This window comes from Perna viridis, chromosome 4 (genome assembly GCF_037379345.1).
Source record: "Perna viridis isolate PV_CMFRI_1.1 ecotype Kerala chromosome 4, ASM3737934v1, whole genome shotgun sequence".
NCBI classification, from domain to species: Eukaryota; Metazoa; Mollusca; class Bivalvia; order Mytilida; family Mytilidae; genus Perna; species Perna viridis.
In genome coordinates this window covers 16,336,137-16,480,315 of record NC_142448.1, presented here as the reverse complement: position 1 = coordinate 16,480,315, position 144,179 = coordinate 16,336,137, and the positions used below count along the sequence as shown (strand labels likewise).

The following is a 144,179-nucleotide window of genomic DNA, read 5'->3' as shown; positions in this document are numbered from 1 at the left end:
CCACCTTTTTTTCGTTTCTTTCTATCACTCTTGAATACTTTGTATCCTCTGATCTTAAAAGGTTTGTCCTCTTGGAGATGTGTTTCTTCAATACAACAGATGTTCACATTGTTTTCATGAAGAAAGTGTTGAAGTTCTTTTCTCTTGTTTGATACCCCTTCTGCATTCCACTGCACGACGTTAATATGTGGTTGCTCTTTTTTTTCGGTTTTATCTTTCTATGGTCAGTAGCGCTCCTTGTTTGTCCCCTGACTCCACAAGACGAAACTAAAGTACCTCCAGTAGCATTGGTTTGGCTCCTTCGAGACAGAGAGCCCGGCACTGCACCTGCCTGGTGGGTCCTCACAGGGCGAGCACCAAAGCGTTTGTTCATGGTTTCAAGTGTCATTTTGGCTGTTTGTGCGTGGTGTTGTGGTCTGTCCGAGTGCGCTATATCGCCCAACACCTCTGTCTTCAGCACTCTAGGTTTTCTGTCGGGGTTACCTCACCCTTAGCGTCTGAACAGAAGTTCTGATCCTGGAAGTACAGGAAGGAAGTTACAGATTCCTAGTTCTGGATTTTCCTCGAGGTGGTCTCCTGAAGCCTTTTCCTGTCGAAGGGTGTAGCCGCAAGGCAGCGGAGGTTTTAGATCAGAGTTTTCCTTCTCCTAGATGGGCTATCCTCCAAGGTTTACGAGCCCCATCTATCCGAGGCTATCTGGTTTTAAGGCGCCAGTGACTCGCCTTCGCCCCTTCTCCAGTCAGTCGAAACGGCTGGACCAGGTCCACCAGTTAGTAAACCCGTCGTGAAGGTTGGAGTTTGACTTTAGTTGTCAGAGGCTGTTTGAGACGTACGCCGAAATGGACATTTAAAATGATATTGAGAGCCCATTCCTAGCACCACCCCTTGGATTTGACAACCTTCCGATGTTTTCCTATTCTTTCTTTATTTAAAAAAAATGTTTACTTCAGAGTTTCTATTTCTATCTTTAAAAAAAAAAAATAGTTGTTATATTTGTAACGTGAATTTTGTTTTTTCCTGTTATTTATCAATAGTAAATAAATCCACATTTACTTGGAATATAGTTTCTTTATCAATACCAATAAAGTATATTGAACTGATGCTATCTTATAATTGTCCGGTTATTTTTTTTTTCAATTATTTATTTCACAAAATTTGTTTTTGAACACTAGAACTTCATTTGATTTTGATGATCTTGATATTACAGAACTACATAAAGTTCCTATGACGGTATTATAGTGACTAGAAAGTCGATAATAGAAGATAAGTACATGGAATGACATTGACTTTGAAAGTGATTATATACAATCGCATATTTGCATAATAAAAGGATGTATAATGATAGAAGGTTATAAAAGGTTTAAATCAAAATGCAGTATGCGGTTGATTTTATTTCGTCAATTATTCCAGAGATATCACATATCTGTGATTACATTTAGTGTAAAAATGGATAAACTTTTTTTTTTAGATAAGCGGCAATCATAGGGAATTGTTTGTATAAAAACTAAATATGTTAATCAATACTAAGTAGCGCTATGTTTTTGCTCCAAATGTCATTATTTGTTACTGTATATGTTATAAAAGATGTAGCCTCATCATTTAAACATACTGATGTCACTCCATGCGGTTAGTTGCAGCTCATACTTGAAGTACTTAATTTTTTTTTGTATTTGTCTATTTTTCCTTATTTCCAGCTTATATAGGTGTGATTGTATCTTATTTCTCTATATCTGTATTGCAAAAGTAAAGGAACCAAGGTTGTAGCGGAGGAATGTAATCCAGTGACAAAGAACAAAAATGGACAACAGACATAAACAACAAAGAACATTAAGTAACGAAAATAAAACGTACGAAGTACAAAAAGTAAATGTGCAACTCGGACTCCAATAATAACTGTTTGTTTGTTTGTTGGGGTTTAACGTCCCAGCAGCAATATTTCAGCTATATTCAGACAATGAACATGAAATGAATGATAAAATGAACATGAAATGAAAAAAAAAGGATGGGTCACAAGGATAATAGGGTCCACAAATTTTGATTGCCACTGGAAAAAGGGGGGATGGGTAAGGTCGGGCAATTTAGCCTCCTGTGGCGGAGCCCTATGGTTCCTACTCCGGGAGAATACCACAGTAGGGTTTTTTATCGTGCGAGGAACGTGGCATCTTTCCCAACACGGTGCACCACTATGGTTTGCGGTCAGGTTTTCCGTATTATAGCCTGACAACCCCAGCATGTAACACACCAGGGGTACCCAATTCCACCACCTGGGGCACACATCCCAGTTGCTCTGTGGGCTGAGCGCCCTAGCCCCAGGCTAGGGTTCTGAGCACTATTTAGTCGCCTTTTACGACAAGCTTAGTGCTGCTGCAGGCCTATTCTTTTAACACCCGGACCTGCACGGGGCCCAATAATAACTGGGAGCATGGACAAGGTGCACTGGTTGGGTAGGCGTCCTCTGCTTTTCTAGTAACATCCGCCGAGTTGCTCATAAAAAGTCAAGTCCGGATTTTACGAAAGATGAATGGGAAACTATGACACGATTTACAAAACAGTTTTCATACACCGTAATGATCCACGAGTTCATGATGGCAACCATAAAACTTCTGTTTTGATGACTTCAATCTTGTAGCAACATAACACTGTTCCGGAAGCCTAACTGTAAGAGGCCTAGCGAAAAGTCTACGTAGTTACGGCAAGCTCTGGCATAACGTATGAGTTGTGTTAAGAAAACTCCATATGCAAGTGCTGAAGGGATGTTGCTACAGATGAAAGGAAATTTGACAATTCTGAATGAGAAGTCATCACGTTTATCATAAAGTTTGGTCAATAGTTTTCCTTTACCATCGATCTTTAAGTGAAGGTCAAGATATGGGGCTGACTTCACGGTGTCTGTAGCATCCTTTATATCAAGTTATTTTGAATAGATGCGATGTATCAAGTCCCCGAAACTTGGGCTATGGAATTTACAGATAATCCACTTCATATTCTTTTGTATTGGCGATGATTTTGATGCTGAAATATCTGTCTATTTTATTGACAGGAAAAAGCAGAGGACGATTTCACTATAGGTGTACCTGGTCTATCTTTCAAGTTTTAAGTGGAATTTCATTTTTGTTTTTATGTACCTGGTATTTTAATTATTGTGGTTATTTATGCTCTGATTGCATGTGTATATGTTCTATGTCTAGTCGTTATACCTATATCTTGTGTTTTTATTACCGTTTGAATACCATAGTTCCCTTGCATGCGAGTCTCTGTATACATCAGAACATGTTCAATTATTTAGGGTTATTTACCGCCGGTGTAATCACAATTATGATTATTAAGGAAAAGATGTATTCATGTAATGGAAATTATTATTGATATCATTTTCCACTTAGAAATACAAATGTAAAAAAATTTTGAATGTTTTGAAACAGTAAACGTAAACTCGAACCAAGTTAAAGAAAACCGACTATTTCCTATGTCATTGTAAAGGAAAAAGATTATTTTATTTTAACGTAAGTTTGGGAACACTAAAAGCCGGAGAAAAAGTCTCGCGAACAATACTTTCTTTGACAGGCTACAGAGAATGATGAAGCCACAGCAAAATAATGCTAATACGAGGAGTGGAAACGACTATGCAGAAAATGTCCACTTTCATTAAATTTAAAAGTACTTTATAAATATTGAAATCGTAGTCCACAACAAATCTTGAATAACACGCCATATAAAGGCTGTATTTTAATAACGCATCTGTACATATTCTATTATTCATGTTTCCCTAGATATTGACTAGCCATTTACTAATTTGATAAGAATACAAGTTTAGCATTTTTAAAAAACTAAATACCAACAATAAATCGTTATTAGCAATATTGTTTTGGCAAATTAGTTTTGAGTCAACAATAAGAATACTTTTTATTATTTTGACCATCTGCTTTAGGTGTAAAAGCTGCTAATACATATATTGACAGGAATAAGGTACCGACATAAATCCCCGTTTTAAGCTCATTATATCATAAGCCGATATTGGATTATTCATTTTGTGTGAGATGAGGTAATTCACCACTAAACGTTTTTGTTTTGCATTATTTAGTATACACATACTCAATATTTGAGTTCTTTTTTTAAATTCTAAATATACCATACATAACAGCTGTATGATATTGCTTTCAAAATATGTTTCATGCTTCATGCTGTATGTTGATTTATAAACATTACTAGGCTTGTTTTTCATTTTTGCCCTGTTTTATATTTGATAGTCACTAAGCCCTAAAATTAACTGTTTAAGTTGTCTGTTTTCTATATTTTGCCCTTGACACTCATGCTATGTCAGAGGGTACCTTCCATACGACATGTCTTGACAAAATACTTAATGTTTTAAATTTAGATAACGTTAAATGATTTTGTCAAATCACCTTCGAGCACATGGGTTCAAATTAGGACCGATCTTACATAATACATAAAACCAAACTGTTCTTGTTAAACGAATTTCTGATTCTGAATTGCGACCCAAATATCTGAAATAAAACATTCTTTGAAGAAACAAAAGAAATTTGACATTTCAACAGCTGTTTTGTGTTAATACCATAGTTAAAATACTGTATCAAAACAATAATAGCTGAATACTTTTATAATGAATGTATTTAAAAACTGCTCATAATCCTTAAATTCGTTAACAAAATCTGAAATATTTTTGAGAAAAATTATTATTTAATCAAAAGATGCAATATACTACTGACTTCAACACTACTGATTGCATTTTGATTGACCAAACAAATGTGCATGTACATGTACATGTACAATTTTGCACTTTGGTGGACATCATATGTGCACCTTTAATTGCTTTAATTAATCTTTTCTGATTTTTCTAACCGCAGTTATTAGAATAAATGATAATCATTATTTGAATGTGATCAGCTTTAAAATTAGCTCAATATGAAATATGGAATAGGTCAACAGGTTACTAAGTATAATATGTTCCCACGTAAATACCGATTGTGATTGTCTCTGTTGAAAAACTCGTAAACAAAAAAGCACAAAAATGTTGTAGATAACAAATCCCAGCATTTTGACACCATCTTCGTCGCATTATTTAGATGAAGATGATTTGGAATCGTTTTGAAGAATCTTTGTCTATTACTTATCATTTGTATCAAAGCGTTCCATCTTTGTCAACTTGCCGCCTTAGCTTTCTCTAATCCGCTAAATATTCGTCATTGTTTTTTTTTTTTTTTTTGTTTTGTTTTTTGTTTTTTGTTTTATTAAAGTTTTTAATGTTTTTTTTTATGTTCTGGATGTATGATCTTGCCAATTTAGGACACTGCAAAATAACCACATCTATAAAATGTCATAAAATGACTTCACGTTGTAACTTGTCAACAATAATTTCATAGAAATGAAAGTGGGGCCTCTGTTACAAAATAGTATCTTAGGAAAAAGTAAGTAATCTGATGAGTCAAATATAGTTAGTACTTTGTACTTTGTACTTTAATTTTGTACTTTTAAGCTATTATTGTGTCTCAATTTAACAAATATCAAATTTATTTTGGAAAACAATTGGAAACGTCCAATGTAGTTCTTATTAAAATTCCAAATCATCTTCAAAGTGTACCGAAGACGTTTTTCAACAATGTGAACAAATTGTGCTCCGCTACTAGCTGACCTATTCCTTCAGTTTAATGAGGCTGATTTTATAGGTATTTGATCCGAAAGAAGGAACATCGTTAAGCTAAATCAATCCTTCAATCTAATTCCGCTATATAGATGAAGTATTATCGTTAAAAAATCCTAGTTTCCGGGATTTTATACATCTACCCCTAAGAACGTGAGATAAAGGATACTACATACACTGTGAAGTTAGCCTCATATCTCGACCTACACATAGAGATCGATGGTAAAGGAAAAATATTGACTAAATTACACGAAAACGCGATGACATTTTATTGCTTTTTGTGAACTTTCCTGTCATCTGTGGCAACATCCCTTAAGCACCCGCGTTTGGAGTGTTCATATCACAATTTATTCGTTATGCCAGACCTTGCCGTAACTTCATAGGCTTTTTGTATCGCACCAGACTTCTTACAATTAGGCTTCTTGAACAGGTTTATGTTGCTTCAAGATTTAAGTGTTCACAGCAGAAGTTTTATGGTGTCATCATGAACTCGTGGATCGATTCGGCGTATCCATCTGCATCATGAAAACTAAAGCTTTCCTTTCCTCTTTCGTGCTCCCTGGACTTAGTTTTAGGGCCAAATCGGTGATTGTTTCTTGAAAAGCAGAGGACGCTTACCCTACCGGTGTGTCCAGTTCATGGTCCCAGTTTTTAGTGGAGTACGCGTTACTCATTTACTTGTGTTACTTTGTATGTATTATTTTTGTTATATTATGTTCTATTTTGTGTGTGTCTGTTTCACATGTCTGGTCTTTGCCACTGGATTACATATTTTTTTTTATTTCTGCTAGAATCGTGGTTCCCTTGATTGTTCGTTTTTTCACACAACCGTAAGCAATACATCATTGTTTTAGAAACTTTGTACATATTCATGCTTTGCGCGAATAAGCTAAAAAAAGAACTGGAATGCCTCTATATTTTCCAAAAATAGAATCATCATACAGGACACATGATCAGTTTATCTTGACTTACAGTGATCATTTTGTACAAAAAGATAGTGTGATTCTATGCTAAAACAGGTCAACGTTTACAGATCCAAAGTAGCATAACAATTATGCACTAAAGTTTGTAAGGACTGCTTTTGCACACATTCTAAAACTTAATTGTTTAAATTAGTGGTATGTCACCTGAACGAAATACGAAGTTCAATTTTAAATTATTAATTCATGTACAGAAACATATAATGATATTTTGCCACCCTAAAAACCAAATATGAACATTATTACAACTATATTATAGTAGCATTGATCTTTAATATGTCATTACACGTGTTTGAAATATTATTTTTATCCTATCATTTGATCGTTTACGTGTTTCCTCCTATTTCGTCAAACCTCTTTAAAATGATTGAATGTCTCACAACTTGGCTTATGCTTCTCTAATACAAGAAAAGAATGTACTTACTTCGGATTTGTTTTATAGAATATCAGAAGAATTACATTCAAATACTAAAATTAATGAAAGGATTTAAAAACGGACAATGACCGTACTGAAACTATACTGGAATATTGCCACTATAGTTCTGCTTGGAGATACATTTTATTCGACCGATTTGTTATTTGTGGGCATGTGATATCGATTTGCTAAGCTTATTCATAAGATAAGATTCAATCAAATCTTAGTGAAGGGATTTTAATTTCATTATTTTTTCTCGTTCTAAATAATTGCATGCAGTTTATCTGTGAGTGACTTTTGACACATTAATAACTGAACTGTGCTTGTTTAGATGAGTGTCGCAGTAAACTAAAAGGATTTCTATTTGTAATAGCCCGTTTTTTACCTTTGTATACTTTTAATCGTCTGTTTGCAGATAAGCAGTAAACGCATTGGGTTTTCCTAAGATGAATACCAAAATCTAAGTACAATACCAAATCTAGTTAAGCTAATTAATCACAATCATTCGGATCAACTTAAAAATAGATGCAAAATGGTTTTAATTAAATGTTTAAAATTCCATCCGATGAAAATTACTTTAGTTTTGAGTGCAAAATATGCATTACGTGATAAAAGATCTTTAAAAATTTCATAGAAGCCCTTAGAAAATGTAAGAGGAATTCAGGATGCGCAAATCATGAATAACCTATACATGTACGTTGAAAGGTTGTACGACAACGGCTATAGACAAATGTATAACAACAAAATTGCATTTAGAACACTCAGAACTTTCTGATTTATCGATCTACATGCAATAACAAAAGAATCCAAATCAGAAATGCGGTAACTTAAAAATTGTTAATATGGCTGATTGATGGGCCTTGAGATCCGTTATTCGTACACCAGGCAACACTGTTTTTAACATTCTCACATATGCTGTTGAGTCACTGAAAATAGTTTATTGTGTTTGTGCAAACTTTTGTTATATTATTTTTTAACCACTTTTAATATCATGCTCATCAGGAGGTGTATATATGTTGCGGTTGATGCATTAACAAGTAAACACTGTTATTCTTCTAACGAACAGTTTGAAGAATGTTTACAAGATTAAAGACTAAAGGGGGTCTGATCCAGAACAGAAATTTTGTAAATTTGTTTTTTGCAAAACCTGGCATCGTCATCTTATACGCCATATATGAACGTGTACATGTACCTAAGTACATGTATTTGGAATCGTGTATTTAACACTGTATAAGCCGTAAACCGACAATCAATTTTAAATTCCCTCTTATCAATTAGAAACAAATAAAATTAAAAAAAAACAGTTCTGTCAAGGCCGTAGCCAGGGGGTGCGATGCAATAAAACGTTTTATGTTCTTATGTATATGCATTTAGTATTAAAATCAACGCTGTTGTTACGGATATTATAAATTGAAACTCAATGTTTAAGAGACTGTTTGCGCTAATAATGACTGTCGTCAATGTACTTGTACATCTGTTAAACAAGCAAATCGAATGTCGTGTCTAAAAAATAGATAACATACGGAGATAGCGCATGAAGATGCAGGTGTGTTCGAAATGTTTACAACTTTATCAGCCCATGATCAGAACTAATATTTACATTAATTAACATCTCATGGCGATAGTTTCGATCCCCCTTTTTTCAGTGAACCAATATTTTCGTCCGATTCAATTTGATTAAAATTCGTATTTTATCGGGTTTTGGGCACATCCATTGTAAATATGTAGAACTCATAAATGTGTTCGGCTCCACAAACATGTCCGATTTCAGAAACTAATTGTCCATTAGAGTTCATTGTGGTAATAGTTATGCTATAAATAACGTCGGATGGGGACTCTTGTTCCAGACAATGATACAAAATTCAGCGGTGCAAAACGGTTTGAACATCCCTTCCCGGCATAAATTTCTCGTGGGTTTAGTTTAACGGCAATTGTATTCAACCAAAACCAGTTTATTGTGGTTGTGGTCTGTTTTTTTGTTTATTTATTATTTCAAGAAGTATATATTAATTGCAATATGTGTACGGGTTGACCTGCGCAGATAAGTCTTTTCCATTCTGTCGCAATTAACAAAATATAGAAATGGAGTTGGCGCAAATGATACCTCTTAAATATGTGAAAGGAGCAAAAGGATCCTTACCGGGTATTTACAATTCGAACGCGCCTTACATGTACCCACAGTGCAACCTAGGTTTAGTGCAAAACTGAAGTACTCACAGTGACATTTTTTTGATATTTGTAAATCGGCCCCTTGTTGTCGTTTCTGTTTTCTGTTGACTATATATTACGAACAATAGTATTAACGATTTTAGATAGTGTATTTTTTTTTTGTTTGCTGGCTTATGCCTTTAGAAAACAAACGGTGAATAGGACCCATGCATTGCACTGGTTACACACACATATTTGGTGTAGATGTCAATTAGATATCATCTGCTTTAAGCTCACGTAAAAAGTTCGTACTTGATGTTTATACTTCGGACACCTTTTTTTCCGATCGAATTGAACACGTTTGGGGAAGTGACTTTGTGATCATTGGATATCAATCTAATTAAAACTAGACCTATCAATAGTCCCTATCTGTCACTGCATATAGGATCTCACAACACTATATTCTACATTCTGTTCTGATGAAAATAAAAACTGACAGCTTGGGTAATTGAAAACAAATTGTGTACTGATCTTAATCTTAACATAGTTTTATTACCTTGCAATATCAGAAATTACAGAACTTTGCTTAGAAGGTGTCATAGTAATTTTGAAAACCGTCTGGTGTAATTGTTATTTGTAATGATCCATATAAGATGTCTTGTCGTGTATCAATTTCAACTTAAGATGAAAATAACATATTTTTGTGTGTTAACGAATGCTTTGAAATGTGTTTATCAAAGCTTTTATGGTGCCCCCTAGTCCCTCTCCCGCCCCTTTTGGATCATTCTCTGTATCCGCCACTGTCTACGATTGTGGCTTAAATTTGAATGATTTGACAAACATTGAAATTGATACTGGAAAAGCCAATCAGTAAGTTGTAGTTCAATTATATTGCAGGATGTCGGGTAATATTATATTCACTCGTACACGCTTTCTGCATAATTCCACAACACATCTGAGTTTTACGCAAAATTGCGAATTTCCAGTGTAAGATGCAACGTAATATTTTGTGATATGATGACATTCATAATCCGAATGGTGAATTTAAATCGAACAGTTTAATTTCAGCAATTTACTACAAGAAGCTTGTTTTCGGATACGTTTGATGTCGATTCCGATTCTTTCCTTTTATTTCAAGTTATCACAATTTTTGCATTTTGCCGATTATTTGAGACGTAAAAGTTCAAACATACGATATAAATTGATTCAGTACATGAATACTTTGATTTACATTTCTTTACAACTGTTCAAATTCGGATTTGTATTACCGGATGTATTTCACAACTTTCCTTTTAATAATTTAGTCATTTGATTAGAGTGCAAAGTAAAATTTCGCATTTGATATTAATGCAACATCTTGCTGTTGTTGATAGGGTGGAGATTTACTAGGGGTAAATTTGACAAATAAACTAACTTTTATGGTAAATTTAACATCACCATTTTTAATTTTATTTAATTCTATAAATCAAAATTATTTTCGAACGGTATATACAAATCAAATTTATATGCATAACACATATATGAAAGCTTAGAAAATGGGAATAATTTTAACACATCCGGCATGCTAAATGACAATTTAATTTAAATCAAATTAATTGAAATTTCTTTTCGACATCAGAAAACAATAGTAATGTCAAGTAATGTTCAGTAATGGTAAGTTATGTCCGTTGTCCGATTTTCTCTATTTTTACCTAAGTAAAACAGATATCTTAAAATAAATGTTATCTGTTTATTTCTTTAAATGGTAACAAAACAAATCTATAATATCTTCTAGGACCAGTGAGGTGGCTCTTACAAGTTTTTTTTACCCTGATATTGCGACTTGTTAGACATTTCTTTTGACAATTCCTTTTGACTGTTGCATAGGTTTTAAAAGTTTTTTTCTATTTCGAATTACTGTTTATAAATATATACAGAATGATACATATATAAAATCATAAATCTGGAAACATATGTTTTATTGTCAGCGTACCCTTTGTTTTTAGTTTGTATATAATGATTGATAAATGTTGTAATTTAGAATGAAACTTTTTTTATTTCTTTTAAAGTCATTCCATGTAATATTCTTACTTAATTGTATAGGATGTCAACTTTGAGATTTGTGGTTTTAGCTGGTGCAGTGTAAAGTTGTGTTAGTGGAATGTTCATGAACGTTTTTTGGCGTTTCGCTTTGTAAAGTTATTTAAAATTCCCGAATATCTTAGTTTTTGTGTTTTCGTTAATTAATTACAGTATGTTTCATGTGGGAATAATAACATTTCATAGCCAATCTCTCCACTCGTAAATTGATAGCAACAAGAAAAAGGAAAAGAGATGGAAGCAAATGAGAGATATATTCATTATTTTACTCTTGTCCCTCTGACACCAACCGATGAACAGGTACACATGTGGAGAACCGTGATTATAACAATACAAAACTGTACTTCAAAGAGAAAATATAAAATATAAAAATAGAATTCAAAGATTAACAAACTTCGACGTCTGTAAAGTGAACATTTTTGCAAATTGGGAAAAATCAGAAACATTCATATGAAAAACCTACTGATCTGACAATATAATTTCAATCGAGAGTGCTATTTAATAACCTATTTAATCTCTATGAAATTGCTCGGAAGATTTTCAATATAATCTTAGAAAAATGGGTTTTTTGACTGGGTTATCTGCCCTTGAAATATCCATTTCAGTGAAATTAAAAGAAATTACAAATCAATTTACCAAAGTGATTATGACAGTCCTATTTTTCCCCAGATTCTGATAAAAAATAAGTCAATTTTTTTTATACCATGTTTCACCCACTGCCTGATTCTTGCACGGACAGTCACTTAAAACTTTAGATACTGGTGTCTGATGTTAACGCCAGCGAATTCTTCTATAGCTAAGTGACCGATTCCAAGAACATTCCAAGAATACTGAATGCACCTCACTGACAAATAAAACCCCGGTAGTCTAAAAAAGGCAAAAAAAATCGATGTATGTTTATTTCGAATGAAATAAAATCTTGACAAAAGGATGCAAATTTCATATCTACAAATTACACTCCTTGAGACGTTCACGTTTTCCATTTTAGCGTTCGTGCATCGTTTATCGTGTGTTTACACATCGTTTTGCGTTTATTTAAACGCTCGATAAGCGCACGATGGAAGCTTTCGTTTAAACGCACGATAGTTTCCTATCCAATTCATGACATAAACGCAACAATAACTTTCTTATCACTTTTTTATGTTGATTTATTTCAAAATTTCAATAGTTGTGTAGGTCAAAAATGGTTATTCAGTCATTTGGTCGTCATATATAAGAAAGGAACACATATAATTCTGGAAATGAAACAGTAGGATTATATCAAACCTTGATGAAAGAAAAAGCCTGCTGACCATAGAGTTGATGAGAATCTTGGGAAAAACTCCAATACATTCATCCTGAAATTATGTGATTTCTATGTAATTAGAGCAAGCCTAACATCGATTATAACTACTTCCTCAATCAATGAATGCAGACAAACCAATGAAGGTGAGAGACAAAATGAACAATCAACTTTTGAACACAATGTAAACATTAAACGACCAACCAGCAATCTATGGAAGACTTGAGATTGAAGGACGTGTAATGTTGTATCTTGTCGTTAATACTGACTTGTTGTTCTCGCTCATAATATTGGTTTACATTCCTTGTTGATAATGAGAAGGCAGTTTTGGATTTTTTTTTAGAATAGTGTGTTTGCTTGATATTGGTTTGTTCAAACATTTTTATTCTTATTTAAATTTTAAAGTTCTACAGTTTTGTTTGCAATATGTATTCGGCAGTACGTGTAACGACCACATGATAAATACTATTTTATTGAATGTTTTCTATTGCTGCTCGGGCGTTAAACTCCAACAATCAATCAATCAATCAGAATGTTTGAAATGCATACTTTCAAGACCTTATTTATATAAGACATAATTGATGCTTATCTCATGTAATCGGTGCCAATATTCGCATAATGTGTCATTTGTAATCCGCCGTATGGTGAATGTCATAATGTAGAACGTTACTCTTCAAACATACACAAGTATTCACGTTAGTTAATCATACATGTTTATCTATTTATAAAATACTTGAATAAATATATTCTATTTCCTTTAACGTTTCGTGTTATTTTGTGAAGCTTATTCCTACAATGTAAAATATATCGAGAACCTTAACTTATTGTTAATCATGAACAGTTTTTCTATTCCACTTTTTTTTTTATTATAAACGATATTTTCAAAGCATTAAAATATTATTTATTATATCTTAGACATGAAATAGTGTACCTGTAAACTTATTGAATCAATAACAAAATAGTAATTCATGCCTGTATATAGTACTTACCACATTGATATGCGTGTCCTACACTGACCCCAGCCTCATCCCTGAGTTCTATGGGCATTTTTGTTCTTGTATAACAAAGCAATACCTGCTCAGTGCAGTTGAAGCTAGTACATACTGTGTACGATTGACTGTGTCTGTCATAAACTTTTATTCTTATTTAAATTTGCTATTTGGATTTCCGGGCCAGTCACCAGTCTTGATATTGTTATTCTTATCAAATGAAAATTATTTGCTACGTAAGCATGCGTCAACTATTTCTACTGTCGGTTCAGGTTCATATTGGAGTAACCATGGCCTCCGAATCTTGGTTTGTTTTCCACTTATGCAGATGACAAACTGTTTATGTGATAGAGAAGCCCAAATAACGACACCAAAACATTAAAACAATCTTTTATTGGTACACGGCGAAGTTCCTCGTTTCAATAGTATAGGAAAAGAATTAATTTATGCATTTTGGGCATTTTTTACTAAAATAATTTTATAAACAAGCTGTGTATTAAAAAATTGTATAATCATTGACGGATATTACTTTTCGTCGAATTACAAGTATCTCTACATTAATAAATGTTATTTAGTTTTTTAATCCAATGATGTTTTCTTTAAGATTTCTTTGGTGGAAATATGCTGTTATATTGTAGGTACATGTAAAATAACAAAATGTTAATTAGTTTTACAGCAAACTGAATTAAACTAATGTACAACATATTCTAAGCAAATTGATCAATTACCTAAGTGTAAAGGTTGGAGTCCAAAATCACCAATCGCCACCAACATACACAAAATATTTTCTGGGTTTTTACCCTTTTACCCTGAATTGTCAGTAACGGTTGCCGCTGACGGAGCAGGACATGCTAATCCTTCCAGAGTCACTGATGTCACTCCCGGCTTCTTGTAGAAATTCATATTTCTAGTGCTTTAGTTTTTTCATATGACGTTATGTTTCCCTTATCTCTAGTTTTTATGTGTAATATTCTTCATTCACTACGTTATGTATGGAGATCACCTCTGTTATATGTGTTCATAATTAGGTCAAATTTAATGAAATTTCAATCAAAACTATTGCCTCTAAGGTAAAAAGCATTTTCAAATTTTTTTTAGAAAAAAAAATTAAATGTAACACCACTTCGTGTTCTCATTCCAGTGCCCTTAAGTTTCTTCAAGTGCATGAAATGAATGAATGTGACGCACTTAATGAATTACTTCCTATTCTTTTCTGTAATTTACCAAATGCTAAACACCATATAGTTCATCGACATGACGAAAGTAATATAGCGAAATGTTTTAACACATAATTTTAAATTTACACGCAGCATGCACATATAAATGCAATATAATTACCAAATAGTATAAGTAACAAGTGAAACCTATTTGTATGGAAAGTAACTGTGGATTTTAAAAGCTCTATGCATAAATTTTCAAAGGTTTTACAGTTGTTTGATATTTTCTAAATTAAACAGCTGCAGTAATTTGTATACAAGCTTGTTTTCCCAAAATCTTGATGTAAATGACATTCAAGTAAAAAATGAAATTCATCTTCAATATCATTAAAGCAACATTGACAAATACGCAGACAACTATTGACATTAATATATCTACCATTTTCGATCGCAGGACTATGAGAAGTTTATTTCATCTTGGGTAAAAACTTCTTATACATATATGGTATAGGTTTACAAAAATATGGTTGAAAAAGTAGAAAACATACAATTTTACAGTTAACACTTGCTGGCAGTATTTAAGTCTGCACCAAATTATTATTTATAAATATCAGGTAATATTCGCGTTATGTGTAAGCAGTTAACACATCCTTGTTTATTCCATATATCATTAAGACCCATTTATCAAGCTCAATACGTATTGAACCCACCCAACTACTCTCTGGTTTGGCAATCTAGTGCCTGTTCAAACACATATTTATGACAATAAATATAATACAATTGTTAATTACCTTAACATCAATCGGTAAAAAAATACGAACTGTTATATGCACAGAAAAAGATATCTATCAGGTTAATAATGAAAATAATAGACATTTCATGTCCTTGACTTGCCTTTCAAATCTCGATTTTTTTTCAAATCCTGTGCTTTGGGAGAACCCACATTTCCAGGCCCAAAGCAAAATACACTATTCACATACGTGTCAAACAATGATAATACGGTTTTATGATGGAAGGAAAATTTATTAACTTATTAAAAAGAGCAAACATACTTTTGTCTACCGAGCTCATAGTCATAAAACGTGGAGTTACCTTGCAACTGGGTTTTGTTTCTCACAAAAACAAATAGAACAAAAATATTGAAATTTATGTTCTTTTATTATTCATAAACATAACAAAATATTTTAATGATGTTTGATCCATATCACATGTATATAATATTTTTTATTGGAAACATGTGAGGGTATTCTTAAGACCACAATAATTTGTTTTATGGTTGATAGTGTAAAAAATCAATATATTCGTAGTCAGCAGAAATGTTTTATCGTGAAACATACTTGACAGAAGTCATTTAGTTGTGAACAATAAAGATAAAATTTACATATAAACAAATAGAGAAATGCTGTTCTTCAGTGATTTTTCAACTATTAATGTTTTTAACGGAAAGTCCTGTTTCCTTTTACAAGCTTGAATACAAATATGCTACTCTTTCTCTAACTCTAAATTATCCACTGTGACAAATAATTAAGATTAAGTGCTTCTTATAATTGTACATGTTATGCTACAAACCGTTGTCATACAACCAGTTGGGGCAATACGTACTTTTACCCTAATATTGTCTATTTATGTAATTTATTCATTAATAAGCCTTTTTTATGATGACTTATGTTATTTTTATTTTCTATTATTTTCTAATACATGAGCAGGAAGGGTGCACTGTGGATTGAAAAAATGCCAGCCCTACCCCTGAGCAAAAACACTTCAACATGAACAAAAATGCTACATTTTTCCAGTGGGGTACACATATAGGCTTATGCTGGAAAAGAATCCAAGAATATACGCGATAAATGATTCATGAATATGAGGTATAAATGTACCTGAATATCATCATGAAATACATGAGCGGGAAGGGTGCACTGTGGATTATCCCAGCAAATGCAAACATACGCGAAAATAGTATTACACCATTTCTTGCGTACCTTTGTTATGGTACCTGGTTTAAAGAAACCATCTGTTTACAGTAAAGCAGTTATTATCATTACAATCATTTGTTTTGTTGAAAGTTTTTAATTTAAATATAAAAATAAGCTTGCTTGTTGATGAGCTCTATATTTAGTCTTTAGACTGTTTATTTAGTACGATGTCGGGGAATTCACGCGAGTGAACTGGGCAAAACAAAAGAGAAACGTTGGTTGTTAGGTCAATTATATTTTCTATGACAAAACACTGATACATGTAAGAGTTCTTTACTTTAATTGTAAGTTACCATCATATTGAAGAGACCAAGAACACATTTTCTCAATTTAAAACAATATTGCACATTTTCGGATAATTGTAACAATTTGAAAACAAAAATAAAGTTAATATGTCAATACCGATTATAACAACCTCCTGCACTTATGACGCACCCTTTGTTTAGATGACCACCTGACACCTTCGTCGCATTGACTCGATTAAAAACGTTTAATATTGTCTTCATGGATGTTTATCCACTCTCTCAAAGGTGTCTTCAGGGATGTTTATCCACTCTCTCAAAGGTGTCTTCAGGAGCTCGGCGAGCGGTACTATGGATTTGTGGGGAAAAGACGTTCGATCAGAGATCAATCTAAAGACATTGCTCTACATTTCACAAAAAAACGAGTTATCATACAGGACACAAAAATATCTTAATCTGAAGGCCAGTTTATGGTACGAACGTTCTTCACATATACATTGTAACTTGAATATTGCATATGGACACAGCCCCTGCCAAAAGTTAGTAAAAATAACTTAAATCTACAAAAATGAGGGGTACTACAATGCAGTTCTCATGGTGATTGTTATCAAATTAGTTGATATTTTTCTTTATTTAAATGTATGTTTACATATGATCTCAGGAAAACTGATGTAAAATATTCCTGTGTTACGCGGCAAAGAAAATGTAAAAATGAACTATCTAATTAGAAAGTTTTTTCACGGCAAATATGTGCTGAAATCTACAAAAGCTTATCTTTTCTCTGATAACATGACATTTAACCTCTTATTTTCTACATTTTTTAAACAACCAGGTAAATATGAAGGATATTTAATTTTCGAGGCCAGCTTACTGTAGTTTGCGGATTTCTGTGCATTAGTTGGCATCGGAAGGCCAGTTTATGGTACGAATGTTCTTCACATATACATAGTAACAAGTAACTTGAATATTGCATATGGACACAGCCGCTGCCAAAAGATAGTGAAAATAATTTATTTTTACAAAAATAAGAGGTACTACAATGCAGTTCTTATGTTGATTGTTATCAAATTAGTTGATATTTTTATTTATTTAAATGTATGTTTACATATGATCTCCGGAAACTGGATGTAAAATATTCCTGTATTACGCGGCAAAGAAAATTTAAAAATGAACTATCTAATTAGAAAGTTTTTCACGGAAAATATGTGCTGAAATCTACAAAAACTTTTCTTTTCTCTGATAACATGACATGTAACCCTTGATTTCCTATATTTCTTAAACAACAAGGTTAATATAAAGGATATATAATTTTCGAGGCCAGCTTACTGTAGTTCGCGGATTTCTGTACGTTAGCTGGCATCGGAAGGCCAGTTTATAGTACAAATATTCTAGCAATGTGAAGTTGATTACTTATTCGACGTTCGTTTAATATTTGTTTGATATTCATTTGACATTCGTTTGACATTCATTTAATAGTCATTTGACATTCGATTGACTTTAAATTCAATTTCATTAACGTTCAATTTCAATATAAAAATTAATTTCATAGTTGAAAGACTTGGCGGTCGGGGCCGTTTTTACATAAAACTTGTATTTTCGCAACGACTTTTGTCTCCCTTGATCGGAAGTGTATCAAACAGCCACCATATAGGGGTTGAAGTGATCAAATAGGGCAACAATCAACAGCCAATCGATACTCGATTCCTAGAGATTGAAGTCTCTCACTGGGGCTCAAAATTTGGCGGTCGGGGCGATTTTGACATAAAACTTGCATATTTATATTTGGAACCACTTTTACCCCCTTAACCCGAAGTCTATCAAACAGCAACTATATAGGGGTTGTGGTACTCGAATAAGGCAACAATCGACAGCCAATCGATACTCGATTCCTAGAGATTGAAGTCTCTCACCGGGGCTCAAAAGTTGGCGGTCGGGGCGATTTTGACACAAAACTTGCATATTTATATTTGCGAACATTATTACCCCCCCCCCCTTTCAACCCGAAGTGTATCATACAGCCACTATATACGAGTTGTAGTACTCGAATAGGGCAACAATCGACACCAATCGATACTCGATTCCTAGAGATTAAAATCTCTCACCGGGGCTCAAAAGTTGGCGGTCGGGGCGATTTTGACACAAAACTTGCATACTTATATTTGCAACGACTTTAGTCCCACTTAACCCGAAGTGTATCAAACAGCCAGTATATAGGGGTTATAGTGCTTGAATATGGCAACAATCGACAGCCAATAGATACTCGATTCCTTAGGATTGAAGTCTCTCACCGGGGCTCAAAAGTTGGCAGTCGGGCCGATTTTGACACAAAACTTGCACATTTTATATTTGCAAACATTATTACCCCCCTTTACCCAAAGTGTATCAAACAGCCACTATATAGGGGTTGTAGTGCTCGAATAGGGTAATATACTACCAATTATTGACCGTTTGTTTAATTTGAGAAAAATTAAAATCAAAGTCAAAAATATTTGGATGAGTAGATAGATATTATCAATACCCTTCAGAATCCGTCTAGATTTTGATGTAGGTATAGGACTTTTTAAGATATTACCTTTGAAAATGTTAAAAACCCTTCCGTGTTTTAGACCTACCCCGACTAGACTCATTGTCTTACAACAATCATTTTGGAACTTTGGTCAACTTTAAGCAAGTGTATAACACAAAAACTACAATAAAATGATATGCAATTATTCCGCTATTTTTTTGACAAAGCGTTACTGTTAGAATTCAATAGTCGAAGCGCGTGCCTCAAAATTTTTAAACATGTTTACTTCATTTTAAACTAAACAAAAATAAATTGAAAGAAACAACAATATTTTTTTTTTAACTTTGGTTAACTTTAAGCACGTGTATAACGCACAAACCACAATGAAATATAGCATCGGGAATTTTGATATATACAGATGGGTAACTTTACTATGAAAGTCACAAAATTTATTTTGCTCAAAGAATCATTTCCTCTTCATTCTTTTGTCACTAACTTTTGTATTTAAATCTTACATATCAACTATGAATGTACAACTTTTTTTAATATAACTTACTACTATCTTCTCCAATATTCAGTTCTCCTATTAAAAAGATATTTTTTTTCATCTTTTTTTTATTCAAACAACAAATAAATATAGTCTATCTCCTCTTGTCGGTATTTTTTTAGTTTCTTGTCGCTAATTCAAGCTTCTTGTCGCTAATTCAAAGTTTCTTGTCGCATATTCAAGTTTCTTGTCGCTTCTTGACGCTTCTTGTCGGAATTAGTGAGACCCGCCGGAACTACTCAGTCATTTCCGCTAGAAAAAAATCTATGTTGTGGTATTGACTATGTCACGTAATGTCCATTTTGCCGAAAAAAGGGAAGGCAGTCCAGAATCTCCCTTGAAAAACGATGACACTTCTGCCAAGAGAAGACTGTCTGATTTAGAAACCGATGTCATGTATGACGATAGTACTGCAAATATCAAAAAGCATAGACATGATTGCTGCAGCATTTCAGGAGAAAGTAAAGGAAACAAACATATCTGTGCTGAAGAAGAAGGCAGTGATTCGACTTTATCTCGGCATGACACAAATAGTCCTATTGTTCTGGATGGTGTTAAGAAAAAAACTTCTGAATGGACTTTTGAATGTCTTCCAAATTTTCGTATTCATATAGACACGCTAGTTCCATCAGATAAGCTTTTAAGTGCTTATGATGTTTTTACCAGAGGCTATATTCATTTTATTAATGAAAGAAATAAATATTCAGATGTTATGAGTAAGGTAGGATTTCGTAGTGCAGATGATAAACAGCTAATTGAGTGTTGTGAACATGCAGTACATGATGTATTCACTATTGACTGTGATCACATGTATGAAGTTTCTGAAGCTGACATCAAGAAAATTGATACGGATTCATGGATTGAAAACTTTGTTGAAACCATTTCTAATACTAAACAGTGGGATGGGAAAGCTCGTAAAAGGTAAGGCATACATGTACTCCATGTTCTAGCTAGGATCTGAAAGAGCAGAGTGCTTGAACTGAAAAGGGTACTTTCACACGTAAAACATAATGAAAAAATGTACTTTATGAAAACAGTAAAATGTACATGTATATTAAGCTTGTTAAGATCATTTTAGAGACGTAAAATCCTAAATATCTATTAGACATAATGCATGTGTACAGGAATCCGAGTTGTTTTGTATCAATTCCCGTTCCCCCTTGTACATGTAAGTGAGTCATTTCGCCCCAATTTAGACGCGTATATTTAAACATTGTCATTAACATTTACCTTTTGATCTTCTTCTCTGAAACCACTTGACACAATGAAACCAAATTGAATACAAATTTTTATTGGCATTACTGGATTGAAGTTGGTGATTTTGGTGCTGATCAGAAATTCAACTTGGCCACTATTGCTAAAAATAGAATGTTCATAGAGGTTGTACCATAAGTTTGGACAGAAGAATTCTGAGACATAGGCCCTTTAGCTTGATGAGATCAATCTTCCTGAAAAATTTCATGAGAATTGAGTGTCTGATTTTGGAGTTATTTCCCTTTTTCATTTTTATTTACATACATGTACATGTATGTTTTGTAGTTTTTGGTTATCAATTTGGAAAGTATAGCAGCTAGCATGACAATTCAAACTTTATTAACAATAGATATATAAAGATAAGATCTGTCATTGGTGCAAGCTTCAGAAAAATTTGTGGACTATTGTTGGAGTTATGGCCCTTGAAAGAGGTCATTCATTTTTAACGATTTTTCTTAATTTTGCCAGTTAGATGAAAAGGACAGCAAATTGATGATTGTTATACATGTACATCTAAATCGGAAAATGTAAAGTACACTAAGATTTTGCTTTAGTGCAAATTTCAGGAAAAAATGTAAATGTACACACACATATATATATATATATATATATATATATATATATATATATATATATACACTTCTTGAGACGTTTAGGTTTCCTGCATGCATGATACCTAAACACATGCTAAATGTTCACCAAACAAACGATAAACAAATGCTTCTATTGTGGTTTAAACACAAGATAAACGAATGCTCCTAGTATGCGTTAAAATGCACGATAGGTGAACACTCATAGCGAATGATGAAAAATAATACATGTAATATTAACAAATAATGACAAAAGAAAAAAAAAATTGAATTATATGAATTATTTAATGAAAATATAAAAACTAATAATAGCAAATTATATAAAAATAACAGTGGAATCAAGGAAATAAAGTACCAAAATAAACAAAGGCTTCTATCGTGAGGTTTAACAAATGTTTGTATCGTGCGTTTAAACAAACACTTGTATCTTGGGTTTAAACGAATGCTTTTATTGTGCATTTAAACCAATGTAAAACAATGTGTAAACGCACAATGCACAAATGCTAAAATTGGAAGCATGAACATTTCAAGGAGTGTACACATGTATGTCTGTTTGCTGTTCATATACACATGGACAGAATTATATATATATAAAAAAAAACAAAATGAAGTTTTCTAAATTAAGAAATCTCTCAGTTAGCATCTATTATTTTGAAAATAAAGTGTTACCTACCTACAATATTTTTCAAGCCAAGGCAATGTAACCCCAAACCGACATGGGCCAAGTCAAATTGCACCAAAAATGGACTTTTGCACTACAATCAAATTGCACCAGTGCCTTTTTTTCCACTGTGTTAATTAAACCTTGGGTATAAATTGCGCCAAGTAAATATTTTATTGACAGAGGCTCCAAACTGGTATCTAGACTACTCCTTTCCTCTTCCAGGCTGTTCCATATTTTGCGAATTTGTCTCATGAATTAAATCCAGTTCTGCAGACAATAATGCTACAAGAAGCAACAGTAAATAGTCTTGCGGTACAAGACTTAAAGTTCCTCTCTAAAGTATATAGACACATATTTTATGTATTTAATGCATTTTATTTGTGGATATCAAATGAAATTACACCGGAAAAGTACAATTTAGTAGAAATAATTCAAAGGGAATGGGGGTAAAATGTCCCAGTACCTGTGTACAACTCCTGATATAAAACAATATGACATAAACAATTTACAGATAAAATTAAATTGAAGCTGTATTAAAACTATTGACTGACTACATGTACAAAGGTAGTTACTCTGACATATTGCACAATCTCCTCTGTTTTACATTAAAAAAAGATCCACTACCCTGTCTTAAAGTGAGTCAAACATACATGTATCTTTATCACAGTTTAATTTATTCGTAAAAAATTTTCCAAAGTGGATTCTTTTAGTCTGTTTCTGTGTAATCAGTTTTACTTGAGTGATATATTGCTCAACCTCTGCTGAGGTACATGTGATATATGTACAACTGCAACAAACATGAGCATGAACATTTTCAAATACATTTCTATTAAACCAAGTTTTGGGTTTGATAGTAGTGGAATGCACCTGTCTGTGGATTTCAGCTCAGCTGGATTATCACTAATAACAATGTTAAATGATGTCCATTCGAAGGACAAATTGTCACTGTCAAGATTGAAGTGGTCAGCATGGGGGGTTTAAAATATACACAGTAGGGGTTACATACAGATGTATACTGTGAAAGTACTTTAATTCGTGGATGCCAATTTTTGTGGATTAGGGAAGAAACACGAATTTGTGGATTCTTGAATTGGTGGTTGTAAGATTTTTCAGTATACACTTCAATTGAAATCTCTTTTTCGTTTTGAACTAAAATTAATGGATTGGCCTTCCCAAGAAAACCACGAAAATTGGTACCCAGTGAACAATAATACTTTCGCAGTAGTTTCTACTACAGTTGCTAAGGGATTACAAAATTTCTCCACTCAAGATATTTAAATTTTAAGATTTCAACCCAAAAGCTTTAGTGAGTGGGTTAAATCTAAGATTTAACTATTGAGAAAGGAGTGCATTGGAGGATAATCTGTTCCTCCAATGAATTCAAAGGCCAAAAGAAAAAAAAATAGCCAAAATTCTCCTAACATGACAGATTTCAACCATCATTGTGTCATATAAATGTATGATACATGTACTTCATTACTATTTGTTGATGCAGTACTACATAACTAATTAGTTTTAAACAAAAATTAAACAGTTGGAAATCAGAAATTATTTAATGACCAACAACAAGAGTAACAAAATTAAAGTAATGTGACCAAATTCTGTTTGTGCCTGTGGAAGTACATGTATGTTACTGTATAATTTTAATTACTTTACTGTAAATTAAGGCACAAGAAATTTTAATTCCCAGCACATGGCTTACAGGTAGATTAAATATCTTTAATCACTCACTTGAGCGCTATGAAAAAGGACAAAGAATGGGAGAACACAGGAGACAGGAGGGCAATTTGTTTATCACAGCGGTTGGGTTATCCCAGCAGTGGGGTAAATCTTTTGAAGAAGGGGTTAAAATATCACAGTTGGAAGGGGGTTAATTTATTGCAGCAGACCCAGGGGTAATTTATCACAGTAGGGGGTTACTGTTAAACTATACCAAGGAGGGGTGGTAATTAATACATGTGTATACAATGTACATGTATATAATTCATTATATAAGCTATCAAGTAAATGTAAGTGAAAAAACCTTTCCTACAAATAAAAATAATGATTAAATATGTAAATAATAGTAAATTACGTGTAATTATGTCACATTAACATGTACTGGCCAAGTCAAGATTTATTAAGAGCTACAATTTCACAGCTGCCTTTTCTCTAACAGGTACATGTACATGTAGTGTGGTACATTTACATTTATGTATTTTCAATGCAGAAAAAAAAAATCATTTAAATACAATATCACATGTCAAAACATTCATGCATGCACATTTGAAAAAAAATCATTTTTTTATTTGATTTTTGAATTTTGAATTTGTGGTGTCCTGTCATATTCATTGTGCAAATTGCTGTAAAAGTTTGATTGTCATGTCCAACTTGTCATGCCAGAAATTTAAATTTGATGTTTGAGCTCTGCAGTATTTTCAATCTCCTTGACAAGCCTTACAAACTCCAATGAGCATGTGTTGACTACATTGTACATGTATTAATAATTGTATTTCTGATTTTTTTGTTTTTGTATAGACTTTGTAGAGATCTATCGAGGCTCAGCCAACTCCTAGAAAGATTAAAGCTGTTTAAAGATCAGCTCCTCTACATGCTTAGAAAACGAAGAAGGGGTGATTTCAAGGAAATATCAGAAGGAATGTATCAAGAATTGTTTGTTTCATTTGCAAGAATATTTGGTTTGAAGATTGTGTAAGTATTTTTATCAAAGAAAAAGCATATTTATCATGCCCACCATGAAATTCGCCATAATTTCTGAATTTTGCAAATGATTGCACATTGATGGTTATTATAAATTTGAAATAATGGAAAGCACAATAAGATCTTTCTTTTGTGTAAATGTCAATAAAAATGTTGACTTTTGTGTGAGTTATCCCACTTTAAGTGTGGTTTTGGCTCCAGTTTTTGGCTGATATTACTCGAAAAGATTTTACTCTGAAACTACCTCACAGATTTCTATGCAGGAATGGTATTGAGCATGTAAGTTACAGATGCTCTGTATTTCAGAATGATCTTATAAAAAGCATTACCGCTGTTACTGAAAAGACAACATAGTGGTCAAATGCAGTATTTTGTTGTTTTCTCCTCCATTTTTTAAAATCATGAACTTTTGTGCTATTTTTTAAGGTAAACATGATATCCATAGTTGATACTGAAGTAACAACTTTTTTTTTTGGGTGGGTGGAGGGGGGCAGCCAATTTCAAAATGGCTTTTTAAAAAATATTTTTACTTGCTTTAATTTTAATGATATTTGGTTAAGTGAGGAATCCAGGTGTCCTGAGTTGAATGATGCTGACAAAAAGTTGTTATGAGCGGCCATTTTAGAAATAGCAGCCGTTTTCCTGCCAATTTTATACTAAGATTTCAATGACATTTGGTTTTAATAGGAAACATAGTATACTGTGTTGAATGGTGATGGTGATATTTTGTTTTAGATGACTTTTTTTTTTAAAATGGCTGCCATTTTCCCACCAATTGTTCTACTTTCTTGGGTTTAAACAATATATAAATGTTATTCTAAGTTAAATGATAATAATGAAAACGATATCATTACCTACTGACTTGGCACAGTTTAGCATGTGAGCTATTCAGGCTCTTTAGAGCGTCTAGTTAGAGACCTCATTTGTTTACAAAGCAAGTGTGGGACACTATCTTAGCTGTTAATTCATGTACATTTTGTGTATAGGAAACCTTCTTAATATATGATGATCAAAAGTTATGACCAATTGATTTCAAATTATCCAGGTGAGAGATTGAGGCTTTCTAGAGGCTCTAGTTTGATTTCTTACGAAAATCTCTGCCAGCCTCTTTCTGTCAGATTTCAGATATCTCCAAGTTTTCAAGTTATAAGGTGTCAAAGAAGCCAGTGCTACTTAAAGGAGACATGACACAAAAAATTATTTTCTCAATTTTTGGTTTATTTGATTTATCATGCCTATATATAATAAAATCGCCCCCTTGTAGTCACTTACATCATTTAATCAAAGATAAATTGATTCAAAATCGACAGTGACCCAAGCCATACAAATTTTAATTAGCCTTGTGGTCATGTGATCATTTTACGTCATTGGTTCTCAATTCATAGATTTAGTGGTTGAAATGTGTCAGGCTTCTGCATTTTATACATGATTTCTACAACTGAGAGTGAAAACATTGAAAGTTTTGGTTTGCCAGTGAATATATACTTACATGATATTTTCATGTCACGTCTCCTTTAAAAAGAGAGGCTCAGGAGAGCTAGAATTGCTTGTTGAACCATTTGCTTATTTGAAAAACAAGAGGAATGAGACAGGCAATGTTAAAATTAGCTGAATTGTCAAAAGAAAGAAATGTTTTAATAGCATTTTTTTTACCTGAAATAGGTTGTTAAAGGCAACGGTTTTTGACCTCTATGTTCCATTTTTAGCTCACCAGGCTGAAGTTCGTGTGAGCTATTGCCATCACTTGTCATCCATTGTCATCGTCGTCCGTCTTCATCAACAATTTTTCTAAACTCTTCTCCACTGAAATTACTTGACCAATTGTAACCAAACTTGGTATAAATGTTCCTTGAGATATCCTGCATAGATATGATGTGTGGATTTTTGATCTGTCAAAAAACATGGCCGCCATTACTAAAAATGGAATATAGGAGTCGGGCAGTAGTTTTTCACATATATCTCTAAAACCATAAGGTTTAGCAATATTCTGACTGCTGGATGAAAGTGTTTAGCATAATGAGATCTATCTGCAGTCAATTTTTTATTTTGATCCATTAAGCCATGTTGGAGTTATTGCCCTTTTTCAAAGGTTTTTGCTATGTTTTAATGTTATTTCTTTCAAAAATCTTCTCCTATGACACTACTTTACCAATTGAAACCACAGTTGGTATGAATGTTTCTTGGGGTATCCTGTATAGAAATGATGTCGGAATTTTTGATCTGTCAAAAAAACATGGCCACAGTTACTAAAAATAGAAGGAACAAATCCCAAATTTGCACTTTCACTTTACACACTGACTTTGTGAAGTTGGGACTGAATTTGATCATGGTGCTGCATATAACTGATTTATTTTAATCTTATTTTCATGAACATTTCACAGCTCGCTCACAGTATTTCTAGTTGTTCATGGAGTACAAATGTAGCTGCCCTATCATGCTAACTATGTTGTAGGGTATTCTAAAAAATATTTTTCCATTGCATGCCAAATTTAATTTTCAGGAGTGGGTCCAATGTTGAAAAATACACATTAAAGATCAATGACACTGACATTGTTGCTATACCAGATGGATTGGTAATCCATACCACAGATACAGATGAGGACAAGATATGTGCTATCATTGAGGTATTAATATTTCATTTGTGTCATGCAGCAGAAATCAAGCACATTTGTCATAAATTTAAAATTAAAAATGAAAAAATATATATACATTTAACAACTTTTTCAGGTAAAAAAATAAATCTTTTTGTTAGATGAATCACAAAAAATCACAAAAAAAATTGGTGGTCATATGCCAATAACTATATTTCACTGTACTCAATGTCATGTCTGTTTTGTCTTTGTCATACAACTTTAATAAATGAAACATGCAGTTAATGATACTTTATATGATTTTTATCCCCTTGTCTAGCTATAACTCTAAAACGTTGCTTTTAATTTTTATGAAATATTAGTGATTTGCTTTTTTGCTATTCAGTGTGAGCTAGCTGCCTTTTGAATTATATACATACATTTGATTTTTTTTTAATTTTGAGTCATGGGACTTAATTTGTAAAAAATGTTGAACTAATGTTTTACAATTAATAACCCTAAATTGTGTCAGTTATTAAGTTACAGTGTGACAATTAATGCAGTCTAGATAGCATGTTTGCAAACATATACTTGTTGATTTAGTGTTTATCTTGAGTTCCTTGATCAAATAACATTGACCACTGATTTAACATCACTTGCATTAATAGGTGAAGCGTTACAAGGAAGATGAAGACATGGATGTTGTTAGAACTTTGCGAAAAACAAAGAAAGCATACTATGCTGAACATATTGGATCATCATTGAAAGGTCAGCTTGGAGGTCAATTCCTTTGTACTTTATCATCTTCTGCTTTTGGAAACAATGGAATCTATGGGTTTCTTGTACAAGGAACAAATGTAAGTCAAAGCATCAATAGAAATCAGTTGATGACCTAATACAGTTAATGTGTGTCTGTCTGTCTATACATTTGTTTATCTGTTTGTTCATCTCTCTTTTCATAGGACTTTCTTTTGTATACTTTGATCATCCTATTAGTGCAAGTTAAACATATTGACTGTTTATTCATAAGGCTTTAAAATGCCAATGTCATAGTATCACTTTAATCCATGCCCACTGCTCATGTGACCAGAACTACTTTTTTCGTTCATACATAGTTGCTACTACGTAAACAAATGTGTAACCTAGTTGACAGCCATTTTGTTACCAATGTAAATATTCAGTTGTAGCAATTTTGGTACCATTTTCACAATGAATATAGCTCAAACATTTTTTTTCATATTCTATGCCATTTATGCATTTTAATTGTTGGATAAAATGAACCAGAGATTCCCAACTTAGGGGAGCTACCTGAGCAAGTCATGCTACTTGCTACTTGTATACATTGTTATTGTATTGCAGGTGACCTTGACAACTTTTACACCAGAAAATGGATATTATGAAAATTTATGCAAGGGATTTTTGCAGAAAAAGGAGGCAGTAATAACATTCAGCAAAGAATATAACATTCTGAAGAGAGAAGATAGAAGAGACTTAGTACAAACATTCTTAGACATGGGGAAACTACTTCACCATGTTTAGGTGCCTTTGATTTTATTCTTCATAACCTTGAAACAAGGTATTTTGTGAAATAAGAATAATTTTGGAATTTGGAAAATAATTCAAAAAATAATTTGCAAGACTAACATTTACTAAGGGGGGTAGTCATGCTGGCTAAATGTAAATGTTCATCTAAAAAAATATTTTTTTACTTATTTTCCAAATTCAAAAATGATTCCAAATGTAAATAATACCCAGTTTTGAAATCTCTTTCAAAATCAGTAAATAGGTTTCAAGCAATTGTTTGGCTAAACAATATTCTATCATTGCTACAAATAATTTGAAGATCCAAACTTGAAATCAAAGACGATTTGAGAGACTTCTTTTGGGCATTGAAAGATGTGAAGTAATAAATTTGCTGTAATGAGAATCACCCACATAAACTGTTCTAAAGGATTACAGGTTTGCATATCTCTGAAATTAGTTTTAAAGATCAACATTCAGTTTAAACATTTAAGAAAAAGCAGTTCTGTTATATATGGAAATGCAAATTTATGATTTTAGTTATTTTTACACCAAGTTACTGTGAAAGTTCTTTAATTCCTGGATACCAATTTTTGTGGATTAGGGAAATAACACAAGTTTGTGGATTTGTAGTAATGAGGTTTTCATTATACATATTAATGGGAATCTCCTTTTAACCCCCCCTGGCTATAGGCCTTGTGAGCTATTGCCATCACTTAACATCCGATGTTGTTGTAAACAATTTTTCTAAACTCTTTTCCTCTGTTACTTAAAATAGGACATAAAGTCAGACATATGTTTTTCACATTTATCTTGAAAACTGTCTGGTATAGCAAAACTCTTTCTATTTCCAAAATGATCCTTATGATAAGGCCTACAAAAGTTTTTAATGAATCAACATTATCAGATGACTCTTTTTCAGAGTTATTGTCCTTGAAAGGTTAAAAATTAATTTTTTTTTTACAGTTTTTAGCCAGTATCTTGAAAACTATGATAGAAAGAAGAAAACTTTTACTGCTGAAATGATCTTTTTGATGAGGCATTCAAAGTCTGTGCTCTTTCAAAGGTGTCAGACAATTCTTTGTTAGTTATTGTCCTTGAAAGGTGAAAAATGACAGTTTTTGGCCAATATCTATAGTAGAACTATAATAGATAGAAGGAAACTATTAACTGATGAAAGATCTTTGTGATTAGGCCTACAATGTCTACATAAAAACGACTGTTAGAATTGTTGCCCTTGAATGGTGGAAAATAATTTTGACAAATTTAGTAGAAAGAAAGAAAGGATCAATTGGTGAAATGAATTATATGATGAGGTCTACAAAAGTCTGCATTGACTCAAGAGATTTTGGACAACTCTTTGTTAGAGTTATTGCCCTTGAAAGGTGAAAAATGATTTGAAAACTATAATAGATAGATAGAAAGCATCAATTGATAAAATGATCTTAATGATAAGTTTGACCAAAGTCTTCTTTTTAGTCAAATTGTTGGACAACTCCATGTTAAAGTAATTGCCTTTGAAAGAAAAAAAAAATAACCAGGTGAGTGATTCGGACTCTTTGGAGCCTCTTGTTAGCTTATCTGACCCTAAGGTTACAAACAATCCTCATTTTGAAGTGATCTAATATATAATATAGCTGCCATCACTACAGGGTGTCAAGTCCCTATAAATTCCTATATTGTCATATAAATTTGAAGGTCCCTATATTTTTCCTACAATTCATTAAAATCCCTATAAAACCCTATATATTCAGAAAAATCTGTGATATTGTTTCCGAAATAATAATAAAAAAACTGATATTTATTTATTAAATAGCTGCTTAAGTGATCAGGATGTAGTAATAGGAGATAAAGTGAGACGTCTCATGGTAAAGTTGAGTTCTAAACAAAAAAGAAAGCAAAAGTAGGAATTCATGCATTTTACCGGAGATCAGTTGAGCACTAACAGAAGAGACTGCAACTGAGGAATCCCCTAATCATGAGTTCTAGTTGTCTCAATCCATTGAAAAAGACAGGAACAGTCAGTGAGTCTGTCAGATGTATTCAACAAATAACCAGACAACTAGAACCGACAATTTATTTTGTTTTGGTTACTGATGAGTTGAAATGTTATCAGCACGATACAAATCTGCCTGTAGCAGTGGAGGAGCAAGAAAATGACCACTTCTGGAAAGGTGATAATGGCAAAACTTAAGTACAGACTATTGGAAAAAGTAATTAAAACAGCTTTTGTATTGCCACATGGAAATGCGGATGTTTTAAGGAGTTTGTCAGTGAATATTAATGTGGTTACTGATAATAAGGCTTTGCTTTAAAAGCAAGCCATTAATTGCATGCCAATGTTGAAAGAAACTAAAAAGAACTGGCTTTGAAGCTTGTACATAAGGAAAAGAATTGGAATTATCCAAAGCAAGGGGGAAAGGGAAAATGAAGAAAGATTGAAGAGAGAACGAGAAGAAGAACTAGCAGCTACCAAAAAAATGGACAAAGAGAGCTACATTTATAGAACTGTCAGAAAGAGAAACACAAGTTAAGATTGATACAGATGCAGGCAATGCTCTCATTAAAGAAGGAAAAATGAAACTAGAGAATTAAGGAAAAGGACATAGATAGATCATCTCTTCAGGTTACCCAAATGATGATGGATACAGGTTTAAGCTAATCAGAAAAAGCCTTAAAGGAGCCGAAAAAAAATCAGAGAGAAACGACAGCGTTGAAGAAGGGGAAAAGCTCTGTGTTACAAAAGGTCACTTCTATTGGGGACATTGATGACACAATGCAAGCAAAGCATGGTACAAAACATCATGAACATCATGAACACCGTCATCTATCAAGTTAAAAAAAGCAGGATGACAAGGAAAGCAGTTCTAAAAGCAAGGGAGAGAAATCAACGAGGAGAAAAAGTGAAACAACTGCAAGATATGAAGAAAATAGAAAGAAACAAAAACATTAATGACATTTTCTTGTATTCATTAATATTTGTTTCTTTAATTTTTAATGGGATATAAAGAGTAACTTTATAATTGCTTAACATAAATTAGGAAAAATACTAAATGGGAGAAAAGGAAATGGCTGTAGAAGAGGAGGAGGCCATAATACACGTACTTATAATTGAGGGTTATATATAGGTTTTGTATCAGAGATATATAAGAGCTGGACACGAAAGTAATCAAAGTTAAATGTCTTTTTAGTTTACAATGTATGTTGTCATATTATTCCAGTTTTTATTAAAATACCAAATTTGCTAGATTTGTAGGCTGAAAACATAGACTTTCAACACAAATCCTTCAATAAAAACCCCATATATCCCTATAAATTTATTTAAAAATCCCTTTATTTGCCCTATAAATTGAAAAAAAAATCCCTATAATACTGTTTTTAGGCCAAAAGTGGCTTGACACCCTGTAACTAGAAATAGAACATTGGATTCTTACCATATGTTTTTGCTTGTATCTTAAAAACTGTAATAGGCGAAATCAGAGACAATTAAGGCTCTTCGTGCCGATGAGATCTATTTTCACTGAAAATTTTATGATAATTGAATTACGAATTTTGGAATTATTGCTCTTTTTATGCTTATTTTACATATTTTTTGACAGTTTTAAGTTATTTATTTGAAAAGTATAGCAGCTTGTTTGACAATTCAATCTGTATTAACAAAATAAAGACAAGATCCATCATTGGTGTCAGTGCTTTCATTAAGAGCCCGTACCCGGTACTTCCACCCGGCTACGGTAGCGTCTGGTACCGGTAGAATAAATTTTAAAAAAATCATGACGAAAAAATCTAGTAAATAGATTTATAAGATCGTTCCGTCTGTAGGCTATGTCTTCAAAATCGTTATCTCAAGTATTTATTATTGTTTATATGGGTGTCTTTGTCGAGGTTGACAACAAGTCAACACGTGAAACAAACATTTACAGAATATGATTTAAGGTTTGAAAAGAACATGTCTGGCCTTTGCTCCCAAGAATATAAAAAAAATATTAGATCCGAGATTCAACACTGTTATAAATAATAATAGATAATAAGTACAAGTACATTGTAATGTTAAAAAAAATATGTCTGTCTAAAAGTCAACCAGACTAAAACTGCCAACCTTGCTCTTTTTCAGAAGCAAATTTCTTATCAGACTATGATTTTTAGACGTCAATTTCACAATAAGCCACATGCAATTGCACTACATGTCACAGTAATAATTAGGCAATAAACAACAACAAAATTTTATTACGAAAATTGTTTAATCAGCACTAGGAACCACCACATATTATGAAATTTCATTTAATAAATGTTTAGTTTTGTTCCTATGCTTTTATTTGCATGTGTTAGTGTTCAAATTTTGTAACAAAAAAATAAAAACCTAAGAACAAAATGTGACATTTATCAAAATTTCATATAAAATGGAATAGTATTAAACAGTCAACAAAGTTTATCAGCATTAGTCTAGAAATGGATCTGGTGGGAATCATGGGGAGCTCCTTGATTTCAGGGTTTTGAGACTAAATCAGTTTTGATTCGTCATATATCTTGACTTCAAATTCATAACTTTAAACAAAATTGAAGCAGATATTGCAGACTTAAACCCTTATCTTCAAGTCAAAATTCAAATCTAAAAAAAGATACCATTAGGGAGCTCCCCCACCAGGGCGTTGCCATGGACCCACTCGGGGGGGGGGGGGGGGGGGGCGTAAGCGGCCACCAGACCCCTAGCCAAGTTTATTTGGTACCTTCTACTTTCTGTAGAGTACCTCCTGCCTGAATAATTAATGAAACCCTTGGTGGAATCATCAGAACAATTGTTGGAGTTATGGCCCTTGAAAGGGTCATTTTTGAAGGGTTTTTATAAATTTTGCAAGTTACACTACATTCGGGGACATTTGGTTCTCTAACACTCAAGTTGGAGTTTTAAATCTGTGTTAGTTCGTGAAACACCGTGTCAGTCGGATTTTATCTTGGGGTAAAATGAGTGTTACACCCACCCATCTGGGACTATATTGTGGATGTTAATTGTGTATGGAGAATTACCAACCTGGTTGGGAAATCCACCCAGCACGGTGACGTTAATCTCATTGATCTCCGATGAAAGTATGGACATTGGTATTAAAGTTAATCAGCAGGGTTCTTGAGGACCAGAGCTCCCATGTCATTGGCCTCTTAAATTCATTGATGATCCCAGAACATACAACAGCAGAGTCCAGGGGGCTTGTAAAAATAATCCAGTCGGTGAATTAAATTACAATAAGGTACCCAACATGAAGTAATTGTGCCCTATTGATTGTTAAATCCAAGCCGTCTGCACAAAAAATACAGTTGAGACGATCAGCGCGTGATATTACCAATTGAGAAAACTATTTGCAAGGTTTGTCAAGGTATTGTTTTAACATTAGTTGGTATCATTTAAGTCTGAACTTGTTGAGGCTACCTGAAAATTACAACAAGGGAGTCCAGGGACTTGTGAAAATTGTCAAACCAATTGCTAACTTATAATACTATATACATGTAAAATAACATAAAACAATATAAGTAAAAACAATCTGACACCCGGCCAATGTTGACCTATGAGACACTATAAACCATATTTAAACAGTAAAAATTCATATAATAAAGTAAAACAATTTCTGAAAAAAAATATTTATATAAAAACTAAGTTATCAGTTAAACTTTTAAACAATTTTGTTTGATCAGTGTTTGTAATTTAGTATCCAAAAAGTTAGAGATCTTGAAATACACAATGTACATGCATTGTACTTTGTAGTCCAAATACATTGCAATATCAGGACTTGAGACTTGTTCCCAAGCTGGTGAATGTAGATAGTGTACGTTTCATTTGTATCTACATCGAATATTGCGCCAAAACCAAGCTCAAGTTCTTCTACAAACTTGTTAAAAGAACAGTTTCCTCTTCTGGTGATGTCTGTGTGGCAGTATGATATCAGTAAAATTTAACCGGCGACGTTTCCAACTGAAATTTGAACGCCAGTTTCCGTTTTTCGTCGGTATCACTTGTGCGCATGAATTTTCACAATTATCTTCTTCTCGGTAAAACGCCCGAAAGATCTGTAAACAAATTACGTCAGTTTGCACGTTTGTTTTGTTTATATAAACATTAAAATGAACGAAGTTGAATATTCCGACAACACGAGTCTATTTTTTTTTTTTTTTTTTTTTTGATAAATCATCGTAAATCAATTATTTGTACTGAAAAAACGACAGAAAACCACAATACTGAAAAATGACTGAAATTTACAGTACCGAAAGTTTACTGAAAATTGACTAAAATTTACAATACTGAAAATTGACTAAAATTTACAGTACTGTAAAATGACAAAAAAATCAAAGTACTGTAAAATGAAAAAAATGTAAGTACTGAAATTACAGAAAGAAATTCCTTACTGAAATGTTATTCGAAAGAAAAGTACTGATTTTATATCGGCATTTAAAGAACTTAAAATCTGTAATTAAATTCCTGGTAGTGTATATATTTCGATATGCTGTACATGCGTTTCTTCAGCTGTATTGGAGTCAAGTATATTGGAAGATCGTTATCGGAAAACTAATTGTATACTAGAATTACTCTAAACCAAAACTATCATCCGGAAGTTCAACTATATGCAATACAAGGAATGGAGCCACAGGGTTTTAGGTCATTTGGAATTTATAATACTTCAAATTTTGATAAATGTGATAAATAAAATCTTCTAGGGCAAACCAGTCTGACTACATGTGTATTTGGTTGGTTTATATTCTCGGGGACCTTTAGTCCTTCAGCAATGACTATAACACAGTGGTTTTAAATTTGTAACACTGTGTTTCAGATATTAGTTAAATTTAAATATATCGAAATATAGCTGAAACAGGAATATATGCAAGTACTAAAGGGGTGACACCTATTATTTCTTTAAACGTCTTGTTGGGTCCTACTTTGACTTTGGAATTGCATGTAACAGAAGCGTTACCGCACTATGCACTTAGACAAATTAAAGTTCATATACTTTTAACTGGCTAATGCTTGCCAAATCCTGTCAATAATGGTTCATATAGTTGTTAAAAGGGTATTTTGCAGAAATTTAGAAATCCTTCCATGCACCCATTTTTGTCAATTTGTTGAAAAAAACTTTCATTTGATTTAGTACATTTATATAATCTTATAGAATATCTTAGCTTTTCAATGTGTCCAGGCAATGAATATTTCAACTAGTTCCATTCAATTTATTGAAAAAGTGCCAGTCCTACCCTTGAGAAAAAATCACTTCAACATGAACAAAAAATGCAACATTTTTCCCAGTGGGGTACAAACATAGGCTTATACTGGAAAAGAATCCAATAATATACGCGATAAATGATTCATGAATATGGAGTATAAAGGTACCTGAATATCATCATGAAATACATGAGCGGGAAGGATGCACTGTGGATTATCCCAGCAAATTGACTAATTCAAACATACGCGAAAATAATATTACACCATTTCTAGCGTACCTTTGTTATGGTACCTGTTTATTTAATACAATGTCGGCAAATTCACGTGAGTTTCTTAGCTTACTTTCCATTCGGATTCCTTCAGTACAAGGCAGAAACTTTAAATGGTGCAGTTTAGTCTTGTTTTTACATGTATATCTATATCTTTCAGGTTACATTATGCTTATTTTAAACAAGTTTCAATTTATAAACTGGGCAAAAAATAAAATAAAAAAAGAAAAGGAACGTGAAATGGTTGTTGGGTCAATTATTTTTTCTATGACAAAACACTGGTACACGTAAGAGTTCATTACTTTACTTTAATTGTTAGTTGCCATCATATTGAAGAGACCAAGAACACGTTTTCTTAATTTAAAACAATAGTGCACATTTTCGGATAATTGTAACAATTTGAAAACAAAAATAAAGTTCATATGTCAATACCGAATATGACAGCCTCTTGCATTTATGACACACCCGTCGAATAGATGACCACCTGACACCTTCGTCGCATTGACTCGATGAAACGTTCAATATTTCTTCAGGGATGTTTTTTCCATTCTCTCAAAACTGTTTTCAGAAGCACAGCGAGCGTTTCCGATAGATTTGTGAAAAGAAGACGTTCGATCAGAGATAAATCTAAAGACATTGCTCTACATTTCACAAAACGAGTCAACAAACAGGACACAAAAGTATGTCAATCATAACAGTGATTAATTTTATACAAAGAAAGATAGTGTGATTCTATGCGAAAGAGTAATCAAGAGAACCAACGCTACAGCGGCAATCAAATGAATGCAATCCAGGGACAAAGACCAGACATGGAAAACAGACATACACAACAAAGAACATAAAGCAACTAAAATCATACATACAAAGTAACAAAAGTAAATGAGCAACTTGGACTCCACTAAAAACTGGGAGCATGGACCAGGTCCACCGGTAGGGTAAGCGTCCTCTGCTTTTCTAGAAACACCCGCCGAGTTGCTCATAAAAAGTCAAGTCCAGGGTAGACAAACGAGGAAAGGAAAACTATGACCCGTTGAATAAATCAGTTTTCATGGTGTTGATGGACACACCATAACGATCCACGAGTTCATGATGACGACCATAAAACTTCTGTAGTGATGACTTCAATCTTGTAGCAACATAACCCTGTTCCAGAAGCCTATTTGTTAGAGTTCTAGCGCGATACGAAAAGTCTGCGTAGTTTCGGCAAGATCTGGCATAACGTATGAGTTGTGATATGAACACTCCATACCCAGGAGCCTAAAGGATATTGCCACAGATGAAAGGAAAGTTGACAATTCTGAATGAAAAGTCATCACGTTTGTCGTAAAGTTTGGTCAATAGTTTACCTTTACCACCAATTTCGATGCGATGTATCAAATCCTCGACATTAGGATTGTTTAAAGATAACACGTCATCTATACAGCGGAAACTGAGATTGAAGGATCTAGCTAAACAATATTCTTTCTTTCTGATCAGATCAGCTATAAGGTCAGCCTCATAAGAGTGAAGAAATAGGTCAGCTAGTAAAGGGGCACAATTTGTTCCCATTGGAATGCCGACCGTTTGTTGAAAAACACGTCCACCACACTGGACAAATATGTTGTCGATTAAAAATTCCAGCATTTTGTAAACATCTTAAACAGGTTCTCTTTTGCAGATTTGTTATGCGCTTTATTCATAGTGACATAATAACTATGCACTTCATTTTTGAAGAACTGCATTTGCTTCTAAAAGTTCATTACTTAAATAAGTGGTGTCTCACCCAAACAAAGGACGAAACTCATATTGCACATAACCCTGTTCCAGAAGCCTATTTGTTAGAGTTCTAGCGCGATACAAAAAGTCTGCGTAGTTTCGGCAAGCTCTGGCATAACGTATGAGTTGTGATATGAACACTCCATACCCAGGAGCCTAAAGGATGTTGCCACAGATGAAAGGAAAGTTTACAATTCTGAATGAAAAGTCATCGCGTTTGTGGTCAACAGTTTTCCCTTACCATCGATTTCTAATTGTAGGTCAAGATATGAGGCTGACTTCACAGTGTCTGTAGTATCCTTTATCTCAAGTTCTTTTGGGTAGATGCGATGTATCAAATCCCCGAAATTAAGATTGTTTAAAGATAAAACGTCATCTATATAGCGGAAACTGAGATTGAAGGATCTAGCCAAACGATATTATTTCTTTCTGATGAAAACAGACATACACAACAAATAACATGAATTAACTAAAATCATACATACAAAGTAACTAAAGAGCAACTCGGACTCCACTAAAAACCAGGTCCACGGTAGAGTAATCGTCCTCTGCTTTTCTAGAAACAACAGCCGAGTTGCTAAAGAAAAGTCTAGCTCAGAAAAAGTCAAGTGCGGGGTAGATGATAATGAAACGTTGAACATATCCATTTTCATGACGGATGGATACACTGTAACGATCCACCAGTTCATGATGACGACCATAAAACTTGTTGTGATGACTTTAAACTCGTAGCATCAGAACCCTGTTCCAGAAGCGGAAGTTTTAGATTTTAAGCGCGATACAAAAAGTCTGCGTTTCAACAAGCTCTTGCATAACGTATGAGTTGTGATATGAACACTCCATACGAAGGTGCTGAATGGATGCTGCCACATGAGAAAGGAAAGTAGACAAGAATTAAGTCATTGCACACAATCATGATCGTATTTTTGATATTATCGCCTTTCAAACACAATCATGTTGTCATTTCAAGGTTGTAGTGTTTTTTTTCCTTTTCCTTCCTTGTTTTGTTTTGTTTGTTTGTTTGTTTTGTTGAAAGAGCAATATCATAGTGACCATTATTACTAACCGACACGATTTTCTAAAAGCCCCTATTATGTTGTATACCCATAAACATTATCCAAAAAAGTACTGATGTAACATATTGCTTCATTTAAATGTTTTGCTATTTCTGCAGGAAAAAAAAATGAAGTGCGCACTATTTTCAGTTTATGTTCTGGTGTTAGCCATTTCTGGTATGTTAACGTTAACTGCTGTTGTGGAAATTACAACAAAATGAAAGCCGTTAATGGTCTTCAATGATGACCAAAAACTATACCATAAAGCAAGCTGAAAACATTCCCGAAACAAAAAGACGTGAATATAATCTATATAGCAAAAACGCAAAACGAATACAAAAAAAAAAAAAAAAATACGGCATACACTTGATTACAGATTACTGGCAAGGGACAGGCACATAAAGTATCTTCTATTCTATAACAGTGTTAGAAAATTATAACAATAAAAATATAAAAAAAAACTGTGAACTTTAACTTTTTATGATGATCTCGGGGGTATTCATAGAAAAGCAGAGTACACTGACCCTACCGGTGCACCATGTCCATGCTCTAGGTTGTAGTGGAGTCCTGTTACTTATACACCAAACTTTGATACGAACATACATTCAACATCCATAGAAGGACAACTTCATACGAATCCATATAAAGAAAGCACCACCAGAGCTCGAGATAAAGGAGACTACAGAAACAGATTGTGCTGCTTCTTTTTGGACCTACATCTCAAACAGTTGTCTCAGCATTACGATTCATGATTAAAAATCAATTTTAAATTTAATTTCACAAATTGTTCTTACCTGTGCAGTAATATATTCTCTTCTCCTGCATTTGTGTTTATATTTCAAAATTGCATAGCTACCTCTAGAGTAAGAACTAACTATTCTGATTTATTGAACACCATAAATATTACTGTTACTCCTGAGTCAGGGGGATGAGGAAATTAATCTTAAAAGGTGTAATACCGAGTTCATTTTAGATATCAGTCCTTGGTGAAAAAAATACTTAGTTTCTTCTACAATAGTGAGCAAGATAATATTCTGTAATTTGTTATTTGTGCTAATGTTACCTCTATTTACCGATTACATTGTATGACAGAAATACTGTTAAATCACAACAGGTATATTCACGTCGCAATGAAAAAGGGAGTATATTGCTCTGTAAAACCTTCATTTAGCCCACAATTTCTTTTTAAATGCTTGTACCAAGTGCTCCGATGGTGTAGTATCTATTTTGCCAGATTTATTTTGGACTAGATTTGATTAGGAATCGGATTAGTATTCGGTGAAGATATCGGTACTAAGGAACATGTGAGCAAAATAGTACTTTCAAGCTGGCAAATGACCTTCGTTGTATATATTTTATTTCTTAAGTGTTGTTTTCATTGCTTTCAATACTTCCTATGTATTCGATAAATAACTGAATCATATTGCCAGCACGTTCTGCAATGTAACTTTATATCAACCGTAAGTACCACATTTATACCCATAAACATTACATTCCCTAATTGACATTTTGTTCACGTTATTGGGAATAAAAACAATAACAATGCATAAACGAGCTTTAACATGAAGGCAATGTTGTTTTTTCTACAATTATTTCTATTCAATTTGCCATCTGTGGAGGATTCTATTAATACATAAAATTAATAGCGAAACAGTAAAAGCAAGATCATTTTATGCTGTTGTTTTAGGGAATGGCTATAACGTTTTTAGTGGCTGTATTTTCAATATTGACTGGATTTGTGTGTTGTGAAAATGGTACGACACTATGTAAATCAGACAAATGTGATAACGCTGTATGCACGTGTGATGAACTCGGGATATATCCAGGACATCCTCGTATTGATTGTAAAGGTGTATTAAATACAATACCAGTACACCAACTGGATAAACAACTATACTATATGAAGCATATTTATTGGTCAAAATTTCGTGTACAATTTTCTTTTATTTTATGTAAAATATACACTTTGTATAACAATTCATACGACAAAAAACTTCTAAAAAGTTTTATTTGTGCTTATAAAAAATGTACTAAACACAAAAAAAAAAAACATTTTGTCGAACACGGCAATATCACTTTTTTGAAGTTCAAAGCATATCCTCAGATTTTATGCGAATTTGATTATGATGAATATCTTTTTTTAGCATACCTAGTATAAAAGGTCATGTGAGCTATTGCCATAACTTACTGTCCGTCGTCGTTGTCGTCCGTTCGTTACAAATATATAACATAGGTATAACACATACGTTTTTCACATATATTTCCAAAATGCAAGGTTTAGCAAAAATTCTGACTGAGGGTAAAAGTATTTAGCATGAGATCCATCAGTGTTGAAATTTGGAGTAAATCTTTTTAGTATGAGTTGTGGCCTTTTTCGACATCTATTTTACCATAATTTGACAAAAATCAAATTGCATTTTCTTATCAGATTGAAGGTTGCAACATTCATAGTTTGGTCCAGATGATGTAGAAATAATTGTAGATTTAAAACTCTGTAATCATATTTACTTGCAGTTTATTTGTACATAAAGTAACATCAAAGTAAAATCGTAACACCATATACATCAGTACACAATATTTAACTTTTATATGAATTTTTGGCATACAACAAACAGACAATCTACCAATGTGTCTCCTGACAAGAATGCAATTAAAAGAAACAAACAAATAATCGTTTTAAGTTAATCTAAGGTCAACTATTACAACGGGAACACCACTTACATGTACCGTCATGACATGTTAACTATTACTAAAAAATGGTTCCAAATGTTTTTTTTTTTTTCGGAAGATGCACGCAGTCTCGTAATTTAAATTTCAAAACATCTGTCAAATCACTTAAATATTCGCCCCGTCAGGTCAAGATGTCGAAGGAATAGGCCCACAGCTGCGATTGTCATTATAGGCGACTAAATAATGCTCAGAGCCTTAGTTGGGGGCTAAAGCGCTCTGCCCACAGAGCAACTGGGTTGTGTGTCCCATGTGGTGGAATATGGTACCCCTGACATGTTCTCATTTTGGGTTGTAAGGCCACAATACGGAAAACCTAACCGCAAACCATAGTGGTGCATCGTTTTGGGAAAGATGCCATGTTCCTCGCACGTTAAAGAACCCTGCTGTGGTATTTCCCTGGAGTAACAATGAACATGAATGAACTGGTGAAACTATGATAAGTAGATTGCAAATTTGTATTTGGTGATATAATAACATTTATTACATTTATATTTTTTACATTATAAATCGAGAAAATTTCGGGTCGCCTTTTTTTTTGCAGTGTCTGCTATAAATCTTCTTTCCCGCTGTTTTAAATTCGCGATTGCTCATCAAATTGTATTATAATGTTCTTCGAAGTAAATATTCACGACAGAAAACTGCTGCGAAAACTTTTTACATTATAACTCTAGTCCCTATCAATGTTATTAAACAGAAATAGATTATTGGGAAAACCATTCCAAATCCGTACTTGACAACGATCATCTATGGAAGTAGTATGCAGTAACACAATATGCATGAAAATTGGGACAGGTCGATGCAGCCATTTAATTACAAATATATGATCGTCCTTCAAGGAGATATATATGCAGAAATTGTTGAATTTTTTTGGCAATAAAATCTTACTGGATGTGTTACTGAGATTACTTTTTCATGCAATTTCTAAATATTAAATTTTGTGATTATTACCCTAATTCCGAATGCCCTGCATCCTGAAATTGATTTGTTTTTTATATATAAGACTTTATAAAACATTTGATTTTGGTGTCTTTGGATTAGATATTATGAATCAAATACCTGTACGAATGCAAGATAGGGGAATTGCAGACAACCGAGGCAACAGCTGATCAAAAACATGATTAAACACAGCAAAACAATTGCCCTTACATACTCCAGCATCATACAAGCAAATTGGAAGTGAAAAAAAAAATAACACATATAGGGACCAGAAAATTCTGGCCCAGGACAGGCGTAAACGACGCGCGAAGGGCACGCACTTTGGCTTGATCATAACCCTCCCCCTTATCAATCTGGCCATTCTGGAAAAATATTAAAAATTGAATACACCTACAAATCAGTTGTAACAGAAGTAAAGAAACTGATTATGAGTTAAACAAATGTACAAAGGACTACTAGCAGTTAACTGAAGTACCAGCCCCAGATCTAAAAAATTCTACAAAAAGTTATGCCCTCATCGTTTATGTAATATCAATCTGAATTCTTTGCATTTGGGGTAGAAAACCACGGTACATCACAAGGCATACAATAACATGAATAACCACACAACCCGTGTCATACCGAAAACTGCTTTTAAAAATAAGATTTTTGGTTTATTTGTGAAGACCATATGAGCGAGTTAATGTTTACACCAAAACATAAATTCTTTCTGTAACAATTTGACAAAAATATAAAAACTCTATATCTCCTACTAATCAGCGGATTTTTCAACATATTAGGTGAGTATTGAGCTTCCGTGATATGTTAAGATTATTACCATTAGATATAAGGTGGAAGATAGAATTAAAATTGGTCTGAAGTAGTAAAGAATACTCTGAAAGTACTATTTTTCGTGTGGTACCAATCTTTGTGGTTTTCATGGGTAGGAAAAACCACGAAACTTGGTTCCCAATGATAAGGAGATTTCCATTGATCTTTATACAGAAAAAAAATCAAAACCATGAATTACAAAATCCACGAACTTTTGTTTCTTCTCTAATCCACGGAAATTGGTATCCACAAATCAAAATACTTTTACAGTAACATTTTCGTCATTTAAACAGATGAAAAATTATTTTGGTAAATGTATACTGTATTAAACTACTTGTTGATATTTGCAGTGGAACCAACTTTGATAAGTTTGATAAGGCGTGGAACCTTCAAAAACTTTCCGAAGCTGACGTTTTTGTAAGTTTATTGTACATCATGAAAACAAGTGAATTAAAAATAATGATATTCACAATGATTGAAATAGAAAAGAAACAGATATGGTAAATAGCAAGGTAGATATTCATAAACTTCTTCGATTATTGCAAAAGACATGTCTTTAGTAACAAAAATACGTCTAATATTAAATATCACATTCATATTATATATGACAGCTTACATATATTCATTTACAAATTATCATATGAAAAATATTTCAATACAGAATACTCTTTTAATGGTATTTGCAGTAAATTACAAACTACACCTAACCGGTTACGTTGGACAAATCCACTTGTAATTTGTGTGATTATCTCCAAATATTTTCCCTGGTTAACGGATATTTTGAGAACGAAGTTTTGAATAATTTCAATATATGCATTCTGTTACCATTGCCATAACTATGGTAAGATTACTCCGATTGTAGGCGCTTTAAATACCGCGCGAAATGTCTACGTCTCGTATGCCTCAGAAAACATTTAAAGTATTAATAATTTAATAACTTAAGCTATTATTATATGTACATTTTGTGAAAAAAATAGTTGATGTTTGTTTACATTTTGGGAAAGAATTCTTTGGACCAATGAGCGATGAGATCGAAATAAAATCTCCCTCTCGGAAAACGAGATTTCCATTGTTTACTTTATAACGCAATGAAAAAGCTGACAGAACCGCATTTAACATGTCATAATTAAAGACTAAGGGGGTTTTCTCTGTAGATTCTAAAGGAATTAACCGTTTTAAAGCCAGGATCACTGTTTCTTTGCAAACTGTTGAGACCACTCAAATGGCATGTGCACGTCTTTGTCAGTTACAAAGTCAAGCGATATCTGGTCGAAATTCTTGTTAATACGTACAATTAATGATAATAAATGGGACAAGAACATGTTACTTAAGGTTAGGATGCTACTCTTACAAATCTTATTATTTTGGACGGGATTAATCATGAAATGGTTCAAGCCCTTACCCCTTTTCAATTCGTATGAAAGAAACTTCTCTCGGATTTTATAACACACAGTTGACGTTGAAACAGCGAACATTGTGTTCCGAATGGTATAAACACTCATTAGTACCACCAGTTTACACCACGTTCACTCATATATATCCCTAAATTGCAAACTGGTGTGTCCCGACCAAGTCAGAATGGTTCATAATTTAAGCGTCTTTTTTTCTTTCTTTTAACATACATTAAGGAGTTTGAAATATACCCAAAAAAATCCTTGTTAACATTATTGTTAAGAAACAAAAAAATGAATTATGAGAAATCTAAGTGTGGGACTTTTTATGAATTCTAATTCTCTTTCACCAATGATTTTTAAACATAGAAATAAAATTCTATGAAAATTCACTCATCAGAGCTTTGGAAAACAGTTTTCTGTATAATCTTCATTCATGTTAAAGAAAAACATTGAAAAACATTTTTCAGCCTTTCAAAAAAATATGTCGTTGCTTTTATAATGTTTAACTAAATAATACTTTATTTCTGAAACATCTTGACGGATACATTAGTTAAACTCTAGTGAGCAATTAATATTTCACTTGATTTTTTATTGAATGCATCATAAATATATAAATGTTATTTTTAATCAAAAGATTAAACACGCATTTTCATGTGCGAACACTACTTGTATTGCCAAGTTTGACTGGTGGCAGTTTGGTGCTGCCCATTTGTGTTCAATTGTGCCATGAATAATGATCGGTAATGGGAGCTGAAGGTTAAGTGCTCTTAAAAACGCGGTTAAATCCACTTTTCATTTTGAAATATTTGTATCACATCAGAACTATTGCGGTGATTTTCCAACCTTCCGGTTGTTTGGCACTGATATTACAATTTGTTTTACGGAATTTCCCTAAAGATTTTTTTCTCACTATAGCCTAGATTTTGCCGGTTTGGTAATTGTGCAATTAAAATTTTGTAATTGGTCAAATCTGATAGTAATTCTTCTGAATAATTACAATCCAAATAAATATTTAGTAATCATGTCTGTTGTGCATGACAGTAATGCATGTCGTTCTTTTCGATTAAGTCTGAGAAACTTGTTATAGCTCATACATCACAGGATAAACACTGTGGTTCAATATTTTACCAAATGTGCTTTTAAGCAAGGAATTCAATCATTTGTTAACAAAGGATTACTGACTTTTTTGTTTTTATTTTATTTTTTCTGTTGCATTTTACAGTTACGGTGTTGTACTGATCAGTTGTACCGAAACTTTGCTTGGCATCAATGGCGCTTCCTTTTCATATATAGAATAAATAGAACATATGTTTGCTTCTACTGTAAAATTGTCTTAACCTCATATATGACATCTTGGAAGCCCAACGACGATATTTAAATATACAGAAATTAATACAGAACTACACATTGCATAATGATTTACTATATTTTGGTAAATTAGAAATAACTGACATAGTATTGACAGCTTAATTTATTTTTATAGTAATTATAAGTCGTTATTTTGTTTGCAGTGTTTGGAATAAAATGTTCACAAAAAGTTATATCAAGCGGAGTAGTTAATGAAACCATTTTTCCAATAAGATATTGATTGGTTACTAAAATACCTGTTCCGTGTGTTCTATAATGATATATATTGTCAATAAAGAATATTTAAAGAATGTGATAACATTTTGAAAACAATGTAGAATGTTTCGTTGTCCAGTAACAAATGCAAGTAAAATGTTATGAATTTTGCTGCAATAAATAACTTTCACATTCAATTCCATTCCGGAATTCTTGTATACAATTATATCGAGGTCAACTTGGTTCAGCAGGCCTAAGATCGATAGACATTTCAAAGGGAGCCAAAGGAACAAAAACTTGAATCGATTACTGTCAGGATTTTTTAAAATGTTCTTACAGTTCCAATGATTTGATATTTGGAGACGTATTGTCACCTAACCATTACTATTCTTATAGCCTTTGAATTCATAATGATTTAGAATTTTTGAAACATTTTGCGCATGTGTCATTTTCTTCGATCCAAAGAATTCATAATTAGATCTTATAACAGATAATAAAAGTTGATTTCACTCCAACATTTCATTTAATTACATGTATGGCTAAGTTGCATTTTAGGGTTATAATGCTATGAAAGTGATATTCAGTACTGAATATTGATTGCTTGATTCAGCATATTTCGTCAATAAAAAGTAGTCATTTGTAAAAGACAAATATGTTTTTTTCTTCAGGGCGCTTGACAATAACTGAATAAAAGCCATTGAATCAGGGGCCTTTGAAAACCTTCCATCTCTTAAAGATATGTAAGTTCATTCTATTTTCAACAAATGAATACGCCCGCAGTAGCGCTAAGCTTGTCGTAAAAGGCGAGTAAATAGTGCCCAAAACCCTGGCCGGGTACAAGGGCGCTCTGCACAAAGAGCAACTGGATTTTGTTCTCAGGAGGTGGAATGTACCCCTGACATACCATAGTGGTGCAACGTGTTGGGAAAGGTGTCACATGCCCTATCACCCATTGCCCATACCCTATTTCCCATAACCCCATTCCTCCATTGCTCCATTCCACATTGCATCGTCTTATTTCCTGTTGTCCATGCCTATCCCCCATTCTGAAAACAAAAAGTAAAGTAAATATGTTATCAAAGACATATAATGCATTAGGGTGCAAAAAGTCTTCTGCAATCAATATTGATTTTTGAATCTTGCCGCTGTCGCATAATATAATTCCGACCAGAAAGCGGTTCCGATAGGAACCTGTATTCTATAATAGAGGTTCTGCTTCACTATAAATCTGATTTCCCGCGTATAAGTTAGGTTCCATACCAAGAGAGGTTCCGCCCCAAATATTGTTTGTTAAAATTAATGGAGTAGTGTTGGGGTCAATGAAATAGAAAAGGCAGATTATCTTTCTGTGAAGTGATATTTTTCTGAAGTTTACCTGTGTTTATATCTAGCTAGTATATAACAAAAATTTTAAAAAAATTAAATGAAATGAATAAATTAGAAATATATTATACGAGGTCGTTTTTGTTTCATTTGAATAGACAAATAAATGTTAAAAATGTTATTAAGTAAAATATAGTAATTACATACTCGTGTAGAATATTTTCATATCTAAGGTACGGGTGTCATAAATGTGTGTAGCCTTTCACCTGCGATAATTATTACTCTGATCAGGTAATTCACATCCGGAAAAGTACGTTGTTGGGCTAATCAGTGTCCGTTTTTATTGTTTTTACGACTTAATGTGTGACGCTGCATGTTTTCATTCAAAGTAAACATTAAACGAAGCGGAAGCCGTTTTATATGAAATAGCTTGAAATCTATTCTTTAAAAAATCCAGGCAAGAAAAGACAAAAAAAAAACAAAAAACAAAAAACAAAACACGAAAAGACAATTAACAAAGCACCGATAATTTTTCAGTTGAACCAAGTGGAAAATTAAATAAGTAAATTTACATGATATTTTGTTGTTAACAAATAAATAAACATGGATAACATACTATGAAAGTGCTTAAATTCGTTGATACCAATTTTCGTTGATTATCGAATAAATTCGAGTTTGTGGATTTTTCAATTCGTTGTTTTGAGGTTTTCGGTATACACATCAAATGAAATCTTTTTTCGTTGAGAATCAAGTTCGTGGTTTTGCCTACCCACGAAAACCACGAAAATTGATACTCCACGAACAATAGTACTTTCACAGTGCTTAGTTTATGAGTTCGCACTAACATTTGACAAAACAATATATTTTTGTCTGCAGAACGTTACACATCAGAGGTAGACGTAGAAAATAATAGCAGTGATAAGACCTATACTGCTACCACACTCTCCAAATAATGAGATTGTGGAAAACCAAAAATTTGTGCTTTCATTTTCTGGTCTTTCTACCAAGAACGATGATTTTGATTTACCGTATATGTACTGGATTCCTACACTCCACAAGAATCCATACAATTAACGTTACATAGCTGGATCTGCAAAACTTTTAACTTCTTTACTCACAGCTGTCAAAGAGGGTCTGCAGTCCTACCACAACACTTTTTATTCCTGTAGTGGTATTAATTCAATGTGGATCCGGAAAAAGATGTTTTGGGGACAATAAGTTCAAGGCTATTATCAGACTTTAATATCATTAAAAGCTATGATTTTTTCAACACTGTATACTTCTATTCCCCATACTCAGTTAAAATCCCAACTTAAAAACTTAAAAACATTATACATCGTTGTTTTTCAAAAAGAAAAATGGTACACCTAGATACAAGGATATAGTTCTTGGTAGAGATTCCCCATACTTTGTAAGACATAATTCCAAATCATCTTCCAAATATACAGAAGAAGATGTTTACAAAATGCTGGAAGTTTTAATTGATAACATATTTGTCCAGTGTGGTGAACGGTCAGCATATCAATGGAAACAAATTGCTGACTTATTCCTTCACTCTTATGAGGCTGACTTTATAGCTGATCAGATCCGAAAAAAAGAATATCGTTTAGCTAGATTATTTAATCTCAGTTTTCGCTATATAGATGATGTATTATGATTAAAGAGTAATCAAGGGAACCAAGGTTATAGCGATAATCAAAGGAATGCAATCTAGGGACAAAGACCAGACACGGAGAACAGACATATACAACAAAGAACATAAAGTAAATAAAATCATACATACAAAGTAACAAAGACTCCACTAAATCTTGGAGCATTGGCCAGGTGCACCGGTAGGGTAAGCGTCCTCTGCTTTTCTAGAAACACCCACCGAGTTGCTCATAAAAAGTCGTCCGGGGTAGACAAACGAGGAAAAGAAAATTATGACCCGTTGAATATATCAATTTTTATGGTGCAGTTGGATACACCATAACAATCCTCGAGTCCATGATGACGACCGTTTATTTTGAGTATCTGGTATTCGATTAGAAGTCAACCGTTGTAACATTTGTTGATGATAAAGAAGTACAATCCGATAAAATATAAAATATTTAGAAAAGTCTAAATTATTCACACTTCATTTCAGTTAAAGTTGTTAACTTCGTATGAATAAAAAATAAAAGTATTCAAGCAGTTCGGTGATTTCCAACGAGATTAATGAACACATGAAAGTCGTTAATCAGGCCAATCATGTTCATAAACTGGTTCATTATATTGTTTTATCATACAGTCGAAATACTGAAAGAGTAACAGTGGAACCATTATTCAAGCGGAAATCAGAATAACAAATTTGAAAAAAGAATAGACAGAAACAGTGGAGACATACAACAAAGAACAGAAAAAGAAACAAAAGTTAATGAGCAAAACGCAATTCTTCATTTTCTCATAAGAAGTGTGAAAATGCGATTCTTCACGCATATACATTTTATGGGTAAATATCCATTAATTAATTAATTAATTTTACATAGAAAAATCAACATATTTTCTATTTAAGCAATAGTTTTATCAAACCCATTTGTAGAGGTCCTCAACAGGATATTAAGGGAAAATTAAATAAATCTTCACCATATTTTCTTATAGCTAAAAGAATAAATATGTATAGAATATGTTTGTTATACAAGTGTAGAAAATGTTTGTTATACTAGCATTTCAGAATAATTCTGTCCACATTTATTAAAATAATGAAAGTTTGACATTTTTATGTGGATGTGTGTGCGTGCTAGATGTCGACTTGCAAGAATTTTAACTTTTTTCATACTATTTTTTAGTGATATTTGTAAATACAAAATGGTATTTATTATATTTTCTATTATATTTCTATGACACTGTTTATTTGTACATAGATGTGTTGATCATTTCAACAAATAGAAAACAATCGAATTTTTAACAAGGACTTAGTGAAATATGTGCACAGAAAGATGTAATAGTATAGGGAGAAAAATAATCTTATCTAAATTGATTCCAAGACACTTAAGGCAAGACAGACAAATGCTTGCAGTGAAGTGTTTCTATGACAGGCTAAAAAGAATGATACCAAATTGATGTTTACTATAACTATTATGTATAAATGGTTGAAAATTAAGAAAATGTTTCCTTTCGATTACTTTTTCTAATTCTTCATTTTAAGTGCAGAAAACATAATCTACAATGTAGTTTCAACTATGTGTGATATAAATATTTTGTAATTCAACTACACATACACTTTGTTTTATTTGTGGAATGTTCCCGAAGAATTGCTTACGAAATATATAATGCAATTTGTGTCATTTCATGTTAATTCATTATAAGCATTTTAATATTTTTTTGCTATAAATACATGTACATGTAGCTCATCATATCGAAACCTATTTTCAACTGAACACCAACAATAAAAGGTTATTAACAATATTGCTTATGTAAAATGGTGTAAGGTAAATTTTTTTCTCTATTATCTCCATCTGTTGTAGATGTATACCTACTTATAGATGTATAAGTAATTAACTTTTAGACGTTGTTGTTCTTGTTTTGCTTCATTTATCATACACGTCTGAACATTTGAAAGGGTCCTTTTTTAAATGTATGTTTACAGTTGCATGTACGTAAGTTCCTAAATTAATCCAGATATATAATGCATCATGCTAAGTCTTAATTATTAATAAAACTAGTCTTCTTTTTATTTTGGCCACTTTTTTTTGTTGCTGTGTGTGTCAATTTCCCTGTTTTTCTTTGTTTATTATTCTCCTGATTACCGTTGGAATCCAGTTCCCCTAGCGTCCCCTTTAATATTAAATATTACTTAAGCCATGTTGCAAATAGTACACTGATTCATTTATTTCTGTAACGTAATTGGGTTACTTTGAAGATATAGGAATCTTGAATTCAATTATTTTAAATGCTTTGTTACCTTCGTATACTTGGCATGACATGAGAACGTAACAATGTCTTTCAAAAAAATCAGAGCATATTTCTCTTGTATAAAATCAGATGTATTCGTCCATTACGTTTGAATTGATTCCGGGTTTTTGACTGTTTTCTCACATTTCTTGTAAGTTGCATTTTTAGTCTCAGTTTTCTATGTTTTGACCCCTGCCATTCATAATTTGAAAAGAGGTCTATTTCCAAAGACATATTAGACAATCATGCATAATGTCTCACAGATTAATTCAGCGTTGTAGTAATTTTCGAAGAATCAAATTCCCAGCACAAAATTTCAAATATAAAAGATCTATGTAATACATAAAGCCATAAACGAACAACCTTAACAGTCTTCTGTTTCATAATTGCAACCTTAATATATAAATTATACTTTTGAGAAACAAATTTTAGCTTTGCATATTTAGTACTTATATCACACCAATGTTTTTGAATGACAAAAACAATATAATACTGACCAAAAACACTATTTATGTTTCAAATGACATGGAAATTGCACATACACAGTTTTGCACCTCGATGGACACATCAACCACACTTGTTGGTGAACATTTTCAGCATTTTGATCACGTCTTTTTCGGTTCATATAGAAGAAGATGATTTGAACGTTGTTGGAGAATCACTATCAAGTACATCTTATTTGTATCAAAGTGTCAGATGTATTGTTTTTTTTTTATACTTTTTCGTTGAGCAATCATGCCAATATAGGACATTGCATTGAAATAACATATCTGAAATATCAGAAAATAACTTCATTATTAATTAAATAACCACGTTTTGTTTGCGTAGCCTTAGAATTACACAAAATATCTTAACAGAAAGCAATTATGATAATGAATGGAAAATGCCTTTCCAATTTCAGTGTCGACACATTTGAAAGTAGCAATATATTGGTTCACCCAAATCAAATTCTTAAATTAATTAAAAAAAAAGCTTTTTAGCAGTTTCAAACTGTGTTCATCCAGCATCAATTTTAAGATACATTCTCAGTTGGTTTCTGCAAAATATCTTTCATAAAAAACAACTAAGGGCTTCATTTCGTTTTTTGTTCCTTTTTGATTTATTTTTTTATATTTTTTTTCATATTTTGGATGATATATTGTCTAATTGGCTCAATCTCGTAAATATTAAGTTCGAAATTCCCTTGTGCACGTCATGAATATTAGCACAGTCGATTTTGCGCAACGTTGAAAGAAAAAAAAGTATACTTTCGATGATAAGACTTTCTAAAAAAATAAGGCAAGTGTTGTGTTGTTCATTGTAATTTGATGTCAAACTCCTTATTGAACTTATTACATATCCATGTTTTTCGTACGAGAAGAAGACAATGAACAGAAAATAGAACGGGAAAGCTTTACTTTTCAAATAAAGGAGAGTCATCATATGAAACACATATTTCTGTATCTAAACCTACAGTGACTATTGCCGAACAAACCAAGAAATTGCCATTCTATACTGAAACGGGTTCAATTTTGCAGATTTGATGTGCACTTTTACCCTGTTCACATTACAAGAGTGCACTTAATTTGTGAAAGACCACTATTGTGTATGTTCTAAAAGACCACTATTTGAATTGATGGTGTGTTACCTGAACGAAAAATGAAATTCAATGTACAGTTATGATTTAATAAACAGAAAAAAAATAACAGAACTATTATTTCAACATTAAAAACCCCTCATACAGGATTATAATACTATCAGCAATGATATAGGATATGTTGTTGTGTATGGAATATATTTGTTTTTCACTATTGTTCGATCATCTGAATAGTTCTATGTGAACATATAACTAATGGTAATCAACTTGTCATAACGAAAATGGTAGTTGTACACAGTTCATTATGCTAATCCTGTTCACTATTTAAGAAACGAATTATGTAATAAAAGATGATTGATATATTTTTGTCGTGTTTTCTTTTTGCAATTGTTTTTTTTTCTGTCGACAATCTGTTATAAATACGCCAATATTTTGTCCACGTTATTCACTTTGCAAGAACTAAAGGTAGGCATATTATTGCAACTAATATTTAAGCATGAAATATGATGAACTTTATCATAAATGTATCGACTGGCTTAAGACTTATTCACCCTTATATTGTCAAAGTGTGTTATTACTTTGTTTTACATTATTTATCAATATAGAAGAAAATGCCAGCGATGGCTTATAAAAATGAAGGAAAGTTTATTCGGGATAAGGCAAAATCACCTACTCTAATAACAAAATAAATGTTTAAGTCTCTATAAAAACACAGAATTATCGTTTTGCAGGTTTTGCCTTGGGATTTGTTGGTATCGGTTTGAGTCTCTTTATTCTTAAATTCTTATTCATGTGTATTATTTGTTTTTAAATCTATCAAACCTCAATTTGTGGTGGATAAGTAACATTTTTGTTAAACTTTAACGCGCAATATTTGCTGATATTGTCTTAAAATGTTCCAAAATGACTGCTTAAATTTAACAAAAAGTTTTTTTTATCATATACTGAATATGCTGCTGTACGCGTCTTCTAAATAGTATAATAAGATGGCGCACTAACTCAACGATCATAACCCTGCAGCAGCCCTGGAAATTTCCATCATTGTATAAGCTTCAAAATGTGGTTTCTGGTTGACAAGGTCCATGTTTATGTTTTTAGTGTGTACAAACATCACAAAACTTTTTCTTATATTGGAAATCAACGGAGAGACGAATAAATGGACAAGTTAAGTTTTCTTTTTATCGATAAATATTTAGAAAATTCGCAATAGCCTAGTATTTTTCGCTCAATCAATCTACAAGTATAGGTATGCAGTTTTTTTTTTTTTTGGGAACTCAGCAATCACTCGGATACAATTGTATATCGTGATATTGTGATAGGTAATACATAGGTAAGGGTTCTTTTATTCTGAAGTGAAATACAAGAAAAAAAGTCGTAGATTCATTCAACAAATATGTAAACTGCAAGTTTCATACAATGATCTTTTTGAGAAGCAAAGAAGATTTCGAAATAAATGGTAGTCCTCGATTTATCTTATAAGGAAAAATATTATTTTTAATACAACATAAAATGAACTGTTGTTATGATACAAACGTTATATCCGTTCCCAATATTTTGCTTTTAAAATTCAAAATCTATAGCAAAAACGAGAATTCAATAAAACAAATCTTCAATCTAGACGAACATTTAACCACAAATTTCATAACTTCTTTTAAATTGTAAAACATAATGGTGGAAGGTCGCACAAACCAGCAGTGGTATAATTCACGACAAAATGAAAGAATCTAAACAGGTAGCGACAAACAATTTTATAACTATTAAAATAGCTAGCAAAATATTAAAATAGAAATTAAAATGTTGCTAACACACTTTTAATAAAAAGTGATAAAGACACATAATTCTAATATGTTATATTTTCTATTGCTATGCTTCTTTATAACACTATGCCTTTTATAAAGTTTTGTTTGTTTGTTTGTTTGTTTTGTTTTTTTTTTTTTTTTGGTGTTTTTGTTTGGTTTTTATTTATTTATCTATATTTATTTAATTTACGCCTTTAAAGAATAAAGAAATATGTTTGTACAATATACGAATATTTTTTTTAATGACAACAGGTATACGTTTAAAACATTTTTTTCGTGAATTAGAATCCTCTGAACTTTTCACTGTACAATTAAAATTGAGTTTCTAGTGCTTATTGAAAACTCGAAAAGTCACCTGGCCAGGATCAATGGCATTGCAACGTATCTCTATTACTGAACTTATTTCTTTTGGCAAATTATATTTTCGTTTGTTTGTTTCCTCTTAAAAAGTGTTACTCTATATTCCTCGAAATATCACATTGGTAATTGCTTATGATATCAATAGAAGACGTTTGTTCAAATTACGGGAACCCTCAGTTGGAAGCTCAATATTAAATGTAATATTGAGAAAAAACATAATCATTTTGAAAATTGACATAAATGGTTTCTAGCCTGCATAGGATTTATTTTATACTATGTTGAAGGTGCAAGGTATTAAATCTTTACTCACAATCATGGTTATATTTTGATATAATATCTTGTCAATCTTGCTTCATGTTATTATTTCAAGCGTTTCTTCACAAACAGCAATTTCTAATTGACAATAGTAACATATCGACATGATCTATTAAAAGGACCTATAATAATGGATATGTATATACTTTCTGTCTTAAAATAGTAAAAAGTAATCAGGGGAACCAAGGTTATAGCGGTAATCAAAAGAATGTTATCCAGGGACAAAGACCAGACATGGAAAACAGACATACACAACAAAGAACATAAAGCAACTACAATTATACATACAAAATAACAAAAGCAAATGACTAACTCGTACTCCGCTAAAAAACTGGGAGCATGGACCAGGTGCACCGGTAGGGTAAGCGTCCTCTGCTTTTCTAGAAACACCCGCAAAGTTGCTCATAAAACATCAATTCCGGGGTAGACGAAAGAGGAACTATGACATGTTAAACAAATCAGTTTTAATGGCGCAGATGGATACACCGTAGCGATCAACGAATTCATGACGACAACCGTAAAACTTCTGTAGTGATGACTTTAATCTGGTGGCAACATAACCTTGTTCCAGAAACTTATTTGTTAGATTTCTAGCGCGATACATAAAGTCTGCGTAGTTTCGGCAAGCTCTGGCATAACGTATGAGTCGTGATATGAACACTTCATACACAGGTGCTGCAGGGATGTTGCCAAAAATAAAAGGAAAGTTGACAATTCTGAATGAAAAGTCATCACGTTTGTCGTTAAGTTTGGTCAATAGTTTTCCTTTACCATTTATTTCTAAGTGTAGATCAAGATATGAGGCTGACCTCACATTGTCTCTAGTATCCCTTATTTAAGTTCTTTGTGATAGATGCGATGTATCAAATCGCCGAAATTAGGATTGTTTAAAGATAGTACGTCATCTATTTAGCGGAAATTGAGAAAAAAGGATCTAGCTAATCGATATTCTTTCTTTTGAATCAGATTGATCTTTCGGATTTCGATTGATGTAACATATTGCTTCATTTACATGTTTTGCCTTCTTCTGTAGAAAAGGTTCCTGTCTTAGGCAAAATGAAGTGCGTACTATTTTCTGTTTGTGTGTTGGTGTTAGCCATTTCTGGTATGTATAGTTGAATGCAAATATATACAGGTGTAGAAAATAAGAACAACATGAATGGCGTAAATGATAATCAAAGTATATATCTGTGTAAATAGGATTTCGGTTTATTCATATCTTATCATATCATGCTACTATATAATAATGGTAACTAAAATATTGGGTTCTTTCACTTCGTATGAAGTATGCAGAATTCAACATCGTGAGGAAAGCTAACACTTTGAGCAATTATGTATAAATGGTAAGGGAATTGAATGATAAAAGGATTTGTCATTGCTTTATAATATATGTAGAATTTACATATACAAATACATTAATATACACACAAAACATGACATAAACGGAAAATTCAATTTCCTTTGTTTAACTATTTGCAGGATTGGATATCGTAGAAGCGCAATACAAGTGCTTCCCGGCACTTGATTGCGGATATAACGCAGATGGGTGTCGAACAGTTTGTGCTTCTTACAACTGTTCACCATTCGGGAGCAAATGCAGATATAACAGTAAATGCTGTTGTTTTGGATGTACTTACTACGAAAGATAAACAAAATATGTCGATTTGACAATAAAGCATAAAAAGAAGTCAATTAAGTTTTTTTTTCTTTGGAGTGTATTTATTACCTCATTCAATTTGAATGTAAACGATTTACTAAAACGTTTGTCATGTTCGATTGACACAAACAAGAATATATTTGACCTGCCGTATGAATGACAAAAGAAATACTTTAAGGTGTAAAATCAGTGTTAACTGGAAAATATCTCAAGATGTTTGTGTACGTAGATACGCAGAACGTTAGAATATTCCAGTATATCATCATGAAGCATCTAGAAATAATCACAAAAATTGTCATATAAATAGATCCAAACAACAATTAACATATTCGCGAAACATTTTATTACTCTGCGTACGTCAAATAGGAAATCACCGAACACCAAACAGATTAGAATAATCATGGAAACCAAGATTCTAGCGGAAATCAAAAGAATGCTATCAAGGGACAAAAACCATACATGGAAAACTGACACACACAGCAAATACAATGTTAGATTGAAAACTATATCGTCGTTCCTCATACCATAAAGCACAGACAACACCGATGTTAAACTGATATTCACATATACTTTATCATCTCTAACATTTCTGCACAAAAAGCTTTCTCATGTGTACTGTTTATTCATCAAGTACAAAAATTATCATTTGAAAATAAACTAAAACATTCTTGGCAACTCAACTTTCTGAAAAGTGTTTTCATTATTTGTAAATGCATTCAAAATAATTCGAGTCATGAGTTTCTACCGTCAGTGCCACACTCGGAGCACCTTAAAATATGTGCCAGAGCTATGCTATGATAATGGGAACGAAAATTCCATAATAAATCAAGAAATACAGACAATTCATTTACTTCGTCAATAAAAAATTCTTATTCTTGTGGTTCAAGTGAAGGCGAATGGACGCTTTGTCGGCAAAAATGTAGTCTACCACATAGATAGGTATTTGTCCGTACTTGTCTGTTATTTATTGAATTCTGATCATTCATATGTTTACACAAACAAATGTGTCACACATGATTATCGTATGATTCTTATATGGTAATTTTGACCTGAAAACATATGATGCTCATACACATGGTCTTAGTGTAGCTGTAGAAGACAATAGAAACAGTAAGATTTTGAAATATGGTAATATTCTGGTAATATTCTTCTCATGCTGCAGGATATTTCTGATGTTAAGAGGTTGTCTATGTAAAAATTAGGTAGATCATATCATATGGTTGCAACGCAACTTCTCGGCCAATCAAATTAATCTCGAATGTATAACGAATTCGGATTTTGAATCTGAAGCGTTCCATGTAGGTAATAGGGACTACTTTTTTTGTTTACTATGGATATAAGATGTAACACCAACAAAGTCCGTCCTTAATTTAAAATTATGTTTTTCTTGCTGTTCGGAAACCAAAAGATCATTTAATGTTCTAAACAGTAACACGTCTATAAAAGAAAACTACTAAAATATTATTAAGGAAATCCTTTTGCCAGATATTGATAATGACGCATTCTCTTCAACTAGTTAAGTTCAAATCATGTTTACATATGTGAAAACTGCATTTCTATTCTTAGGAAAGTAAAACATTTAGGTCAAACGCTGTTTATAGCCTATTGAGAATAAATAAATCGATCAAAGCGAATGTTGAATGCATGACCAGTGAGTGTTTCTAAAAAAATCAACTAGAAAATGAATCTTGTATGCCATCCACTGGCAATTGTAGGGTTAGGGTTATTTGAATTAAATTAAATTAAATATGATGTTTGATGTGGAATGAACACTTAAAATACGAAAAATATTCCAGCAAAACAGTAATATCACAACTTAATAGGAATTACACATCTAAACATATCTGATATTTAACTTAAATACATCTTCTGTATGGACTTTGTTATACTTTACAGAAACTATATAAGAAATTCCTGAACCAAGACAATGGAAGAGATAGTGGTACTCTACCTAGCCTAAAGGTACTGATTCAAAGAGTAAATGTGAATGGCAAAGTGAAGGATCGATTCAAGGTAAGATTATGTTGTGCTGGTATTAGTAAGTAGAAATGAAAATACATGTTTTATCAATGTCCTACCTTTAAAAATTATGTTTGACTGAAACTTTTGACTTTTATTTCCAGTTCCACTTAGAACATTGTTTTGAGGAAGTCTATTGCATACCATAATCCATTCACCAATATCAATACAAATAACAAATGTTCCAGAGAAAAAGACATGTAGTCATTTTAATGCACATTTTTAATCCCACAACTCATTGAAAAAAATTCACTTATTTCTTGATTACAATGTATTTCCATTTATTTCTAATGTGTACAAAATAATAGATCTCCTCTGTTATAAATAGATGTTCTCTATTCATACAAGGGTAATATTTCATTTCAAATCATTGATATTGTAGAAGCTGTTTCGATATATGTTGAAAACATAACACTTGCATACAAGCTCCAATTTAAAGATTCGGTTTTATAAAATGTATTTCTAATTTCAACTTAAGACTACATCATGAGCCTATTCGGCTTGCTAACCTTCAAAAGCAGATAATGTACTTGTTCATGTATATATTTTATATTCAGGTTACAATTTAAAATGAACATTCTTCTTCTTCTGATATAAACAATACATGGTTATAACTCGACAATATCATTTTTTTTTACAACAGGTATATATGTTATAGATATAAACAAGTAGTTTTTACTCACTTCTCCTCATACTTATTTTTGAAAGGCTCATGAGGATTTCATCCTAACCTGTGGAGAAGGGTAATTTTTAGATTCATTCTCAAACACTTAGCATGACAACTACTACTAATAGACCTGTTCACCCTTTGGTGAATGACAAACCTGGCAGTTATGTCAGTGACAGAAAAAAATATTTAACAGCATAATGAATGAATTTTGTTATAAATTGCAGATACCTTCCAAACTGAAGGTTAAAATATTTTTACAGATTAGGATATATAAAAGGCTATAAAATTTAAATTAAAACTTATAATTTCTGTTAATAGTTGTGGCCTTTGGATGAATGTGAAAGCAAAGAGACCATGATTGGGAGAAAGGTCATTATATATGTCATCTATTGAAGATTACTATGAACTAAGTAAACAAGCAAGCACTGACAAATGAACCATTCCGTTCGAAACAAAAATACAATATTTGAACATAAAAAGTAACTTTAAAAAAAAAAAAAATCAAAACTAGTATGATATTGTTTTTACAATTTTTATTTTCAGGACAAGAAAAAAAGTATTGAACTGAAGATGACAGTCATGTCAAATCCACCTTCAATTCATATGCTGAAATGTAAGATTCTTGATAATGACATTGTTAATGTCAATTTTGATGTTAATGATAATAGGGTTACATTATGTTTGAAAGCTGGGGTGATATCTAACAACTGTATTGTCAATTCACCACAGATACCAGTACTACTCAAATTTAAAGAAAGTACCCCACCACAAGATGATCTTCAGGACTATATACTAAAATTTCTGCAATAGTATTTCATCATCATACAGTTGAAAGATACCATTCATGAAGGTGATTTAGACAGAACAAACATTATTTTGAAACACATGGTCCCATTCTTCTACTGCCATTCCTGTTTGTCAAAATACTTTGTTGAATGTATTGATTACATATTGAAAACAGAACATACACTTCTTTCAAAACAACAAGCACTTAAGGTGAGAGCAGGTTCATTTTCAAATTCCATAGGTGGACCGAGAGTTCTTTTTTAAGTGTAACAAGGCAGCTGCAAAACTTATATCAAAAGAAGATATAGATGTCATTCTCCCGAAACTATCTTCCTCTGATATATGGAATGCTCAATATGGAGGAATGCTTCAAGGAAAGGTTGGTGAAAATCCCTTTATTTTAGTAGAGAAAAGTTTAATGATGACGTTCAGAGAACTGTTCATAGGTTACTCAGGGATATTCCAATTGATATTGATTCAGATTCTAATGACAATGAGTCCGATTTTGATGATGACCAAGATATCGATTGAAGTTATATTAGATGGTTTATAACTGATTCATGTATACTTAATGATATAGGATATAGTTGTAATTGATGTTTTTAGTCATTCTCAATAATAGCAATTCGTGCAATATATTTGCAGACTAGTTGATGATTATGCGGACATCACTAAATGCTCAGAGGTGTCGATATGAACCAAGTAAAGTGATATTGCCCAGACCGAAGGCTGTATCATTTTTCTTTTCAATATAGCAACCTACAGGCAATCTGTATATACTGAATGCTACATGTCAAAATCTTCATTGCATGCTGTATCAATCCGAGACTCCTATATCGTCCCAAGGGTCATCAACAGAACAGTTGTGATAGTGTGGTATTTGATAATTATAAACAGTTATGTATTTAATTATATGTGATATTGAATGCATTTCATCAGCAATGCATTTAATGATATGTGATATTGTGATATTTGATGCTTTGTCATCAGTTATGTATTTAATGGTATGTTATATTGTGATATTTGAAGATTATTCATTAGTTATGTGTATAATGCTATGTTATAATTGATGATTTTTCATCATTCATGTATTTAATAGTATGTGATATGATGATATTTGATGATTTTCATCAGTCATGTATTTAATGGTATGTGATATTGTGATATTTGATGATTTTTCATTAGTCATGTATTTAATAATATGTGATATTGTAATACTGAATGCATTTTGGACAGTCATGTATTTAATTGCATATGATATTTGATGATTTTGAAATTATCAGAAGTCATGGAAATTGCAAGTTTCTATTTAAAGTCATTTAAAAGGATGAATATGGTTAGAAAACGGCAGTCATTGCTGTTCTGACTGAAATAAAATACCAGTAATTTAGTCATCTGACATGATCATCCTGCAGTTTGAGCAACATTGGTTAAATTCACCATTAAATAGAAATGAGCTAAACCCAAAGAATTCAATGAGATCTTTTCTGTAGCATTTGTCAAGCAAACAGTAGTCCCTTACAGAAACGACAAGACCTTTTCTAGCTTTCGAAATATCAGAATTGTTATAGTACAAAATTGCATCAGCTGGTTTACTCTCTCGACCAGCCTTTCCAATCTCCTGCATATTCTAAATTCTAAACTTTTCTAAACAAGTTGATGGTCTGCAATGGATAATACAGCGTATGTAAGGGGCATTCAAATCCATACCTAAAGAAACAGTAGTCAATACCAATCTGAGTTTAAGATTATACTTGACTTATTCACCGATAATGATGGTTTTCATCGAGTCAGGGTAATCCTTATGATAGCATATTTAAAACAGAAAAAATTAATGAGGAACAATATATATAAAAAATGTATCAATCATTCATTATTACAGAAGCTGTTTAATATTTCACTTATCATAGTATCTATTACATTTATAAAAATATATTAATCCTTATTTTGTCAGCAATTTTTTTTCACAAATAGAAAATGTAATACACATGTAACTTTTTGCAATGTAGCTGCATTTATGTAAAAGGTTTAAGATAAATGGCTTTTAATTTTTGTCTAATTGTACATGAAAGGTGCCTATTTAAATAATCAGACTAGATCAGCATGTAAAATAAGTTTTCTACTCACTACTTATTCGTATAACCCTGGTGGTTATTCGAACCCCAGTCTTATGTAAACAGCAGATGTAATAACCACTATACTACTAAGGTTTACAATAAGATTTGGCAAGTCATGAATACTAATTTTCAGGACTTTCAATTAATATTTTAATTACAAAAATCTACCATTTGCAGGTACCTAAGACAGAAGTCTTTATTTATAATGAACAAATAAACTGTTTCCTCCTTGTAATAGAAAGTATGTACTCGCATAGGAGTATAAACTTACATGTACATGAAAGAATATATTACTCTGAATGAAATTATCTTATTAACATAACCAAACCTGTTGGGCTCCAGTTACATATAATTTTATCGTATCGTTTACCTTGGTAATAAGTTAGATAGAAAAGCATATCAACTTCAAATGTTTCATGCTGAACAAAAAAAAAATAAAAGATGCAAAGACTATGTTTGTTGCTGTTACATGTACATGTACCCCATTGCTAAGTGGGGTTGTTTAATGATGGGGTGTCTGACTATCTCTATTACTTCACTATCATTCACTGCTAAATGGAATTCAATGAAATTTTCACAGATTTTTTGTATTACAAATTCATATTGTGCACCTCTCTTTTTAGATTTTGATCCAAATCATTTGGGGGTTTTACATAGCAAAACATGGATTCGTCATTCATGAATATGGGAACTTGGGAGTGTGACCAATCTCTTATCTATTATTTCTCCTACAACGCTGAATAAAATTTAAGGAAACGTTCAAAGAATCCCATTGGGCACCGCCTTTTCTATGATTTTTATCAGTTATCCCCAACAAATTAAATCAGGCATATTGAAAAATAATAGTCTAATTTCTTATTACCACTGACGAAAAAATATGGTAGATAGGTATTTTAATTTAAAAGAAAGAACATTTTACATTGAGCTAATTATAGGGAAACAATCTAAACTTTAATGGTGCTTGAGCCAAAATAGCCTTGATATGTTTAGGAGAGGAACAAAAAACTAGGATACATTGTAGGTAGCTAGAAACAGATATTTTATTTTAATGGCCTTACAAGTCTGTTCTTGCGTTCATTCTTCATTCTTTTGTTATTTCAGAGGTTCCTTTTTTTCAAATGAAGAATAAAACAGAACAAAAAAAGTAATGAAATATAAAAAAAAAACAGCAATAATGTACCATTCCGAAATCATATTGACTTCACCCACGACAACTGCACATACATTTTCCTGATATAAATCAGGCCGTAGCAGCAACCCAAACTTTTTTGTTGACACAGTCTCAGGGTGAGCATAAATTATATTGAACTCTCCCCTTTGCAATCTTATGAATTGAACATCTACTTTTAAGTTTTCCTTTTTTTTTTATATTTACATAAATTGTTTGATTTGGCCAACTGTAGCCTAAAGTCTAAACCCTTCTGTATTTTTTTTTATTCTGAAAATGGGCCATTGACATTAGTAGAGACCTATTGTGAAATAAAAAAACTCAAAAGGGGAAAAACTAAAATAAACTTGAAAATACTGCTCAGGGATAAGTCTTGTCCAGACAGCTGTTTAGGGGCCTACATGTACTGATTGATGCGGACAACAGCACCTTGTTTCAAAACATAGCACATATGCAAGGCCATAGCCAGGTTTTCTGAATAAGGTGCGAAATTACCACCGATTAGCAATTTTACTTGGTTATCTGGTATGATTTCTCGTTAATTTCTGACTAAGGTGTAAAAGGTTATTTTATTTTTATTCAAAATGGGGTGCGCACCCGTAGCAAGCCCTGGCTACGGCCGTGTTATGTTCAAGTACCTAGCATGTCAACACTACAAGCATTGATTCCTTTTCCCCACAAGAACCCAACCTGGTCCATCATAAGCACCGAAATGGGCGAAATGACTTATACTATGATAGACATAGGATCACAATGATACTTTCTAGCCATCAACCAAGATAAAATTTGAAAAATAACACTTTTCCCATATCCCGTCGGTAATATTGCAACTGTATCGTTATGCTAAAATAGGCTTTCCAACATCTCTATCTGCTTTTCTTTTAAACCTGAACCAGATGGAAGCAAATAACTCTCGGTACACAAGGGATTCTTGAATGTTCGCCATTTTCGGCGAATAACTGTATTATTTTGCTATATATTCATACGCTTAATACACCCGAGCGTTGATTCCGGAATTGACCGAGGATGTACCGATTGATATGGTTGGCACAGAGTGAATTTAATTCTATCTCAGGTTGCAAAAACACGTAATAAAATGTTTTAGAAACGTTTCTTTAAAAAGACTGAAAAATGTTTTTAGAAATGTTTTTAAAACGTAAAAATGGATGGCTGCAGAAAAGTTAAAATAATGTTTTCAATAACCATTTACTATTATGTTATTATAATGTTTTTTTTTTTTCGATACAATTTTTCAAAACAATCTAAATTATGAATATTTTAATGCAAAAATCGCATACACACACAACAGGTTTAACATGAGATAAGAAATTTGTAGAGTTCTCTATATTTTGTAGATGTGGCAACAAAATAAACACAATTTCAAATATAGGATTTGTCAGTTCACTTATTCATCTCCAGACATCTCAAGCAGGGTCCGTTTCCGTTCTTTGGTTTCCTGTAAAAAGATGTACATGATTAATGGTATAGTCACGATATACAAACCTACAGTTGTTATACTGAAAACTAAAGTAAAAAATTATACATACTATCAATTACTTATTATTTGACTTTTTGCAACAGGTGTACAGGTGTACATGTCAATCTTGTAAATTTTATTGTCTGCTAGATTAAAACATGCTGTTTTGTATCAAGATATTATTTGCACATTGAAAACAAAATATGAATTGAGTTTTTAAGCTGAAATTAGTGTGAGCAGAGCTATGTACACCTATAAAATGAATGTCCTCTTCAAACAGGATCTGGATATTCATGGAACCAAACTTCATACATGTGTTCTATACTTGAAACTTTATTGAAGTTCAGCAAAAAACAGAGGGTGATCAGGTTCAGGGTCCCCCCTCAAATTTGAAAAAAATAATTTGATTCGATAGCAAATTAATGATACTACCAATAGTGAGCCCCCTCAAAGGCCATATGCTTTGGAAATAACAACAACATGGAAATCGTAAATGTTAATCAAAGGATATTTCTGTGTAAATAATAATTCGGTTTATTTATATCTTAGCATATCATGTTACTAAATAGTAATGGTAACTTAATATATTGGTTCTCGTTCAATTCACGTCAGTTATGAAGAATTTTACATCGCAAAGAAAGCTACCACTTAGTAGGACAATTAGTAAGGCAATTGAATATTTGAACATTTTGACAAAGCGCTATAAAATATGTAGAATTAACAGATACAAATACACAAAGAACATGACGGAAGATTCAATTAATTATATCTTTTAACCAATTTGCAGGCATTGACTTCGTAGAAGCGCAATACAAGTGCTGAATTTAATTACGGATATAACGCAGAGCGGTATCAAACAGTCTACGCTTCTCACGACTGTCCACCATTTTGGAGTCAGTGCAGATATAACAGTCAATGCTGTTGTCTTGGTTGTACTTACTACTATAGCTGAAATAAAGATGTCGATTTGACAATTAAGTATAAAAAGAAGTCAGTTAAGTTTATTTTTCTCTATAGTTTATTTATTGCTTTATTCAATATGGATATAACGATTAACTGAAATTGTTTTCGTGTTCAATTGACACAAATAATAATATATTTGACCTGACCTATCAATGATAAAAATATTTAAGATGTAAAATCAGTGTTAATCACTGGAAACAATCTAGATGTTTGTGTATGTAGATATGGAGAACGTTAGATTATTCTTAAGATCCAATATTTCATCATGTAGCATATAGTAATAATCACAGCAATGTCAATATCAAGAGTCAAATAACAATTAACATTCGAGGAACATTCCACTACTTTGCGTGAGGCAAATAGCTTATAAACGGGAACTGAACAGATAGGAATGGGTAATCAAGGGAACCAAGGTTATAGCGGTAATCAAAAAATGTTATCCAGGAACAAAAATCTGACATGGAAAACAGACATACACAACAAAGAACACAAAGTAACATACATACAGAGTAACACAAACGAGTAACTCGGACTCAACTAAAACTTGCAAGCGTGGACCAGGTGAACCGGTAGAGTAAGCGTCCTCTGCTGTTCTAGAAACACCCGCCGAGTTGCTCATAAAAAGTCAAGTCCGGGGTAGTGAAAACAGGAAAGGAAAACTATGACAGGTTGATGTAATTAGTTTTCATGGTATAGATGGATACACCGTAACGATCCATAAGTTCATGATGACGACCATAAAACTTCTGTAGTGATGACTTCGATCTCGTCGCAACATAAACCTATTCCAGAAGCCTAATCGTAAGAAGTCTAGCGCGATACAAAACGTCTGTGTAGTTACGGCAAGCTCTGGTATAACGTATAAGTTACAGGTGCTTCCATCTGGTACAGCAGAAAAGCAGATAGAGACGTTGGAAAGCCTATTTAGACATAACGATACAGTTGCAATATTACCGACGGGATACGGGAAAAGTGTTATTTTTCAATTTTACCTTGGTTGATGGCTAGAAAGTATCATTGTGATCCTATGTCTATGATCGTATAAGTTATTTCGCCCATTTCGGCGCTGATGATGGACCAGGTTGGGTCCTTGCGGAGAAAAGGAATCAATGCTTGTAGTGTTGACTTGCTTTGAAACCAGGTGCTATTGTCCATATCAATGAGTACATGTAGGCCCCTAATCAGCTGTCTGGACAACACTTACCTCTGAGCAGTTCTTTCAAGTTGAATTTCGTTTTTCCCCTTTTGAGCTTTTTTATTTCACATTAGGTCTCTACTGAATTTCAATGGTCCCTTTTCAGAAAAAAAATACAGTAGTGTTTAGACTTTAGGCTACAGTTGGCCAAATCAAACAATTTATGTAAATATTTTTAAAAAAAATCATGGCCTTACATGTATTTGTACATTCATAAAGCCAATTCCAGATTCTGGGTTTCAATAAGGGATCCGACATTTTTTATCTGATTTTTTAGGTTGTTTAATTGTGTAATACTTCTCCACTGATATTTATAATACATACAACTTCTTTAATAGGTAATCATGGATTAATTTACAATGAGGAAGACTTAAAAGTAGATTGCAAAGGGGAGAGTTCAATATAATTTATGCTCACCCTGAGACTGTGTCTACAAAAAAGTTTAGGTTGCTGCTACGTTCTGATTTATATCAGGAAAATGTATGTGCAGTTGTTGTGGATGAAGTCCATATGATTTCAGAATGGTACATAATTGCAAATTTTTTTATATTTCATTACTTTTTTGTTCCTTTTTATTCTTCATTTGAAAAAAGGAACCTCTTAAATGACAACAAGAATGAAGAATGAACGCAAGAACAGACCTGTAAGGCCATTAAAATAAAATATCTGTTTCTAGCTACCTACAATGTATCCTAGTTTTTTGTTCCTCTCCTAAACATATCATGGCTATTTTGGCTCAAGTACCATTTAAGTCTAGGTTGTTTCCCTATAATTAGCTCAATGTAAAATGTTCTTTTTTTTAAATTAAAATACCTACCTACCTTTTTTTGCGTCAGTGGTAACAAGAAATTGTACTATTATTTTTCAATATGCCTGATTTACTTTGTGGGGGATAACTGATAAAAATCATAGAAAAGGCGGTGCCCAATGGGAATCTTTGAAAGTTTCATTAAATTTTATTCAGCGTTGTAGGAGAAATAATATATAAAAGATGGGTCACACTCCCAAGTCCCCACATTCATAAATAACGAATCCATGGTTTGCTATGTAAAACCCCCAAAATTATTAAGATCAAGATCTAAAATGAGATGTGCACAATATGAATCTGTGAAAGTTTCATTGAATTCCATTCAGCAATGAAAGATAGTGAAGTAATAGAGATAGTCTCCCATCTATACAACTGACGGAAGGACAGACACCCCAGCATTAAATAACCCCACTTTGCAATGGGGTCCATGTACATGTAAAAGCAACAAACTAACATTATAGTCTTTGCATCATTTATTTATTTTTTTGTTCAGCATGAAACATTTGAAGTTGATATGCTTTTCTATCTAACTTATTACCAAGGTAAACGATATGATAAAATTATATGTAACTGGAGCCCAACAGGTTTGGTTATGTCAATTAGATAATTTCATTCAGAGTAATATATTATTTCATGTACATGTAAGTCTATACTCCTATGCGAGTACATAATGTTTCATTACAAGGAGGAATCAGTTTATTTGTTCTTTATAAATAAAGACTTCTGTCTTAGGTACCTGCAAATGGTAGATTTGTGTTATTAAAATATCAATTGAACGTCCTGAAAATTAGTATTCATGACTTGCCAAATCTTATTGTAAACCTTGGTAGTATATTGGTTATTACATCTGTTGTTTACAGAAGACTGGGGTTCGAATAGCCACCAGGGTTATACGAATAAGTAGTGAGTAGAAAACTTATTTTACATGCTGATCTAGTCTGATTATTTAAATGGGCACCTTTCATGTAAAATTAAACAAAAAATAAAAGCCATTTTTCTTAAATCTTTTACATAAATGCAGTTACAGTGCAAAAAGTTACATGTGTATTACATTCTCTATTTGTGAAAAAAAAAGCTGACAAAATAAGGAGTAATATATTTTTATAAATGTAATAGATACTATGATAAGTGAAATATTAAACAGCTTCTGTAATAATGAATGATTGATACATTTTTATATACATTTTACCTCATTAAAATTTTCTGTTATAAAAATGCTTATTAGCAGATCATTGAAAAATTAAATATGGGAGGATAAGTGATTATGGTAATTTGCTTATACGTATACATGTGCAACTGTAAGCACAAAGAACATTACATAATAGACAATTTCAATGGAATATTTGTATTTTGTCAAAACTGTTTTCAGGGTTAAATATTAGTGCTAATATTTTTCTTTGTAGGGGAGGAGAATTTAGACCAGCATTTAAGAAATTAGGAGAGCTGACTTGCTCATTTGATAAGGCTGTGCACTTAGCTTTGACAGCTACTGCTACAAATAAATCAGTGCAACAATTGATCTCATCTCTCAGTTACAGGAATGCTAGTGTCATTAAGGTCAATCCAGATAGGCCTAATATATATATTGATGTCAGAAGAAGATTGGCAAACAATAAATTGCAAAATCAAAATATGATGATCTTATACAACCCATAGAAAGGAATTAAAGGAGCAGCAATTGGACTACCCAGTTACTATTGCTTATGTAGAAAGTCTTGAAAGTATGAGGTATTTTCCAATACCTTTCATACGAGTTAAGAGGCTTTTTTTTATGTGGAATAGGAAATACAGGAAAACCGTATATTCGGGTAGTATCATAAGGATTACCATGACTCGACGAAAACCATCATTATCGTTGAATTAGTCAAGTCTAATCCTAAACTCAGATTGGTATTGGCTACTGTTTCTATAGGTATGTGTTTCAATGCCCCTTCCATACGCCGTATTATCCATTGCAGACCATCAAGTAGTTTAGAACAATATATGCAGGAGATCGGAACGGCTGCTCGAGACAGTAAATCAGCTGAGGCAATTTTGTACTATAACAATTCTGACACTTCGAAAGGTAGAAAATGTCTTGCCTCTTCTGTAAGGCACTACTGTCTGCTTGACCAATGCTACAGAAAAGATCTCATTGAATACTTTGGGTTTAGCTCGTTTCTATTTAATGATGAATTTGACCAATGTTGCTCAAACTGCAGGATGATCATGTCAGATGACTAAATTACTGGTATTATATTTCAGTCAGAACAGCAGTAACTGCAGTTTTTTAACCATATTTATCCTCCTAAATGACTTTAAATGGAAACAATTTCCATGACTTCTGAAATGCATTCAGTATTACAATATTACATATCATTTAATACATGACTGATGGAAAATCATCAAATGTCACAATATCACATACCATTAAATACACGACTGTCCAAAATGCATTTAGTTTTACAATATCACATATCATTAAATACATGACTAATGAAAATCATCAAATATCACAATACCACATACCATTAAATACATGACTGATGAAAAATTATCAAATATCACATACCATTAAATGCATGACTGATGAAAAATTATCAAATATCACAAATCATTAAATGCATGACTGATGAAAAATCATCAAATGTTACAATATCAAATACCATTAAATACATGACTAATGAATAATCTTCAAATATCACAATATCAAATACCATTAAATACATGACTGATGAAAAAGCATCAAATATCACAATATCACATACCATTAAATGCATTGCTGATGAAATGCATTCAATATCACATATAATTAAATACATAACTGTTTATAATTATCAAATATCACACTATCACAACTGTTTTGTTGATGACGCTTGGGACGATATAGGAGTCTCGGGTTGATACAGCATGCAATACAGAATTTGACATGTAACATTCAGTATATACAGATTGCCTGTAGGTTGCTATATTGACAAGAAAAATGATACAGCCTTCGGTCTGGGCAATATCACTTTACTTGGTTCATAGCACCACCTTTGAGCATTTAGTGATGTCCGCATAATTATCAACTATTCTGCAAATGTATTGCATGAATTGCTATTATTGAGAATGACTAAAAACATCAATTACAACTATATCCTATACCATTAAGTATACATGAATCAGTTATAAACCATCTAATATAACTTCAATCGATATCTTGGCCATCATCAAAATCGAACTCAATTTCATCAGAATCTGAATCAATATCAATTGGAATATCCCTGAGTAACCTATGCACAGTTCTCTGAACGTCATCATTAAACTTTTCTCTACTAAAAGTAAATGGATTTTTACTGACCTTTCCCTGAAGCATTCGTCCATGTTGAACATTCCATATATCAAAGGAAGATAGTTTGGGGAGAATGACATCTACAGTCTATATCCTCTTTTCTGCTTTTGGTTTTGTGATGTGTTTTGATTGTTTTCAGATTTAACATTTCATCGTAATTATCATATATTAATATAATTTTTGCAGCTGCCTTTGTTACACTTAAAATAGAACTCTCTGTTTTATTAGCATCTAATCCACGTATTAGGTCTTTTAACATGTTTTCCTTATTCTCCTTGTGCATATCAGCTGCTTTGTTACAACATTTGCCAGCCATGGAATTTGCAAATGAACGTGCTTGTCACCTTAAGTGCTTGTTGTTTTGAAAGTGTATGCTCTGTTTTCAATATGTAATCAATACATTCAACGAAGTATTTTGACAAACAGGAACGGCTGTAGAAGAAAGGGACCATGTGTTTCAAAATAATGTTTGTTTTGTCTAAATCACCTTCATGAATGGTATCTCTCAATTGTATGATGATGAAATACCATTGCAGAAAATTTAGTACATAGTCCTGAAGATCATCTTGTGGTAGGGTACTGTCTTCAAATTTGAGTGGTATTGGTATCTGTGGTGAATTGACAATACATTTGTTAGAAATCATCCCAGCTTTCAAACATAATGTAACCCTATTATCATTAACATCAAAATTGACATTAACATTGTCATTATCAAGAATCTTACATTTCAGCATATGAATTGAAGGTGGATTTGACATGACTGTCATATTCACTTCAATACTTTTTTTCTTGTCCTGAAAATAAAAATTGTAAAAACAATATCATACTAGTTTTGAAATAATTGTTTTAAAAAGGTTAGTCCTTTTTATATATAATTGTACCACATATTTTTTATGTTCAAATATTGTATTTTTGTTTCGAACGGAATGGTTCATTTGTCAGTGTTTGCTTGTTTACTTAGTTTATAGTAATCTTCAATAGATGATACATATAATGAACTTTCTCCCAATCATGGTGTCGTTTCTTTACATTCATCCAAAGGCCACAATATTAACAGAAGTTATATGTTTTTCTACACAAAATTTTGTAGCCTTTTATATATCCTAGTCTGTAAAAATATTTTAACCTTCAGTTTGAAAAGTATCAGCAATTTATAACAAAATTTATTCATTATGCTATTAAATATTGTTTTTTACATGTCACTGACATAACTGCCAGGTTTGTCATTCATCAAAGGGTGAATAGGTCTATCATTAGTAGTTGTCATACTAAGTGTTTGAGAATGAAACTAAAAAATACCCTTCTCCACAGGTTAGGATGAAATCCTCATGAGCCTATCAAAAATAAGTATGAGGAGAAGTGAGTAAATATATAATTATAACCATGCATTGTTTATAGCAGAAGAGGAAGAATGTTCATTTTAAAGTGTAACCTGAATATAAAACATATACATGTACAAAAACATTATCTGCTTCTAAAGGTTAGCCAGACGAATAGGCTCATGATGTACTATTAAGTCGCTGTCTATGTAAGAATCATGCAAAATCTGAAAAATGTGATATACCCGAAAAAAGGCTATATATTTTTATTTTTTGTAATTAAGTTGTTTTATGTGTCTATACTATGAAATGTGCAATTATTCATTCGAATCTGCTTGCTCTTAGAAGATAATCAGCATTGAAAGTCCAATAGATTCTATTGTATTAGAGCGTCATTTACAGAGTTACCTACCTTAATTGTGAAATCTGCAGTGCATTGTATATAATTTTTATCTCCTATGGGCAACGATTATATGAAAAACCAAATGTTAATTTCTGTTTACTATGACATTTCAAACAAAATTTCAAAAATAAAAATATGTAGGCTTTTTACCCATGAATCACATTTTGCATGATCCGTACCTGGACTGCTACTTAAGTCGAAATTATAAATACATTTCATAAAGCAGAATCTTTAAATTGGAACTTGTATGCAAGTGCTATGTTTTCAACATATATCGAAACAGCTTCTACAATATTAATGATTTGAAATGAAATATTACCCTTGTATTAATAGAGAGCATCTATTTATAGGAGAGATCTATTATTTTGTACACATTAGAAATAAATGGAAATACATTGTAATCAAGAAATAAGTGATTTATTTTCAATGATGGTATGCAATAGACCTCCTAAAACATTGTTCTAAGTGGAACTGGAAATAAAAGTCAAATATTTCAATCAAACATAATTTTCAAAGGTAGGACATTGAAAAAACATTTCTACTTACTAATACCAGCACAACATAATCTTACCTTGAATCGACCCTTCAATTTACCGTTCACATTCGCTCTTTGAATCAGCACCTTTAGGCTAGGTAAAGTATCACCATCTCTTCCATTGTCTTAGTTCAGGAATTCCTTACATAGTTTCTTTAAAGTATAACAAAGTCCATACAGAAGATGTATTTAAGATAAATATCATATATGTATAGATGAGTAATTCCTATTAAGTTATGATATCACTGTTTTGCTGGAATATTGGTCATATTTAAAGTGTTCATTCCACATCAAACATCAAATTTAATTTGATTTAATTAAAATATGGTTCATTCATTATGATATAGACTTGTTACATGTAAACATGCTAAAACATACTTAAGTAGCTTAACATGCTTAAGTAGCTGACACTCAATACGATAATAAAAAAATAAAAACTGAACTTTTTTGTTTACCAACTTTACTCCCATGTTTTTACCCCAAAATATCACCTGTAGAAAGTCTTGCAATGTGTGAAATAACTCCATAACAATGGGATCCAGTACTTCCAGTCTCTTCCTTCTTGTCAATGACCCTGATAAAGTGAATACAAAAATTTAATGCATATACAATAACTATTACATTTCAAGAAAGTCAATGTGCATAGACATGTAATTTCTTCTCTCAGTGGTGTTGGGCTGTAATTTTGTGTTTGGTATTTTTGCCATGACATGTAAATGTATTACACTTTTTTTTCTAGTTACGTAATATTTCAAGTCACTTTAATAATATGTATTGTTCAGTTAATCTTCTATAATGGTAAAACCAGATTTGCAAAGAAATGATTCAAATGATACATGTAGGTATATGACTGTCTGAACCTAAATACAAGTTGGGTGAGCTCTGCTCAATTGTAGTTTTAACAATTATATTAATAATACACAGTTCAACACATATTTCAACTAATCCTGGCTATTAATTATACTTTATTAGTAAATCTTTTATTTTCTCTATGACTTATTTTAATACATGTGCCCTATTTAACAACTTGCTTTCGGTTACTTTGGTCCTTGTAACCTGTTCCCTGATCGTAACAATTATCCACCCATCTAAAAAATCCTCCAAGACTTATTACATTATTTGATGTAAAATATGTCTTACTGCAGGTAATACTGCTTGTGTCCCATTCCTTGAGCTAGATCATTTTTAAAGAAAACAAAAACATGCTGAAATTATTAAAGACAAAAAAGTAAGTTGAATTATTATTTATAAATCATGTACCTTGTTATCAGTATGATATCTGACTGCTAGAGTTGAAATGACTCTTTGATTTGCTGACAATTTGGGATTTCTACTGTGCATTATCATTGCATATATAGTGGCAACTGATCTTTTTTAGATTCTAAAGAAATTGTTTCCAAATGAAACGTTTAATACCTCGAAAAGTTGAGAACATGTTTTTTTTTTCATTTCTTGCAACACTTCTAAAAATACATCATGTTTGCTTAGATACAGTGCATTTGTCTTGCCTAACACTGTGTTCTGTGCAGTTAAGAGTTGTTAACTTATTTTTTCTATGTTAGTACATGTGTTAAGTGAGGATTTCATGAAAATCTCTTGCAGTATAATGCTGCTTTCAGGTGTTGAACTGACTGGAGATGAAGTTGTGTTTCCCTACAATGTGAATGCTCTACAGAAGGGACGCATGTTGATTTGAAGAGCTCTCTACAAGTGCCAGTGGATGCATACAAGATTCATTTTCTAGTTGATTTTTTAGAGCCACACACTGGTCCTGAATTCAACATTCGCTTTGATCGATTAATTCTCGATAGGTTATAACAGCATTTAACCTAAATGTTTTTTACTTTCCTAAGAATAGAAAAGCAGTTTTCACATATGTAAACGTGATTTGAACTTGAACTAGTTGAAGAGAATGCGTCATTATCAACATCTGGCAAAAGGATTTCCCTAAAATATTTTTAGTAGTTTTCTGTTATAGACGTGTTACTGTTTAGAACATTAAATCATCATTTGGTTTCCGAACAGCAAGAAAAATATTATTTTAAATTAAGGACGGACTTTGTTGGTGTTACGTCAGTCGCCATCTTGTATCCGTAGTAAACAAAAAAGTAGTCCCTATTACCTACATGGAACGCTTCAGATTCAAAACCGAATGCATTATGCATTCGAGGTTGATTTGATCGGCCGAGAAGTTGCATTGCAACCATATGATATGACCTGCCTAATTTTTAGATGGACAACCTCCTAACATCAGCAATATCCTGCAGCATAAAAAGGATATTATCAGAATATTACCGTATTTCAAAATCGTACTGTTTCTATTGTCTTCTACAGCTACACTAAGACCATATGTATGAGCATCATATGTTTTCAGGTCAAAATTACCATATTAGAATCATACGATAATCATGTGTGACACATTTGTTTGTGTAAAAATATGAATGATCAGAATTCAATAAATGACAGACAAGCACCGACAAAGACCTATCTATGTTGTAGACTACAGTTTTGCCGACAAAGCGTCCATTCGCCTTCACTTGAACCACAAGAATAAGAATTTTTATTGACGAAGTTAATGAATTGTTTGTATTTCTTGATTTATGTTTTCAATCTAACATTGTATTTGTTGTGTGTGTCAGTTTTCCATGTATGGTTTTTGTCCCTTGATAGCATTCCTTTGATTTCCATGAATCTTGGTTTCCATGATTATTCTTATCTGTTTGGTCTCCGTTGATTTCCTATTTGACGTACGCAGAGTAATGAAATGTTTCGCGAATATGTTAATTATTTGTTATTTGTATCTATTTATATGACCATTTTTGTGATTATTTCTAGATGCTGTATGATGATATACTGGATCTTTGGAATATTCTAACGTTCTCCATATCTACATACAAAAACATTTAGAGATAACACTGATTTTTCACCTTAAAGTATTTTTTGTCATTCATACGGCAGGTCAAATACATTCTTGTTTGTGTCAATCGAACACGACAAACATTTCAGGAAATCGTCTACATTCAAATTGAATAAGGTAATAAATACACTCAAAAGGAAAAAAAAAACTTAACTGTCATCTTTTTATGCTTTATTGTCACATCGACATCTTTTTTATCTTTAGTAGTAAGTACATCCAAAACAACAGCATTTACTGTTATATCTGCATTCGCTCCCGAATGGTGAACAGTTGTGAGAAGCACAAACTGTCTGACACCCATCTGCATTATGTCAGCAATCAATTGCCGGGAAGCACTTGTATTGCACGTCTACGATATCCAATCCTGAAAATAGTTAAACAAAATAAATTGAATTTTCCGTTTTGTGTGTATATTAATGTATTTGTATATGTAAATTCTATATATATATTATAGAGCAATGACAAATCGTTTTATCATTCAATTCCGTTACCATGTATACATAAATGCTCAAAGTGTCAGCTTTCTTCACGATGTTAAATTCTTCATACGAAGTGAAAGAACCCAATATTTTAGTTACCATTGTTATATAGTAGCATGATATGATAAGATATAAATAAACCGAAATCGTATTTACACAGATATACACTTTGATTTGATTAACATTTACGCCATTCATGTTGTTCTTATTTTCTACACCTGTATATATTGCATTCAACTGTATATACCAGAAATGGCAACACACATACAGAAAATAGTACTTCATTTTGCCTAAGATAGGAACCTTTCCTACAGAAAAAAGGCAAAACATGTAAATGAAGCAATATGTTACATCAATCGAAGTCAGAAAGATCAATCTGATCCGATAGAAAGAATATCGTTTTGCAAGATCCTTTAATCTCCACTAAAAAGATGATGTACTATCTTTAAACAATACTAATTTCAGTGATTTGATACATCGCATCTACCAAAAGAACTTAAATAAAGGATACTAGAGACAATATGAGGTCAGCCTCATATCTTGACCTACACTTAGAAATCGATGGTAAAGGAAAACTATTGACCAAACCTAACGACAAACGTGATGACTTTTCATTCAGAATTGTCACCTTTCCTTCAGCACCTGCGTATGAAGTGTTCATATCACGACTCATACGTTATGCCAGAGCTTGCCGAAACTACGCAGACTATGTATCGCGCTAGAAATCTAAGAAATAGGGTTCTAGGAAAGGGTTATGTTGCCACCAGATTAAAGTCATCACTACAGAAGTTTTACGGTTGTCGTCATGAATTCGTTGATCGCTACGGTGTATCCATCTGCGCCATTAAAACTGATTTGTTTAACATGTCATAGTTTTCTTTTCCTCTTTCGTCCACCCCGGACTTGAGGTTTTATGAGCAACTTTGCGGGTGTTTCTAGAAAAGCAGAGGACGCTTATCCTACCGGTGCACCTGGTCCATGCTCCCAGTTTTTAGTGGAGTACGAGTTGCTCATTTGCTTTTGTTACTTTGTATGTATGATTGTAGTTACTATATGTTCTTCGTTGTATATGTCTGTTTTCCATGTCTGGTCTTTGTCCCTGGATAACATTCTTTTGATTACCGCTATAACCTTAGTCCCCTTGATTACTCTTTACTATTTTAGGACGGAAAGTATATACATATCCATCATTATAGGTGCTTTGAATAAATCATGTCGATGTGTTACTATTGTCAGTAAGAAATTGCAGTTTGTGAAGAAAAGCTTGAAATAATAACATGAAGCAAGTTTGACAAGATATTATATCAAAATTTAATTTGCAGGCTAGAAACCCTTTATGTCAAATTTCAATATGATTATGTTTTCTCAATATTAGATTTAATATTGAGCTTCCAACTGAGGGTTCCCGTACTTTGAACAAACGCCTGGAAATCATAAGCAATTACCAATGTGATATTTCGAGGAATATAGAGTAACACCTTTCAAGAGGAAACAAAAAAACGAAAATATAATTTGCCAAAAGAAATAAGTTCAGTATGACAGATACGTTGCATTGCCATTGCGAGGTGACTTTTCGAGTTTTCAATAAGCACTAGAAACTCAATTTTAATTGTACAGTGAAAAGTTCAGAGGATTCTAACTCACGAAAAAAATGTTTTAAACGTATACCTGTTGTCATTAGAAATATTATACGTATATTGTACAAACATATATCTTTCTTCTTCAAAGGCGTAAATCAAATAAATATGGATAAAAAAAAATAAAAACCAAACAAAAACAGAAACAAACAAACAAACAAACAAACAAACAAACAAAAAACCGAAAAACTTAAAAGGCATAGTGTTATAAAGAAGCCCAGCAATAGAATACCTGACATATTAGAATTATGTGTCTTTATCATTTTTTATTAAAAGTATGTTAACAACATTTTAATTTCGATTTTAATATTTTGCTATATATTTATATAGTTATAAAATTGTTTGTCGGTACCTGTTTAGATTCTTTCATTATGTCATGAATTATACCACTGCTGGTTCGTGCGACCTTCCACCATTATGTTTTACAATTTAAAAGAATTTTAAGAATGAAACTTGTGGTTAAATGTTCGTCTAGATTGAAGATTTGTTTTATTGAATTCTCGTTTTTGCTATAGATTTTGAATTTTAAAAGCAAAACATTGGGAACGGATATAACGTTTGTATCATAGCAACAGTTCATTTTGTGTTGCATTCAAAAGAAATTTTTGTCTCTATAAGATAAATCGCGGACTACCATTTATTTCGAAATCCTTCTTTGCTTCTCAAAAAGATCATTGTATGAAACTTGCAGTTTACATATTTGTTGAATGAATCTACTACGACTTTTTCTTGTATTTCAATTTAGAATAAAAGACTCCTTACCTATGTATTACCTATCACAATATCACGATATACAATTGTATCCGAGTGATTGCTGAGTTCCCAAAAAGAAACTGAATACCTATACTTGTAGACTGATTGAGCGAAAAATACTAGGCTGTTGCGAATTTTCTAAATATTTATCGATAAAAAGAAAACTTAACTTGTCCACTTATTCTTCTTTCCGTTAATTCCAAAGATAAGAAAAAGGTAGCAAATTTTTTTATTATGTTTGTGCACACTTAAACATTAACATTGACACTGTTAACCAGAAACCACATTTTGAAGCTTATTCAATAATGATGGAAATTTCCAGGGCTGCTGCGGGGTCCTTGTTATGATCGTTGAGTCTGTGCGCCATCTTATTATACTATTTAGAAGACGCGTACAGCAGCATCCTCAGCATATAATAAAAAAAACTTTTTTTAATTTAAGCAGTCATTTTGGAACATTTTAAGACAATATCAGCAAATATTGCGCGTTAAGGTTTAACAAAAATGTTACTTATCCACCACAAATTGAGTTTTGGCAGATTTAAAAACAAATAATACATATGAATGAGAATTTAAGAATAAAGAGACTCAAACCGATACCAACAAATCCCAAGGCAAAACCTGCAAAACGATAATTCTGCGTTTTTTGTAAAGACTTAAACATTTATTTTTTTTATTAGAGTAGGTGTTTTTGTTAGAAATACTAGATTTTTCCTTGCCCAGACTAAAATTTCCTTCATTTTTATAAGCCATCACTGGCATTTTCTTCTATATTGACAAATAATGTAAAACAAAGTAATAACACATTTTGACAATATAAGGGTGAATAAGTCTTAAGCCAGTCGATACATTTATGATAAAGTTCATCATATTTCATGCTTAAATATTAGTTGCAATAATATGCCTACCTTTAGTTCTTGCAAAGTGAATAACGTGGACAAAATATTGGCGTATTTATAACAGATTGTCGACAGAAAAAAAACAATTGAAAAAAGAAAACACGACAAAAATATATCAATCATCTCTTATTACATAATTCGTTTCTTAAATAGTGAACATGTACAATTACCATTTTCGTTATGACAAAGTGATCACCATTAGGTATATGTTCAGATAGAACTATACAAATGATCGAACAATCGTGAACTTAATTATATTTACGAGCTGGGGTCATTTAGACAAAATATCATCCAAAAAGTGAAAAAAAAATATAAAAAAAATAAATCAAAAAGAAACAAAAACGAAATGAAGCTCTTGATTGTTTTTATGAAAGAAATTTTGTAAACACCAACTGAGAATGTGTCTTAATATTGATGCAACTGGATGAACACAGTTTGAAATTGCTAAAAAACTTTTTTTTAAATTAATTTGAGAATTTGTTGTGGGTGAACCAATATATTGCTACTTTCCAATGTGTCGACACTGAAATTGGAAAGGCATTTTCCATTCATCATCATAATTGCTTTCTTTAAGATATTTTGTGTAACTTCTTAGGCTACGAAAACAAAACGTGGCTGCTAATTAATACGAAAAAGTAAAAACAAAAAACAATACATAACACGAACCACAAAAACAAATGACGAATAATGATGGTAAAGAAAAATTTGACACTTTGATACAAATACGATGTATTTGATAGTGATTCAACAACGTTCAAATCATCTTGTTCTATATGTACCGAAAAAGACGAAATCAAAAGGCTGAAAATGTTCACCAACAAGTGTGGTTGATGTGTCCATCGAGGTGCAAAACTGTGTATGTGCAATTGCCATGTCATTTGAAACGTAAATAGTGTTTTTGGTCACTATTATATTGTTTTTGTCATTCCAAAATATTGGTGTGATATAAGTACTAAATATGCAAAGCTAACATTTGTTTCTCAAAAGTATGATTTATTTATATTAAGGTTGCAATTCTGAAACAGAAGACTGTTAAGGTTGTTCGTTTATGGCTTTATTTATTATATAGATCTTTTATATTTGAAATGTTGTGCTGGGAATTTTATTCTTCGAAAATCACTACAACGCTGAACTAATCTGTGAGACATTATGCATGATTGTCTAATATGTCTTTGGAAATAGACCACTTTTCAAATTATGAATGGCAAAGAACAAAACATAGAAAACTGAGACTAAAAATGCAACTTACAAGAAATGTGAGAAAACAGTCAAAAACCCGGAATCAATTCAAACGTAATGGAAGAATATATCAGGTTTTATACCAGAGAAAGTGTGCTCTTATGAAGACATTGTGGCGTTCTCATGTCATGCCAAGTATAAGAAGGAAACAAAGCATTTAAAGAAGTTGAATTCAAGATACCTTTATCTTCAAAGTAACCCAATTACGTTACAGAAATAAATGAATCAATGTACTATTTACATCATGGCTTAGGGGACGCTAGGGAAACTGGATTCCAACGGTAATCAGAAGAATAATAAATAAGGAAAAAAACAGGGAAAATAGACACACACAGCAACTACAAGAAAGAGGCCAAAATAAAACGAAGACTAGTTTTATCAATAAATTAAGATATAGCATGATGCATTATATATCTGGATTAATTTAGAAACTTACGTACATGCAGCTGTAAACATACATTTAAAAAAGACCCTTTCAAATGTTCAGACGTGTATGATAAATGAAGCAAAACAAGAACAACAACGTCTAAAAGTTAATTACTTTTACATCTATAAGTAGTTATACATCTACAACAGATGGAGATAATAGAGAAAATGTTTACCTTACACCATTTTACATAAGCAATATTGTTAATAACCATTTATTGTTGGTGTTCAGTTGAAAATAGGTTTCGATATGATGAGCTACATGTACATGTATTTATAGCAAAAAAATATAATGAATTAAGATGCAATGACACAAATTGCATTATATATTTCGTAAGCAATTCTTCGGGAACATTCCACAAATAAAACAAAGTGGATGTGTAGTTGAAACTATATTGTTGATTAAGTTTTTGCACTTCACATGAAGAATTAGAAAAGTAATCGAAAGGAAACATTTTCTTAATTTTTTTACTATTTATATATAATCGTTATAGTAGACATCAATTTGGTATCATTCTTTTTAGCCTGTCTTAGAAACACTTCACAACAAGCATTTGTCTAAGTCTTGTCTCATGTGTCTTGGAATCAATTTAGATAAGATTATCTTTCTCCCTATGCTATTACATTTTTCTGTGCACATATTTCACAAGTCTTTGTTAAAAATTCAATTGTTTTCTATTTGTTGAAAGATCAACACATCTATGTACAAATAAACAGTGTCATAGAAATGTAATAGAAAATATAATAAATACCATTTTGTATTTACAAATATCACTAAAACATATTATGAAAAAAGTTAAAATTCCTCTAAGTCGACATCTAGCACACACACACACACACACACACACACACACACACACACACACATAAAAATGTCAAACTTTCATTATTTTAATAAATTATGGACGGAATTATTCTGAAATGCTAGTATAACAAACATTTTCTACACTTGTATAACAAACATATTCTACACTTGTATAATTAACATATTCTACACATATTTATTCTTTTAGCTATAAGAAAATATGGTAATATCCTGTTGAGGACCTCTAAAAATTGGTTTGATAAAAATATTGCTTAAATAGAAAATATGTAGATTTTTCTATGTAAAATTAATTAATTAATTAATCAAATACTTACCCATAAAATGTACATGCGTGAAGAATCGCATTTTCACACTTCTTATGAGAAAATGAAGAATTCCGTTTTGCTCATTTACTTTTGTTTCTTTTTCTGTTCTTTGTTGTATGTGTCCATTTTTTCTGTCTATTCTTTTTTTAAAAGTTGATATTCTAATTCCCCCTTGAATATTGGTTCCCCTGGTTACCTTTTTAGTATTTCGACTTTATGATAAAACAATATAGTGAATCAGTTTATGAAAATGATTGGCCTGATTAACGACTTTCATGTGTTCATTAATCTCGGTGGAAATCACCGAACTGCTTGAATACTTTTATGTTTTATTCTTACGAAGTTAACAACTCTAACTGAAATGAAGTGTGAATAATTTAAACTTTTCTAAATATTTTATCGGATTGTACTTCATTATCATCAACCAATGTTACAACGGTTGACTTCTTCTTACAAATAAGTAAATGATGCATTTGTCTTAAAAACGAAATTCATACATATCAATCACAAAAACAAGAGAAAACAAAACAAACAGGCAGTTAAAAGCAGTATATTCTAAATAATTTAAAAATGAAACACCCACAATAAAAATTGTATAGAAGACATATTACACTTACATGTAGGTTTTATCGTTTGCAAAGATCAGCAATGTATACATCTAATCGGATACCAAACTTGGTGATCTCAGAAAAAATATTAACTAGTTAGGAAAAAGGTTATACCCTGGTGCATTCTTTGCGTTTTACCATATCATTTTTGTTTTTGTTTGGTTTTTTTTTTTCATTACATTGCTGAACTTTTAATGGTGATGATAATGCATGCAGTGATGTAGTGAAATGAAATCAAAATATATTTTGACGAAGCAATTAAACCTTTCGTAGAAGTGTTTTATAAACCTTAAGACATTTGGTCAGCAATAAAACCAATTTAGACCATACAAGTTTTACATAAAATAAATCCTTTATGCTGTCTGGTACTTCATTTTATGTATTTCACTTTTGACGCTAACTTTATGTAAGGGTTCTGCTGGTGCCATTGCCTATTTTACAATGATTTTTTTTATATCTTTACGCACTCCCTATTCTCCTCATCAAATACATTATAGATTTTACATTACTTGCTGGAAATAGCAGCTTTTCTAACCTTTTCTTCGCAAAGAATACGCATTCAAGACATTTAACAGTTTTTGTAAAAGAACATCTACTTTGCAAACTTAAATTTAATAAAAAAAAAGCCACTAAACATTAAGAGGTTATACAAATTAAAAAAAAAAGAAAAAGAAAAAAAAAACATCTAAAGCTTTAGTTTTCTTTCCTTTGTAAGTTAATGATGCCCTAATTGTAATATTTTGGTTATTCACTCTTTCCAATAAATTATTCTATTAATATTTGATGTATGTTCAGCTTAGTGGTCAAATATACTCTTGTTTTTTTTTAAGTAGAATAGCCATCCATTGTATATGAAAACTAAACATAATCTATGAAATCTTTCAAATTTCCGACATTATATTGTTCCGTTCACTCCTTTGGAATCACTGAATAAAATCATACTCTGACTTTCATAAATGCGATTACTTAGAACAAAATGCAAGTTCAGAGCCATTTGATAGGGAAGTCACCTAATATATGTCTATAACCATTATGGCTGGACATATAAGCACTTCATTTCTACTATATATCAACTATATATCCGATAAAAGTGTATACCTATATTCGTTTAAAAAAATCAGCCACATAACTAATATAACTAGAACTAGAAATAATGAGGCTGAAAAAATGTGTCCGTCATATCTACACTAATTGGCTGAAGTACATGTCATACAATTAAGTCAAGTTAAAACTAATAAAACTTTGATTTTACAATAAGTAACTGATGCTATTCGAATGACTTCAATATTTACGCGATACGTTCGAAGCGTTAATAGAAATGCCTGTACGTAGTCACGCTGTGAGGAGGATTTTACCGACATACGATTACTGTCATAATGCCTTTTAGCATCCCTGAAAGAACTTTTTTTTCTTAATTCGAACGTATAGATCATATATAAATGTATATATGCATGTATTTGATACCAGGTACAACTTGATTTATATTTGATGTTTAAGAGATTACGAAAATTCCCTGATCTAAATATTGAATTATTCACAATCTCCCAGATTTGTTGAGACAGTTTGTTTTTAAGGATATGAATATTTGATAAACACGACTATCAAGAAGGAAGAACATACATAACTAGAAAATAATCTTTACCTATATACTTTCATTTGTTGAGTTACAAGAAATGCCGAACGGTCACTTATTTTAAAACTTCCGGGACATGGTTTTTTGTTGGTATATTTCAAAATTTGTAGCATTACAATTTTAACAATATCTGAAACATTGAGGCTTCATGTCTTGAATTGCACATAGCAGAACCACTCAGTGATCGATTTGGCTTCGTTTTCCGATAGTTTTGGTTAAAAATACTTTTTTGGATTTAGATCTTCCTACGAATTTGATACAAATGCTGCTGATGCGAGGTTATTCCTTGAAACACTTGTACAGCATGTCGAAATTTGCTTGATATATGATTTTTGTGTTTGGGAACTATATGGAGAAATGTTGTAACCGTAGAGGTTACCCCGCTTATCGGTGCTGGCTATGAAATTTGACGACTGCATTTATAAAACGAAAACAAAACTAAATACAAAGCATGAACATTTAAATGCAGTTTTTTATTTTGATACTCATTCATTGAAATTCATTAAAAGTGGGGGTTATTTTTAACGTTCAGTAAAATTGAATAAAAAACTTAGCACAGAATCTTTACACTAAATCATTATGCCAGTGCCACAAAAAATACTATTACATGTAAAAGGGTAATCAAGGGAACCAAAGTTACAGCGGTAATCAGAAGAATGTACTCCAGGGACAAAGACCAAACATGGAAAACAGACATACCCTACAAAGAACATAAAGTAATTAAAACATATATACAACGTAACACAAGCAAATGAGCAACTCGGACTCCATTTAAAACTGGGTGCATGGACCAGGTGCACCGATAGTGTAAGCGTCCTCTGCTTTTCTAGAAACACCCGCCGAGTTGCTCATAAAAAATCAAGTCCAGGGTAGACGAAAGGGGAAAGGACAACTATGACACGTTGAACAAATCAGTTTTTTTATGGTGCAGATGGATACACCGTAACGATCCACGAGTTAATGATGACGACAATAAAACTTTTGTAGTGATGACTCCAATCTTGTAGTAACAAAACCCTGCTCCATAAGCCTATATGCGCGATTTATTAAAGTTCTAGTGCGATATAAAAAGTCTGCGTAGTTTCGGCAAGCTCTGGCATAACGTATGAGTTGTGATATGAACACTCCAGTTGCTGAAGGGATGTTGCCACAGATGAAAGGAAATTGACAATTCTGAATTGAAAGTCATCACGCTTGTCGTAAAGTTTGGTAAATAGTTTCCCTTTACCATCGATTTCTAATGTAGGTCAAGATATAAGCCTAAATTCATAGTGTCTGTAGTATCCTTTATCTCAAGTTCTTTGGGGTAGATGAGATTGTATCAAATACCTGAATTCGGATTGTTAGATTCTTTAATTTCAGTTTCCGCTATAGAGATGACATATTATCTTTAAACAATTCTAATTGCGGGGATTTGATACATTGCATCTACCCCAAAAAATTGAGATAAAAGATACTACAGACACTGTGAAGTCACCGAGGCTTCTGGAACAGGGTCATATTGCTACAAGATTGAAGTCTTCACTACTGAAGTTTTATAGTCGTCATCATGGATTGTTATGGTGTATCCGTCTGCATCATGATTTCTTCAACGGGTCATAGTTTTCCTTTCCTCGTTTGTCTGCCCCGGACGACATTTTATGAGCGACTCAGCGGGTGTTTCTAGAAAAGCAGAGGACGCTTACCCTACCGGTGCACCCACTCCATGCTCGCAATTTTTAGTGGAGTCCGAGTTGCTCATTTGTTTTTGTTACTTTGTATGTATTTTTTATTAACTTTATGTTCTTTGTTGTGTATGTCTGTTTTCAATGTCTGGTCTTTGTCCCGGGATTGCATTCTTTTGATTACCGCTATAACTTTGGTTCCCTTGATTACTCTTAATGCTAATACATCATCTATATAGCGAACACTGAGATTAAATGATCTAGCTAAACGATATTCTTTCTTTCGGATCTGATCAGCTATAAAGTAAGCCTCATAAGAGTGAAGGAATAAGTCAGCAATTTGTTTCCATCGGAATGCTGACCGTTCACCACACTGGACAAATATGTAAACAATTATAAATTCCAGCATTTTGTAAATTTCTTCTTCTGTATATTTGGAAGATGATTTGGAGTTATTTCTTACAAAGTATGGGGAATCTCTACCAAGAACTAGGTATCTAGGTGTACCATTTAAAAAAAACAAATAACACGATGTATGATGTTTTTAAGTCGGAATTTTAACTGAGTATGGGGAATAGAAGTATACAGTGTTGAAAAAAGTCATAGGTTTTAATGATATTATTGTCTGATAATAACCTTGAACTGATTGTCCCCAAAGGTTTTTTTTCGAATTTTTCAGGATCCACATTGAATTAATACCACTACGGGAGTAACGTGTGTTTTGGTAGTTCTGCAGACCCTCTTTGACAGTTGTGAGTAAAGAAGTTAAAAGCTTTGCAGATCCAGCTATGTAACGTTAATTGTATGGATTATTGTGGAGTGTAGGAATCCAGTACATAGACGTTAAATCACAATCATCGTCCTTGGTAGAAAGACCAAAAAAAAGAGGAAAGTACAGATTTATTGTTTTCCACAATCTCATTATTTGGAGAGTGTGGTAGCAGTATAGGTCTTATCACTGCTATTATTTTCTACGTCTACCTCTGATAATAAACATTGCATGTGAAACGTTTTGCAGACAAAAATATATTGTTTTCACAAAAGTTAGTGCGAACTCACAAATCAAGCACTGTGAAAGTACTATTGTTCGTGGGGTATCAATTTTCGTGGTTTTCGTGGGTAAGCAAAACCGCGAACTTCGTTCTCAACGAAAAAAAAATTCATTTGATGTGTATACTGAAAACCTCAAAACCACGAATTCAAAAGTCCACAATCTCGAATTTATTCGATAACCAACGAAAATTGGTATCAACGAATTAAAGTACTGTCATAGTATGTCATCCATATTTACTTTTGTGTTAACAACTGAATATCATGTAAATTTCTTAACTTATTCAATTTTCCACTTGGTTCAGCTGAAACATTCTCTGTGCTTTGTTTATTGTCTTTTTGTATTCTTTTTTTGGCTTTTCTTGCCTGGATTTTTTAAAGAATAGTTTTCAAACTATTTCATATAAAACGGCTTCCGCTTTGTTTAATGTTTACTTTGAATGAAAACATGCAGCGTCACACATTAAGTCGTAAAAACAATAAAACCGGACACTGATTAGCCCAACAGCGTACTTTTCTGGATGTGAATTACCTGATCAGAGTAATAATTATCACAGGTGAAAGGCTACACACATTTATGACACCCGTACCTTAGATATGAAAATATTCTACACGAGTATGTAATTACTATATTTTACTTAATAACATTTTTAACATTTCTTTGTCTATTCAAATGAAACAAACAACAACCTCGTATAATATATTTCTAATTTATTCATTTTATTTATTTTGTTTTAATTTTGTTATATACTAGCTAGATATAAAGACAGGTAAACTACAGAAAAATATCACCTCACTGAAAGATAATCTGCCTTTCCTATTTCATTGACCCCAACACTACTCCATTAATTTTAACAAACAATATTTGGGGCGGAACCTCTCTTGGGGTGGAAACTAACTTATACGGGAGAAGTCAAGTTTATAGTGAAGCAGAACCTCTATTATAGAATATAGGTTCCTATCGGAACCGCTTTTTTGTTGGAACTTATATTATGCGACAGCGGCGAGATTCAAAAATCAATATTGATTGCAGAAGACTTTTTGCACCCTTATGCATTTTATTTTAGTTCGGTAATTTTCGTGAACATATCATTATTTTTGTCAGATGACCGGTATCGTTATAGTTAGCTAGTCGTCGTGCATCTCTAATTAACACCATAAAATTCAAAGTTTAACAAGTTATTTAAACAAGAGATATATATATAACCTGAGGTTTTTTGAAAGTTCATATCATATATACTGAAAAGAGGCGCGAATTATTAAGTAATTAGTTAAAAGAGCATTCCTATGATGGAAAGAACGACTTAGGTCTTTCTTATGCTTTTGTGAGCATTTTGCAAACGTTAAAATCTCATACAGTGCAAATATTTGTTTAAATCAAAACGTATTTTATTGGATGGCAATGGTAACAGAATGCATATATTGAAATTATTCAAAACTTCGTTTTCAAAATATCCTTTAACCGGGGAAAATATTTGGAGATAATCACACAGGAAAAGTTTAAGAGATCTAGAAACTATAAATAATCAATTATCTAAGGTATATGCTACCTTAACGATGACCGAGTTTGAATGATTATTCAATTGAAACGAATGCATATGTTGTAAATTCGATATTTCAAAGACTGGATAACAATATATAAAGAACGTTATCAAACACATCCTATATTATTGTTAACGTAATAAATACTATGAATTGTATATCATTTTTGTGTTTTTCCATATAAACATTTAAGGACCTCTCCGTATAAGAATCTGGTAAAATTGAATTATGTGTGGCACATGAAGGAAAAACGCAGAGATTTCATCACATTAACCAATAAATTACAACTGATTACCATATGAAAAAACCATAACCACCAAAGTGTTTGTAAAATTCGCCTTTTTAAGATATTGATAGGTCGAATTTAGTTGAAATGCACTATAGAACAATGACGGAAACATTTTCCCGCACTGTTTTCCATGTATAAACAGTAAAAAAATATCCACATCACAGATGCTTCAGGATAGACTTTAGTAGCGTTTTGGTTGTTTTCTGAATGTATTGAATATATTTTAAGCAAAGTTACTAAATTGGGGGAAATAATGTGCCACCCATTTCCTGATTCTTACACAGAATGGTACTTAAAAGAATGAAATAAAATTGTGGTATTCAGTCGTCGTCATTACATGGGTAATTTCATACACAAATTACAAGTGGATTTGTCCAACGTAACCTATTAGGTAAGCTGTCATATATAATATGAATGTGATATTTAATACTAGATGTGTTTTTGTTACTAAAGACATATCTTTTGCCATAATCGAAGATTTTTATGAATATCTACCTTGCGATTTACCATAACTGTTTCTTTTCTATTTCAATCATTGTGCCCGTTGAATATCATTATTTTTAATTCACTTGTTTTCATGATGTACAATAAACTTACAAAAATGTCAGCTTCGGAAAGTTCCACGCCTTATCAAACTTATCAAAGATTGTTCCACTGCAAATGTCTACAAGTAGTTTAATACATTTACCAAAATAATTTTTCATCTGTTTAAATAACGAAAATGTTACTGTAAAAGTACTTTGATTTGTGGATACCAATTTTCGTGGATTAGGGAAGAAACAAACGTTTGTGGATTTTTTAATTCATGGTTTGATTTTTTTTTTGTATAAAGATCAATGGAAATCTCCTTATCATTGGGAACCAAGTTTCCTGGTTTTTCCTACCCACGAAAACCACGAAAATTGGTACCACACGAAGAATAGTACTTTCAGAGTATTCTTTACTATTTCAGACCAATTTTAATTCTATCTTCCACTTTATATCTAATGGTAATAATCTTTACATATCACGGAAGCTCAATACTATATAGATTATATTCACGTCTTTTTGTTTCGGGAATGTTTTCAGCTTGCTTTATGGTATGGTTTTTGGCCATCATTGAAGACGTTTGTGTGACCAATAGACGTTTAACGGTTTGTTGCTCATTTGCATCTCCTAATTTTATACCTATATCTTTAAACATTGCTATAAGTACATCATAGTTGATCTGTGGAATACACGAACATTCGTTATATCTACAGACCAGACACAAATATTAAAACACAAAGAAATTGTTACCGTTGATTAATACTGAATTTACACCTAAAATATTTTTTGTCGTTGATACGTCAGAAATATGATAGTTTTGCTGGCGCCAATCGAACATGGTAATCGATCATATCACAATTGAATAAGGCATAATATATATTGTAAGAAAAGAAGAAAAATAAAATTAACCTTGGTTTTTTATACTTTATTGCCAATCGACATATTTATTTCTGCTCTAGTTATAAATACAGCCAAGACAACAACATTCTTCACCACTATTATATCTGCATTGACTCCCAAATTGTGAGCAGTTGTTGGAAGAACAAGCTGTTCCCCACCCGCCTGTGGGTTTGAATATTCCATAAAGGTTGTGTTTTTTTTTTTGCAAAAAAAATAGGGAAATATTAATTCTACATAGATTGTAGCGCAATGTCAAAATGTTCAATTATTGCTTACTAAGTGTAGAAATTGTTATATTGAAACATGATATAAACACATGGAACCCATATTTACACAGAATTAGCTTTGGATTACCATTAACGGCTTTTATTTTGTTCTAATTTCCACAGCAGCAGTTAACGTAAACTTACCAGAAATGGCTAACAACAGAACATAAACTGACAATAGGGCGCACTTCATTTCGCTTCAAATAGGAACTTTTCCTGCAGAAATAGCAAAACATTTAAATGAAGCAATATGTTACATCAGTACTTTTTTGGATAATGTTTATGGGTATACAACATAATAGGGGCTTTTAGAAAATCGTGTCGGTTAGTAATAATGGTCACTATGATATTGCTTTTTCAAAAAACAAACAAACAAACAAACAAAACAAAACAAACAAAAAAGAAAAAGAAAAACTACAACCTTTAAATGACAACATGACTGTGTTTGAAAGGCGATAGTATCGAAAATACGATCATGATTGTGTGCAACGGCTTAATTCTTGTCTACTTTCCTTTCTCATGTGGCAGCGTCCCTTCAGCACCTTCGTATGGAGTGTTCATATCACAACTCATACATTATGCCACAGCTTGTTGAAACAATGCAGACTTTTTGTATCGCGCTTAAAATCTAAAACTTCCGCTTCTGGAACAGGGTTCTGTTGCTACAAGATTAAATTCATCACATCATGACCTGGTGGATCGTTACGGTGTATCCATCTGTCATGAAAACGGATATATCCAACGTTTCATAGTTTTCCTTTCCACTTCATCTACCCCGCACTTGACAGATATTGCATACATATTGTATTTATGTTTCTATAATTTTACAAGCTTGATATGCTTTACAGATATGTCTAAGCTTTTGATGTGCATCGAATCTCAAACAGTTAGTATCACCTGCTCCTTTAGTTTTGTTAGAAGTGTATTTTTCGAATGGATACATACTCGAAATGGAAGGTATATCCGGACAATAAGAACATTGTCAAACGTCCTTTCAATACCATTCTGTAACCTGGAAGATACTGGTGATTATACATGCGTCAGATCGGCTGTCTGTTCGTCTGTAACCATACATAAATACAACTACCACGTAACAAGTTAAAAGGTAAAAAATATTACAAAAGAAAATATAATACATTCATATAAAATCCAATATTATTTTAGGCTATACATATAAAGGACGAAACTAAATTGTCGTATTAAAAGACAAAAGAGTGCCTCCGCAATTGCGCGATAATCTACTTCCGTCAGAATATTTTGTAGCCATTTATTTTTTGGTCTTACATTCTACATATAAAGGACGTCGCTGAAGCTCCATCCATATAAAGATAACTCATTATGTATGTGATTAATATAAGCAGAAGTCAACAATGTTAATATTTGGTCAAAACTGCAATAAAAGCATAAACACAACTTAGCTGCTATTTAAGGTTTTCTTACTGAATTTCAGGGAAGCCAGTAGTTATAGGGCGACTTTCACATAAAAGAGACAGTGGTTTTGTAATGTCAATTCAGATCTATTATGTTATTTGTGTACAGATTGAGTGGTTTCTTGACAATAACAAGTTAGAGAATGATGGGAACTACAACATTATTAAATCAGCAGTAAATGTAGTAACAATAACTCAGTATAAAAATGAAATACAAGTTGATAGTTGGTTAAAAACCTGATTATATATAACTATAATTCTCTTTCTACAAAAGAATATATATGTAAAATTTCAAATGCTCTAGGATCAACTGAAGAGGTTGTATTGTCTCGTCCAGGTAAGTTGCTTCCCACTTTGATTTACAATAGATTTTTTTAATTTTCGTTTGTGTTTTATATGTTTTAAGTATCAGACGTTAACAAAATCAGACATGAGGTGATTCATGCATGTCAAAAACCACCAAGTTCAATTTTATTTCTTGTTTAGAAACAGTTACTGATCACAGCACAAGTCTCAGTTTTTCATTTGGCTGTTGCGCTTTTGAGATAAACAAATCATATAGATTGTACGTGAAATTGCCACTTTCCAAGAGTTATCGTTCTTGATTTGGTTCAATTTTGTTGATTTAGGTGGGAGATAAATGTATGATTTTCTAAAAAAAGTGCAGATTCGAATGCAGAAATAATTATTGTTATGTGGAAGTATATCATAAATAGACTGAAAAAGCATTGTTTGTTTGGTGGGTTTTTATACCATGAATCACTTAACCATTGGTAGTGTCTGAATTTTATGTGGACTGGTACTTAATACTCAACATTATCTTATTTTGCATTCGAAATCAGTTCAAGTATCAGAAAGAATACAACTATATATTTGAGATACGGTTAGAAATATCAATGTGTACTTGAGCACTCCGTGTTTGCTTCGTAGTACCTAATTTTACTTGGTATCCAATACGACATTTGTCGCCAGAAAATAAATGACAAGAAAAAAAGCAAAACGACATTTTAAAGTTGGACTTAGGCCTGGTCCAAAATTCAATTTTCAATTTATTTTCAACATGATATTTAGTATAACTACCACTACTTTGTAAAGATGTTCGAGTTGTGGTTATATCGATAATCAAAATAATGTAATCCAGGGACACAGATCAGACATGGAAAACAGACAAACACAACACACAACATAAATTAACTTAAATCATACATACAAAGTAACAAAAGCGTGAATAAGCAACTCGGACCAGGTGCAACGGTAGGGTAAGCGTACTCTGCTTTTCTAGAAACACCCCTCGAGTTGATCATACAAAAGTCAAGTCCGTGGTAGACAGAAACTATGACGCGTTGAGCAAATCAATTTCATGGTGCAGATACACCGTAACGATCCACGAGTTCATGATGACAACCATAAAACTTTTGTAGTGATGACTTCAATCTTCTAGCAACATAACCCTGCACCGGAAGCCTATTTGTTAGAATTCTAGCGCGATACAAAAAGTCTGCGTAGTCTCTGCAAGCTCTGGCATAATGTATGAGTTGTGTTATCAACACTCCATACGCAGGTGCTGAACGGATGTTGCCACAGATAAAAGGGAAGTTGACAATTCTGAATGAAAGCCATCACGTTTGTCGTAAAGTTGGGTCAATAGTTTCCCTTAGAGTGATATAAAACGCACAAGTCTGAAATAGTCCCTAGCCAAGTTGTTCAAGAAAACGTTCGTATGCCATTTTTGTAATTGTGAATGTGTGTATTGTCATTTTTTTTTTTTTTTGCTTTGAATGTGTGTATGCCACTTGTATTAACTGTGAAACATTCCTAAGGCTTGTTTTGTTATTTGTAGTATCAAAATAGCTAATAAAGCATGGCTATCACTTATGATCTTGACTTATATGTATGTGTAAACAGATGCTGATAAAAATGCGTCACTACTATTATATCATTCGTCAAATTGATATACATGTAGCTAAGTCATACAAATGTACTTAAATTTACAGGAAACGATAAAAAGATACCTGTAAACTACAAACACAAAATACAAAAAGGAAAAAAAATCATTTTCAGCAGAGAAGGATTTTGTCCATACACAGATATAGATAAAAATGTAACACGTTTAACTAAACAAAAAGATACACCTTTTACTTGAAACTATATATTAAAATTAAAATATTTCAGATAAAAATTCGAACGGTTTGCACACTACATTATATATAGCAAATCTTTCCTGTATTTTTAGAGTTAAAATCCAAAATAAATTATAAAATATACAAAAAAGATTTTTAATTGTTACATTAATACTGAATTGTGATGGTACACTTCTTAAAACGATATAAGTACACAAAGGTTATTTAAACAAAACCGAGGTTTGCTCCTTGCATCATTTTGATATTATATTGTACATGTGATAATATTCTTCTTTTAGAAAATTTGAGTTTTACTATTGCATATGTGTTTTACATTTATTTTTAAATGTAACCACAACCACCCTGCTGTAATTTTTATGCTGACTGTCCCTTTTTCATTCATATCTGTACTTCCCTAGATTTGACTTAATGAATAATGTTACAAGTTATTAATTTAAAAATACTACATTACAATGTTTGTTTGTTTATTGGGGTTTAACGTCCGAGCAGCAATATTTCAGTTATATCCAGACAATGAACATGAAATTGATGATAAAATGAACATGAAATAATTATGAAATGAAAAAGGAATGGGACACAAGGACAATGGGGTCGACAAATTTTGATTGCCACTGAAAATAGGGAAAAGTGGGTATGGTCGGGCAATTTAGCGGAGCGCAAAGGTTCCTACTCCTATCGAATTCCACAGCAGGGTTCTTTAACGTGCAAGGAACGTGGCATCTTTCCCAACACGGTGCACCACTATGGTTTGCGGTCAGGTTTTCCGTATTATAGCCTGACAACCCCAGCATGTAACACGCCAGGGGTACCCCATTCCACCACCTGGGGCACACATCACAGTTGCTCTGTGGGCAGAGCTCCCTAGCCATCGGCTAGGGTTCTGAGCACTATTTAGTCGCCTTTTACGACAAGCTTAGCGCTGCTGCAGGCATATTCTTTAACACCCGGACCTGCACGGGGAACCACATTACAAGAAAATGATTATAATAATTAAACTTTCGTGCATATCAAAAATACAGTTTACAGGGGAAAAAAAGTAATGCGGAACACATAACTCTATTTGTCGTCATCTCATATATCATGCCGGAGTTAGCCATCCAAAGATACATGTACGTGTGTGTTGTTGATATTTGCACCTTACCTCGGGGCATATTATTGGATATTTCATATTATGCTTTTTTTTATTTATTTACTGAAAAAGTTACAATTGGTTATATTGTTAGATCGAGTTGAAACCATTTCTTCAAAAAAGACCTAAATATCGTCATCCAGCCAATATGAGTTGGAATAAATATCGTATCATCGGAATCACTCCACTAGAAAGCATTAGATTCTTTCTTATGAAAATAGTTGATATCCGATTTAAACATTTTGAGGAACACTTAACTTCTAATAAACAACTTCAAACGTATTTCCGAATAAAACACAAATTGAAAGAATTCAGAAAAGAATTTGTTTTTGTTCCTGCTAATAAAGCTGCAAATAACATTTTTCTTACTTGACGTAATTCTGTGTTGAAATTCTACAAAGAGGAATTCACCAACATTCAAACTGACTAAATTTTCATAAAGTGAAATTGTGAATATACAAAAGGTCGTCGCTACCTCTTTTCAAGCTGAGCCTAATATCATTGAATTTGATACTATTTACGAATCACAGTTAATGTCTCGAATAAAAAAGACCGTTTAAAACAACATTAAGTGTGAATAATTGCCTCATATTTTTTTTCACAATGTCCCAGATTTTAAAGTTGGGGTGGGTTTGTTCTTATGCCGCCACTGAACTTTATACCCGCCGAATTTATCGTGCCTGTCCCAAGTCAAGAATTTCTGACATCTGTATGTCTTGTTCGTTTTTACCTTTATTTTATTCTTATTATACTTCAGTATATAAGAACAATTCGTTCGCTCTACCTGTGTATAGTGATGTGTTGGAGCCGACTGCAGCCTGCCCTGTTGTGTGAAGGATCCTTGTCGTTCATTGAAGACCAATGGGCTGACATTTTCATCCCGGTTGGGTTATTCTCTCTTTGACATACCTATTCGCTTTGTATATTTGTTTTCGTTTTGTTTTGTTTTGTTTTGTTTTGTTTTGTTTTTTTGTTTTTGTTTTTGTTTTTTTGTTTTTTTTTTGTTTGCTTGTATGTTTTTGTTTGTTTGTTTTTTGATAATTTTGTTTGCATGTTTTCGAAGCATTAGTTAAGATTTATGTCTGCTTATTATTGTTGTTTAATCTATTGTCAGTGACAGAGGTTTATCGAGGAGTAAAAACTTATAAAGTCCATTCCTGTAAATATCACATGCATTTCTACGATGGCATATACCTATCACCAACACGAAGACATTTTTAAAAAAAAGTTGACCTCCCTTCAATTGAGAGCTTTTATATGACCCTAGAATTTGTTTTGAATTAGAAAAAAAAGAAAGCTGTGCTAACGCATAACAACAAGAAACAATCAGTCGCACATATTATTGAAAAAAAGATATTTGTCATATTATTCCAAATCTCCACCTGCTGTAGATGTAATCACTGAAGTATTTATAAAATAAGCAACTGAAATAAGTCCTTTTTTTCATTCGTATTTAGATGAAAATGCATTATGCACACAATGACGCCGAGCGTATAATTATTTCGTACTTTATTTTGTAATCGCTTGGACCATTATAAAAACAAGTAAAAAATATTTTAATCGTCTTATTCACATAATACACGGCATTGACATAATTGAAATGATTTCTTTTTTTAACATTCTTAACATATTATGTAAAACCTACGTATAAGTGCATACCAAAAGTTCCCAATTAAGTACTGAATCCATGTACTGCCTGTTGAATTTGAATTGGTTCTTACCATTCGTGTTTTCAAAAGAATGTGACACCCTCAACATGATCTTTTTTTTAACTGAGGTACAACCTTGAATACATATTTAAATCAATATACTTGGCTTTCTAGAAAGGACAGTTAATGAAATACATGCACATTGTTGGAAAATGCAAAACATATTTTTTTTTAAATCTGTCGAGGATGAGGGTCCATAAGGCATTGCTCTGCCTACTGAAATAACTGGTAAAAAAACAATTATCATACATTCGGAAGAAAACTAAATAATAATGCAATTCCTATTGTAAATTTTCAATTTTATGCTTTAAGTTCGTAATTTAACAAGTAACGATTGAGAAACGAATGCACAAACCGCCTGGAAGGCAATTCTGTAAATAAAATAGCATTTTTCAACTCTGTTGCCACTTACTTTATAGTGAGATCCAGCGTTAACCAAAAAAAAAAAGATTTAAACTGAAAGTGTGCATTTATTCATTCGTTCTACATGAAAAAGGATTTTTTGGCTAACCCTGGCGTCTATGTGCATTTAACAAAATAAACCTTTAAAAAATCACGCTTAAAATCGCTTCAAAAATGGCTAAGTCCAACTTTTCCTGTACATGTATCATGTGATCTAGCTCACTGGCCATCGTATAATATAAACTAAGACCCTAAATACACTGTAGCAAGTAGAGTAGATGTATTAATAAAAGAGCTTCCATCTCAACGTTATGCTACATAATGAAATAAAGTCTGAATTAATCTTTGATCACATGTCGATTTTGATATAGCCATTGCTATGGACATGCATTTACTTCGAACCGCGTCATTGTCCTTTAAGTGGGATTCTATGGATTTGAATGTAATAATTTTCAATATTCGTTTGCGCTAATATCCGTATAAATCTCCTTGATAAAAGATTAGTCTACATTATGATCGATATTACTTTTATAAAGCTCTTCACTCGCTCCTACTTTTATTTTGAAAGTAGGAAATTAAAAGCCATTTGCTTTGTTTGCCTGTAAAAAAAATCTAGCCTTAGGATATTTATCTATTCAAATGATTAAGCACCGTACTATACAAGAAAGTTCTTTCAAGACTGCCTTCTCTACCCGGGAAAAATCTTTAATACATATACATTTACAATGTGCACATATCAAACATGTCCCTACATGTATTCATATTGCAAATTTAATGTATGCAAAATATTTGTTCAATTTTACGCATTTTGTGTGTATAAAATTCTTCTGCTTAAGATTCCTGTCTATAAAGTAAAATTTCTAACATTTCTTTCGTATTTAGTGTACACTTAAACAATACGCCAAAAAAACATGTAGACACTTGATTAAAATACCTGTATTCATATTAACTGTGGCGGATCCAGGGGGTCACAGGCCCCTGCCCCACCCCCTTAGAAAATAAATGTTGAAAAATTGTGTGACCCTCACCGATGATCCTGTCAAGGAATTTGTTTTTGCTCCCCCAATTTACCTTAAACTCTGGATCCGCCACTGATCAAAACTGGATTTGATTGGGTGCCACAATGCTTTATAGGTTGTCAAGTTCTATAAGCATGGCATGATTGTGTATCATTTGAAGTACAGTGCTATGAATATCCACGTGACATTTATTGAAATTATTTTTCGAACCTGAATTTTAAGATATGCCAGGCTTTCATGCATTTTAGCGGAGATACGATTTCCATTTATGTTTTCGGAAACTCTACAAAAGGAGACCCCTTGCTATTTTGATCCAAAATTGAAGTTTGTCACTTCTGGGCTTCTTAACTTCTCTTTTCATCCCCACCATAACGACTGATAAATAGCGAAAATTTCGAAAGTTGCAGGTTATAAGCTCCCACCGGAAGACCGACCAGACCGTTGGCGATTACGCAATTTATGATGAAATGTCGGGAGGCTCCAGCCGAAAGCAGCAGAAAGCGGGAGAGATAATACCTACATGGATGCATTTATTTCAAACTTTCCGGAATTAATGTAGTACAATTCGTAATCATAAATTCTAATGAAAAAGTTCCACTTCTACTTTTCTCATGTATATATTTTAAAAATTCGCAAATGTTGTAGGAATTGTTAATTTAACTAAAAGCAATGTAAGTTTTTTAACAATGATTAATTTTGTACATGTACGTGCTTATTATGTTTCAGCTATTGTACTTAGAAAACATTTAACACATCTGAGGATTTGTCTGTCTGTCTGTCTGTAGTTAAGCATGAAAAATATTAGTGAGTTTTAACTAGTTCTTAAGATATAAATAGTCACTCATGCAGTGTTACCATGTAATTGACGAGAAAACGGTAACATATTATTTTTATATCTCATCTGCCTCATCTCTGTTGATTATATTTTCAGCCGAACATACTTGGAGGCGCGACGATCACCGAATTTCATACAAGTTTGATTCAAATAAAACGCTATTTTACGGAACGGGAGACAAAAATGATTTATTGCCTAAAGTTTTATAAAATGTAGAAGTAAAGGTACGAATGCCTTTACAGGGCTAAGTGCGCGACTGCAACAATTCGAAACTACCCAACGAATTATTACACGGGTACTGAAGATACATTTATATATATATGCCTCCTTAATTTGAAGCTTCGATGCTTAATTCATGCGCAGATTTAAGCGCTAACATTTTTCTGGCCGATTCTAGAATGCATAGCCATAAAATATTACCATTATATGTATGATATGGTAAATTATTATGTTATCGGAAGTCCTTTCATCTTACATATTAACTTAGAAAAAACGCACACACACACAACAGACTAACAATTAACTGACGAGAAAATTAATCCATCATACGTGTATGCCTCTATGACGAAGTTTTTCCACTCTATACGTCTAGCTGACAGCGTAAAACATAACACTAAGGTGTAATTGTTTTTAACTTTATTCAACATACACTCATTTAATATGACTTAAACTTTGTTTATTTCATTTATAAATGAAAATAAATTTTCTCCTTTGATTTTTATAAAATCAAAGATGAAACAATTTTTTTTTAATTTTAAAAATGGAACAATTTTGAGTTTATTTAATTGTATTTCTTATAGTAGGTGCAACAGCGTCTTATGTACCCTCATCCCTTGGTTATTGATTTAAAGTATGGATCTTTCATACTTTGTTATGAACCTTAAACCTCTTAGAAAAGTTTGCCGTATACATTCAGTGCAGCTGCAGCACGTAATAAAACAACAGAGAATGTAATAAATTCATTCAAAACTCTTTCGTGTTTCACAAAACTTCAATAGGAATTATCACTAGCAAGCGATACCAGTTTAAGAGCCTTAATAGTTTCATTTCTGAAGGTACCTAATGCTTTAAGCTATCAGGAATGATTCAGGTCCTCGCTGGATTGGGTTCTCTTCCTCTTGCCCGCACCAAACGGCTGTTTTTCAAGAAAGCAAAATTTCGCACAAACTTAAGAATTAAAATCATGAACTAATGAGCAGAAAAATGGTACACTTTTTATTGTCTTTTTTTTTAGTTGTTATGTTACCATGGTTACAGATTTTCATGACAAAATTGAAAAACAAACTCCACCTTTTTTTTGGTTCTTCATAATGTAAGATTATAAAAAATATATATATAATTTTTACAGGAAAAAATTGTTGAGTTCTCTTGTTTCTCAATATAATTCTTTATACAAATTGTCAAAAAATTTACAAAAGTTTTCTGCAGTGACCTATCTGTATAGTGGAACCTTATTGCAGATGTCATGCACCATATATTTAGAACATGATATCATTTTTACCATAGAAACTAATGCTTTTTAGGTATGTTATAGTAAAATGTGTAATAAATGATAACGTGTTTTAATATGCTGCTTTAATCAGTTTGAAGAAGTCCTTAGCAACAAAATATGCTGATTTTTTATTATGTAAGATGCGATATCATGAAAGTTCATTTCGTGTGAACTGTTAATCCAGCTGCACATGTAGTGTCCAATTTCAAAAATCACCAATTTATTTTCACTTTATACGTTAGTCAACCGAACAACCATTTAATGCACATTTAAGAAATATTAAGCTGCAAAGAAATCCAGAATAAGTCTTTTAGTATACTTATGACAAATTTCAGGATCTGATCGCCGAGTTGCTCATAACAAATCAAGTCCGGGGTAGACAAACGAGGAAAGGAAAACTATGACCCGTTGAATAAATCAGTTTTCATGGTGCTGATGGATACACCATAACGATCCACGATTTCACGATGACAACCATAAAACTTCTGTAGTGATTACTTCAATCTTGTAGCAACATAACCCTTTCCAGAACCTATTTGTTAGAGTTCTAGCGCGATACAAAAAGTCTGCGTCGTTTCGGCAAGCTCTGGCATAACGTATGAGTTGTGATATGAACACTCCATACGCAGAAGCCGAAGGGATGTTGCCACAGAAGAAAGGAAAGTTGACAATTCTGAATGAAAAGTCATCACGTTTGTCGTAAAGTTTGGTCAGTAGTTTTCCTTTACCATCGATTTGTAAGTGTAGGTCAAGATATGAGGCTGACTTCACAGTGTCTGTAGTATCCTTTATCTCAAGTTCTTTTGGGTAGATGCGATGTATCAAATCCCCGAAAATAGGATTGTTTAAAGATAATACGTCATCTATATAGCGGAAACTGAGATTGAAGGATCTAGATCAGATCAGCTATAAAGTCAGCCTCATAAGAGTGAAGGAATAGGTCAGCAAGAAATGGAGCACAATTCGTTCCCATTGGAATGCCGACCATTTGTAGAAAAACACTTCCACCACACTGGACAAATATGTTGTCGATTAAACATTCCAGCATTTTGTAAACATCTTCCTCTGTATATTTGGAAGATGATTTGGAATTATTTTTTACAAAGTATGAGGAATCTCTACCAAGAAATATATATTTGTATTTAGGTGTACCATCTTTTTTCATCAACGATGTCGGGATTTTAAATGAGTGTGGGGAATAGAAGTATACAGTGTTGAAAAAATCATAGGTTTTAATGTATTATATTCAGATAATAGTCTTGAACTGGTTGTCTCCAAACGATATGTCGAATTCTTCAGGATCCACATTTGAATTAATACCACTACGCACTGAACTACAGAAAATTATATGCCGACATTTTATATGCTAGCAAAGCTGGATGGCAAATATATGGAAGATAGCAAAGGTGGTATAGCTGATGCTGTTTGGATAAATATGTCTTGTAATCTGACCTACTGTACGAATAATTAATTTCTCACTTGCCATAAGACCAATGCAAAACAATTAAACCTTTTTTAATGTCGAAACAGTTCAAGAATAAATATATCTCAATTGTAAAAATCAATTTGTGCGAACAGTCGTTTGGTTTTTCCCTATCGTTCAAACATGACTTTTGTCGTATCGTTAATCATCTCAGTGATTTACAAATAAAAAACATATGGCGCTCGTCAAACCGATTTTCTGTGTTTTAGTTATGTAGTGTTTCAGTGTTTTATTGCTTGTATCACCATCACTCGATGTCTGTCGTCGTCGACGTCGTCATTTCTTTTTTCAAAAACTCTTCTGAGAATTTACAGGACAAAATAAAACGTCAGTTTATAATGATTGTTTTAAGGATATCCTGCACTGCACACGATTCTATCCGAGAGAAAACAAAAATAAGACATGGTTCAGACAGCAGCGTTTTGCTTATATCGTAAAATCTGTAAAGGTTAGCCAATTTATTAAAAGTATTTTGCGAGATGAGATCTATCTGAGGTCAACATTTCGTGTAAAAACGTTGACCCTTGTTGCAGTTTCTGACCTTTTTAGCCCACTTTGATCAAAGGGCAATGTAAACTAGTGACATCTATCATTGTTGTCGTCGTTAACAATATGTCAAACCTCTTCTCCTCTGACATTACTAGATCAATTAAAACCAAGCGCGGTATGAATGATTCTTAGTGTATTTTGCAGAGAACTGTTGTGGGGAATTTTGATCCGTCGAAAATTATTGCGGTTCTTACTAAAATTAGAACTTAAAGATCAAACAAAAGGATTTCTTATATCACTTTCAGCCAAATTCTTTCTTGGGTTAAAATTGATCAGCATTTACTGATCTATCTATGGTCAATTTGTCGTGTAAAAATGCTTAGCCATGTTGGGGTTTTCACCCTTTTTCGACTTTCTTTTAAATAATTTTCAATAACAATTGAAAAATAATATTTTCTAATAATACTTTTAAAAAACCTCTCCCCTGACGTTAATTAACCAATATGAACTAAATTTGGAAATTAATGTTCCTAAGAATATTCTGCATATAACTGATGTATGCATTTTTGATTCTTCAAAAAATATGACCACCGTTACTAAAAGCAGAACTTAGGAGTCATTTTTGGAGTTTTTTTGGGTTTTTGTTGTTGTTGTTGTTGTTTTATTTTTTTGCAAATATCTCCAAAACCGTTCCGTTTAGGAACAATTTGCCGGAGTAAACGTGTTTAGCATGATGAGAACTTTCTGTGATCAAATTTCATACGGACCTATAAAGTCATGTTGAAGTCATTCTCCTTCTACGAGGTGTTTTGGCTATTTTTAATGTTATTTCGTTCAAACATAACTCAGAGACTATGGTTCTTCAGGAGTGAAGGAATATTAATAAAAAAACATGGCCGCTTTCACAAAAAGAACAGAATGTTGCTAAGCAAACCATATGAGCGATTCAGGCTCTTTAGAGACTCCAGTTGGGTGTTTTTAATACCATTTTTGATGTTTTTACTTTTCCAAAAATCTTCTCTGACACTACAAGACATATTCCAGTGATAGTTGACATGAAAGCAAAATGAACAATTCAGGTTCGTTAGAGCCTCAAGTTGTTGTTGGTTTTGTTGTATTGTTTATATTGTTAGCATTTAAGTAACTAAATTTGAAAGAAAAAAAAATAATAAGATTTTTTACTTTGTATGTATTATTTAAGTTACTTTATGGTCCTTGCGTTTGTCTGTTTTCCATGTCTGGTCCATTATTTTGATTGTGCACTAAAATCTTTGTTTCTTTGATTACTCTTTTATTCAGGTGTGCTTTATTTTGGTTTTTTTTATTGTTTTTGTTTTTGGTAAGTCTGTGTCCCTAGTAATTGATAACTGATTCCCCTTTCTAATCGTTATTTCGGAATTTGTACCTTCATTCAGGGTGTGCCTTTCTAATATCATTAGCCCCGTGCAGGTCCGGGTGTTAAAAGAATAGGCCTGCAGCAGCGCTAAGCTTGTCGTAAAAGGCGACTAAATAGTGCTCAGAAACCTAGCCAAGGGCTAGGCGCTCTGCCCACAGAGCAACTGGGATGTGTGCCCCAGGTGGTGGAATGGGGTACCCCTGACGTTTTACATGCTGGGGTTGTCAGGCTATAATACGGAAAACCTGACCGCAAACCATAGTGGTGCACCGTGTTGGGAAAGATGCCACGTTCCTCGCACGTTAAAGAACCCTGCTGTGGTATTCGATAGGAGTAGGAACCTTTGTGCTCCGCCACAGGAGGCTAAATTGCCCGACCTTACCCATCCCCCCTTTTTCCAGTGGCAATCAAAATTTGTCGACCCTATTATCCTTGTGACCCATCTTTTTTTTTTTCATTCCATGTTCATGTTATCATCCATTTCATGTTCATTGTCTGAATATAGCTGAAATATTGCTGCTCGGACGTTAAACCCCAACAGCAAACAAAAAACTGATATCATTACGTTTAAGGATTTTCTAATAGTGCTGCATGGTCCATTTGATCACAGAAATGAACAAAGTCTATAAAATATCAGAAATGTTATTCATAAAATTCTGTTAGAAAGACATATTGTTATTTAAAATCAGTACTCTCTTAGTTAAAATACCGATTTTTAGACTACAATATTTTCGGAAATTTAATTTATAACCTTTTATTAGTGTTTTTAATGTCATTTGAATTATACTTTTCCACATATGAAAGTCTGGATTTCCATTTCTAAAATAACGTTTACTTTGGGCCGAAATCTGGTCTAAATGACCTATTCCTTGAATACAAATAATATTGTTAAAAACAATTGAAATAACCTTTTATGTTCGCTGTAATCCAATGTCCGGTTACATTCTTCTTTTATGGCGTACTAATATATCCATGTATAATGAAAGTAGTAATACTGAATGTACAAACGAGAGGAAATCCTTTGAGAATATCATAGTCACTATATGAAGAATGAACAAAAGAAAACAAAAAATACAATTATTACAAACAAAACACGACTAGTAAGAAATCTACTAAAATCCCGGAAATACACATCGGAAGGTTTAACAGTTTTCTTGCAAGACATCAGTCATTCTAGTCAAGTCTGCTGAAATCATATCCAGAGCCTTGTACCTATGAACTAAATGCGATTGTTTTGTAAATGTTTATTAAGATAACTAATTAAAATTATCCTTACATGATCTTCAAAAATATAGAAAAATTTGAAGAGTATTTTAGACACACAACGATGAAAACAATCAATCGGCATACCTGAAATCTGATCATGTACAAATCATTGGGTACGAATATTGTATAATAAAACAACTAATTTAATGTGAATATATATCTTATGGTCTTAAATATCAATGATTTATTGTTCATGTACCAGTTATTAATGCAAATCCTGCTCGTACGTTCAGAATTTATTTCACTGAAAATCCTGTTTCTTTTAACCGATTGGTATAAATACACACCACTTTTCTTCATGTTATTCATTTTGACAGGTTTTCAAGGTAAGCACTTTATTATTATTTATTAATTCAATTCACATGTATATTAAAGGCTACTATCATACAAAATTCTAAGAAAAGGACACTAACATTATTAAAATATAAACTCATAAAAATGTCTCCTCAGGCTGATTTTCTCATAGAAAACTATACTTTTGATGTTTGATATAATAAACTGACAGAATAAATCATATGAACAAAGTATTAATCTGTTCTTTCACACTAGACCTAGATTTTTGTCATGAAATAAATAATAATTTTAGAAAAGATCCTATGTTTTGGTGTTCATTACGTCTTAACTAAATTATACTTTTTATACCGCGTTTTTTTTTTCGATTTTTTGCTATGCAAAAGTATAAATCTTTTTTCACTGAAGTGTCCTCGTTGTAACATAAAGTTGTTTTCTTTCGATGTAAACTCAACCTATGGTGATACAAGTGTTCACTGTATTATCGGTCTAAGATATAGCTTATATTTTTGTATTTATTTAATAAATATTAAAAGAATACCGAAAATGCAAATGACAACTCTCAGAACATCTCAAGTACAACACCCAAAGAGCAAAACAAACCATACGGCAGAACCAAAAACAAAATAACACAAAAATGTTTTGCACAACCACACTCAAATCCTGTATAAATCAGAAAATGTTTCGTTAGATGTAAAGCAATAAGGAATCGTGCGTCTTTTTTTATTTCTTTCTCTTGAAATGTAAGACCTTGTTTGCTTCTATACTTAGCAGACACGATTTGTGTTCCAATCAGTTTTAATCCCCTTCTTTTCGTTCAACGCGCAAACGTTACCCTACTTCATATAAACCTTAGATTATGTTGATTTAGTTTTATAAAATGCAAATTCTGAGTTTCGATCAAATCTGTAATATTTTGACGGAATGTGAGAACAGGAATTTTTGTGCAAAACACAACAGAAAACGGTGTCATGTCAGACTGCATTCTTGTCTTGTCAGAGATTACACTCTTGATTATTTACTTAGTCTGATTCAAAGTTTCATGTTTACCCAATATTCTTGTTTATGAAATGTTAAACTCTTTTATCAGCAGACATTCATTTCCGGAAAGTTTTTAACGCGATATGTATAGGCGTTGTATCAATGAAATGCTGGAACGAAACATTTTTGAGAAAAATAAAAACAAAACAAAAACAAAAAACAAGCCGATGCGTTTCTACAATAAGCCAATAAAAACTTTCTTAATAAATCCATTAAAAAAATAATTCGTGTTGTTATTATTCCAACAGTTATAAAACAATATATAAATATTAAGTAGTTTTCAGTGATCATGTAAGAAGAACAAACCGTCGTTTACGTTATACTGTCAGGTTGTAAATGCTGATACATGTCTTTTTATCTTATTGGACCATATCATTTTTTCCAAAATTAAGAATTTTGAACTCAACTAAATTGATTTTATCTTTGGATACAACATCTAATCACAATTTTACTTTCTGTTCGAAATATAGCACCGATTGTTTATCAGTAAACGTAATAACCGATACTACGTATTTATGTATGTTAATTTCATTTCATTTTGTTCAATATTTCTTAAATACTAATGTGGTGACGAAAATATAATTCCTTGAGACACGATAGGCATTTAGACTTAATCTGAAAATTTACAACCAGGTCATTCTCAAAAACAATATTTGCAGCAGTTTAAATTTGTTAAACGTGTAATATTTTTCCTTTCCTCTTTCGTCTACTCCAGACTTCAATTTTTATGAGCAACTCGGTGGGTATTTCTAGAAAAGCAGAGGACGCTTACCCTACAGGTGCACCTGGTCCATGCTCCCAGTTTTAGTGGAGTCCGAGTTGCTTATTTGCTTGTGTTACTTTGTATGTATGGTTTTAGTTACTTTATGTTCTTTGTTGTTTATGTCTATTTTCCATGTCTGGTATTTGATCCTGAATTACATTCTTTTGATTACCCCTATAACCTTGGTTCCCTTGATTACTCTTTAGATCACGAACTTTTATTCCATACAGTGGATATTTAATTGTGTGTTTTTTTTTAATTTGACATATGTTAAAGTATATGACATTTGACATTTAGAAATGAGCGTAGAATCTTTTAATGGTGTGCAGTAGTGATGGTGCCTAGAATGAAATATTTTACTTATATCCATGGAATAAGGTTTCTTCGTGCATATCGCTTAGGTAAAAAGGGACAAGTTAACACTGCATGATCATTTTCTTGTTAATTGTCTTTTTTTTTTTATCGAAATATGAATTATTTCATGGACAAGCATTCACTTTTCAAATTCTTAGATTTACTTATTTTCACAATGTTATTCTTCTTTTTTTGCAGAAAAAAACCATTCTGACAAAATGAAGTGCACAATATTTTCTATTTGGGCCCTTGTAATCACAATTTCAGGTTTGTACGAATGAAATAAAATATATTGACATATATATTGACATTATACCGAAAGGAAAAAAAAACATAAGTGAGAAGTACATAATAATCTACTTCAAAGTTTTTGACCGCGTGTATTCATATCTGAAGTGAAATCAAAATACTATTTCCTTCGCTATAAACTATGCACTTTTAGTCTCCAATGACATAAGATATACAACTATTTTTTTTTTAAATAAATCAAAAATGTAGATCTTTTGGACGAATATTATACATGTACCAATGAATGATTTTTGTTTACATTTGGTCAAAATTTGAAAGATCATACTGTTTGTCATTGATTATTTGATTGGATGAGTGTCGATACAGTTTATGCCTTTTTCAAAATAATTAGCAAGCTGTAGTTTGATTAAAACATCCACTTTTGTCGTTTTTCAGGCATGAATTTTGCAGATGCGCAATTTACCTGCTTTCCTACAATTGATTGCGGGTTCAACATAAACGGATGCCAATCATTTTGCAGAGACCGGTATTGCTCACCATATGGAAGTGAATGCAGGAACAATAATCTGTGCTGTTGCCTTTACTGTAGATTTGGCTGAATAAATATGTGGTTTAATGATAGACTATGGAGACCTCAAGTTTTCTCTTAATGGGATGATTATTGCCGCATTTAACTGGGCTTTTATCCCCTTCCATTAGTACTAACAATCTTGGGATACTTAAGTAGTAACTCTCCGATGTAAAATGATATTTATGAATACAGGAGTAATCAAGAGAACCAAGGTTATAGCGGTAATCAAAAGAATGTAATCCAGGGACAAAGACCAGACATGGAAAACAGACATACACAACAAAGAACATAAAGTAACTAAAATCATACATACAAAGTAACAAAAGTAAATGAGCAACTCGGACTCCACTAAAAACTGGGAGCATGGACCAGGTGCATTGGGTAGGGTAAGCGTCCTCTGCTTTTCTAGAAACACCCGCCGAGTTGCTCATAAAGTCAAGTCCGGGGTAGACAAACGAGGAAAGGAAAACTATGACCCATTGAATAAATCAGTTTCCATGGTGCTGATGGATACACCATAACGATCCACGAGTTCATGATGACGACCATAAAACTTCTGTAGTGATGACTTCAATCTTGTTGCAACATAACCCTTTTCCAGAAGCCTATTTGTTAGAGTTCAAAAAGTCTGCGTAGTTTCGGCAAGCTCTGAGATTGAAGGATCTAGCCAAGCGATATTCTTTCTTTCTGATCAGATCAGGTCTAAAATCAGCCTCATAAGAGTAAAAGAATATGTCAGCAAGTAAAGGTGCACAATTTGTCTCCATTGGAATGCCGACTGTTTGTTGAAAAACACGTCCACCACACTGTACCATCTTTTTTTGGAAAAAACAACGATGTATAATGTTTTTAAGTCGGGATTTTAACTGAGTATGGGGAATAGAAGTATACAGTGTTGAAAAATCATAGGTTTTAATGCTATTATATTCAGATGATAGTCTTGAACTGATTGTCTCCAAAAGATCTTTCGTAATCTTTTAGGACCCACATTGAATTAATACCACTACGGGAGTAACAAGTGTTGTGGTAGGACTGCAGACCCTCCTTGACAGTTGTGAGTATAGACGTTAAAAGTTTTGAAAGAGGTTTGGTGGTACAAAAAGAAAAGAATGCTTTTATAGAAATGTTTGATCACTATGATTATTTCAGCAATTTAAGATTCTTTCTGTGTTTCCATACAGAAACTGATCATCACAAAATTAATTATGTTTTGGTCATTCAAAGGCTGTAAAGTCAGCCAGTTAGAATAATGATATACAGTTGGTAACGTGTGAATTCGAGATATGATACAGATGTGACCTAAATATTTTTCTTCAATTAAATAGAAATGTTCTCGAAACACCACACTTGGAAATTAAAATGGGATATTTTTTACAAAACAAATTTATATACAACTGGTAACATGTAACATTAATCAACAGAACTAATATAAATAAGTGGCATAATTATTTTCAAAATCTCAATAATTTATTGATTATCTAAATAGTGAAATCAAGAGAATCTTTCTCCCACAATTACCTGTCAAAAACGTAATAAACGGACTGACTTTTTGCAATGTTTTTCATCAAATAAATGAGTGAAATCAATGGATTTAACTGAATATTTTTTTAACAATAAACAAATACTTTTTCAGCTACAAAAAAATTCCATTACACCTCTTGAAACGTGATCGAGTGGTCTAGGGTGCTGGACTTCGTGCAGGTGGTGTTGCCATAGATGTCACAGCGGTACGAATTCGAGTCCCGCGAAGGGAACGATCAAAGATTTGCATCGCAAATTTGACAGTTCTAACATCGTTGGGAATTTTTCAGACCTTTCTATACGTTAACATATGTTCCCTGTATCAATTTGATCCGATGGAGAAGTGTAGCGAATAGAGTCGTCACATTCTGAAACGTTTGTATAATATTGATTTGTTGTGACATGCATCATTAATTTGATCCTCTATCCTACATAATAACATCTAAATGAACTGTCCCGTACTACCATACATCGTGTACTAAGTTACAGTCTTAGATTAATCCTTCGAGAAGGAATGACCCGGCCAGCGAAAGCTATATATGTATATAGAAGGGTCTGAAAAATTCCCAACGATGTTAGAACTGTCAAATTTGCGAAGCAAATTTTTGTCGTTCCCTCCGCGGGACTCGAACTCGTACCGCTGTGACATCTATGGCAACACCGCCTGCACAAAGTCCAGCGCCCTAGACCACTCGGATAGCTAGGCTATATTTTACATATATCATCGTCTAAATAATAGTCAACAATCACTCTTACGGGGTGATGGATCGTTCAAATCGATGCGAAACATATCAATAAACTAAATAAACGTCTAAATATGTTTAACATCACCAAAAGATGGTAATATTTAAAATGAATATTTCGGATATCTAATATCCTTCTTCATGTGGAGATAAAAGATGTAAGACCTGTACCCAGATGCTGCACACCAAAACGTTTAAAAGCTACTGCACGGGAAAGGAATTTGCCATTTTTTGCGACGTGACTTGCTAAACCGAAAATACCATATACCTTCTCCAGTGTCGATGTGGTATGCAGTACGTTGGCGAAACAGAACAACCTTTCAACAGGCGTATGAATGGTCATAGCAGTGACTACAAATGCAAACCAGAGCTCCCTCTAAGTCGCCATCTCATATCCGCCGGACACACCAAGGAGGATCTCCATAACATTGTTGTTATGATCATAGAACATAATAAACACTGGTCAAAATGTAAAAGAGTATCTCGGGAAAGCTTTTGGATGAAGAAATTACAAACAACTTCTCCAGAAAAAAATAATTCATTTTTAGGTCTTGGTCTAAGGTTGGTACAGCACTACATGCTATACATCAAGCCCTGTGCAGGTCCGGGTGTTAAAAGAATAGGCCTGCAGCAGCACTAAGCTTGTCGTAAAAGGCGACTAAATAGTGCTCAAAACACTAGCCGGGGGCTAGGGCGTTCTGCCCACAGAGCAACTGGGATGTGTGCCTCAGGTGGCGCAATGGGGTACCCCTGGCGTGTTACATGCTGGAGTTGTCAGGCTATAATACGGAAAACCTGACCGCAAACCATAGTGGTGCATCGTGTTGGGAAAGATGCCACGTTCCTCGCACGTTGAAGAACCCTACTGTGGTATTCTCCCGGAGTAGGAACCATAGGGCTCCACCACAGGAGGCTAAATTGCCCGACCCTACCCACCTCTCCCTATTTCCAGTTGCAATTAAAATTTGTCGACCCCATTGTCCTTTTGTCCCATCCCCTTTTCATTTCATCATTTCATGATCATTTTCTCATCAATTTCATGTTCACCGTCTGAATATAGCTGAAATATTGCTGCTCGGACGTCAAACCCCAACAAACAAACAAACAAACAAGCTATACATCAATACGCCGTACTACTATATTTGGACTTTTTATTTGTTTTAAATTGTTTTCCACAGTTAATTTTTACTTTTAATTTTGATAAAAAGACCCTCTTTGTTATTTTCATTCAGGCTCCTTATCAGTTGCTTATGTGAGCCTTTGATAAAGGTACAATCACCCACAGCGTACGCGATTCAGCTTCTGAATCTGTTTTGATCTTGAACTTTGTGAGTTTTATGCTTGTGAAGTTTTGTGACTCGAACTTGTACCGTTGTGACATCTATGGCAACACCGCCTGCACTAAGTCTAGCGCCCTAGACCTAGATTAATCCTACGAGGAGGATTGACCCGGCCAGCGAAAGCTATATTATTATATAGCCTAGCTGGCCGAGTGGTCTAGGGCTGGACTTAGTGCAGGCGGTGTTGCCATAGATGTCACAGCGATACAAGATCGATTTCTGCTCTTTACCTTTAGTAAAAGACAAAACCAGAAGTTCCAAATGAAAATGCTACAACTGGTACTTAATAAGAGTCTTACCACATAAAGTAATAAATTAGCAGGGAACCAGAAATATGGCGGGAAATCATGGTATTTCACCTCTTCAATTGTGAGATAATAGGGAACATTTCAAAATATCCTTAGAAACAAGATGGCGGATAAACAATACATTCAATGCAAAATTTTCGTAGGAAAAATAAATTTTGAATTTTTTCAATCTCGGAGGTAAGAACGAAAAATAATGGTAAGGGAATCGTAGTACAGAACGACATGAATAAAATGACAAGTTTTTGAAAGGAACTGTCGAGTAATTACAAAAATAAACGCAAAGAACCGCAAACAATCTGAGGTGAATTGGACTATAATGTAGATGTAATTGCCTATGTGTGTGTGTCATATTGGTTCTTTTATTATTTGGAAAACCATTCTGTAAGGTGACGTCATTTGTTGAACAACACGTAGTTTATCTAATGATAGTGCTTGTTTGTGATTTGCATATTTATATTCAATAAATATGATTCAAATATATCATATTCGGTTATATAAGAAACCGCATTAGTCGTTTATAGATACGCTATGTAATCTCAAGAAGTAACTATTATTTTTCTTGACATGCATTTGAAAATAAATCTGTCTTACATACATTGCTTCTTCATAAGTGCAGAAAACTGTCATGTCTCTCTGCCAAGATCAACAACTCAACCAGACGACCTTGAAGTGTTTTAAATGGAAACATTTTGGAGACTCTTTTTTTTTTGTTTTATGAATGTAATGAAATCACATAGAGAAGGAAACTAAACAAAAGTCTGAAATGGTCCCTATTTGTTCATGACATCAAATAATTTTTGTGTATGCCATTTCTATTCAACAGTGAAGGATTGATGAGGCTTGTTTCGTTATTAGTATTATCAGTTAGTATATAAAGAATAGCTATTACTCTTGACTTATTTGTTCATCGTAACAGATGCTAATAAAAATGCGTCACAACTTGCCTATAATTCTTCAATTGACATACTTGTAGCAGATTTACTACAAAATATAGGACACGATGAAAAAATTGTAAGATACCTGCAAAATATCGAAACCAAGTAAAATGTTATAGTACAAAAATACAATGATCATTTTTAGCAGAGAAGATTTTTTTTTCTAACACAGGTATTAATAAAAATGTTACATGTTCATCAAACGAAAAACAAACACAAACTTTATATATTAAAATTGTTGTAATGAAGAAAGGCCTTGCATAGTTACATAGAAAACAGTGCATGCTTCCATATATTAAGAGTTTAATAGTTAAAATCCAAAATACATAATAATATAATTCTTTTGAAAATTCAATTTCCATGCAAATACGTGCATACATTTTTTTTCAACCACCCATCTGTAATTTTATGCTGATTGTGAAAATACCTTATTTACCTTTTCATTAATGTCTTTATTTCACCTAACAACAATATTACAAGTTAATTATAATATGATATAACAACATTACATAGAAAAAGACAATATTAATCAAACTAACATTCATAGCAGGAATGCAGTATATGTAAGAACATCTCTTGCTACAAGATTGAAGTCATCACTACAGAAGTTTAATGGTCGTTTAATAAGCATATTAAATAACACATTTTCACAAAAGACAGTCATAGTGATCTCATAGAACGTGACGGTGTATCCGTCTGCACCTTGAGAACCGATTTATTCAATGTGACATAGTCTTCCTTCTCCATTTCGTCTACCTTGGATATGACTATTATGAGCAGCCAACCGGTTGTTTCCAGAATAGCAATGGACGCATACCGTGCCGAATCTCCTGGTCGATGCTCCCAGTTTTGGTTAATGGACGAATACCGTACCGAATCTCCTGGTCGATGCTCCCAGTTTTGGTTAATGGACGCATACCGTACCGAATCTCCTGGTCGATGCTCCCAGTTTTGGTTAGAGTCCGTGTTGCTCATTTAATTGTGTTGCTTTGTACGTGTTGTTTTGATTGTTTTCGTGTTCTTTGTTGTGTGTGTCTGTTTTCATGTCTAAAATTTTCCCAGGAATAATTATAACATTAAACTACTTTTAGTTGATAGCGTTTTAACACCAACAACATAATACAAAATTAATCATAATTAGACAAAGTAAGCTGCCCCTATACATAACATCAAAGTATAACTTGCAGCACATATTACAAAAAATATATCTCACAGAATCTATGAATACATTTTGTGTAAAACAATAAGAGTGATGATTGTAAAAAGTACGTACAGTTTTCGTGATTCAATGTTTACAATGATGTAATGATAATATGAAGAAGCCCTGTGCTTCCGAACAAATTATTGTAAAGTCAATTTTTTTTAATTTTATTTTAAACCTCCATCTTCTGTAGATCGAAAACCTGACTGAAAACTATTTATAGAATAAGCTACTTAGATAGGTCAATTTTTCAGACAACAATTAAATATGCATTTAGATGAAAATGCGTAATATACATAATGACACCGAACTTATAATTATTTTGTACTTTATTTTATATTAGCTGGTACCATTATAAAAAACAATTAATTATTTTAATCGTCTTATTCACATTATATACGGTATTGACATACTTGATAAGATTTATTGTTTTAAACATTCCAAACATCTTATGTAAAGCACTTACGTATAAGTGCATATTATTACTGAATCAACAATCCATATACCACCTGTTGAATTTAAATGGATATTCAAATCAAAACTTCACGTATTTAGACGACGTTGACAGATAGTAAGATCTCTTTTAAACTGAGGTATAAGCTTGAATTCGATAATGTTTAAATACATTTTTAATTCAATATACTGGGTTTTAAGAAAATAAGAAATCATCTAATAAAGTACGAGGCAGAATGTTGGATGATACAGAGTGCTAGAAGTGTTAAAACAACCATAGTTTGGTCTATCGATTTGGTATTTGGTTCTTTAATACTTGACATGAATCTGAAACCTCTTACAAATTCTGCGGTACGCATTCATTACAGCTGCTGCACACAATAAAACATCAGAAAATGTAATTAATGATTGAAAACCTCTTTTGTCTTTCACAAACTAGTGAGTTACCAGATTGGAGCCTAAATCATTGTATTGTCAAAGTTGCTTGAAAACCTATTTTAGTATATTGGTTGTGACGACAGAAATAAAGCGACGAGGCCAAGTGAATTTTGGTAGATTTTGGAAAGTATAATTTCTTTTTCAATATACGTACACAAAGTATTACGTTCATTTTAGCTGTTTTTATATTAACTGACTTTCACGCATCCTTGTAAATTAAAGTCAAAAATAGATGAATTATTATTCAATCAGAAATCAGAAAATGCTTAAAACACAGAATTAAAAAATGGACTTTTGTTTTATTATTTGTTTATTATTATAAATTAGAAGATCTTTGCACATAACATCCCACCATACACATTAAGAATGGTAATTAATTGCCGAAACACTACATTGGGACGACAAAGGTAATGAAAGCTATCGTTTTAACCGGACTTTTGTCTTCAATTAGTTAGGCATATCAGTGATATTAAAAAAAAAACATAGGACGCTCATCAAACCGGGGCAACTGGTTGGTAACCCCGGTTTTAGTGTAGTCTTTGTTGCGTTCCGGTGTTTTTATGATTGCTTTGATTTTATTGTTTGTCTCTTCAGTTCTGCTTTGCTATAGTGTTTGAATTTTTTTCCTACTTGTCATAGGAAAATAAACTATTACCTTCACTCGGCGTCCATCGTCGTCTTCGTCAAATATTTTTCTTAGAAATCTTCTTCTCAGAAAATACTGGACAAAATTGAGTGTAAGTTTATAATGATCGTTTTTTTTTTTTTTTTTTTTTTTTTTTTTTTTTTTTTTTTTTTTTTTTTGGGGGGGGGGTATCCTGCACATCAATAAAAAAACATGACTGCCAAAAACAGAACGTAGATTGAAGACAGAATAGTTTCGCAAATATATTAAAAACTGTAAAGTTTAGCCAATTAATAAAAGTGTTTCGCCTGGGGAGTTCTATCTGAGGTAAAATTTCTTGAAATTCTGTTGACCCTTGTTGGAGGTATTGCCATCACTTAGCATCCTTCGTTGTCGTCATTTTTACATACATACTTTTAAACCTGTTCTTTCCTGACACTACAAGACTAATTACATTAACTTAGTATGAATGTTCCATAGAGTTTTCTGCAGAGAACTGCGATTTTTGATCCGCTTAAAAAACACTATCGCTGTTCTTTAATATCAATACCCTCTCACTTAATATACCAATCTGTAGACTACAGTATTTTTAGAATTTAAACCTAAATCCTTATATTAGTGTTTCGAATTTCGTTAAAATCATTCCCTTATAAAGTCTGATTTTAATTTTTAGGTAGGAAAGTATGATAGTTTAAGGCCGAAATATGGTCTAAACGACCCTTTCTTTGATCGAAAATAATTATGAAAGAACCGATCATGTTCACTTAATCAAATGTCCTGTTAAATTCTTCTTTTATTGCTTATTTATATATTCATGTACAATGAAGTGGTTATACTGAATATACAAACGAGAGAAAATCCTATGAGAATTACACAATACGAAAAACGAATTTATAAAACACAAAGAAAACAATTATCACACACAGAATAAACGACTAGCTAGAAACCCACTAAATCCGAGAAATGAACTTAAGCAAGTTGAATTATTCCCGCCTCCCTTTGCAAGACACTAGTGATATATTCTTTAAAAGTCAACTTTGCTGAAGTCACATCCGAAGCCTTGTACATTTAAATGACAGAGCGATTCATTGTGATAACAAATATCATCCTAACATGATCTACAATAGACTACACGACGATTCTATATAATTTTTAAAAATTATTTTGGACAAAAACACAATATCATAGTGATAAAGCATTTACATTGGCCCAGAGGCCAATTAATGTATAATAATAAACTAGTTTAATGTGAAAATATATCTTATGGTCTTGAAAAACAATGAAGAATTATGCGTGCATGTACGCAGTTATATATGTAAATCCTGTTTATATGTTTAGAAGCTATTTACGTTTTACCAGATGAAATTGATTTTTTTTTTCAAGGAAAATCCTGTTTAACAAAATGGTATAAATACTCACCACTTTTCTTAATGTTTATCACTTTGACACGTGTTTAAGGTAAGCACTTCATTGTTGTTTATAAATTCACAAATCATACAGATATTAAATAATAGAAAACTGACACAGTAAAAATATTATCTCATTTACTTTTGATATCATATATAATAAACTGACGGAGTATATTTCTACTGTCTATATTGAATAAAACATATGGACCAAGTATTAATTTGTTCTTTTACGACATACCTAGCTTTTTGTCATTATTGATTATACATGTAATTTTAGAAAAGATACTTTGTTTTTGGTGTTCATCAAGTCTTAACTAAATTTCACTTTTTCATTCCGCGTTTTTTTTTTTTTTTTTTTTTTGGCGATATTATACTATGCAAAAATGTAAATCTCCTCACTGAAGTGTCCTCGTTGTAACATAAAGTTGTTTTCTTTCAATGTAAACTCAACCTTCAGGTGGTGCAAGTGTTCTCTGTTTCACTGGTCCAAAATATAGCATATATTTTTTGTATTTATTTAATAAATGCCAAAATACCGAAGATGCGAATGACAACTCTCAGAACATCTCAAGGACAACATTCAAGGAGCAAACCGCACTATAGAAAAGAACAAAAAATATAATACAACAAATGTTTTGCACAACCACACTTGAATCCTGGAGAACTCAGAAAACATGTTTCGTATGGAGTAAAGCAATAAAGAACCGTTCATCTTGTATAGATTGTTTTATTTGAAATGTGAGACCTTGTTTACCTTTATGCTAAGCAGACGCGATTTAGTGTACAAATCAGTTTTTTAACCCCTTGTTTTAGTTCAACACGCAAACGTTACCCTCATTCATATAAATCTTAAATTATGTTGATTTAGTATGATTAAATGCCCTAATATCAAAACGCTATCAGGGAACACAAGAACTTTAATGGTATAAATAAGTTATTATTAGTCACTAGTAAAATTCCAGGAATTTGTTATTTCTTATAGCCGAAAGTTGTGGATGACATACGTAAAAGTCAGTCATATGTTCAGAAACTAATATCAATATTTGGTTTATTAATTTCATTTAATTTCATTCAGTCTGTCTTAATTAATAATGTGATTATCAAAATATAAGTCCTTCAGACACAGTGGGTATTTAGATCCAAATCTAAAAATGTACAACTAGGTAAATCTCAAAAACAATATTTACAGCAATCTGAATTTAGATCACAAACTACTTTTCCTTACAGTAAATATTTGTAGCGTTGATGCTGCCTAGACGGAAAGATTTTTATCTATATGCATATAAATGAATTCTTCGTGCGTATTATTTTGTAAAAAAGTAGAAGTTATAAATAGATGTTGATTTGTATTCATTGTCACAATGTATTATTGAATGGACATGCATTCACTTTTCAAGCTCTTAAATTATTTTTGTAACTAGTTTTCCCAATGTTATCCTTTTTTGCAGGAAACTACTTTCTCACAAAATGAAGTGCACACTATTTTCTATCTGGGTTGTGGTATTTGCAATTTCAGGTTTGTATGTATATATGAATACGTTGACATAGTTGGTACCAAAAGGAAACAAAATAAATTAACAGTACACATCAATCCACTTCATAAGGGGTTTTTCGATAGTTTTTTTATCATCGAGTGTGTTCACATCTGAATTGAAAGCAAAATACATTAAACTATCTTATACCCTATAAAAGTGTGCAATTTTAGTCTCCAATGACGCAAGATATAAAAATAATTTTTATTTTCAATTAATCAAAAAATGCAGATCTTTTGGACGAATAGTATATTTGTTTACATTTGGTCAAGATTTGAAAGATCATTTTTTTGTCATTGATTATTGATTGGATGGGTGTCGATATAGTTTATGCTTCTTCCAAAATGATTGGCAAACTGTAGTTTCATTAAAATATCCACTTACATAGCAATATACACTTACGGGCGTTTTCTTCTTCGTTTTTCAGGCATGAATTATGTAGATGCGCAATTAACATGCTTTCCAACAATCGATTGTGGGTTCAACATAGACGGATGTCAATCTTTTTGCAGAGACCGTAACTGCTCACCATATGGAAGTGAATGCAGGGGAAATAACCAGTGCTGTTGCTTTGGCTGTACATACGGCTGAATAAACATTTCGTTTGACAATAAACTTCAAATGTTTAAAGACCCCAAGTTTTCAATAACAGGGTGATTATTGCCATACTAAACTGGGCTATAATTAACTACCATGAATACAAACATGCTTGTAGTACTTAAATAGCTAATGTGATGTAAAAAGGTTAATTGTGAACTTATCAGTAATAATAACAAAACTATTATATTTATATCTGGGTGTAACATCTTTTTTGGAAAACAATGATGTATAATGTTTATAAGTCAGGATTTTAACTGAGAATGGGGAAAAGAAGTATACAGTGTTGAAAAATCATAGGTTTCAATGTTGTTATATTCTGGTAATATTCTTGAACTGATTGTCTCCAAAAGATCTTTCGAATCTTTTAGGATCCCCTTTTAATTAATACCACTACGGGAGTAACAAGTGTTGTAGTAGGACTGTAGACCCTCTTTGACAGCTGTACATATAGAAGTAAAAAGTTTTGAAAGAGGTTTGGTGGTACATTTTGATTCAGGTATGTAACGCTGTTTATACAGATTCTTGAGGACTTAGGGAATCCAGTACATAGACGGTAAATCACGATCATCGTCCTTGGTAGAGAGACCAAAAGAGGATAGAACGGATTTATGGTTTTCCAAAATCTCTTCTTTGGAGAGTGTGGTAGCAGTATAAGTCTTATCACTGCTTATATTTTCTAAGTCTACCTCTGATAATAAACATTGGATGCACAACGTTTTGCAGACAAAACCAATGTTGTTTCGAGCTTTGACTGCTGGTACGACAACATATTTGTCATATATAGTAGACAATATTTTTGCTCCATCGGGGTCTTTTGCAATATGGGGGAATTTTGTTGGTAAGGTTTTTGTGATGGAGGGTATTAGCCAAATTAATTGCATCTATACCTTTGTTGACAAACGGTAGTGGAAGAAATGATCGTCTTTCTTCATTTTGACTTTTCACACAAACTGGTTTAAAGAGTCTGTATAATGATGAGGTAGGGTTAGAAACAGGAGTTTTATGAAGGGAGTGTAGTAGATTGAGAGGTATGAAATAGATTTTGGTTTTAATGTGATGAAGTCAAAGAGTTTTCTATATGAAAGGAAGAAGAGCATCTATGGCGACATCATCTAACTTCGGTGACGTATAGTGGCGATGGCTTTGACTCCTTTTCTGTCTTGGGAAAGCGGTTTATTTTATCACGAATAAAGCAATTTGATATAAAAGAAACATTTTTAATTCTGGATATTATTTCATATCTTTGCTGAATATGACCTTATTTACACTACTTCCCTTTTATGATTTGTACGCGAAAATATTTAAGATTTGCAAGCAAAAAATTAGCCAATGTCCACTGCCTATCACGTCATAGTTGACATCTAGTCATGACACCTAGAAAAATGAAACAGAATAACAAAATCTAGTTATCTCTTATATTAATAAACAGCAATCTTCAACGCATACCTGAAACGTCTTTAGTACTTCGGCATTTTTTTTAACAATTGAGTCATGGGTTTATTCTATTGCGCTGGTTTAGTAAAAATTACATCATAGAGCTTTCTTTATTATAAATACCTAAGCTTTTGTTTAGGTCTGATTTCAAAAGGAGTTTCCATAGAACAAGTTTACGTAAGCCTTGTCGAAATAATGATGTCATCAAGATTTTTATGTTTTATATGCTATTATAAGCTTTTCATTAAATAGTTCTTTACAATCATCATCTCCGCTAAACGAATCGGTTTCCTTTGTATAAGTGCAAGTCTAAGAAATAAAAACACCATAACAAAACTGTAAAAAGACAACAAGCTGTACCTACCTCAAAAGAGTACTCGATGTTTCTATAAGCTTGTTCAAAATCCAAAAGTAACCAGTAAGCACACAAAGTTTTTTCAGACAAGAAAAACACGTCCAACTTGATTTAATGAAAGTCTATGAAAAAAAGTTTGTTTTTTTTTCGTGTAAATGCCAAGATAGAAGGTGTGTTATTTTGCTTTCAATACCTTTGCATTCATTTTTTCCGGTCTGCATGACCATTTTATTTTTCTTCATTTGGCATTATCATTTTTTCAGATTTCTATTAAAATGTTTGGCCATTATGCAGAAACAACACATAAATACAAGCGGAATGATTTCATGCGCGAGTCCAATGTATTATAATAATAGGTGGGATTAGAAAAAAAAATTGTTTCCATTTTCAGATATTTTTAACTAACATTTGAGAAAGACAAGACAATTTCCCATTTAAGTTCAGTGTTGGCATTAATTATGTAAAGTTTAATGGGGGGAAATGAATATACGTTTTTTCTGGTTGTTCTACTTTAATTTAGATACGGAGCATATCTGTCTTTATTTCTTCTCCCATGCATTGAAACTCCTGTGCAATCTTTGTGATGGTCTTATTCTAAGAATAAACGTGTCCATATTCCTATCCCAGCAAAACTCAATACCAATGCCTTTCGAAATGAGTTGCATTCGTTTAGTTACATAAACTGTAATAATAAGACGTGTCCATATTTTAAGAATAAATATGTCCATATTCCTGTGCCAGTAAAAACTCAATACCCAAGCCTTTCGAAATGCGTTGTTTTTATTTAATTATATAAACTGTAACGTGTCCATACATATTCCTATCCCAGCAACTCAATACCAATACCTTTAAAAATGATTTGCATTTGTTTAAATAGATAAACATCTCTCTTATCGCTCCTATGACTAAGTATTGAACTGAAACATATTTACGTTTTTATTTTTATTCTTATATTGTTTTTTGTATTTTCTTTTTTGGGGGGTTCAGCAGAATTTGGCTGCATATTTCCAATAAGTTTTAGTTGATTGTCTGTTTTTATTTATTACTTTTCTCTACGTACGATTTAGTTAATAATGTTATTCCCCCTGTAATGTTCAATTTACTGATAAGAAGTAGCAGTTACCTATCGGATCTGCGTTTTGAATTGTTATTTCAAATTTTTGGTTTATTTCAAGCAGTCGCCGACCGGGTTATTTTCTTGCCGCTCCTAATAATTTGAAAACGTATCCAATTCTAGTTTTAGCTCTAAATTTGATTTGCCAATGAAAAAACTCAATTTTCGAATCTAGGTGCTGAATGAGTAATCGAGGGAACCAAGGTTATAGCGGTAATCATAAGAATGTAAACTAGGGACAAAGACCAGACATGGAAAACAGAAATGAATGCTTGTGGTAAATAGTGTGTCGGTGACTGACCGTTTTTTCTTCATTTCACTAAAGCTATCGTTGGCATCGTCATCGTAAAAGAATGGGATGTAGTTGAGAGCTGTGGTAAGGACCGGCGGGTAGTAGGTTATTCACTTTTTAGTGAAAAAGGAATGGGACACAAGGACAATGGGGTCGACAAATTTTGATTGCCACTGGAAATAGGGAGAGGTGGGTAGGGTCGGGCAATATAGCCTCCTGTGGCTGAGCCCTATGGTTCCTACTCCGGGAGAATACCACAGTAGGGGTCTTTAACGTGCGAGGTACGTGGCATCTTTCCCAACATGGTGCACCACTATGGTTTGCGGTCAAGTTTTCCGTATTATAGCCTGACAACCCCAGCATGTACCACGCCAGGGGTACCCCATTCCACCACCTGGGGCACACATCCCAGTTGCTCTGTGGGCAGAGCGCCCTAGCCCCCGTCTAGGGTTCTGAGCACTATTTAGTCGCCTTTTATGACAAGCTTAGTCCTGTTGCAGGCCTATTCTTGTAACACCCGGACCTGCACGGGGGTCAAACTTTACGACAAACGTGATGACTTTTCATTCAAAATTGTCAACTTTCCTTTCATCTGTGGCAACATCCCTTCAGCACATGCGTATGGATTGTTCATATCACAAATCATACGTTATACCAGATATTGCCGAAACTACCCAGATTTTTGTATCGCGCTAGAACTCTAACAAATAGGCTTCTGGAACACGGTTATGTTGCTAAAAGATTGAAGTCATCACTACAGAAGTTTTATGGTCGTCATCATAAACTCGAGGATCGTTATAGTATATCCATCTTCGCCATGAAAACTGATTTGTTCAACGTGTCATAGTTTTCCTTTCCATTTTCGTCTACCCCGGACTTGACTTTTTATGAGCAACTCGGCGGGTGTTTCTAGAAAAGCAGGGGACGCTTACCCTACCGGTGCACCTGGTCCATGCTCCCATTTTTCAGTCGAGTCCGTGTTGCTCATTTGCTTTTGTTACTTGTATGTATGATTTTATTTACTCTATGTTCTTTCTTTTGTATGTCTGTTTTCTATGTCTGGTCTTTGTCCCTGGTTAACATTCTTTTAATTACCGCTATAACCTTGGTCCCCTTGATTACTCTTATAGTAAAAGTATATTTCTCCACATGCATTGATATTTTCCTGAAAGAAAAAAATTTGAAAGACTTTCATATTCCATAAGAAAGCACCACAATAGTGCGTAACGAAATGTATGAACTGTTTTGGACAATGATATACATGTACAATAATGTAGAAAATCATTTGACGGGATTCACCCAACCTTTTTCCAGTCTATTCTTTATAAATTCGTCTTCGTTACAGAAAAAAACGCAAACAATCTTGGAAATACATTTCTATTTAAAATTATGCAAAATAACTAGAAATGTGTCAAAGCTTGTTTTAAAAGATAAGTAAAACATTCGTACAATCGTACAATACATATCTTTTATTAAATCAATGCTCAAATTTCCAATTATGGGCCTCTGTCGCTGAACCTTTGGCGCTGACAGTATGCTGAGAATGTACATTCCTTTTGTACGTTAGGTAAAGGTATCAAGGGATGAAATAACAAACCCATCAGACACCCGAATCTATCAGGAAGGGGTATCCCCAATATTGTGAATTTAAGTGTAAAGTAAGAACTCTATTAATTAAGTGATAGAAAACTATAGTGGGACTGTTGAGCGCTGGCCCAGCCTAGTTCCCAGTTCTTACCTTACCACCCGACTTGGGACAACCTTCGTGAATTGATAAATGTATCCAGTTTTGTTCTGAAATAACATCGGAGCGATTCACGAGACAGGGGCTTATACCTTAAGGCTTATACCAATTGGCTTATACCTGTAGGATTTAAACCAGGGGTTTGTACCGAAAGGTTTATACCTGTTATCCCAAACATTAGCGCCGCATAATATTTCGGTTGAATAATTTGGAACAATAAATGAATGGAACATCCATTTACAATGCCCAAACGTGTAGTTACATTGGTGATACCATGTAACGCAACGAGTGTCCCCCAAATTATTTCAATATTTTATGTAGAAGATAAGAGATTACGTCTTTGTTTTTTGTGACAACATTGCATTGTTTAAATATGTTAATGAAACATTTGTCGAAAAGCCTCAGTAATATCTTTATCTGATGTCCTAATATACCTGATGTAACAGTCTGACTTCCAACGAGCTAATGTCTTTATCATATTGTCTTGTACGAAATTAGAACTGCATGCCGCAGCTGCGCCTATTTAAAGGAATGTCCACTGTATATATTAGAGTCTAATCTCAAATGATTTAGGGAAGTTTTAAGTTTATTTATAAAAGTTGATCTATCGAGAGGATAGCCATTACTGCAAACAGAGAAAGGGTCATCATTTGATGCACCGCATTTGCGTCTATAGTCAATGCAGTTTAGTTTGTCTTAAAAGTTTAGTCACAACACCATTCCGAAAGACATCAGTTTTCGACACTTTTAGACGAATGTTCACTTGCGTATCGTATACAACCGTCAAAATTGCAGGAAGGCTCAAACGAATGTCTACAAATAAATTATGTACATCTTAAAAAAACCAAAGAACGCAGTGACGCACGCTGTAGTTAAGATAAAATCCACATGTTTGTTGAAAATGTTATTCTCAATTTTTTTGTGTAATTTAGACAAAACATAATATGTTATTGGTAACGTTTGGTTAACACTATTATAACCACTTTCCTTAATACCTACAATGATATTTTCTAGCCTTAATAAAGAATTACCATGTATATCAATAATGGGTGACGATTATACATAAAAATACAAAAATAACGAATTCCAGCTTAATGGTAGAATGCTTCAAAATTTAACACGGAATGACAATGTGACACAAAATAAATTAAAATCTGAAATATGGTTTAAAACACGGTTTACCTCCTGAGCCGGGAATTTGGAATCCTGATAAATATATACTGCGTATAGTATCATTCATACTACTATCCCATAATTTATCAATTGCACGATTTAATTCCACAAAATTTCTGAGTGTGTCGGGAAGGCACATGGATTTGGTAATACATTCGGACACAGACGTCGGAAACGATCCATCTGAAATCCAGAGAGCGCATCAGCTATATCGTTATCTTTACCATATAAATGCAGCATGCACAACAAAATTAAATTTTGCAGAACACCACGTAAGGCGTCTCATTTCTTTCATAATTTCTAAAGATCTCGACCTTCGACCTAGATTTTTTAATAATAAACACTGTGGCTTTATTATCGCAGTGAAACATGATTCGTTTTCCTGTCCATTCCTGACCCAATATCATAGCGGCAATAACAATTGGATATAATTCCATGTAAGCCATTCATAATTCTTTTCTTTCAAGAATAATTTTTTTGGCCAAGCTCCTTAAAACCATTGATTTTAAAAAGTATGCCCGGAACCACATTTTGAGCTGGCATCAGTATATAAATCATACATCGCGGATGAAATTATATCATCCTCTATGAAGAAAGAAACACCATTCCATCGATCGAGAAACTTAAACCACATATCTAAATCTTAATATTCAATAGAAAGGAAATAAACGATCTTCTTGTTGGAAATACTCTCATAGCAGAGTTAAGATGGCCTAAAAGACATAAAAGTTCTCGTTTCGTACACGTCCGTCGTTCCAAAAACGAGAACAAAAAGTATTTAATTCGACATAATTTATCTTCAGGTAGCTTTGCAAGCATATTGTCAGTGTCTAATATGATACCTAAATATTGAAGTTTGTTTACCGGTCCAACTGTTTTGTCGGAAACAAGTGAAACGTTCAAAACATCAAACACATAAAGTAAACGTTGCATTGTTCTGTTTGCGTTGAAAAGACTATTGTTAATCGTTATAAAGTCGTCCAATAGGTGAAGTACATTTGCAATACAAGAATTATTTTGCAAAATCCAACAAATTAATGACGAAAAATAATCGAAGATTTCTGGACTTGAACTTGAACCAAAAGCAAGTCTCCTATAGAAATAATAATAACCATTCAATTTAAAACCATACAGATGCCATAGACTAGGGTGAACCAGTACAAGTTTAAACGCATTTGATATATCTGGTTTGCAACATTTTTCACCCTTACCGCACTGTTTAATAATCTTTATGACATCATCAATTCGAATGTAAGAAAGAGAAGTGCCCTCCTTGTTTATGAGATCATTTAGACTACTATATAAGGAATTATTAGGGGAGTTGATAAATCGATAATAAGTCACTTTTTCTTTGAATGCTTTCCTTCTACAATTCCAATAGGGCTAACTCTATGCATTCTAAACGTTGATTTTTTAAATGGACCAACGATAAAGTCGTTTTGCAGTTCCGATTCTATTAGCCGAGATACGTCATCTGGATATTTCTTAGTTGATAATATTTTTTACATTCAAAAGTAGATATTGGCAAGTTTGCCAAGCCTGTAAAAAAACGTTGGTAAAAACATGAATTACAAACTGAACTAGATTAGTGTTGGGATGGTTTTGTTATTTAAAACTTTGTCTTGAGACGTCAACTGGAATACTTGCTTTGAAAGCTACATCACTAGCAAGAAGTCATTTAGATGCCGGTGGCTTGCTTGGGTTTGACTGGGGTATAAAAGGCTGTATCTGTTGATTAGCAGACTTATTATTCAATTGATTAGTTTCAATATGAGCATAACGACAAAGATTACCTCTGGCACAATAGCCGGCTAAAAAATGGTTACAGACCTTTGAAAAACAATTTGGACGACCGTATCTGTCGGTGTCATTCTGTTAAAAGGCGATTGACGGTGCCTTAATCTGCTCAGTAAATCTAAACGTATGAACAGTATTTAACTGGGAAGACGGAGCTTGACACATCTCTGATATGTGCAAAGAGCTACCACAGTGAGAACATGTGTTTATATGTTTTTCTATACAATTGGTTTTGTAAAGTTTTTCGTCGCGAACCGACCAATCTACCGTCAAACCACTTGTGCTTTTGATTGATGCTGCTTTCATAGCAACTGCTTTATGGTATTCATAGAAAGTTTTTCCTCGGAATTTTACTGCAATGTCAACGACATCTTGCATATAGTTATCCAGCTCTACACGTCAATTTTCGCTTTCACATGCAACTTTTTTGTAGATATTGAAGCTTTCCATAAATTCTTGAAGTGAAAGATCTCTTTGTAATCGGCCGTCTTTTGTCTTAAGTGTTATGACTGTTCCATCTGCTTCTATCTGCCTAATGTCACTGGTTTCATTAGGTATCACAAGCAGAGAAGCTATATTAATATACTTGCCTTCCTTGATCTGATTTCTTTGAGTTGTTGACACTGGATTCAAGTGCGAGAATATATCAGCCATAACCTTGTTCTGCGATGGAACAGCATATGGATCTACCATTGAATTTACTGAATTAGTGTCCCGACCTATTGCCGTGGGGATGTTAATCTTCTCTTCAAGACGTTCACGTGTCTTTTCACTGTTTCACTGAGGTTTTTTACGGTAGTGAGTAACTCCTTTATGTCACTGTTTGCGTCACAAGAAGAAGATACATCTAAATTTTCAGTTTCAATGGGTACCGCACTATAACTTGAGGTTCTACTATATTCCTGAATCAGGGCCTCCATTTGCTTACGTGTAAAGTTACTTGGCACATTAATTCCCATATTAGAAAGTTTGTTTTGAAAATCTAACTTATTGGTTTTACTTGGAGGCAATAAAAAACTGTCTGTATTGTCGCCTTTTCGTTTTCTACGCAGCATTGTATATGTATATATGAATAATCCAAAGAAAATGATATTTCTTTTTAAAGACGTTTAGAAATTTGTTACGAAAAAAATACAAGCTTTAACTTCCATCTTAAAACTTCAACTAAATCATATGCACCTGCAACATTGAGGTCTCGTCTTAACTCGTACATCCCACCAATTAAAACTAGCACTGACATTGATAAATCTGGACGCTGACAGATCTGCATTCCCATAAAATTGACTCATAAATTATAATTAATTTCTTAATTCACATATGAATACACCGAACGTATAATTATTTCATACTTTATTCTTTTCACATTAGAAAAGACATTCAAAATAAAAATAACAAAGTTTTATTTTTGAGTGACTGTAAGTTAAATAAAATTAACACTTTTTATATTAATTATAATTAGAGGATATTCGTTATTGTGATGAATGGCAAGACCAACAAAACACAGACTTAAACCATAAATATCATATTCATTAATAGAATAGACATTAAGTCAAATTGCGGATTTAGATTCCATGTTTTTTTCTGGAAAAAAACTAAAACGTTGAAACAAGTGTAAAATTATAGTCATCTTAAAGGTTCTCGAAATAGGAATAAAAATTGCCTTTTGACGTTTAAGTGGACACGAATTTCGGTTCCTACCAGGGATCCTCTATCTCAACAATAACTGCGCATTCACCCTGACAAATTGCATCAGTTCGGATCATCACAGTTGATGGTATAGACGCTATTGTCCGGTCATTCAAATCAATCAGTTTTAGATTTCGATGCAGGACGACTCCTGGTTAAATGAGTTGCCATTGAAAAACAAAAAACTCCTTCAGTTTTTGGAGTCAACTTGTAAGAGTAAAGAAAGTAAGAAAATTGATTGATGAAGTGATATTTTTGTTCAACCCTACAAAACATGAGACTGTGGTATGGCCAGGAAAGACACTTAGTAGTAGAAACCTCCCTTGAAAAATAATTAATTTTGCTGGTTTGTGGCTCATATGTTAAGACATTAGCAGAAAAGGGAAAAGGTTTTAATTGATTAAGCTTGGTTTTTTTTAATTTCTAATTATAAATATTCATAAAGCAAAGAAATGAGCTCTGTGTGAGCTATCAAGACCCTTTATGAGTCCTATTCTTATCAACTCATATATTTCTATATACATTTATCGGGCAATGTTATTATTCAATTTATATCTAGTCTCTACCAAGTCCCCAGATTCGGTTCCCTTCTACTCTCTTTCGTGTTGCTCACCAGAAACAATATTAAAACTGAGGGACATTGGATAAAGAACAATAAAGTTAACATTTTTATTAGACATGTAGAGCTCTATATATTTCTTCATATGATTCCTTATGAGAGTTCATACAATGAACGACTATAAGTTAAACACAAATCACGCTCTTCTGTATTTGGTCGACGTTGTATGATGGCTCTTTCCTAGACTTTGTGCTCTTTAAAAAAGGTTTTTTTTTCAGATTTTAGTCAAATTCTTGATGATTAAAAATTTAGTCAGAGTCTTTTAAATGAAGATTTTTAATTAAGTTGCAGGATGAATCCTTTATATATTTATTGGCAATCTCTACAGAGCAAAACATAAATAAGGGGATTGATTCAGCCCCTTAGGAGCCTCTTGTTACATTATTGTTTCTGCTTTTTGTAAACTTAAAACAGATAATTACTTTAATAAAGCCCATTAAATGACGCAAAAACTACTGAGTCATGGTGCCAATAGTTTTAGTAATTTGAAAAGTTATACGGTCTTTTTTTTTTTACTTCACTGACTGTAAAAAATATCCGTTTTAAAAGCGACCACTGACCTCTACCAATTGGAACTCTTCTTCTTTTTCAGATTTGATCTTCAACAAAGGTGAAGCATTGCTAGTACCTGTTCATCCTTTTCGAAGCACTTGAGTTAATCCCCGGCTTCAGAGAGTTAGTACTATACGTTTTTTATGTAAGAACTTATTCAGTTATTCAAATCAAATAAAAATGGTAATCTCTTCTTGATTTTAATTAGACATGAAAACAAATTAATTGATACAATAAGTGAAATATTGTTAATTTTTGTTCCATAAAGACAACATTTATTCAATGCCTCTTTCAATACTCATTTTTAGAATTATTTATATCATTGTATCTACCAGGGCATGACGACCTACGTTTGGATACTTGCTGCATCATTTTTAACTATATCGGAGGGCTGTGAAAATCAGACAAATCCGTGTAAAACTTCATATAACGAGACTTGCGACATTGGTTTATGCATGTGTGGTACTTTTGGTAATGCCCTGTATATTATGAATATGCATTGTACTGAATTAACTGAGATTCCAGTGATACAATTTCCAACCTACCTGACTGTTGTGTAAGTTAAACATCATATTTTAAATGCAAAAAAAAATAAAATTCGTGTGTCATGCTATAAACTCAAGCAGATGTGTGTTCTTTCACAATTTTCATATCATATTCTGCAATGCTGCTCGTAAACGCATTGAATGGATATGAAATGAGTGCACAAGTTGGACCTAGTTACATTTTGCAATACATGTTGTATGTTGACGGTACAAATACAAAATCAATACCATTCAATATTAGTTATTATAGGACGGAGCTCAAGTTGTCTCCTTTCTCTTCCTTTTGTTTTTCAACATTCGAATACAAAGTTGGAAAATATCATAGGGAACATTTCATATGTTTTTTTTATTGCTTTTTAATTGCTACATTGTAACAAACCATTAAGCATCTTTCAAAGAACGTTTGTAAGAGGGAGTTCGGGAGGGACCAAGGGCTCATTTCAACATTCATTTCCACATTCGCCATTTTAGGCCGCTCAGAGTTGGGAATGGTCGCAATCGACTCGGGAGGGGTCAGAGATCTCATTTCAACATTCATTTCTTTATTCGCCATTTCAGGTCGCAAAGAGTTGGGAATGGTCGCAATCGAGTCAGAGATCACATTTCAACATAAATATTTTGTCTTTGTAAGCCATCATTTCCTTATTCGCCATTTTAGGTCATTTTGATCATTGTTATGTACATTTTGGGCTTGTCGAGTCAACAATGTACTACCCCACTCATCAACACAATCGTGATTGTTTTCGGGTCCATTCGTATGTCTCATTTACGAATCAATTTGTTACGATGGTGTCAAGTTGTGTTCTGGTAACATTTACAATTTTGAAAAAAAATCAAAATTGCATGCCCCTACGCCACACAAAATGCATGTAATGACACGTTTTGAACTTCATGGGTAATTATGTTTCAGTATCACGTTTTCTTTGTTTTTAAAGTTTTATTGAAATTTTCATGCGATTTGAATTTGTTCCTATTTTCAATAAGGGTAGGATGCATTCCTTTCTACAATTTATCCAAAGATAAATCGTTTCAAATTTGGAATCCTTCGGTAGAAAATTTTAATTAATCTCATGATAAAACCAAGAGAAACTATTTTAAATATTGAGAGAGCAATGAAGGAAACCATGGTTCTAGCGAGAAAAAAAGCACAAAACTTAGAAAATTGCCCTTACCCGTACAAAAGAGGTTTCAGTATAAATGTACACTGCTGATTTCCGGTATACCAACCCCGTCTAACTCAAATTTAGATCATTTAGAAAAGAAAACTATGTCTCTATCATATCTTTTTGGACACTTAGTTGTTTATGATGGAGTTATGATTACTATATAATCGTAAAGTTGGGTATTAAGAATATCAGATTTTCTTATGTTTCGCCTGTTGTGGACAAGTTTTCAAAGTACTATATTTAAAACAAGCTATTGTATGATACAGTTGATTTATTAAATATTGTATCTATCAGACGACCTAAGGTAATAAATATTCCATGTCCATTTAGATGAATATTGCCACCGCTATCTTCTCAAAAAATATTTTTTCAGCATGTAAACACTGTAAAAAATGGGAAATTATAAATAAACATTTATTTTTGATATCTAAAAAAAAGATTTTTAAAGTGGTCTTTTAGGGCATTAGGAAAGGTTGCAACAAAATAAAATTTAAAAAAATTTATAAAAATGATATTTTCAGGCATTACAAAAGATTGCGACAAAATAAAATTAAAAAAAAAGATTTTTGGAAAAAAACTAACAATGACAACAGACTGTAACGGACATTAAGTGATGGCAATATCTCGCACTGACATTCGTCCAAGGTGAGCTTAAAATATACGATAAAAAATAAACCTTTATCTTGTAAATAAATTCTGTTACTCAGAATGGTATTTTCAAACTCCCGACATTCATTTCTTCAAGTTTCAATTAATCTGAGTTCAAGGCCCGTAATTTCGGTAGAGCATCGGAGCGGAAACAAACACAAATTTGTCCTGTAACTTATCATAGTTAATCTATATACTAAAATCATGTCAAAATCTGCAAGCGTCTAGAAAAAAAGTCCAGAAAACGGTTATTTCTATGAATTTTGCTAATTGCAAGGCCTGTAATTTCGGTAAAAATCATCGGAGTGGAACGAAACGTAAAGTTGACCTGTAACCTATCATGGTGTACTTACAAACCAGAAGTCCATGTCAATATCTGCAAGTGTAAAAAAAGTCCAAAAAACTGAAGATGGACTGATGTACTGACGGATAAACGGACGGGTCCAAAACATTATACCCTGTGCAGCATCATTGTGTGTTGTATAATACTGAAGATCAGAGTTCTTCTCCTTTAAAATGTAGAGAACACGTGTTCCAGAACAGAATGGTATGTAAATGATTATTAATCCTGCCACTGGAGTTAAGCACAAATGATGAAGGGCAAGTCATTCTCTACATTTATGACATACTATGAGGTGAAATATTTCATGAAATGAGTCATTAACTTAGGTACTGACCGTTTTTATACCGAGGGGGTGGAGGGGGGCGGGGCTGGAATTTTCCATTTTGATAAATATTTATTTTCTGCCTTTTTGAATTTATTTTTTTTTCAATAGCAAATGAATTATAATTTTTTTTCAGGAATATAGCTGAATTTTAATTTTTTTGCCAGTCATCTTATGATAAGAATAAATGGAAAATATTATATAAATATCAAGGGAGGGCATATGAAAGTAAAGATTCAGTTCAATCAGATATTTTATTCTTGTTTAGACCAAAATAAAACTAATTAAATTAACATACCCTCCCGCTCCTAAAAATATCATTTTTTTTAATATAATGGAACTGGAATTTCAAAATCAGGATTTTTTCCACATCCGTCTCTTGTATTTAGGCAATAACAAACAAGTCTTTCAATTCTTGGTGACCAAAATAATGTTTCTAATCTGAAACTGATGTGCCTATGGATTTATGACATGTCTATACATCAAATAGATAAAATTCGGCTATCAGATATCTGGAAAGGAGTAAAACATAAACAAATAAAATCTTCCCAACCACCTCACATTTTTGGTGAGGATTGGATGAAATTTATCCAGCCTAAACACGGCATGGCTTTGTCAGTAGTCAGGAATGGAGGATGAGCTGCTTCTTTTTTTTTCTAAGCTATAACAGAGCACCAAAAAAATTCGTGCGTGCAGACCATATGTCTTCCCCTGCGATAGCACGAGAAATTCTTGGTTTGTGCTGTGAAGCAGCCCACGTCACAATAAAGTATGCATGGCCAATCTACTTTGATCCCCTGGTATACATCGTACTTTTACCAACCCAAAAAGATCAATTAGGCAAGAAGCAATTTATGCGTAAGTTCATAATTGTATATTATATCTAATAAAAATGCTTCCACACTTATATTTAAAATAAGGGGGGTCAGGAGACAATCTTGGCGTACTCCTCTATGTACACTGAAGGATGGCGAGTGTTGAATTGTGGATGACATGGCATTTGTGTTTTTGTAGAGTCCTTGGATAAACTGTACTATTTAACAGGGATTCCATAGAGTTTAAGTACCTTTTGAAAGTGTATTTCTGTTAAATATGTCTAAGGCCTTCTTTAAGTCCACAATGAAGAGGGGTGATTGCCATTCTATGGACTGCTCCATGATGACCCGTAACGTGGCAATTTGGTCAATACATGATAATCCCCATCGGAATCTGGAGAGTAGCTAAATTCCTCTGCAGTTTTTGGCAATTGCTCAGGTCGCCTGTCTTTGGAAGCTTAATGACGTAACCTAAATTCCACTCCTCGGGGATTTCCACTGATTACCAGATGTTTTCATGCAAGATGATGTGGGGTCTCATGCAGATCCTGGTGTCAAAATAATAGGCACGCAGCAGCGCTGAGCTTGTCGTAAAGGGCGACTAAATAGTGCTCAGAATCCTGGCAAAGGGGGGAGCCTAGGGTGCTCTGCCAACACAACAACTGGGTGGTGCTTCAGATGGTGGAATGGGGTAACCCTGGCATTTTACATGCAAGGGTTGTCAGGCAATAAACGGAAAATCTGACTGCAAACTTTAGTGGTGCAAGGTGTTTGGAAAGGTGCCACATTCCTCGCAAGTTAAATTACCCTTCCTTCTGTTGTATTCTACAGGAGTAGGAACCATTAGACTCCGCCACAGAAGGCTATAATTGCCCGAATCAACTCAGCTCTCCCAATTTCCAGTGGCAATCAAAATTTGTCGACCACGTTATCCTTGTGTCCCATCTCATTTTTCATTTCATCATCATTTCATGTTCATATTATCATCTATTTCATGTTCATTGCCTGGATAAAGCTGAAATATTGCTGCTTGGAGGTTAAACCCCAACAGTCAATCAATCGATCAAGGTATTTTCAAGGTTGATCTTCAAGACCTCAGATGGAAATTTCGTACGACCCTGGGGCTTTTTCCGGTCCTGATTCTCCATCGGGCTTTTAAAATTTCATCCTTCGTGATTTCACCTCACCTCACCTATCCTCTTCGTCCCTGGTGGGATATAAGGCCGCAACAAGTTCACTCCGTTTCCATCTGCCCTTCGCCACGTGTTGTGCTTGTCCCAAGATGTATCCAAGCTTGGCTAGGACTGTTCCACTTCCTAGTCGATTGCAACCATTCCCAACTCTATGCGACCTAAAATGGCGAATAAGTAAGTGAATGTTGAAAAAGGAAATGAATGTTGAAATGAGATCTCTGACCCCTCCCGAGTCGATTGCGACCACTCCCAACTCTGTGCGACCTAAATGTCGAATTAGGAAATGAATATTAAAATGAGCCCTTGGTCCCTTCCGAACCTCCTCTTACAATTATTCCTTAAAAGATGCTTAAGGATTTGTTACAATATAAAACTTTATCATTTGTGAAAAAAAACAATGAGATATTCCCTATGATAATTTCCAATTTTGTATTCGAATGTTGAAAAAGGAGACAACCTGAGCTTCGTTTTATAGTGTTTAAGATAAATTAAAGCCGCTTTGGGCTATTTTGCAAAACCGTATAGAAACATCTATTCAGATATCGAATATTGATAATTTAAGTTTCTTTCTGAAATAAAAGAATAAGTTCGATAACACAATCCTCTTTTGTTAGAGAAGAAAGAATATATTATTTAAACAAATTTTAAGAAAACTTACATGTATATATTCCAGTTATTCGAGAGAGAAGAAACATTTCCTGCATAATATGTACTTAAGTACCAGTCCACATAAAATCCAGACACTACCAATGGTAAAGTGATCACGGTGTAGAAAAATCCACAAAACAAACGATGCTTTTTCAGTCTTCGTATGCTATATTTTCACATAACGATAATTATTTTTGTATTCAGGTGTGCACTTTTGAGCATACATTTATCTCCCAATAAAACTAACCAAATCAAACAAAATCAAGAACGATAACTCTTGCAAAGTGCAAATTTCATGTACAAGCTATACATTTTTTTATCTAAAAAGCGCATCAACCAAATGAAAAATTAAGACCTGTTATGTGATCAGTAGTTGTTTCTGGACAAGAAATAAAATTACATTTGGTGGGTTATTGACATGCACAAATCACCTCCTGTCTGAGTTTTATAAAGACTGATATTTAATCTTTATACAAAACTGTAAATGTGTTCTACCTTTAAAAATGTCAAATAAAACGTATGGGTATCAAATAAATCACTTTCAGTTGGTTTTTGCCCTTACATATTTTTTCATCAGAACACTTAATGTCATAATTTGAAGGTTTTACCATCTTTAAGTCTGAAACGTCAATATTTTTTTCGGTCAGCAGGTGTTATTTGTTTTGATTAATTTTTTTAGATATATTTTAGATATAATTTCGTTTATCTTTTCTGAATATCTTTTTAGAAACATTCACTATAGTAAAATTACCATAATAAGAACTGGGACATTTATTGGGTTACAACATCTTAAAAGAATGTAAGTTCATCATAACTTTAAAGTTGATTATGCATCAAACCACCTGGTTGTTGTATGGTCTATACATATATGTACAACAGCTATACGTGTACAATTGAAAGATCCGCCAGACCTCAAAGGAAATTATCATTTATGAGCTTTTGCAAAAGTGCTTTTGATGAGTTGAAATGATGATAATCTTTTATACTTAAGAACAAATATGTTATTGACTTGACGTTTATTTTATATTTTACTGTTATTAGCTATATTCAGGCCATGGACATGAAGTGGATGATATAATGAAAAATGGGATTGGACACAAGGACAATGGGGTCGACCAATTTTGATTGCCACTGAAAATAGGGAGAGGTGGGCAGGGTTGGGCAATTTAGCCCCCTGTGGCGGAGCCCTATGGTTCCTACTCCGGGAGAATACCACAGTAAGGTTCTTTAATGTGCGAGGAACGTGGCATCTTTCCCAACACGGTGCACCACTATGGTTTGCGGTCAGGTTTTCCGTATTATAGCCTGACAACCCCAGCATGTAACACACCAGGGGTACCCCATTCCACCACCTGGGGCACACATCCCTGTTGCTCTGTGGGCAAAGCGCCCTAGCCCACAGCTAAGGTTCTGAGCACTATTTAGTCGCCTTTTACGACAAGCTTAGCGCTGCAGGCCTATTCTTTTGACACCCGGACCTGCACGGGCCAATATGGTATCATGAAAACCTTGGACCATTCACTTACAAATCGAAATATTGTCTAACATTTTGAGCTACTTTCTTTAAAGGCCAATATTCAACATGTAATTTTGTTTTGTTTTGTTTTTTTGTTTGTTTTTTTTTGTTTTTTTGTTTTTGTTTTTTTTTGTTTTTTGTTTTTTTTTCGGTGCATTACCTTCTTACATTGTATATCTACGGGTAGGAATTTTTCAGATGACTAAATGCTAGCTTTCTTAAATTTAAAAATCATAAAAGTTGTTTCTCATTTTTGTTTGTGCTGTCAATAGTGACTAGTAAAAATAAAACTGACTATAAATCTTCAGTAACAGATGTTATACTACTACAATATTCTTTTTCATTCGATGAATTCAACAGTTTTAAGTCATAAGATCTTATAAAATGCATAAGCAAATGCTAATTAAGCATTCACGTTACAATAAGAGAATTTTCTAATGTAACGTCTTCATATCGTCAAACAGTATATGTCGGCACAACCCCACCTTTAGCACCTGCGCACTGTCTCTTTTCTTTCACTGTCGCTTTGAGACAAAATACTAATTTAAAAACGTTTAGGCGATAATTTAACGGCTGAGAGATTATCTAATTGAAATCAATTATATAAATACACATATTTAATACATAACATGACATAAATATACATATTTAATCCAACTTCCATATGGGGGAGGTTAAACGGAACAGCCATTATTTCGGCTACGTCAGGGAAAATTGTTGTTCTAAACATTACCGTATTTGTCATATAAGGAAAGATATAATTCGTGGATGAGTTGATTTGTACTCATATTAACGTGGGTACCCATGTTAAAATGAGTATTAATGTACCCCCTCCAGGAATTATTTCTTAATTAAACCTTAGAACATTTTAAATGTTTTAGGTCTTGAATATGCACTAAGATTTCTATTCAAATGGCTTTGATAATATGTGTTACATATATTTAGGTACCTTAGTGGCATTTGAATTGCAACAATAGAGAGTTTTTAGAAACCTCTCACATTTAGACGTTTGTAAGTAGATCAATGTTATCAAGTTTTATTATTAAATGCTAAACATACATTATATCTGAGATGACAATAAGAACGTTACAAAACAAACAAGTGACACATAAGCTGATTAGTTTCCGTACAACCAAAACTGTATTACTTCCTATTAGAGTATTATTCTATTCAACACGCTTTTTCTTTCTTCCGGTATTGTATTTATTTTTTTTTAATTTTATTTAATTTAAATATAGCTTATATTTTGCGGATGTTTATTTTGCATTGTTACTAATCACAATTCATGGCTAGAATAAGTAAAGACTCTTCCAAACAATGTTCGGTAGACAACTTTAATGTTAGATTTTTTTTTCGATTTCAGATATTTTGCCGATAGTTTGGCTCCAAACAACGATGACTTCAATATTCATACTAAAGATAAATATCCTGTAGAACTGTCTTTGAATAAAGCAAATTTTGATAATAAAGAATATCCCTTTCTTGATCTTAATATTCTTATCGATTATGGTAAACTTAATACTAAAATTTGCGATAAAAGGAATGATTTTTCATTTTCTTATTGTCAACTATCCATTTTTAGATGGTAAGTTCAATTGTCACTATCATATGGTGTTTACATATCACAATTGGTTCGATTCGCCCGTATTGGTAACAATATTTCGGATTTTAACGAATGGAATCTTTATCATGTTTATTTAAGCGAGAAATTACTACAAGGTTTACGACGTTACAAGCTCGTAAAACATTAATAAAAGGAACTCACTCTCATATACGCATTTACCTGTAAATGATTAATACGTACGGGTATCTCTCACCCTACATAAAGCAGTGAAAGTTCGATACTCACCCAATCATTGTTTGGTATTAACAATAATTCCCTGATAGGGTTTTTACATAGAAATTAAAACACTACATTTTAAAGCAGCTTTGGGCATGACAAGGGTTGTGTCCTTATTGTGTGATGTACCGTGATTCTTAATCCCACATGGGAAGAATTGGGGTTCATTTAACATATATACAGTTTCTTATACAGGAACTCAGACCATTTTGAACTGATTTTAAGGTGTATTAAATTGTGTAACATTTTCCACAGTGGCCAGATTTTAAAAGGGGGTTTTAATCACATTACAGTAGTTTAACCCTGCCGCATTTTTACGCCAATCCCAAGGAAATCCTGGCATCTGTATGTCTTGTTTTGTTTTCAACACAAGTTTGACTTTTATGTTACTTGAGTATATATGATCAACTCTTTCGCTGTACCTGTGTTTAAGGTTGTTTTTTGGGGCCATCTGCCCCCTGCCCTGTGGCATGAGGATTTTCTCGTCATTCATTGAAGAGTAATGGGCGGCATTGGGCTGACATATTCATACCGGAGGGTTTTTGTCTCTTTTAGATATGTCTATTCTCGTTATATAATATTTGTGTAACATACAGTTAAAATTGAAATTAAAATATGCATTTTATTCACAAGGAAAAATTCAACAAGAATAATTTTCAGTATCTGGATTGGTATGCTAACTTATCTTTTTTTAAATGGACAACTGATAACTTATTCAGTTTCGCCCTTTTCAGTTATCATTTTAACAAAACTTACTTAACAAAAGTAAGAAAAATGTAAAAATACACTTTTAATTTAAGAGATAAACTAGAAAATTGTCATTTTCCCAAGCAATTTTCTATGTTTTATTTTTTTTCAACGCAAATTACATGTCGCTTATGCATGCTACCGAAAATATGTATATCGTCCGTTAGTCACAGCGATCACCGATCCACTAACAAAAACAGAGCTGATAAACAAGTTACAACAGTGTGTATCAGTGTATAACTAATATTAGTTATGATCTTAAATAAAAAGGGTAGCTACATTAAAAATAATCAGCATTTTTTTAATGATAATACGGTTTTTTTCTCAGGAATTTGAGTGAAAACTTAGTACGCGTAATTGTAAAATACGCATTATTTAACCTTCCAAACCTTGGAAATCTGTACGTAATTAACGAATAGAAAACCTTTCAGAATGTGTATGAGGTGTATGTATATTATTTGTATAAAAGTAAGAATGTTTATACCAAACTGTAAAACGTAACATATAAAATAATTTGAATTTCTTCATATTGCATACGTTTGAAAATTGCCATACAGTACGAATAATGATTATTTTTTTATCACTTTATCGACAAATATCTCGTAGAAGTCGAATTCAGCTGCTTCAGTATAAATATGATGGGATGGTTATTTGATATGTGTGTGGCCTAATTAAGCGTAAATCTATAAGAACAATCAACCGTTTAAAATAATATACTCACATGCAAAAGGAAAAGGCATACAAATATGTAAAAGAATTTAAATTGTACACTTGAAAATTAGGGCGACACCACTTTTTTCGCCTAAATAAATGTTTCGCCTAAAATCATATATTTTGAGTAATTTTTTTCCCCCAAATTGGCAAAGGCGAGTATATATATATATATAGCCCCTTCAAAAATTAGTTCGGTTGAAATGTATTACTTCAAATGAAATGAATCGTCTACCGTCTCCGTGGAACCAAGCCTATCGTCTCCTTGAAAACAAGCCTATCATCTCCTTGAAAACAAGCCTATCGTCGCCTTGGAACCAAGCCTACCGTCTGCTTGAAAACAAGTCTCCCGTCTCCGTGGAACCAAGCCTATTGTCTCCTTGAAAACAAGCCTACCGTCTGCTTGAAAACAATTCTACCGTCTCCGTGATACCAAGCCTACCGTCTCCTTGAAAACCAGCCTATCGTCTCCTTGCAACCACGCCTATCGTCTCCTTGAAAACAAGCCTATCGTTTCCTTGAACACAAGCCTACCATCTGCTTGAAAACAAGTCTACAGTCTCCGTGGAACCAAGCCTATCGTTTCCTTGAAAACAAGTCTACCGTTTGCTTGAAAACAAGTCTACCGTCTCCCCGTCTCCTTGGAACAAAGCCTATCGTCTCCTTGAAAACAAGCCTACCGTCTGCTTGAAAACAAGTCTACCGTCTCCTTGAAAACAAGCCTAACGTCTCCTTGAAAACAAGCCTACCGTCTGCTTGAAAACAAGTCTACCGTATTCGTGATACCAAGCCTATCGTCTCCTTGAACACCGTCTCAGTGGAACCAAGCCTATCGTTTCCTTGAAAACAAGTCTATCATCTCCTTGAAAACAAGCCTATCGTCGCCTTGGAACCAAGCCTATCGTTTCCTTGAAAACAAGTCTACCGTCTGCTTGAAAACAAGTCTACCGTCTCCTTGGAACCAAGCCTATCGTCTCCTTGAAAACAAGCCTACCGTCTGCTTGTTTGTCTACCCTATGTCTACTTTATGTTCTTTGTTGTGTATGTCTGTTTTCCATGTCTGGTCTTTGTCCCTGGATTACATTCTTTTGCT

The 144,179-nt window shown here is 32.8% G+C and overlaps 2 protein-coding genes, 4 long non-coding RNA genes and 2 pseudogenes across 17 annotated transcripts in view; 6 read left to right on the top strand and 2 right to left on the bottom strand.

Moving 5' to 3' along the window:
• LOC148619084 (uncharacterized) overlaps window positions 1-1,914 on the bottom strand; it is a 5,943-nt gene extending 4,029 nt beyond the window's left edge. The window contains exon 1 of the mRNA XM_088578625.1: window positions 1-1,914. This exon is cut by the window's left edge and continues 2,597 nt beyond it. The gene's annotated coding sequence lies outside the window, so the exon portion shown is untranslated.
• An 18,262-nt stretch (window positions 1,915-20,176) lies between these two features.
• LOC148619083 (uncharacterized) lies at window positions 20,177-32,953 on the top strand. Of its 2 annotated transcripts, XM_088578624.1 has the most exons (6): window positions 20,206-20,895; window positions 25,000-25,173; window positions 27,683-27,806; window positions 28,421-28,609; window positions 29,112-29,328; window positions 31,090-32,953. In XM_088578624.1, exons 1-5 carry the CDS (start codon window positions 20,258-20,260, stop codon window positions 29,289-29,291), a joined length of 1,305 nt encoding a protein of 434 aa, XP_088434750.1. In that variant the 5' UTR covers window positions 20,206-20,257; the 3' UTR covers window positions 29,292-29,328; window positions 31,090-32,953. The 2 variants fall into 2 exon arrangements, with proteins under 2 accessions (XP_088434748.1, XP_088434750.1); XM_088578622.1 differs by having other exon boundaries at window positions 20,177-20,895; window positions 29,112-32,036.
• Window positions 32,954-51,897: 18,944 nt separating this feature from the next.
• On the top strand, window positions 51,898-57,963 carry LOC148619082 (uncharacterized). 7 transcript variants are annotated; one of them, XR_015921541.1, is made up of 3 exons: window positions 51,898-51,922; window positions 57,305-57,376; window positions 57,751-57,963. It is a non-coding gene; the product is annotated as an uncharacterized LOC148619082 (long non-coding RNA). The 7 variants fall into 7 exon arrangements; XR_015921535.1 differs by lacking the exon at window positions 51,898-51,922 and adding an exon at window positions 54,183-54,262; XR_015921536.1 differs by lacking the exon at window positions 51,898-51,922 and adding an exon at window positions 54,525-54,549.
• Window positions 57,964-59,609: 1,646 nt separating this feature from the next.
• On the top strand, window positions 59,610-62,436 carry LOC148619081 (uncharacterized; annotated as a pseudogene).
• On the top strand, window positions 61,760-71,354 carry LOC148619080 (ATP-dependent DNA helicase Q1-like; annotated as a pseudogene).
• A 2,293-nt stretch (window positions 71,355-73,647) lies between these two features.
• Window positions 73,648-84,337, bottom strand: LOC148619079 (uncharacterized). Of its 3 annotated transcripts, none has more exons than XR_015921534.1 (5): window positions 84,191-84,337; window positions 77,773-77,982; window positions 75,193-75,875; window positions 74,738-74,854; window positions 73,648-73,778 (listed from the first exon to the last, which is right to left on the bottom strand). It is a non-coding gene; the product is annotated as an uncharacterized LOC148619079 (long non-coding RNA). The 3 variants fall into 3 exon arrangements; XR_015921532.1 differs by lacking the exon at window positions 84,191-84,337 and adding an exon at window positions 81,395-81,462; XR_015921533.1 differs by lacking the exon at window positions 84,191-84,337 and adding an exon at window positions 80,087-80,164.
• A 6,951-nt stretch (window positions 84,338-91,288) lies between these two features.
• On the top strand, window positions 91,289-96,004 carry LOC148619078 (uncharacterized). The gene is made up of 3 exons (XR_015921301.1): window positions 91,289-91,358; window positions 93,510-93,766; window positions 94,112-96,004. It is a non-coding gene; the product is annotated as an uncharacterized LOC148619078 (long non-coding RNA).
• An 11,646-nt stretch (window positions 96,005-107,650) lies between these two features.
• Window positions 107,651-110,776, top strand: LOC148619077 (uncharacterized). 3 transcript variants are annotated; one of them, XR_015921529.1, is made up of 3 exons: window positions 107,651-107,778; window positions 110,100-110,168; window positions 110,586-110,776. It is a non-coding gene; the product is annotated as an uncharacterized LOC148619077 (long non-coding RNA). The 3 variants fall into 3 exon arrangements; XR_015921530.1 differs by lacking the exon at window positions 107,651-107,778 and adding an exon at window positions 109,498-109,523; XR_015921531.1 differs by lacking the exon at window positions 107,651-107,778 and adding an exon at window positions 109,603-109,627.
• Window positions 110,777-144,179: the final 33,403 nt, after the last annotated feature.

Coding starts and splice junctions, on each gene's coding strand:
- LOC148619083 (XM_088578624.1), top strand. CDS start 20,258: ATGTCACGTAATGTCCATTTTGCCGAAAAAAGGGAAGGCAGTCCAGAA. Junction 20,896..24,999: donor GATGGGAAAGCTCGTAAAAG/GTAAGGCATACA, acceptor GTTTTTGTATAG/ACTTTGTAGAGATCTATCGA. Junction 27,807..28,420: donor AGATATGTGCTATCATTGAG/GTATTAATATTT, acceptor TTGCATTAATAG/GTGAAGCGTTACAAGGAAGA.